At 44.2% G+C, this 106,217-nt stretch overlaps 1 protein-coding gene across 2 annotated transcripts; it reads right to left on the minus strand.

Annotated features, from left to right (window-relative positions):
* Positions 1–2,461: 2,461 nt before the first annotated feature.
* On the minus strand, positions 2,462–65,905 carry LRIF1 (ligand dependent nuclear receptor interacting factor 1). Of its 2 annotated transcripts, XM_077451343.1 has the most exons (5): positions 64,959–65,905; positions 56,037–56,204; positions 47,814–49,113; positions 16,775–17,089; positions 2,462–5,039 (listed from the first exon to the last, which is right to left on the minus strand). In XM_077451343.1, exons 3-5 carry the CDS (start codon positions 49,098–49,100, stop codon positions 4,548–4,550), a joined length of 2,094 nt encoding a protein of 697 aa, XP_077307469.1. In that variant the 5' UTR covers positions 49,101–49,113; positions 56,037–56,204; positions 64,959–65,905; the 3' UTR covers positions 2,462–4,547. The 2 variants fall into 2 exon arrangements, with proteins under 2 accessions (XP_077307469.1, XP_077307468.1); XM_077451342.1 differs by lacking the exon at positions 56,037–56,204.
* Between the last annotated feature and the right edge of the window lie 40,312 nt (positions 65,906–106,217).

Genomic DNA, 106,217 nt, shown 5'->3' on the forward strand with positions numbered 1-106,217 from the left:
GACGACATCCTACTGTTTCCATCAGACCCCATTGTGACTATCCCCAATCTGTTGGTAGACTTCTCACTTTTCAAACACCTTTCGAACCTCCAAATAAATTTTGGCAAGTCAAAAGCTCTGAATATCACCTTGCCAATGGCCATGGTGGAACAATGCACTCGCAATTTCCCATTTGGATGGGAATCAAATGCAATTTCCTACCTAGGTATCAAAATCCCCACCCACCTACGTAACCTATTTGCCCACAACTACGCTCCATTGCTCCTGACTATCCAATCTGACCTCCAAAATCGGCACCTGGGCTCCTTTTCCTGGCTAGGCAGGATCGCCATTTTGAAAATGAATATCCTACCCAGACTTCTTTATCTCTTCTAAGCAGTTCCCATTAAGCTACCAGCCTCATTCTTCAATGCATTCAAGTGTATCTGTAGGAAGTTCATCTGGGCGACCAATTCCCCTCGAATAAGCTGGGATCGATTGGCACTACCCAAAATGCTCGGAGGCCTTGATCTCCCAGACTTTCAAATATATAATTTGGCCTGCCATCTAACCAGGATAGTAGACTGGCACGTCCATCATTCCACTAAAGACTGGATCCAGCTGGAAGACTCTTTTGCGAACCTCCCTTTACCCCACTCGACCTGGATAGACCCCAAACTGGTACCCCAAGCCTATACAGTGCACCCTCTTATAGGAGCATCAATATCTCTCTTCAAACAGATGTGCAAAACACTTTCTCTCACAGCCTATCCTGGCCCTATGACCCCCCTGGATAACAACCCAGCCTTCCCCCCTGGCATGTCCCTAAGAGACTCTACCCAGGAATCAAGACCTACTCCTGCCAGGGCAAAAAATTTCTTTCAGACCAGGACACCCTACCCATCCGTATCAGCAGCTCTGCCCGAGTTCAACATTCCCTTTTTTAAATACTTACAATTGCGGCACTTTTTCACCACAACCAAACCCTCCACTCTCTGGCATAGGGACTTCACCCCCTTCGAACTCTTATGCAACAGTACAGAGCCCCAAAGGCATTTAATCTCCAAAATGTATTCTCTACTATTTGCGCAGCACGAGGTCAAAGCTGATAAAATAATTAAACAATGGGAAACTGACCTCTCCATAGATCTCACCCTGGTCGATTGGGAACGTATATTCACACTCATGCAAAAGGGCTCCATTAATGTTACAATTCAGGGAAACAGATATAAACTTTTCTCTAAGTGGTACAGGACCCCTGATAAGGTCCATCACTTTCACCCATCGGTCCCGCCAACGTGCTGGAGATGTAATGCCATGCATGGCACCCTACTACACATCTGGTGGGAATGCCCCTGCATACAATATTGGTCCGAAATACACCAACAGATTTGTAACATCATCACGTGCACACAGTCTTTCTCACCAGCAACTTACCTTCTCCATCACACCCCTGAACCCCTGGGCGCTTATAAAAAGTCCCTCAACACTTCACCTAATTAACGCAGCCAATTTATGCATCCCTGCTCTCTGGAGAAACACCTCCCCCCCCCCACGGTAGATAATTAGATCTGGCGGGTAGACAAAATTGCAGACATGGAACAACTCATATGTCAAGCACATAACCCAAACAAATTTACCACCACCTGGGCCTGCTGGATACAGGATAAGGATCACAGTACCCTGCGCAGACCCCCCCACCCCCATCTACCTTGAACCCCCTCTATCAACGCACTGCCACTGGGAAACAGAGACGGTCCTAGTACAACATGCACCGTATCACCCTCCAAATTATGTACGGAACATTAATACTAGAGATCACTGGAATCCCCCCCCCCCCCTCTCCACCTGGTAACTACATATCTTCATGGGACACACTGACAATCCTTGCAATATCGTCTCTATTTGTACTTTTGAGTTACCCTTTTTAAGCCCCTCCCCATCCACAGCAAGAGCCCGAAAGGGGTGAATGGGGCAGGAGTAGGCCACAGACGATAATTGCTGAAACAACTTCTCGAAGAAGTCCAGGCGCACATAGTCAGTGATCATCCCAATCGCCTATTCCACTGGCCACGATGAACACGACAACCAAGAGCCACATTACTCCCTGTCCGATTATTCACTCTACTCCATGACAAGTCTATTCATATGTCTCCTTTACATAGCATCCTTACACCGTCAGGCTGAGAGTATCCCCCCCCCTCTCAGTTGTTGTCATGGTCTTCTCTGGATATGGAATATTTACTTAAGTTTTTACTATGCATCATTTCAACGCCTTCATCTTTTGTTGATGTACATGCCACTGTTACTTTGTTAACCTGTTGAAACCCAATAAAAATTATTTTTAAACAAAAAAAACAAAAAAAAAAAAAAAAACACATTCAAAACCCCATATCTTTTTTTTGTTTTGTTTTTTTGCTTTTGTTTTTTTAATTGCTCCTTCGGGCCATATTTCCAGAAATAAACACAATACAGATCAGTATTTAAAAGCAGAAAACATTTATGGTTATTGTATGTGCCAATACCAAAAACAGCAAAGAACAAAAATGATGCAATGTTGCAATACAAATGGAATGGAACACAATTCCAACAGATGGCATGGTAATTAAAAAAAACAAAAAACAAAAACATGATTTTTTAGCACAGGTCTTGATACCTGGTCTCTCTATGTCTCATGTATCTATAGTGTTCTTCAAATACCCAATACAATTAGCCAGGGGCCTGTGCACATGGATGTCCATTTTAGCTCTGACAGACCGTGCACACCGCTCCTTCTGCTTGTATCCAGCGGCTGTGGGCAGCAGAGGTCCTCATGGTAGAAAAATATTCTTTGTACAAGCAATAACCCACAAACAAAAATCCTGTTCTTATGCAGCATACCAGTCCTTAGATGTGGTGGCTGCATTTGTTTTTCCTCTTTTTTACCTGGTGATGCTGTCAGTAACACACTTCCTGTCTTAGAGTGATAACGCTCAATCTCTGTACTGTCTCTATGGAGGAGCAGTGTTGTCACCCTAGAACAGGAAGAGTGTTGGGACTACAGACCGATCTTTACATTATGGGATTATGGTGTGCGGTTGTTTTTCAGGGGTTGGTCTTGGCGCCCTAGCAGAGGGCAAGGATTTGACATCAAACACACACAGCGCAGAGAAGGGAGCTGAGTGTATTCTGAAACCTGAGTGTAGGAAAAGGACACCGCCCTCTACACACTTTCATAGGGAAACGTGCACAGCCGAGGCTGACGTTCATCTGCTGTGTGCTGGAGAGGGAGCAGGGCCACCCGCTTCTCGGATTGCTTGGTGTCGCCATAGACTGGCAGGAGCGACTCATACAGAAAGCATGAGGATGAGGGAGCAGAAAGAAATCACACTTGGTGCTTTAGATGGAGGCTAGTGCACACTATAGAAGGATAGGTTTTGCTCATTTGTCATTCCAGAGGTTTATTAACCACTTTAACAAACAAAAAAAAAGTCAGCAAATAAGAGAATGTTATTGTCGTTCGGGTTAACATATGTCTCTGTTCCATCACCCTCTTATTCCAGCACACGTGATGGAAGCAAGGTATAGCGATGCATGCATGTACAAAAGCTAACTATAACTAGACAAGGCTTATCCCACACTGGAGTGAAAATCAACTCTCACAATTCACAAAAAGAGATTCTATAGAAAATTCTGAAACTTCTGATTGTCTAAGCAGCACTGCACCTAAGGTCTCTCTAGGTCAGTCTGACCAGACTCCCGAGAGTTTAGGACTCTCCCTCGGGGTAGATTTGTATCAAAATCAGCAGACATTTAAACAGCAACTAGTTTTAGTGACAACAAATACTAATTTCTATATAAATACTGGCTCACCGAGCCATAAGGAGCAGAGCCCCTTATGTAAGGAGGGGCACAACAAGGGGCAAAGCCCCTAGTATAAAGGAGGGGAGCCATAAGGAGTAAAGCTCTCTAGCATAACAAGGGGAGCTATAAAGAGCAAAGCCCCTAATATAATGAGGGGTTTTCTGTGCCTGTAATATTCATAGTCATTTACGTATGAATATTCAGATCTGTGCACATATCCTTTCATGGCTGGTTCTCTTTAAAGAAGACATCAGAAAATAAAGTAAAAAATAAAAATATGAATCCAGCTGCACCAGTAAACAGGACAGCTTGGTGCAGAACGATAAAAAATAAAATGTAGAAGTATAGACAATTTTAGGGGCGTTATTCTAAAACAGTTCAAAAGGAGAAGTGAAATTTAGGACAAAAGTGCACTTACCCCTTTTAAACTGTTCCCTTGACCTAACCTAACCCATCCTTCCCTCTCACAGGATGCACGCTTCCCTTGATCTGACAGCCGTGGCCTCAGTAATATGTTTACATGCTGGGGTGCGCCTGCGCATTATAGCCCCAGAGGCTTCTGGGGAGCAGTGTCCTGGGGCAACAGACTTTTTGGAGACAGTCCCATAGGACTAGAATGTACAGGTGTGGCCATCAAATCAAGGCAAGTGTTCATCTGTGGAGGGGGCGGGAGAGTTAGGTTAAGGCAGGGAAAAGGGACACCAACAAAAATTCTAATAGGATTTTTAGGACCACTTCTGTCTTCTTAAAACCTCCAGAGCCTGCTCCCGCTCCTTCAGCACCTCCTTCAGACGTTGGATTTTTTCGTCCTTGGTTGTTTCATCGGGATACACAGACTCAAAGTGAAACCTCTGCCTCGGTGGAGGAGGCGCTTCACTGAAATGTCCAGCGATGTCCTGGCTGGCATAAAAAGAATGGCTGTCTGAGGGTTCTGTATACATTTCTGGAGCACCGTCCTGGGCAGAGTGTGGCGCGCTTACATTCCTGTAGGCGGCGTTCGTTTCAGTTAATGCTGTCCCTTCTCCGGACATTGTGTGCGTCGCGTCTGCTGTTCCAGCAGGGAGAGGTGCGGTTGTTGTAGAAAATGACCTGCAGTTATTTCCAGCTGTGTCAGAGGTCATACTGAAGTCATATGCGTCTTCACTTTTCTTCCGCTTTGAAATGCTGAAGGTTTCTGAAAATGGCAACTTTCTTCTCTCCGGATTTTCGCTATAAGCCTGTTTAAAAGTATAATTGTTCAGTTACAAGACAAAATGAGAGCATAAAAGAAACACAGGTATGGCAGTCTGGCATGGAACTATACACACTGCATGAATGTCACATGAGAATATGGCACAAAACCAGTACTTACAGAGGAATGTAACCCTCACCCGTATTTGTCCCCCGCCTCCCCTCTTACCTGTATACAGTGCCTTAAAAAAAGTATTCATGCCCCTTAAAGCGGAGTTCCACCCAAAAATGAAACTTCTGCTTTCGGAATCCCCCCCGTGTTACATTTGGCACCTTTCAGGGGGGAGCAGATACCTGTCTAATACAGGTATTTTGCTCCCACTTCTGGGCATAGATAGCCACCTTCAGGTATCTATGCCATTTCTGGCACCTTCTCCGTTACACACTCCCACCCCCCACCCCCGGCTGTCTTCTGGGAGACACACAGGTCCCAGAAGACAGCAGGGACCAGTGGGATTGGTGCAGTGTGTGTCGCGCATGTGCAGTAGGGAACCAGGACGTAAAGCCACAAGACTTATCTTCCTGATTCCCTTACCGAAGATGGCGGTGTCTCCACCCGAGAGCTGAGGGACGGGTCGGCTTCGGTGCCGACATTGCGGGCGCCCTGGACAGGTAAGAGTCCTTATTTTATAAGTCAGCAGCTGCAGTATTTGTAGCTGCTGACTTTAAAAAAATAAATAAAAAATAGGCGGAACTCTGTGTTAAAATTTTCCACATTTTGTCATGATACAACCAAAAACATAAATGTATTCTATTGGGATTTTATGTGAAAGACCAACACAAAATGGTACATAATTGGGAAGTGCAAGGAAAATGATAAATGGTTTTCAACATTTTTTGCAAATAAATATGTGAAAAGCGTGGTGTACATTTGTATGGCGCCCCCCGGAGTCAATACTTTGTAGAACCACCTTTCTCTGCAATTATAGCTGTAAATCTTTTTGGGGATGTCTCTACCAGCTTTGCACATCTAGGGAGTGACATTTCTGCCCATTCTTCTTTGCAAAATATCTCAGGCTCTGTCAGATTGGATGGAGAGCGTCTGAAAAGCAATTTTCAAGCCTGGCCACAGATTCTCAATTGGATTTAGGTCTGGACTTTGACTGGGCCGTTCTAACACATGAATATGCTTTGATCTAAACCAGGGGTTTCAAACTGGTGGCACTCCAGCTGTTAGAAACTACAAGTCCCATGAGGCATTGCAAGGCTGACAGTTACAAGCATGACTCCCACAAGAACAGGCATAATAGGACTTGTAGTTCTGCAACAGCTTGAGGGCCGCCAGCTTGAGACTCCTGATCTAAACCATTCCATTGTAGCTCTGGCTGTATGCATAGGGTCGTTGTTCTACTGGAAGGTGAACCTCCTCCCCACAAATGTCACGTCTACCCCAACGCAGATGGTCAGATACTATAGCTAGCTACTGTGTGCTTCACCTATAGCAGCCCCTTTCCCTACCGCTACTCTGTTTCCCCCAGGACTTATACACAATGCTTTAGTGCCTGGCCATCACCATGCCAAGGCAGACATAAACTGAGCAAAGCAAACAGTTACTTGCAGTTTAGCAGACAGATAGCGTGGTTCTATAACAGTCCAGGTAAAGGTAGGCTGAGTTCAGGGAATAGTCCAATATCTGATCCAGGTCATGCACAGAGAAATCCAATAGCATAACAGGGCAGACAAATGGGAGGCTTGATCAGAACAATGCAGGTAACTCGGTCTATCACAAGCAAGAGAGTGTTTGGTTTGCTTATATCAGGTGACTGATCAGATCAATCACCTGGAGGTGAACACAGACAGGGGAAAAGCAACAGCCAACATTTGGGTGCTGGAATGAGGAACAGGGGCACCAAGTGCTCATGACACCCAGTCTCAAGTCTTTTGCAGACTCTTAAGTTTTTTTCTAAGATTTCCCTGTATTTGGTTCCATCCATCTTTCCACCAAGTCTCACCAACTTCCCTGTCTATGCTGAAGAAAAGCATTCCCACGACATGAGGCTGCCATCACCATGTTTCAGGGTATGGATGGTGTGTTCAGACTGATGTACAGTTTTAGTTCTCTGACACACATAGCAGTTTGCTTTTAGGCCAAAAAGTTCAATTTTGGTCTCATCTGACCAGAGCAAATTTTCTGCCCCCTCAAAATAACTCAACACACAAAAATGCTGGCAACAAAAGTGAGTACACCCCTAAGTGAAAATGTCCACATTGGGCCCAATTAGCCATTTTCCCTCCCCGGTGTCATGCGACTTAGTGTTACAAGGGCTCAGGGGTGAATGGGGAGCAGGTGTGTTAAATTTGGTGTTATCTCTCTCTCATACTGGTCACTGAAAGTTCAACATGGCACCTCATGGCAAAGGACTCTCTGAGGATCTGAAAAATAAAAAAAGAATTGTTGCTCTACACAAAGATGGCCTAGGCCAGTGATGGCGAACCTTGGCACCCCAGGTGTTTTGGAACTACATTTCCCATGATGCTCGGCTACACTGCAGAGTGCATGAGCATCATGGGAAATGTAGTTCCAAAACATCTGGAGTGCCAAGGTTCGCCATCACTGGCCTAGGCTATAAGAACATTGCCAAGGTCTTGAAACTAAGGAGCAGCATGGAGGCCAAAACCATACAGCAGGACGGGTTCCACTCAGAACAGGCCTCGCCATTGTTGACCAAAGAAGCTGAGTGCACGTGCTCAGCATCATATCCAGGGGTTGTCTTTGGGAAATAGACATATGAATGCTGCCAGCATTGCTGTAGAGGTTGAAGGGGTGGGGGGTCAGCCTGTCAGTGCTCAGACCATACAGCGCACACTGCATCAAACTGGCCTGCATGGCTGTTGTCCCAGAAGGAAGCCTCTTCTGAAGATAATGCACAAGAAAGCCCACAAACAGTTTGCTGAAGACAAGCAGAGTAAAGACATGGATTACTGGAACCATGTCCTGTGATCTGATGAGACCAAGATAAACTTATTTGGTTCAGATGGTGTCAAGGAGGTGTGGTGGCAACCAGGTGAGGAGTACAAAGACAAGTGTGTCTTGCCTACAGTCAAGCATGGTGGTGGGAGTGTCATGGTCTGAGGCTGCAAGAATGCTGCTGGCACTGAGGAGCTACAATTCATTGAGGGAACCATGAATGCCAACATGTACTGTAAGAAGCAAAAAGAAAAAGGGAGACGCACCGACCTAGTGCATTACCACTGATAGAGCTTTATTCAAATAAAACACATAGCAAAATGAATACTCACAAACCAGTATTGATAGAAGGCATAATCAATACAGCAGAGTCCACTCTTCCGAACATCAACAAGCCTGGACCTGATGTCAAGTGGATCGAGCAATACCCCAACAAAATGGCTGACGCATTTCAGGGGAGAACCCCTTTCCTCAGAGCCTAAAGGGGTAATCCCGGGGTATTGCTCGATCCACTTGACATCAGGTCCAGGCTTGTTGATGTTCGGAAGAGTGGACTCTGCTGTATTGATTATGCCTTCTATCAATACTGGTTTGTGAGTATTCATTTTGCTATGTGTTTTATTTGAATAAAGCTCTATCAGTGGTAATACACTAGGTCGGTGCGCCCCCCTTTTTCTTTTTGCTTCTATCAGTTTCTGAATACCCATTATTCTGAGGAGGGCTGCAAGACGATAGACACTGCCATGTGAAGCTGATTACACCACACATTGAAGACCTTGACATCAGAGCGCAGGAGAAGTTTTTGCTTTCCTTTCTTGTGCCAACATGTACTGTGACATACTGAAGCAGAGCATGATCCCCTCCCTTCGGAGACTGGGCCGCAGGGCAGTATTCCAACATGATAACGACCCCAAACACACCTTCAAGGCGACCACTGCTTGCTAAAGAAACTAAGGGTAAAAGGTGACAGACTGGCCAAGCATGTCTCCAGACCTAAACCCTATTGAACATCTGTGGGGCATCTCATTTGATGACCCAACTCTGAACCCCCCCCTGCTCATCTGTCCCACCACTGTACCCCCCTGCCTTTCTGTCCCATTGCTAAAGCCCCTTCTCACCTCTTGTACCACTGTACCCCCCCCATACATCTACCCCACCGCTGTACCTCCTGCTCTTCTGTCCCACCTCTGAACCCCTCCTGCTAAATTTCCCCACCGCTGTACCCTCTTCCCATCTATGATATGTGTGATATGAAGAGTGGTGAAAGGAAGCAGAGATGAGACAAATCTACCTGTCCTGGCACACTCATCCTGCTGATCCACCTCTCTCATCCAGCCCATGTGCTTGTATGTGACGTATGTGATGTATGGGATGTATGGGATGTATGTGATATAAGCAATGTCACATACAAGCATCTGGAATGGATGCACAATGATGACCTCAGGTCAGGGGTATGATCTGAAAGCGGTGGGCCTGTTTCAGGCCACCGCAGCTGTGATCTGCGTGGCAACAAAAGTTGGGTGCGATTTTCATTGTGCTGAATACTGGCTGTGGCTTAAAGGGACACAGAGTGCCGGGGTTCAGAAGTAAGTGACACAAAGCTTCAGGAATTAATTTAAACAAGGTTCCCAGAAGCTCAACAGTAATTCAGACATCCCAACCTGCAAAAACTAAATTTCAGGTAGGCGATGCTTCGAGTTGGCGCCAATCCCCCCCCCCCCCCCAATAAAATGCAGCCTTACCAGTGCTCATTAAATGCAGCTGTACCCGTGCCCATGAAATGCAGCCTTACCAATGCCCAATGAAATGTAGCCTGATCACACAGCTGCTGGGGCTGGTTGCTGGGACCTGGCTTCTGGTCCTGGGGTCTTGCTGCTGGGGCCAAGGGTCTGGCTGCTGGAGTCTGGCTGCTGGGGCCAAGGGGTCGGCTGCAATGGGGCTAGCTAGTGAGCCATCCCAGTCGTAGAATTCCCCAGAAAAAAGAGGGTGGGCGGAGGCAGAGAGAAGACAGATCTGGAGGCTGTAGTGATAAAAAAAAATTAAATAAAAACATCTTTCCCCAGTAAAGCGGACTTTTTCTACACTTCCGGCTGTCGCTGCGCAGTGATCTCCTGTGTGACACATGACAGTTCCAGTCTTCTATATCAATCCGCTGAGCAGACCGGGGCTGTCATGTACTTGTCATACAGGAGATCTCTGTGCAGTGGCAGCCAAAAGTGGAGAAAGAGTGCGTTTGACAGAGGAAAGTTTTTTTTTTTCCTTTTAATTGCTACAGCCTGCAAATCACAGTCTCCTCTCTGCCTCTGCCCACCCCCCTCCTTTCCTGCTGAATCAGCCGGACCGACCCCAAAACAAAAACAAAAAAAAAGTACCCATGCAGTAGCCAAAGCAGGCTGGAGACAGCATTATGGACAATCCCCCACCTCGGCCTCAGCTCGCAGTGCCTTACATCCACCTGTCACTCAGCCACAGACAAAGCGTCCGTACTCCATTCGGCCACTTGGGACGCTCTTGTCTGTCTGTGGCTGAGTCACTGGCCCATCCGGGAGATCGCCCTGAGCTCGCGGGTGTCCTTTGAGCCCGCAGCCAAATGCGGGAGACTCCCATGGCTCGCGGGAGACTTTTGGATGTCTGGTAATTCCACAAACTGTCACCTGATTGTGGTTTTCTAAATCACAGTGAAATCCCTTCTTTTTGAGTTTGGTAGTGGCAACCAAGCAAGTCATCTTCCTCCCAGATGGTGGACGGGGCTAGCAGGACTGTGATTGGCTTTAGCTGTGAGTAATGATAGTCCTCCTTCTGGAAACAGGGACCGCCCCCCACCAGAGCTGCACCCAATCTCTTTCCCCATCACAAAAGCTGACGATCACAGCTACAGCAAACTTAGAGAACCAAACAATGTTTGCCATCTTTTACAATGTGTGGGGGGTGCAGTGCCTCCCCCTGAGTGCGGCGTGGTTAATTCTGAAATTGAAATGCATTAGTGTCTCACTGACACTTCCCTGTGCTGCTGAGGAGGGTGTCGAGTGCCAGCAAAGGAGGCCTTGAGTGCTGCTTGTGGCACCAGTGTCGGGGGTTGCCTACCCCTGCTTTAAAGTGATTGTAAAGGGTTTTTCCTTTTTTTTTAAATAAATAACAAACATGGTATACTTACCTCCTCTGTGCAAGGGTTTTGCACAGAGTGACCCTGATCCTCCTCTTCTGGGCTGCCCGGGCAGAGCTCCTGGCTCCTACTCCTCAAGTGCCCCTACAGAGAGACACTTTCCATGGGGGCACTTGTGCTGGCACGCCCCCGAGTACTGCTGCTGCATCCATTGACACAGACAACAGGACTTGGCCCTGGCCTCCGCATCACTGGATTTGATTGACAGCAACGGGAGACAATGTCTCCTACTGCTATCAAAACTTTACAACCTCTTTAATACTTTGAGTCCAATAAAAATAGGATTTTTATTGCATAAAACCCCAGACTAAAGAATGTGAAGCAAGCTGTCTTTGAAATAAGACCGATAAAGCTGAGACTTGGCCTTTAATAGTACTCGAGGCCAATTTCATCTCTACTCCTAATTGTATGTAGTGCCCACCACTTTAGGTGGGTGCTATTAGTTTAGAAGTTAGGTTAAATTGCCAGTGCCTTACTGTAGTTTGTACAGGCCTGGAGGTGTGTTTGGGTTAGGGTGAAGTTATAGGTTAGAGGGGGGTGTGACCACCTGTTCATAACACTGGAAAACACTCCCTTGCTCTCCAGAGGAATCTTCTGGAAAGGAGGCGGGTCAGGCTTTGAGGGACAGGCAGTGTGAATGGGCTCTTGTCCAATCGTTAATTTGCTTGGTCAGGGGCAGGGTCCATACATATATACGGGGGTGACATGTTCCCTGGGAAGTTGGAGATGGGAAGAGAACTAATCCACACAGGCAGAAAGATGTGACATTAAGGCCTAGGGTTGGAAGGCCTGGAAGTTCAGAGATTCCAGTGCCGGATAGCCACACAGATCTTCGCCGGAAGGTGATGGAGGTACAGAGACTCCAGAGCTGGAAGGTTTCCACCATGTTCCCGAAGCAAGAAGTAGCTGCAAACCGACCGGAGTGAACCAGGGTTGGCCTGGACCTTTCCTGAGCTGGGAGGAAAAAGGCAGGAGGAGAAGGAAGGTGAGGTCTGGGACTGCTAGCGTTTCAATACCACATGCTTTTCCGAGGGGCATGTGTGTCAGCTCACTAAAGGAGAGGGACTATTCATTCACATACATCTGTATCCAGAGGCAACTCCTATTCTGTGCATCACTGATGTGATAGTACCTGCCGGAATCTGGACTAAAGCTGAAGTTTGTACATTTCAACCCAGAGGCAATGTATATCTGTGCATCACTGAGGTGATAGTACCTGCCGGAATCTGAAATAAAGTGGAAGTTTTGAACTGTTCTACACGTGTCTGTGCTTTACTACAGCGGGGTGGAAGAAGCAGGGGTTAAACCAGCCGTACTGTATGAACTACTAGCAGCTCCCAAGGGAGTAGTGTGCTTCATGTAGAAAGGCAAGAATTCTGCCTATGATATACTTCCGAGGGTGCCAAGGAAACATAAGCCCTCCAGACCCTATAATATATAGTTCTGGAAGCTGGCTTCATTGCATTAAATCAAGGTAGAGATAACTGGCCCGGAAAGCCTACTTTTCTTCAGAATGTGGGTTTCAATAGGCGAACCATTAAAATTTAGCGTTCATAAGGTAGGAGGGCCCATGTTAAAGTAGGTCTGGCCATAGTGGAAAGGACAATGGATCCTCCACTGCCATCTTTATGATTTCTGCATACCAGGACCTTCTGGGCCACGCTGGGGCTACCAGAATTACCAGCTTTCTTCCCAGCTTGATCCTACAAAGAAGCTGTGGTAGCAACTGAATAGGGGGGAATGCATAAATCAGTGAGAACTAATCCCACGGGGGTTACCAACGCATCTGTTCCGCATGCGAGTGGATCCCTTGTCCCGGACAAAGTTGACTAACTTCATGTTGAATCTGGACGTCAGAAGATCTACATCCGGAGCCCACCATCTTTGGCAAACAGCCCGAAAGATGTCGGGGTGAAGGGACCATTCCCCCGGGAATAACTGCTGGTGACTCAAGTAGTCCGTCTGCGAATTCTCTACCCCCGCAATGAAGACTGCACTGAACATTCCTTTCTGCCCAAGTTAGAATATGGTTCACCTCTGTCTGCGCTGCGAGACGCTTGGTGCCCCTTGGTGATTGATATAGGCTACAGCTGTGGCATTGTCAGATTGGATCCTGACAGGACAATCTCGTAGCCTGAAAGACCAGGCCTTCAGAGCCAGACACACTGCCCGAATCTCTAGGATATTGATGGGCAAGGTTCTTTCCACTCTTGACCACTGTCCCTGGACAGTTGTCTTCTCTAGTACTGCTCACCAACCTAAAAGGCTGCCATCTGTCATTACCACTTTCCAGATAACAGGTCTGAAGGATTTTCCTTTCAGCAGAGTCTGGGTTAGTAACCACCAACTGCGGCTTTAGGACACCCTTGGGTACAGCCGCATTGGCAAGTCTAAAACTCAAATTGTTTTGTTTCAAGCAGATAGGATACTGTTTTGCAACAGTCTTGAATGGCATAGGGAACGGCTTTGAATGAAGCCACTATCTTTCCTAGCAACCTCACGCAAAGGCTAATGGAATGACCATCCGCACCAGCTATCTTATGGAGTTGCTCTTTGCCTGAGGCAAGAAAACCTTTATCTGGGCTGTGTTTATGATCAGACCCAAATACTCCAGCCTTTTTAAGGGTTTTACGGAAGATTTCTCTAGGGTGAGAATCCAACCCAAACTTTCCAGGTAACTGGTTGTAATGTGCACGCTTTTCTCCAAACGAGCCACTAACTGGTCAATAAGCAATAGATCATCTAAGTATGCCAAGACTGTCATGTCCTGTGTCCTTAACCTGGCTAGAGGTGGGACCAGGACTTTTATAAACACCCGGGGTGCTGTAGCTAGCCCGAAGGGCAAGACTACAAACTGGAAATGCTGCTGTTCTACCTCGAACTGCAGAAACCTTTGGTGAGCGGGAAATATAGGAACATGTAGATATGCATCCCTGATGTCGATAGACGCCAGAAGTTCTCCTCCTTGTAGGATAGAAACCACTGACCTGATCGACTCCATGCGAAAGGAGCAGATCTTGAGGAACCTATTTACATTCTTTAGATCTAAAATGGGTCTGACATCTCCATTCGGTTTTGGTACTGTAAAGAGGTTTGAATAAAACCCCAAACCTTGCTCTTCTGTGGGGATTTGTATGATCACCCCCTGGAGCCATTAATCTGTTGAATGCCTGAAACAGATTGCCTTTTCCCTGGATCTTTGGGAACGTTTGACCTCAGGAACGAGACGGTGGAAAGTCCCAAAATTCCAGCTTGTACCCCAGCGTTACCGTGAAAATGACCCATCTGTCCTGAATTTCCTCTTGTCAGACTTCTGAAAACTGCATAAATCTTCCCCCCACCCTGACGGGGGGGGGGGGGGGGGGGACACCTCTTCATAACGAGGCTTTAGAATTATGTTTTGCAGGTTTTTGGCCCCAGGACTTTTGAGCCTGGGCCTGACCCTGAGGTTTTCTTTGACTCCGACGGCAGAGGCCATGGCATTGCCTAGAGCAGGAAGCCCCTGGCACAGAAGAAAGCTTGTTTACATGAAGGGCATTTCACCTTTCTTTTGACTGACAAGAGTGTACTTTTCCCCACTAGAAATTGTTTGGATGTATTTGTCCACATCATCCCCAAATAGCCGATCCCCATTAAAAGGTAAACCATTCAGGAGCTTTTTGCATGGTGCTTCGGCTGACCAATTTTTTAACCACAGGATTCTATGCATGTGTACTAGTGTAAAGTGGGACGCCTGGTGAATAGAATCTTTAAATGGCATGTATGGCAAAGCATAATGCTTTTGGTAGTTCGGCCAAATCCCGGGCTTGTGCAGGAACAAGGGCCTGTATAAACTGGTCCTTTAGGGATTGACAGATGCCTACTGCAGCAACTGCAGGCTGAGTAACGGCACCTGTCAATGAAAAAGCGTATTTTAACAGGAATTCCTACCTTTTATCTGTTGGATCCTTAAGCATTTTTGCATTGTCTTTGACTTTTATTTACACTGGAAATTACAGCATCAACTGCTGGTACATTCCATTTTTTTGGTGAATAAATAGCCAATCCCCTTCAGCATAAATAACCTGTTCTAGTAATGCATGGATAGGAAACACATGCAAAGGCTGTGAAGGTTTTAAGGAACCCAAGGAAGAAACCGAACTCTCAGCAGACTCCTCTGTTAGGGGTAGCATGAAAGTGGAACAAACCATCTCCATAAGATTGCATCAGCAACTTCTCAGATTGTGAGGCTGAAAAGGGTTCATCGACCGTTGTTTCCTCCACAGAGGAATCATCGTATTTCTTTCCTCCTGATCGCCTGAGGGTAACACCTCATCCTGTGCCCACTGTTCCCCTTGCAAAGGGTCTAAGGTAGGGGAGGGGATCTAACACGCTTCCTATCCATTTGAATGGAGGATGCGATTAAAGCCACCAATCTTCCTTCTAGGCCCTGCAGGGTGGAGGAAAAGCAATCTTCAGTCAGTCACTTATACAGGGGCTGAGATGAGAGAAGCAGCTGCACCACCAATTTGTTCCAATGACTCACCCGTTAATAACTATGGCTCTGTGTCCCATGATGTACAATAAAGAAATTTGATTTTGATACAGCATACTGTCTGGGGTCACTCTGTACCAACTTTCCTTGGGAACTCTTCCCATTACTCAAATGCAATGCTTATATGCCCACTGCTGGGGATATCCTAATAAAAGTTCTTCCTTTAAAAGAAGTATGTTTTTTTTTTTTTTTTTTTAAGAATGCATACCTAGGTGGATGGTGGATCTGTCCTCCACCAAACAGAGCTGAGCGATCAAACATCGCTGATCACTCAGTCCTCTTTCACATGACCATTTCGATCACGTCCATCTGTCAACTTTTCGGGTGGACCTGACAGGACGATCTATTCACCCCAATGACTGGCGGGTGTAAATGGACTTGTTTCTGTTTACACAAACCTACATTCACTCAAATCCACAAAAATATAACCAAAGGGGATCTTTCCTCCTCCATCTAGCAAGCTGAAATGTATGTCTCAGTCAATAGAGCCGCAAGAATCTGCGATTATTGCTGCTGTAATCCGTTGGCTGTAGGTAACTGGCCGTGGCCTTCAGCAGAATCAGTCTGCCTAAAATAAATGGCAGCTGGTGTTGAACTGTCAGCATTGAATGTTGTGCTATATCCTTCTGTTGAAATAGATAGAATCCCCAACTGGAGGGCATTTATTCCCATGCCCTGGTTATTCCAGCCACAAGAATTTGCTGTTTTTTTCTGCTGGAATCCAGTGGCCACAGGTACATCTGGTCATATGAATGAGGCCTAAAGTGGAAGAAAATCCTGAACTTCAAAATGTTTCCTCCCTATCTACCTGCCTAACCTGTATAAAAAAGGTATATGCGTACTTACTTTTAATCCCCTCCACTCTGGTCTTGTGATCCCGCAGCTCCAGCCCCCCTGTGTTAGCGAGTGGCTGCTATAGGGGAGAGGAGGGAGCACTGACAATGGCTGGGCCATATGAGCCCATGGGTGACATTGTGACTTGTGGAATTCCCTGACACTGTCAAGCGCTCCCTGAGCCGAAGCTGCAGGATCGTATGACCAGGAAAACAAGTGAATAAGCCCCAACTGCAGCCTCCTGCAATGTGTATGAAGGTGATGGGAACGCAGATCTACTCACCAGCCTGTCTTTGTTCTGACTTGTGGAATGGGTTCTGCTCTCAGGACGGAGAAGAGGAAGCCTGTTGAGAATGATCTTCTCTTTCTTGAAAAGGCCAAATTTGGCCCGCAAAGTTTGGTCGTCAATGGCACGGAACACTGGGGCTTTTGTCACCTTCACAATCTCTACTTCCTTGTCTTTCGTCACCTTCACGATCTCTACTTCCTTGTCTTTCGTCACCTTCACAATCTCTACTTCCTTGTCTTTTATCACCTTCACAAGCTCTACTTCCTTGTTTTTTATCACCTTCACGATCTCTACTTCCTTGTCTTTGACCTTTAAATGTAAAAATAAAAAAAAAGAGAAAATTTAGCTGAGGAGGGTGGAGAGGCAGTGACAATAAAATTCCAGAGATCCTTTAAATACACAACAGTGTATTAGGGAGATTTATCAAACATCATATGCCTACAGATAATCAGAGATAACCGGGTCACCTCTCATCTAGCAGTTGTAAATGCTGAAGCGTAAATTATAATTATTGAGCAGTCCAAAAATGTGGCGATACCAAATATGTGATTGAAAACAAGAATAACGGCTGCGACTTTGCTGCAAGATACACGCCATCAACAAAAACATGTCCAATATCAAGCCGCACTATAAAACTAAGCAAGTGACACATATGATACTGTGACTTTATACAAAATTAAACAGTGAAATATAGCTAATCAAATAGTGAATGATTAATAGTCCATTTAGATTGGTAATCAATATCCTCAGTGCAATTATCGCACACAACACCCAAGAGTAGTGATAAAAGAAAAGGATCCGTCTTCCACCTCCACACAGACTGCCGCTTACCAGCTCGTATGGATCTCTTAATTCTAGGAGATCATATGCACCTGTGACTTGATACCCAGCCCGGGCCTTTGGTTGCTCACAGTCAGGATCCCAGCGCCTTTGCAGTAGTATGTGGCTCAATCAGGAGGTTAGTGGCAGATATTTCCCAGAAAAAAAAACGATAAAAGAACTTCCATAGTGTAAAACCATACAGTAATGACCCCATTTTGGAAAGAAAACACCCCAATGTATATTCTTTGAGGCATAATGAGTCTTTTGAACGTGTCATTTCTCTGGAGCAAAAGGGTGGGATTACAGTGATTTACCAAACACTCGCCAAGGCTGACACTAAATTACTCTATATGAGGGACTGAGAAAGTGACTTGCAATACACGTGGAGTGTTGCAGACTGGCATAGAGCTTCTACAGCAGCATCTAAGGGCATTTTAAATATATAACGTTAGTTGAAGCGAACCCTAAAGTTCTCATGAGGTGGTACATGGTCCCTCTAAAACTTTCCAAAATCTACTATAATGCCTCTCCCTTATGCTTCCGCAATTGTGGACATGTTGGGTCTATGATGCACATCTGGTGGGACTGTCCCAAGATCAGGGGCCTCTGGAATAAGATATTTCATATCATTAGGAAAATTACGGATATACCAATCCAAAAATCCCCACATCAACTTTCCATGCCCAAAAACCCCACGATTAGTCCAACGTCTTATTATGTTCATTTTCCTTGGGACTAGGGATGAGCTGAACACCCCCCAGTTTGGTTCACACCAGAACTTTCGAACGGACCGAAAATTCGTACGAACTTTAGAACCCCATTAAAGTCTATGGAACTCGAAAGTTCGAAAACAAAAGTGCTAATTTTAATGGCGAATATGCAAGATACTGTCCTAAAAAGGGTTTGGGGACCTGGCTCCTGCCCCAGGGGACATGGATCAATGCCAATTTTTTTTTTTTAATACAGCCGTTTTTTCGGGAGCACTGATTTTAATGACGATTAAAGTGAAAAAAAAAAAAGTGAACTATTCCTTTAAATATGGTGCCTGGGGGGTGTCTATAGTATGCCTGTGAAGTGGCACGGATTTCCCATGTTTAGAACAGTCCCTGCACAAAATGACATTTAACAGAAAAAAGTAATTTATAACTACTTGCGGTTTTAATGTAATCTCTGGTTCCGGCAATACAGATAAAAATCATTGAGAAAAATGGCATGGGTAGCCCCCCTGCCCATTACCAGCCCTTTTGGGTCTTGTACAGATATTAAGGGGAACCCCGTACCCAAATAAAAAAAAAAAAAAAAGGAAAGGCGTGGGGCCCCCAGGCCCTATATACTCAGAACAGCAGTATACAGGCGGTGCAAACAAGACAGGGACTGTGTAGGTTTGTTGTGTTAAGTAGAATCGGTTTGTAATTTTGAACTGGTACATTTTTAAAGTGTAGCTCCAGTCGAAAAATCTATTTGTAAGCTTTTTGGAAAACATAGGGAAGGGTTATCACCCCTGTATAATTTGTTTTGTCGTCCATCTTTTTTCATCTCACTTACTGTTGTCTCCTTCCGTTTGCAAGTAGGAGATGTTTGTAAGTTGGATGTTTGAAAGTAGGGGCCTGCCCTATATGCTCTGCAGAAATGGCGGAACAAGGTGTTGGTTTTGCCACAACATTGTAAGCCCTCAAAGTGACTCTTGGTGGGCGCTGGAGAGCCCTGCTGTGAACGATTATATCAAGAATTGTAATTACATGCCATTGTTGAACAGTGGTAGAAAAATTGGACCTTTGGTGGTTTTTTATTATGATCAATCTTTTGTTAAATACCTCAATAAAACTATTGAAAGTAAAATTTTCTACAGATTACCAGTTTAGAGTTACAAAGGAGGTCTTGGGCTAGGATTATTGCTCTCACTCTGACATTTGCAGTGATATCTCATGTGTGGCGCAAACACTGTATATGTGGGAGTGACCTACGCATGCAGTCACTAATGCACGGGAGCACGCGGGGACTGGGGGCATTTTATGTTTTTTTATTTATTTTTACATTTGTTTTATTTTTACACTGTCCCTTTAATTTTTTTTCGATCACTTTTTTTTGTTTATGTGAACATCCCTTGCGATAACAATACAGCCTGACAGGTCCTCTTTATGGAGAGATCTAAAAGACCCCAAATCTCACCTACCCTTAAAAGTAAAAAAAAAAATAAAACACGATTATATGGCCCGATAATCGGAAGTGACGTTGTGACGGTATTCCAAAGGCACAAAGAGGAGCAGTGGCCATCTTGGTAACACTTATCTCTATGGCAATACACTGCACTGCCAGCTTTGGATGGTTCCCAGGCTCAGCAATCGGCAACCAAAGCAGGGGGAACCACCGTAAGCCAGCCAGCTGGGGGGGGGGGCACCTCTCCTGCCACTTCTAAAAATGATCTTGCAGAGCATCCGCTGCAGGGACCACTTTCATCTAAAAGCCGGCCTGCCTAAGGGAAAATAAAATACCAGGGTTATGGCATCTAGCTGCAGCCATAACTCTGGTATTTACATCAAACTAATGACGCAAATTCCCAGTTAGGTGGTTATCAAGTACATACAGTATATCTCCATACATAAGGTATTATACAGATTTTATTTTTTTTCCATTTTTTGATTTTTGTTATATATTAGGGCTGTTACTGATTAAAATTTGTGTTCGAACGTTTTTTTTTTTTTAATCAATTAAATCGACGAATTTTGATTAATTATAAACGCACATACAGATCCAACTACTTATAGCTGATCTCCTTGCATTGCATACACTATATACAATCACCCGACACTAGTTAGTTTCTACAATTCATGACTTAACTTCACAGTTCACACAAATACGTTTTAAATTCAAACTGTAGCACTGACGTAGAAAGTTTGTTTAACTTTAATAATAAAACTTATCTAGTATATTGACTGCAAGTCACTTTATAGTAGGCATCACTTTAGCCAGTCACGCAGACATACCAGAGAGTTTACTTTTTTTTTTTTTTACAACAATGTTAAAAAGGGAGGTCATCAAATTTGCCTACACTTAGCTCACTGAATGATCCCAGTTAACCACATCCATATTTACCATCACTGTCCAGGCTGTCTGGTGACGTCACGGACATCAATGTCACTGGACTACTCCTCCCCCTTTCCCTTCGCTAGCAGACGTAGGCACTTGGGGAAGGGGGAGGAGTCCTGTGACATCGATGTCCGTGACATCACTGGATCTCCAACGGAACTCCGTGAAGAAGTGGAAGCTGGCGGAGAGGCGAGTACCAATCAAAAGAATTTTGATTGATCAAAAATATTTATGATTATAGGGGGGGCGTGGCCTGCACCGGATCTAGGAGCTGCTGCCAAACGGAGAATTCAGCGGTACACAGCAACCCACCGGATCACTTAATCCAGCCGATTCCGCAGCGGTATTAATCCCAGGAATCCCAGCTATCATGTCAAGGAAGCGCAAGGAGATGAGGAAGCCACAACACCTTACAGACTTCTTCATCCACAAACAAGGAGGTAGGCAAGATGGAGGTGGGCCGCCACACACACCTGTATCAAGGGCTCAGCACAAGCCTAACAGAGAGACATCCACACAAAATAACACCTCCCCTAACAGCTCCCAATCCTTCCCTGCCTCCCCAGTATCCAGCAGTCCAGCTAAAGCCAAATTTAGACTGGATGTCGACGGACGCAGCCCAACACTAAGCCCTGCAATTGACTCTGAGGATGACACAAGGGCCCTGCCAGATTCTATTGAATCTTTCCCCACTAAACATCAGCCTGTAATGGACACGGCCCTGAAGGATATGCTCCTGTCCCTTAGAAGCTCTCTGCAGGGGGATATGATGAAATGCATGCATAGATGCAACACAGAATTGCAGGCTGTTGAAGCTAGAGTGGATGACAAAGAGCATAAAATAGGAGAGTATGCAACCACTATAAATGAACTAGTGGACTACACTGAGGAGAAAGAGGGGGCACCGAATGGATAAAAGCCAAATTAGCAGATATTGAAGACAGAAGCAGAACAATATGAAAATAAGGGGGATCCCTGAATCAATCCAGCAATCAGAACTGCGTTCTTTTGCCACATCTCTGTTCCAATCCCTCATCCCTGACCTCACTGACATGGATGTCACAATTGACAGAATCCACCGTCTCCGACTACACCATCTCCGTCTACCTCTCCGACCAAGTGCCTAGAGATGTGATTCTGCATCTTCATTTTTATCATATTAAGGAAAGAATTATGATGGTGATGCGCAAAAGGGACCAAATCCCCACACAACACCAGAATTTGCAATTGTATGCGGATCTGTCCCAGTACACATTGCAGAAGAGAAAGAAAGAACCTTAATACTATTACTAAGACTCTCAGGAATAACAAAATAGCCTACAAGTGGGGTTACCCCACTAAACTATCCATTGTTAAGGATGACCGCACATATATTGTGGACTCCCTGGAGAAAGGAATGTCTCTACTGGAGGAATGGAAAATCCTCCCTGAACAAGTGGGTGACCACTTCACTGCAAGACAGGTACAGCAAGTCAGTCCTGACTGGAAAAAAGTAACAAAAATGCTAAGTCGCATAACTAAATCCAGTTGGTAACCGAGACACTGTTTGCCTAGAATGCCTGGGAGGCCTTTAGGCTTGAACTCAATCCCATTTTAACTGGGCAGCATGAAGCTGCACACAGGTATTTTCTACCTACTGTTGAAAAGGGAAAAACCCTTACTCATGTTTTATAACCAGTTTTATGGTTGTTTCACCATGTTGCCTTTATATTTCTTTGTTCTACTTTTGCTATATTTTTTAGGGATGCACCGAAATTTCGGCCGCCGAAACATATCGGCCGAAAATGGTGTTTTGGGCAAATTGCCGAAAGGAAAATCTTGCCGATAATGGGGCCGAAAATGGGGACGGGGCCTGTGCGGGGCTCCGCCCCCTGGCGCCGCCCATTGCACGGGTGTTTTCCTGGCTCGTCCTCCCTCCTCCTTTCCCCCCTCCTCCTTTCCTCCCGCCCGACAGTGCGGTGATCTCCGTGTGTCACAGAGCTCTGCATTGAATTGCCTGGGCGGCTGCAGTAACAATGTCCCGCCTCCTGTGACAGACGGTACACTGATCCAATGGCGGGACATTGAATCAGCGTGACGTGATTACAGGAGGTGGGACATTGTTACTGTAGCCGCCCAGGCAATTCAATGCACAGCTCCGTGACACACGGAGATCACCGCACTGATCCAGGCATGGGTAAGTGGAGATGCATGTGTTACATTGGATCCTTAATACATATTTGGTGGCAGTGTGCCTTAATCATCCCTTTTTAGGACAAAGTAATAGAACTAATCAAACTGATTACAGAGACCACATTGGTACTTGATGCACCATGCTGCTTACTGCATATATCAAACTGGCCCAAGGACAAAGGCTGTACTCCCTTTATTGGCCATATAAATTTTTTTTTATAATAATCTTGATTTTGACCCAGCTAGGTTTTTATCTCCATGTGATAGAATGGGGAAGGGTTAAGTTATTGCTAGTAGAGGTAACGATATGAGCATTCCCAATAGAAGTCTGTTGGAACGGAACCAGTTCACACCAGATGCAGTTCCGTGTGCTTTTTTTTTTTTTGCACAAAATACATGCACAGTGTTTTCCATGTATTCCAATGGCTCTAGTTCACACCATGCAGTCAGTTTCCGCACCGGAAACTGACTGCATGGTGTGAACTAAAGCCATTGGAATACATGGAAAACACTGTGCATGTATTTTTATAAGGCAGGCTGCATCTGAGGGGAACTGGTGAGGCTGCTTTGATCTTTCCTGTACCATGTCCGCAGTCTCTGACCATCTCCTGTACCATGCCTGCAGTCTCTGACCATCTCCTGTACCATGCCTGCAGTCTCTGACCATCTCCTGTAGTGTGTCTGCAGTCTCTGACCATCTCCTGTAGTGTGTCTGCAGTCTCTGACCATCTCCTGTAGTGTGTCTGCAGTCTCTGACCACCTCCTGTACCATGTCTGCAGTCTCTGACTATCTCCTGTAATATGTCCCCAGTCTCTGACCATCTGCTGTATGAAAATATTTTTTAAAAACAGTCATTTTCGGTATCGGTGCTGTTTCGGTATCGGTTTTCGGTCTAGTGTATTTTTCATTTTTGGTATCGGTTTCGGCACCAAAAAAACCATTCGGTGCACCCCTAATATTTTTTTAAGATCTTAGTTGATATCTACAAATCTCTCAGTATCCATTGCACAAAGCGCCTGGAACTTCTACACAGAACAAGCTAAATCCTGCAAGATGCCACAACACTTACTGTACTGTGAGTATTACAGGTTCACTTATTCTCCACATATCAATTACCAACTGCTATTTCCACTTTGGCCACAAGAGGGCACGCACACCTTACAAATGTCGATAACTCATGTTCGGTCATAAGCAATTTAATAATCATTGCCTATAATGGGAATACATTTTTTTTCCATTAACGCCAAAGGCCTCAACCACCCTGTAAAGAGGATCTATGTGGATGGAGACACTATCCCATAAAAAAGACATTCTGTGTGCGCAGGAGACGCATTTTTGCAAACTTTCCCCACCAAAAGTCTCCCACAAGCAATTCCCTCATATATTTACAGCTAACACTAAAACAAAAGGAGTTATAACAGCCTTCAGACACTCTGTTGCCTTTACTTTGCGAGAAGAAATCAAAGACGAGCAATGCAGGTATCTGATTCTAATATGTGATCTGAACCTGATCACCTACACAATTGTTAATGTATACCTTCCCAATCGCCATCAATTGCGATTTTTCCACAAGCTAATGAAAAAATAAAAAGGTTAGATCCCACCAAAAAGGATCGCTAATAATTTGTGGGGATTTTAACATCATTCCAAACCCTCACATAGACTCCTCATCAGGTGAGAAAAGGAGGGGACATTCTCTTCTACAATCTATCCACGCTCAGGAGATATTTGACGCCTGTCTACATGCTGGAGAAAGGGACTTTACCCTTTTTTTCATATCCCCACAGAGCGTACTCTAGGATTGATTTGTTCCTAATTGACCAGCAACCGCTAGTCAGAACAACCGCAACCAATACCATCACATGGTCAGATCACGCTTCCATTACGTTAACAATAGCAGACTCTTCTACTGCTACCACATCTCCAATGTGGAGGGTCAATTCACATCTAGTGTTCTGTCTGCTCCTTTCTCGACACAGATTGATCCAAAATGGGGTGTTGTGGAAGGAAGTGAGATTTTGCACCCTGAGTCAGATACAATACTATGTATTGAGGTTAAATACATATAGCAAAGTGACAACCAATCTCCCGTAATGAACGAATATTGGAAACCCGCATTATTGTATGATATGTTCTGATTACATGTAAACTCAAATGTCATCTTTTTGTTTTACGTTTATGTAAAAATTCAATAAAAAAATAAAAAAACATTGATATAAAAAAAAAACAACAACGATTGAGAAATAAATCTTTAATTTTCTCAGCACACACACACATTTTTATATATATATATATATATATATATATATATATATATATATATATATATACACACACACACACACAGGTCCTGGGAGGAGTGGAGGGGACGATTTGGGCGATATCTGCAGATGAGGTTGGTGATGTAGCTGGGAGCTATATTGTGGATGGCCTTGTATGTTGTGGCTCGCATTTTGAATTTTTTTTTTTATCTTCCTATTATGGGGGGGGGGGGGGGGGGGACACATTTTTGTTTTTCATAGTTGGGATATACAGTGAGCACAGTGTCATAGTCAATCATGTTTTTGTTTACAGTATTTGAATTACCAGGGTTGGAGTGACACGGAGAAATCACTGCTCACCCTACACAGCCTTGTGACCACAATCAAAGATCAGAAGTTAGATCTGGGGCAGATCTACAACCTGTACAGAATGACTGCAGCCTTCTGGGGACTGTGGAGCCTTTGATCAGGACAAGAACTTTTTCTATTAAAAGAAGTCCACCTTTCTGGCCAGGTTTCCCATATTTTGGGCGAGTACACACGATCGGACTATCCGGCGGGACAACCCGCCGGACTGTGCAGCGAAGGTCCGCCGGACTTTCCGAACAAGCGGACCTGCCCACACACGACCGGACTTTTTCCGGCAGAGCGGGACAAGACACCCGAATAGCGGGACAAGACCCCCGAAGTCGGAAAAAGACCCCCGAAGTCGGAAGAAGACCCCCGAAGTCGGAAGAAGACCCCCGAAGTCGGAAGAAGACCCCCGAAGTCGGAAGAAGACCCCCGAAGTCGGAAGAAGACCCCCGGACGGCGGCGACGAAGGAGAAAGCTGGGCTCCTCTGCTAGTAAAAGAGCTAGCAAAAGAGCAGAACATAGCGGAGGAGTCCGGCGAGACGACCCCCGAAGACAAAAGAAGAGAAGACCCCCGGAGCTGTCTAATAAAAGCATTTTAAAAACCTGTGTTGTGTTTTTTTATGCACACTTTTTTTCCCCAGGTGAATGGGTAGGGGTACGATTAAAGGGGGCTCCCGGATTCTGATAAGCCCACCGCCCGCAGACCCCGGAAAACCAACGGCCAGGGCTGTCAGGAAGAGGCCCTTGTCCTCATCAACATGGGGACAAGGTGCTTTGGGGTGGGGGGGCCGCAGCATCCCCCCTCCATGTTGAGGGCACGCAGCCTGGTACAGCTCGGGGGGGGGGCACTCGCTCGTCCCCACCCCCTTTCCAGACCGGCTGGGATGCATGCTCAGATAAAGGTCTGCTACGGACTTTGGGGGGACCCCCCACGCCGTGTTTGGCGTAGGGCTTCCCCTTTAAATCCATAACCAGGTGACAGGGCTAGCGAGGTGTCAATCTCGCTGATGGAGGCGGCAACATTAACTTCCTTTGCTAGTTCCCTCTACCTGGAGCCAGGAGACGTTTCTCCGTGTGTGGGCAAGTCCGTTCATTTCAAAAGTCCGGCAGACTAGCACACAGACGGGCGGATTGTCTGCCGGACTGCCGAGTCCGGCGGACAATTTTGAGTCAAAACTTCTAAGTCCGCCGGACTTTTGGGAACAAAAAGTCCGCCGGAGCCCACACACGGGCGGATCGTCCGGTGGACTCTGGTCCGCCGGATAATCCGATCGTGTGTAAGCGGCATTAGTATGCAGCCACCAAACCTAAGAATTGGTGGGTTCTTCTCTGCCCGGCTCCTGTCATATCTGAATTTGGTGTGGCTGTATAGTCCCATCCATGTCATTTATTCACAAGAATCTGAATAAAAAAATAATAAAAAAAAATAAAAAATACAAGTCTCATCTTCCACTGCAGCATTCAGGCGATGAAGTTCTCTATGGAGCACAAGTTCAGTGGCATAACCACACTCGCAACAGTCCATTCAAGCCTGAGGATTGCACCTGCAAGTCACTGATTTCAGTTGCAATGCTTTGCAGACTTCAATGCAGACAATTATTTTTTTTTAACAAATCAACATGGGTACATTTAATTATTATTTAGCTGGATTATGCTCTTAAAGTAAACCTATCAGTCCTGACTCCAGCATTACAAGTACCTCAGCCTTACCTTTCTATGCATTTTCTGCAGCCTGGCAGCTCCGATTTTGCTCCTGTATCTGGCAGGCATGGTCACCTCTGAGCAATGTTGCAATCTGTAACAGACTTCACCACCCTCCCCTCCCATCCCCCTTCTCCTCTGTGCAGCAAGGAGGAGGCAGGCACTGAACGCAGGGGAAAGCTATACATGACAGTCATTCTGGAAGGGAGGAGCTCTGCCTGGCACTGTGTGCCATCAAAGTCTGGAATTGCAGCTTAGGATGGCTGACTTATTTTACAGTTGGAAGACCTATTCTTCTTGTAGATAATTAATAAATATGCACCTATGCCACAAAAAGGAATAAAAATCCTGCAGAACACTGCTATATATATATATGGTGTGGGGTATGGTGTCTTCATTAACCAGAGCATTATAATTGTAATAGCATGGAGATGGAAAACGAGGTTAAAAAAAAAAAAAAAATGTCAAAAATAGTATTTAACCTCTTGCTTGCTGTCACACTTTGAATGACAAATGCACGGTCATGCAACAATGTACTCAAATGAAATTTTTATAATTTTTTTCAAACAAATGGAACTTTCTTTTGGTGGTATTTTGCTTAAAAACAAAAACAAAAAAAAAAAACAACCTTCAACCTTTCATAGTTTGTTATAAAATTTTGTAAACAGGTAAATTTTTCTCCTTCATTGATATTAGCTGATGAGGCTGCACTGATGGGCATAGATAAGGTGGCACTGATAAGATGGCACGGATGGACCCAAATGGGTGGCACTGATGAGTGGCACTGGTAGGTGGTACTGATGGGCAACACTGGTGATGAGGCACTGATTAGTGACATTTATAGGTGGTGCTGGTGGGCACTGGTAGGTTGCACAGAAGCGTCTGCAGAGGCTCTCCACGATCAGGACTGATGTCTCTCTCACAGCCGGTGATTTTTTTTTCTCCTCACGCGAGAAAAAATAGCCGATTGCCGACTCTGTTTACATCACATGATCAGCGGTCATTGGCTGACAGCTGATCACGTGGTAGGGGGTGGAGATCGACCCCTTACTCTGATCTGTGATCAGCCGAGTCTTGATGATCACAGAGCGCGCCACACGAAACGCAGGGGAGCACGGGAGGAAGAAGCAAATAAGGTCAGCGCTGTAGCAGTCTTTCAGCTACAGCACGAATGGGAGGTGGTTTTAAAAAAAAAAAAAAACACTGGAGATTGTTTATGAGCAACTTAACCACTTGATGCCCGCCCTAAAGGGAATTGACGGTGGCAAAGTGGTTGCATAATCCTGATCGGACGTCATATGACGTGATCAGGATTATGAGCCGCGGGGGCGCGCATCGCGGCGATCGTTGTTGCGGGGTGTCAGTCTGACACCCGGCAACTACGATCTCGGTAAAGAGTCTCCGACGGAGACTCTTTACCACGTGATCAGCCGTGTCCAATCACGGCTGATCACAGTGTAAATGGGAAGAGCCGGTGATTGGCTTTTCCTCACTCGCGTCTGTCAGACGCGAGTAGAGGAGAGCCGATCGGCTGCTCCTCTGACAGGGGGGGTCTGTGCTGATCGATTATCAGCACAGCCCCCCCGAGGATGCCCACACTGGACCACCAGGGACGCCACCAGGGAAAAGGTAATCCTCCCTAGACCACCAGGGATGCCAGTCAGCACAATGGATGCCAATCAGTGCCCATAATGGATGCCAATCAGTGCCCACAATGGGCATCACTGATTGGCATGCATTGTTTGGCACTGATTGGCATCCATTAGTACAGTATAACACCAATGCCGCCTATGAGTGCCCACCTGTGCCGCCTATGAGTGCCCACCTGTGCCGCCTATCAGTGCCCACCTGTGCCACCTATCAGTGCCCACCCATGCCCATCTGTGCCGCCCATCCATGCCCATCTGTGCCGCCCATCCATGCCAATCCGTGCCGCCCATCCATGCCAATCCGTGCCAGCTATCAGTGTCCATCCGTGTCGCCCATCCGTGCCGCCCATCAGTGCCGCCTATCAGTGTCGCCTATCAGTGCCACCTCATCAGTGCCACCTCATCAGTGCCACCTCATCAGTGCCACCTCATTGGTGCCCAGTGCCGCCTTATCAGTGCCCATCAGTGTAGCCCCATCAGTGCCCATCAGTGAAGGAGAAAACGTACTTATTTACAAAGTTTTGAAACCATTTTTTTTTTTCAAAATTTTCGGTATTTTTTTTATTTGTTTAGCAAAAAATAAAAACCGCAGAGGTGATCAAATACCACCAAAAGAAAGCTCTATTTGTGGGGAAAAAATGATAAAAATGTCATTTGGGTACAGTGTAGCATGACCGCGCAATTGTCATTCAAAGTGCGACAGCGCTGAAAGCTCAAAATTGGTCTGGGCAGGAAGGTGTTTAAGTGCCCAGTATTGAAGTGGTTAAAATTAGGGCTGGCTGGATCATACAGAAATGTGTGATATGTTCCCACAGGATTCCCACAGGTATGCACGAGTTTGCATGGGCTGCAAATGGTACTGGAATGCAGAAAACGTAGTGCAGTGGTCTGCATTTGGGGTGCCTGTGATGGACCGTCCAACACCTTGCCTGGGTGCCTCTGTTAAGATACAGCTTCCTTCACTCTGGAACCAAAATATAGTAATTTTACCCCAAGCATCAGACGGAATCAATGTGGTGTAAAACAGGACTAACTTTATAACACAGGTTATGTGGATAATGACAGAACTCTGGACGGCCGCACTCCAAGGCTAAAACGATGCTTTATTCAAATAATATTTAGGACACAGCAAATGACATCACAGCAAAAGATGCTAACAGTTGACGCGTTTCGCACTAAGGCTAGTGCTTACTCAAATGTGATTTAGTATTGTGTCCACTTTACCTCATTACTAAACCGTTGTGTGATGTTTGTGCTCCTCTTTATACTAATGTGTAATTGTTTTTATTGCTCATGTAACAACTGCCCCTATTTTTGAAATGTATAAAAACAACCTGTGTTATAAAGAGAGATATACACCACCGCTCAAAAGGCAGGTCCTGGGATCTCAGAGATAATTGCTCCAGGTGAAGGGATCCGGGTGCGAGCCACAACATGCAGATAATGTGGATGATGACAGAACTCTGGACGGCCGCACGCCAAGGCTAAAACGATGCTTTATTCAAATAATATTTAGGACACAGCAAAAGATGCTAACAACTGACGCATTTCACACTAAGGCTAGTGCTTACTCATAGCTGGTTAACATGGTGGCAAACAACAAATAAATATATAGAGTGTTGCAATATGACAATGGGCAGGGCCAGGAGATGAATCAAACAAAAGAGACATCACCTGGTGCCTGTCCACCTCAACTTCTTAACACAAGATGATGAAAGCTCTCAGTGTGAGTCCACTGTGAATTACAGTGCATTGCAAACACAAAAGCAAAATCTCCGGCCACATCCCAGCAGGGATGGATCAAGGAGGACACGTATATAATAGCAGTGTAAAAAAATGAATTAATAAAAACATTTTTACAAAGAAATGTATTTATATGAAGTGACAAGTGGTGTGCAAAACCCAAATCATTGGATGTGAATACATATATGCCTCAATATAAAATGTATGTAAAAAATCGTGTAAGTGGTCATAATAAATGCTGAATTCTAAAAACTAAATAAAAATTATGAGATTGTAAGTATAAGCATGGTTAAATAACCATGCAAGTATATACCGTGAAAAAGTGATTAACCACTTGCTTACTGGGCACTTAAACACCATTCTGCCCAGACCAATTTTCAGCTTTCGGTGCTCTCACAATTTGAATGACAATTACTCAGTCATGCAACACTGTACCCAAATGAATTTTTTGTCCTTTTTTTCCCACAAATAGAGCTTTCTTTTGGTGGTATTTGATCACCTCTGGGGTTTTTATTTTTTGCGCTATAAATGAAAAAAGACCGAAAATTTTGAAAAAAAACGCATATTTCTTTGTTTCTGTGACAAAATTATGCAAATTATTAATTTTTCTTCATAAATTTTGGTCACAATTTATACTGCTACATATCTTTGGTAAAAATAACCCAAATTAGTGGATATTATTTGGTCTTTGTGAAAGTTAGAGCGTCTACAAGCTGTGGTGCGAATCGCACAAAATTGATCACATCTGATGTACTGGTGGCCTATCTCGCTTCTTGTGACCCGAACAAGTCAGGAAAGTACAAATACCCCCCAAATGACCCCTTTTTGGAAAGTAGACATTCCAAGGTATTTAGTAAGAGGCATGGTGAGCTTTTTGATGTTGTCATTTTTTTCCCACAATTCTTTGCAAAATGAAGATTTTTCATTTTTTTTATTTTTCTCCACAAAATTGTCATTGTAATAGGTTATTTCTCTCACGTGGCATGTGTATACCACAAATGACACCCCCCAAAAAATTCTGCTACTCCTCCTGAATATTACAATACCACATGTGTGGGACTTTTTCACAGCCTGGCCACATAGAGAGGCCCAACATGCAGGGAGCGCCATCACGTGTTCTAGAAGCATAAATTACACATCTAACTTGTTGACTATTTATTACACTTTTGAAATACCAGGACAATGACACGTGACACTGATGACAGATGGCACTGATACGTGGCAATGATGACACTTATACGTGGCACTGATGACACGTGGCACTGATGACAGATGGCACTAATATGTGGCACTGATGACAGATGACACTAATATGTGGCACTGATGACACGTGGCACTAATACGTGGCACTGATGACACGTGGCACTAATACGTGGCACTGATGGCACGTGGCACTAATACGTGGCACTAATACGTGCCACCGGTGACAGATGGCACTAATACGTGGCACCAATGACGCGTGACACTGATGACAGATGGCACTGATAAGTGGCATTGATGACACGTGACACTGACAACAGATGGCACATGACACTGACAGGTGGCACTGATGACAAATGGCACTGATACATGGCACTGATGACAGATGGCACTATGTGGCACTGACACGTGGCACTGACGACACGTGGCACTGGGGGCAGGTGGCACTGGGGGCAGGTGGCACTGGGGTGGATGGCACTGGGGGCAGGTAGCACTGGGGTGGATGGCACTGGGGGCAGGTAGCACTGGGGTGGATGGCACTGGGGGCAGGTAGCACTGGGGTGGATGGCACTGGGGGCAGGTAGCACTGGGGTGGATGGCACTGGGGGCAGGTGGCACTGGGGTGGATGGCACTGGGGCGGATGGCACTGGGGCAGATGGCACTGGGGCAGATGGCACTGGGGCAGATGGCACTGGGGCGGATGGCACTGCTGGGGGTGGATGGCACTGCTGGGGGAGGATGGCACTGCTAGGGGAGGATGGCACTGCTAGGGGAGGATGGCACTTTATTTTATTTTTTTACTTTTTTTTCTTTCACAGTCAGAACGGCTGCCGCTGCAGCCGTTCATCTCTCCCCTCTCGCACTGTCTGTGCGAGGAAGGAGAGCGGCGCTGAGAGATGATCTCATATGTAAACATATGAGATCATCTCCCATTGGATACGCCGATCACGCTGTAAACGGCCGCTGTGATTGGCCGTTTACAGCGATCTGTGTTTGCCTGTCCCCGGGGGACACGGCGAACACAGAACTTCCGCGATGCGCGCCCGCGGCGGCGCGCATTGCGGAAGTAAACATCACGCCGTCCAGGGACGACAACCCGGACGAAGGCGCCTGCTCTACTGCCGTCATTCGGCCATAGGGCGGGCGCGAGGAGGTTAAAAAGATAAAACAAGAATGATTGAAAGGTGTGAACATGAAGTGCATAAACGTGTGTACAATCGAAAGAATCAAAAGCATTAATGTGCAATATTTATATCCCCTCCCCTCCCATCCTATACCTCTCCCAGCAGGGAGATGATGCCGCTAGAGAGGATGTTACTGTAGATAGGATCATTATACAAAATAGGGAGACCACGACAGACCAATGTAAACGTAACTTCCCCTTCAATTGGACTGATGATGCTATCACTTACCTGGGCGTACAAATTACAAAAAACCTGAACGATCTCTACAGCAAAAACTATATACCTACTTTACACAAGATCATAAGGGACCTAAAACAATGGGATAAGCCCATTTTCTCCTGGTTTGGCAGAGCTTCCATTTTAAAAATGAATATTCTCCCTCGCATGTTGTACCTCTTACAGGCAGTTCCAATAAAACTCCCCTTAGCCTTCTTCAAATCATACAGGCAGACCTGCTCAAAATTTCTCTGGGGCATGCATAGACCAAGAATTAGTTATCTTCAACTCTCCCTACCAAAGAGTAAAGGTGGTATAGGCCTCCCAGATATTTCCAGTTATTACAAAGCTACCCACCTGACGAGGATAATTGACTGGAACATTCATTCACCGTACAAAGACTGGGTCAACTTAGAAGCATCCTTCGTAGATTCTCCCCTCCGCTCCCTACCCTGGATCCAACGCAGACACGTTTCCCCCACAATCAAATCCCATCCACTCATTGCCCCGACCTTACTCTGCTTCCTTACTGCCTGTACTAAGGATGATATCTCATCCACACCCGGTCCACTGACCCCTCTCAAGATGAACCCGGACTTTCCCCCGGGTATGCACGAATCCTTTCTCCGTAAACACTGGACACAAATACCACTACAGATATCATCTTTTTACAAAAATGGACGTTTACTAACAGTTCAGCAATTGGCCGCTGACATGAAAATGCCTCCTATTCCCATGTGGACCTTCCAACAGATTCGACATTACCTTCATTGTAGTAACAAACGGACTGTACTAGACCTCTGACCCCCTTTGAAAAACTCTGTTCTTCCACCACGCCTCTGACACACCTCATATCCTTAACTCACTCCCTTCTATACCAAGGATACATCCCCGGGGACTCTGGCTTGCAAGGCCTGGGAGAAAGACCTTGATCTCTCCATTTCTAGTGAAGATTGGGAAAACATTTTTCTCCGTATTCATAAAGGCACTCTAAATGTGTCCACTCATGAGAATGGGTTCAAACTTCAATGCCGTTGGTATAGAACCCCTGCTCTGATCCACTCCTGGGATGCTCAAGTTTCTGATATGTGTTGGAGATGCCAAAACCAACGTGGCACTCTCTTACACCTATGGTGGCTCTGCTCGGCCATCCAACCTTTTTGGAAAACCACACATCTGCTAATTAACAAAATTACAGGTACAACACTGCCCTTTCAACCAGCTCTATATCTCTTGCACCATGAAGCTTCCCTTAAAACATCTTACCGTAAGTCTCTCACACTCCATTTAATCAGTGCAGCCAGGCAATGCATCCCAATCCATTGGAAGTCTTCTACTGTTCCCTCCACCAAAGAATGGATCCGGAGAGTAGATAAAATAGCACAACTGGAGGAACTCATTCACATTAATAATGACACACCGACCAAATATGCCTCGAAATGGGCCCCTTGGCAACACTTCAGAACCACTGATGACTTCCACCGTTTGACACAACCTTCTACCTAACTCACCATAATTTAGTAGGAACTCACATAACCTAGTATTCTCTAGACCCTTTCTATATGGACCGGTTTCCTAACATCTATTGTAACGTCATTTCTAGCACATGACCCTCCAGAAGATCGTTTCCCATTAAGCAGGACCTACAGACGGCGAGTGGCGGAGTACTTGCTTATAGCCCCACCTAACAGCCTAACATGCCTACTCACTTAGCTGAAGAATCCACCCTCACCCCTACTCCTCCCTGTAACTCTCTTCCCCCCCTATTCTCTCTTTCTCTCCTCCCCTTCCTCCCCCCCCCTCCGCAAGCCTTATATAAACTTATCTTCACAAGACGTAAACCCCCTCTCTACTTATCTATCTATCTATCTATCTATCTATCTATCTATCTATCTATCTATCTATCTATCCACTTCCATCCCTTCCCTAATTTACCTCTTTCCTTTTTTCTGCTTTTGTCTACCTTGCATTGATACTCTCACATTATGCTCATTGTTGAACCCTATTCCATAATCATTGATATGGGAGTTGTACCTTTTTCTTTCCTCCCCATGTACTTAATGATCTTTGTCAATATGTCCGGTACCTTGAGCAGATAAACTTATATTGTGGATATCTATGTTTCCAGTGAGATACTTCATATTGTCTGTTCGCCTGTACTATTGGCTTACTCACTGTTCTGTTAATCAGTTCTAGGATGTCATTTTTTCCTTGTATGTTTTTTCGGAAAACAATAAAAATCTTTGAGAAAAAAAAAAAATAAAATAATAGGGAGGTATTTCGTAATGATCCCTTTCACTTTTGTATACTCCAGGCTGTACGGAGTAGAAAAAACAGGAATATGGTTATCAAAGTCGGAATGCTTATTCCTGCGTCCTTGAGACCTAATTAATCCTGTTCTCTTTCAAAAGGGAACTCCTAGGGTCCACCGCAGCTGCTGTATATGCATGGCGAATAGCCTTTTCAGGATACCCCCTATCCCTAAAACGCTGAGACATGTCTGCTGCTTCTGCATGGAAATTCTCAGAACTACAGATGCGCTTCAACCTGAGAAACTGTCCATAAGGGACACCTTTTAGGGTGTGTCCCGGATGGGCAGAATCGGCTCTTAGGCTAGGTTCACACCGTAGCGATGCGGGAACGCCGCGAATCCGCGGCGTTTTCCCGCATCGCATGCCTCCCGCCGGCAGTTCACACTGCCCTATGCGGACTGCTGGGAGTGTCAATGAAATCTTAATGACACCCCCAGATCAGTCCGCATATCGCAGTGCGATCTGCAAACTCGGACAGGAATCGGATCGCATGGTGTGAACACCCATGCGATCCGATTCTGCTGCGGACCAAAAAAAGGGTCCCGTGCGAGTTTGCAGCGGGTGCGATGCGAATTCAGCCATACTAGCTGTATGGCTGAACTCGCATCGCTACAGAGATCCGATGTGATTTGCACTGCAGTGCGGTGCGAATCACATCCGGGTCTCCCACCCGCAGCGGTGTGAACCCAGCCTTAAAAGGAGATTGCCAGCAGTAGACTTTCTGAACAGTGTGGAATGAATAACTCCATTAATCCCCGTCAACTTAACTGCTGGCAATACCCTGTTAAGAGCCGATTCTGCCCATCTTCATCATTTATGTACACATTTTACATTTGGTATTATTGCCTTATAAACGTCGGGATTTAAGTGTCATCACTATATATTTGTAGTCCAGACATTTAGCTAGCGACATCTGTGATTCATGCTTATTGATGCAATTGTTTAGCATAACATTTATTCCTCTCTATATATTTGCTTATTAACTTTTTACACATACTATTTTATGCTTAATTTCCAGGCAAACTTTTCACACAGTTTTAGAGGCTTCATTGAATGGGGATCTATGCGTCACCTTGATTTTGGTATATTAATTGTCATCCAACGATATGGAGTTTGTTTGTTGTAGGCGTTTTGTGGCATTTTTTTTTTTTGAGACACTTTTTAAATGATAGCACTTTTATCTCTTATGTGTGAACATGTCTCTACGGGTACCACACACTTTTGATGTTTATTGTTTAGTTTTCCGATGTTAAAGGTTTGTGTCCCATACACATTCAGATCACATCGGTATTGTTGCCGCCTCGTTTAGTTTTGTTTATGGCCTCGGTATTACCTGCTTGGGTTTAACATGGTATGTTGATTGAGTTCACATGATTTATTAATTTACTTATTTATTTTTAGGGCATTTTTTAGAGAGGCTTTTATGCAATTTTCACGCAATCTTGCTTTTTCTTATTTAATCGACGTATGGGCCAGTTGGTTGCCTGTGATTGTGTATGAGGCATGCTTGGGGCGGTTTCAGTTCCCCACTTTTTTCACATTATTTTTTCACATTGAACCTTGGTGATGCCTAACATTGTCATGTCTGGTTTTTACAATTTGACATATACTATATTAGTGTTATGTTATATAGCGATATTATGTATATTATAATGTTATATTGTTCCAACTGAGGCTGATTCTGACTGAGACTGACTTATTTTGTCCCTGCACCAGGTGCTCATCTAATCAGCACTCTTCACTGCCTTATGCCGGCCATACACGGTTCGAATTTCAAAAGAATTATTTTTTCGAAAATCCTATCTAAGAATTTTCGTATGAATTTCGCACCATTAGTCGGCTGCAGCAACAGCCAATTTTCGTGTGGAAATGAAATTTGAGGAATCGGACATGGAAATTTTTTGAAAAACAGATTTTTTTTTTCAGAGTTTACTTTCTTTTTAAATATTTTTTTTCCCACCCACACTGTGGCCAGACCAATACAGTATTAACATAGTAACACTGTACTACTCTGGGGAAGTGATCAGGATTATTATTTTATTTTTTTGACACATTATGGTCTAAGCAACCATTTTTACGGAATTAAATTGCTTCATTCAGTGTGTATTGTTGTGATGAGCTGTGATTGGCCACAGCTAATCACATGGTACTGATGGCCTGTGATTGACCCTTCCTGTACCATGTGATCACTGCAGCCAATCACAGCTAGCAACACAATTGTACACAATTGTACACAATCTCTCAGTGTCCTTGGCCAGCATGGCCGGGAAAGGATGTATTGCAATACAATCTGAATTGCATTACATTCACTGGAGCTCATCTCATTAAAAGAGAACCTGTGATAAAAAATAAAAAAAAAAACACATATGGGGATTTTTTTTGCCCGATTTTTGTGATTGAAAAATAAAAATTATGAAAAAAAAATGTTTTTTTTAAATAGTAAAAAAATAAAGTTACACCCAAGTACACCCCCCCCCCCCCCCAAATATAGAGGTGTATGAACATAAAGACAGGCATCCGGGGCACCTACACATGAAAATGCTGCATGCGATAAACATTAGGGCTGCAACAAACTATTATTTTCATAATCGATTAGTTGACCGATTATTGTTTCAATTAATCAGTTAATAATCTTAAAAAAATAAAAAATAAAAGTGTGGTGTTTATGTAAAGTTTAAAAAAAAAGGCAATTTATTCCTAAATATGCAGGGTTAAATATAAATAACCAACTATATGGTTAGTGATTAAAATCTTTAATCCGCTCTGAGAATAACAGACAGAAGAGATATACTGTATAGATTATTAGGGGGTTGAAGCTGGTAAATTTCATCAGACTCAGATCAAATTTTTTTATTTAACCACTTGGGTACCGCGCTATTGCAAAATGACGGCAACAGCGCGGACCCACATTTCCGGGACTACGTCTATTGACGTCGTCCCGGATACGAGCGGCCTGCGCGCCCCCTGAGGGGCGCGCGCGGCGCGCTCTGTGATCGGCGAGTCCGTGAGACCCGCCTGATCACCGATCCGTGTAAGGGGTCGATCCCAACCCCTTATCACGTGATCAGCTGTCAGCCAATGACAGCTGATCATGTGATAAAACGGAGCCGGTAATCGGCTAGTATTCCTCCTCGCGCTGACAGCGCGAGGAGAAAAAAAAAAAGCCGATCGCCGGCGGCCGTGTTCGGGACATCAGTCCCGATCACGGCCAGCAATTTAAGCGGACACCTGCCCCCTGCCAGTGCCCACCTGCCACCCGCAGTGCCATCCTGAAATAAAGTAAGTGCCCCCCTGTCAGTGCCACCCAGCAGTGCCCATAGTGCCCACAGTGCCACCCAGCAGTGCCCACAGTGCCACCCACAGTGCCACCCACAGTGCCACCCAAAATCTGCCTCAAAGGTGCTGCACCCCAGTGCCGCCCATCAGTGCCCAGCAGTGCCGCCCATCAGTGCCCAGCAGTGCCCAGCAGTGCCGCCCATCAGTGCCCAGCAGTGCCACCTATCAGAGCCACCTATCAGTGCCACCTATCAGTGCCCATCAGTCCCATCTATCTGTGGTACCTATCAGTGCCCATCCGTGCCACCCATCCGTGCCACTTATCCGTGCCACCCATCCGTGCCATCTTATCTGTGCCCATCTTTGCCCATCAGTGCCGCCTTATCTGTGCCCATCGGTGCCGCCTTATCTGTGCCTATTAGTGCCGCCTTAACTATGCCTATCAGTGCCCACCAGTGCAGCCTATCAGTGCCCACCAATGCAGCCCATCAGTGCCCACCAATGCAGCCCATCAGTGCCCACCAATGCAGCCTATCAGTGCCGCCTAATCAGCGCACTTCAATGAAGGAGAAAAATGACCCGTTTGCAAAATTTTATAACAAACTATTAAAACATGATTTTTTTTTTTTTTTTTTGCATCTTTTTTGTTTGTTTAGCAAAAAATAAAACTCCGAGCTGTAACTAAATACCACCAAAAGAAAGCTCTATTTGTGGGAAAAAAATGATAAAAATTTCATTTGGGTACAGTGTTGTATGACCGCGCAATTGTCATTCAAAGTGCATCAGCGCTGAAAGCTGAAAATTGGTCTGGGACTGAGGGGGGTTTAAGTGCCCAGTAAGCAAGTGGTTAAAGAAAAGTTAAAGACTGTAATATTATATGTTGGCCATACAAAAACAATGTCTTCCTTCAAAAAAAAAAATGTAATTTTAAGAACTTTGTTCGATTTTCTAATCGTTAGGGTGGTCAAATCGATGTGGCGGGAACATTTAGAAATGATAGAAAACTTGTTGGTAATAGGCATTTTCAAATAGTGTATGTGGTTTTTGTTCAGAAAATACATTCATTTTAAAACAGAATGTTAAAAGTAAAAATTTCAAGCATTCTTTCTTGCATGTTGATTTTTGCGCACATGATTTTGCTGCAATTTGCGTTTTTGCTTTTTTTATGCCTTTTTTTTTTTACCAATTTGTTGTTTTTCAGGTTAAAAAACACAAATTGCTGCAAAAACGCCCTACATACTTTTCTGTGGCTTCTCTATTGAAGTACATTGAACAAAAAAAAAAGCATAGTGTTGCTTTGAAATAGGTCCTCGACCCTTTCCAAATACACAGCAGCTGAAAAAAGCATGTGAACGTTAAATGAACTGTAGTGCATATCTGAAAAAAAGCACCAAAAAAAAAGAAAAAAGCCACATGGGTGGGAACCAGGCCTAAGACATTTAGTAACATAATGGAGTTAAAAAAAAAAAATAAAATTAGCCCTTCGTTTTTACTGTACAAAAGTGAAAATGTTTTTTGTACCGTAAAATCCTTTTCTCTGAAGTTCATTGACAGACACAGCTCCTTTAATTTTGGACCTTTGGGTTATCACACCACCTTCAGGAGAGGACTAGGCAGAACATGCAACACATGTAAAAACAGCAAGACTGCACAGCACCACCCAGGGGGTGGTAACCCTTCACCCTGCTTCCTGCAGCTCAGGTCGTCAAAAAGCAGTACAAACATAAATAGGAGGGGTGGGTGCTGTGTCCGTCAATGAAAAAGGATTTTACGGTGAGTACAAAAATCCCATTTTCTCTCTCGTTCATTGACGGACACGGCTCCTTTAATTCTTGACTTTATGGACGTCCACAAACCGTGTCAAAAAACGAGAGGTGGAAACAGCAAAACATAACTTCACACACCACAAAAGGAACATCTCAGAGGAGTCGCCATCTTAAATGGCCGCCATAAAAACCAGCGGCCAACTTGTGCATCAAAAGATGCGTTTACAACAAACTGTCTCTTAAAGAATCCAATCCATGCTCTTACGTCAATTTTGTAGAATTTAGTGAAAGTGTGAACAGACGACCAAGTTGCCACCTTACACGCCTGGGAGACAGGCGCTTGATGTCGGAAAGCCCAGGAGGTCCCAATTGCTCTGGTGGAATGAGCCGTGACAGGAAAAGGGGGCACCTGCCCCTTTAAGGCATAAGCCTGAACCACAATCTGTCTGATCCACTGAGAAATGGTGGACGACGAGACCGCCAGACCTTTTTTCAGGCCAGCCACCGAGAAACAGAGTCTGACTTCTGGAAGGGAGCCGTAACAGATACACCCGTAAAGCCTGGACCACGTCCAAGGAAATGTAAGGCAACCTCTTTTGGGTGTGTTGGCTTAGGACAAAAGGATGGTAACACAATGTCCTCATTTAGATGGAATGCCGAAACCACCTTTGGAAGCAAAGAGGGCTGTGGATGTAGCACCGCCTTATCCTTGTGGATGACCAGGTGGGGAGACTTGCATGACAAGGCCACCAATTCAGAAACCCTCCTGGCAGATGTAATAGCCACTAGAAAGACTACTTTGAGAGAGTGTCAATAAGAGAATCTCCCTAATGTTTTCAAACAGTGGTTTCTGAAGCGCCGATAGCACCAGATTCAGATCCCTGGGAGGTAGCGGTGGTCAAACCGGAGGGACTACGTGTCGAACCCCTTGCACAAAAGGTACTCACCAATGAGTGAGTCGCCAAGGGGCATTGGAAAAAGACAGCCAAGGCTGATATCTGTCCCTTGATGGTGCTTAACCACTTCAATACAGGGCACTTTCGCCCCCTTCCTTCCCAGCCCAATTTTCAGCTTTCATCGCTCTAGCGCTTTCAGGGACCATTTGCCCGGTCATGCTACACTGTACCCAAATGAAATTTTTATCATTTTGTTCACACAAATAGAGCTTTATTTTGGTGGTATTTATTCACGACTCCGGTCTTTATTTTTTGCGATATAAGCGCAAAAAAAGCGGAAATTTGGGAAAAAAAACAATATTTTCTTTTTTCTATTTTAAAAGAAATCCAAAAAAAAATCAAATTTTGTCATAAATTTAAGCCAAAATGTATTCTGATACATGTTTTTGGTAAAAAAAATTCCGTTAAGTGTATAATAATTGGTTTGTCTGATCACGGACACATGTACGCAAATGATCATGTACATATGTGTGCAGGTGATCACGTACATATGTGTGCAGATAATCATTGGGACATGTGATTTTAGTGGGACATATGTGGGGGACATGTTTTTATTATTAGGGACATGTGTTTTTATTATTTGGGGACATGTATGTTTTGGGGACATGTGTGTTTTGGGGACATATGTGGGGACATTGTGTTTATACTGTGTGGTGTGTTGTGTGTTTACACTAGACTGGTGATCAGTGAGTAAAAAGCTGTAAAAAACAGCTCATACTCACTGATCATCAGCCGGCTGCAGCGATCTGCTCTCCTCAGCGATGACTTCTGTGTGAGGAGAGGAGGAGCCGATTGCCTAGCAACCGGCTGTTTGTTTACATCCCATGACGGCCGTGATTGGACACGGCCGTCATGTGATCAGGAGGGCCAATCACAGAGCCCTCCTGCTGATCTGAGATGCACCATGTCCGAGTGACACGAGCACATCGGGATCGCGCCGCTGCGTGGCACGCACGATCCCGCTCCTTCTGAAGGACGTTCCTGAACGTCCTATCAGAAGTAGACGGCTCCCACCTGGCCGTATATGTGCATTGGATGGGTGGGAAGTGGTTAAGGCAAGTTTCTGATCCACTCCTCGCTGCAAAAACAGCAGGATCCTGGAAACTGAATAAGTGTGTGGGCGCCACCCCATCTCCTCACACATGGAGATGTAAGCCTTCCATGTATGATGGTAAATTTTCAGAGAAGAAGACTTCCGTGCCCGTAGCATAGTGGAAATTACCAAGTCTGACAGACCTCGGTCCTTTAGTACCTGGTTTTCAACAGCCATGTCCTTAAACCAGCCACGGTAAAGCAGGATGAAGTGTCGGACCTTGCTATAGAAGGTCCTCTCGCAGCGGTAGCCGACAAGGAACATCCGTCACCAGTCGTACTAGGTCGGCATACCAAGGGCGCAGAGGCCAATCTGGGGCAATCAGAATTACTGAAATCCCCTCGGCTCCACTCTGCGCAGCAGATGTGGTAGAAGTTTGAGTGGGGGAAGGCATAAATCAACCGATAATGCCCCCATGGAGCCACCAACGCATCTGACGTGTCCGCCCAGGGGTCTCTTGTCCTGGACACAAACCTCTGCACCTTACAATTGAGCCGAGAGGCCAAGAGGTCCACATCTGGTGTGCCCCACCTTAGGCAAAGGAGCCTGAATACCTCCGGATGCAACGACCATTCCCCTGGGTCCAGCATTTGACGACTTAGGTAGTCCGCCTGCCAGTTTTCTACACCTGGGATGTATATGGCCGACAGGGCCGGCCCGTGCTGCAGCTGAGCTCCTTGTTCCTCCTTGATGGTTGACGTACATCACCGTCGTGGCGTTGTCCGACTGGATCCTGATCGAACGCCCTTGTAGCCTCATTGACCATGTGGAGAGGCAAAGCCTGATCGCCCGAAGTTCGAGCACATTGATTCGATGTTGGGATTCTTCCCATGACCAAAGGCCCTGGGCCGATGTACTCCCAGCACTCCCCCCCCCCCCCAACCGGTTAGGTTGGCATCCGGTGTGATCACCATCCAATGGAGAGGAAAGAACGAACTCCTGGACCAAAGGCCCGGAGACCTCAGCCACCAGAGAAAGGAATCCCTGACTAACTGGCTCCCCCGAACTTGACAATTCAGGGATAATGGAGATTTGTTCCATTTTGACAGAAATGTCCTTCTGCAAGACTCGAGTGTGAAATTGAGTGTATGGTACCACCTCGAACGTCGCTACCAAGAGGCCCAGAATGCACATGCAGAAGTGCAGCGACGACCACCTGCGGTTCATCAACAACTTCACCGCAGCTTGAAGAGTCTGCAGCTTGTCTGAAGGGAGAAACTCCCACTTCTGAGGAGTCCCACAGCAAGCCCAGGTACTGTAGGCATTGTCGGCACTAACACCGACTTCTTTAGGTTCAGCACCCAACCAGACTCCCGGAGAATCTGCATGGTGATCGCTACAGCCTCCCTTGAGGCGGAAGCTGCTCTCAGAAAGAGGTTGTCTAGGTAGCCCACGATTTTGATCCCATATTGCCTTAACAGTGCCAGAATTGGAGCCAACGCTGACACCAGGCCAAAAGAGAGCCACAAACTGGTACTGCTTTTCCCCCCCAACTTCAAATTGCAGAAACCTCTGATGCCTGAGGCATATGGGTACATTTAAGTACGTGTCCTGGATATCAAGGGATGCCAGGAAGTCCCCACTGATGGAGTGCAGTGACCATGGAGTGAACTGATTCCATCCTGAAAATTTGCACTTTCACAAAGCTGTCGAGGGCCTTCAAGTCCAGGATTGGACGTACCCCATCCTTTTTGGGGACTACAAACAGATTGAAGTAGAATTCCCGAATCCTTTCCATTGTCGGTACAGGTACTATCACCCCGCGCAGTAGCAGGCCCTGTACTGCCCTGAACAGGGCTTCCTGACAAGTTGGAAGTAGAGGTAGGTTGGAGGGAAAAAAATCAGTTTGGTGGACAAGAAAGAAACTATTGTGTATCCCGATGAAAATAGTTTGCAGACCCACTGGTCGGACAGTAGAGAGGTCCACCGAGCTGCAAACTCCCGAAGGCGACCCCCCACCCGAGAGTTGGGCGGGGGGAAACCTTCAGGTGGTAACATTTTTGTTCGCAGACTTGTTTGGCTTGCGAAACCAGGGACGCTTTTGTCCTTCAGCAGGTGCCTTGTCGGACTGGGAATGCTTAACCTGCCGACCCGGGCGGGTGAAAAAGCCGTTTCTGAGGGGAAAAAAGAGGGCCCTTGCCCTTCTTGGGCTGTGGAAGCAATGTGCTCTTCCCACCAGTAAAATTTTTAATAATGTCATCCAGCGAAGCTCCAAAAAGCCTTTCACCTTGGAAGGGCAAATCCACCAGTGCTTTTTTAGGTGCCTGGTCCGCAGACCAGCATTTCAGCCAAATCAGGCGCCGTAGCACCACTGCTGATACTGATGCTCTAGAGAGCAGGGGGGCGATATCCAGGGCTGCATCACAGACATACTTAAGGCCATGTACCAACTGGTCTGCCAGCTCTACGCAGACCGGGGGAGACTGTTGCTTCTCCAATCCACGGTGCAACAACTTTGCCCATTCAGTAAGCATCTGCGACACCAAGGCCAGCACAGGTCGTAACGCTGACCCCACTACCGTAAACATGAACCGGGCCACTGCTTCGGCCCTCCTGTCGGCAGGGTTCTTGAAGGCAGGAGTCCCTTCTACCGGAATTGTGGTTACTTTATTTAACCTGGATACCGGAGGGTCAATGACCGGAGGAGCCGTCCATTTTTTCAGAAGGCTCTCCTCAAAGGGGTAATGCACCGCCATTCTTCTTGGGACTGAAAAGGCCCACTGCGGACTTCCCCATTCCTTGTAGATGAACGTATCAAAATAAGTCAAATACGGGAACACCTTTAGGGGGCCGCCACCCCAGCAGAGGTTCCTGCTGCATCCTGTATTTTCAGGGTATCCCACACCGCAGTGACAAGTGCTCCTACTAGCGCTTTTTCCTGTGCTAACCTGGACACAGAGTCATTCTCACCGTCTGAATGGTCCTGGTCCGCATCCTCTGGCACATCAGAACAGGGGCCGCCAGTCGCCGCGGGATCCAAGTCTGAATCAGAGCTCTCCCCAGAAGACAGGGGGCAAGGGGCGTTTTTTACCCCTCTTGCGCCCGCACGCCGCTTCCACCCTGGAAACAAAAGTCTCCAGGACTACCGCCAAAGCATCCATAGGCAACGCATTTTTTGCAGGTGAGCCGATCGCAATAGCAGGGATGTCTGGGGAAGAAGCGCTAGCTTCTGACGCCATGCTAACCCTCACTCGCCTGTCATAACTTAGGGACTTAAGGCAAGGTACACAAATCCCACACTCCTAGCTGCTCACAGACTGAGGGGCCCCTCTGCAGGACTCACCACCCTGAACAAGTGCTGTGCTGCCACTGACCGATCTGCCTGTTTCAGTCACAAAGTGCTCAGAGCAAACCGTTCTGTTCTGAGGTACACAGACCCAGCACTAGAGGTAAAAACACACTGAGGCTACAAGAAAATGTCCGACAGCCGTCCTTGTACAAAAATCACCAAGAAAATTACCGCCAAACCTTCTAGAAAATGGCTAACAGCCCATACACTGCATAAGACTACAGGAAAATGTCTGCGGCCGTGTGAGGTAAATTTACTCCGGCACCTCACAGAGCAAAAAAAGGTGTAGAAAAGCATAAACAGACCTTAACAGCCAGCGCAGCCCTGCCAAAGCTCAGAGCCCCCCAGCCTAGGTACATACACCGCACGCCCAGTCACACAGTGGCCCCAGCAGGGGGAGGAGGGAATGAGGGATAGGGAGAGAGGAAAGGGAGAGTGAGAGACCCCCCTAGTTGACCTCCCAAGAAATGCCAAGCTGCTTAATCCTGCAGAGGCAGGGAGAGTCCTACTTGCTCTTCCTGTCGGGATTGCTGGACGCATTCCACCACAGACCCATCACCCGAGCAGTACAGGGGTGGCTGCTGTGGCACACTGACACGGACAGTAGCAGTCATATGTGTGCCCAGGAGCATATAGCTCACCGGCCGCCCCTGGAGCAGAAGGGGCATGTCGTGGCCGACCCAGCTTGTAGCTAGGGTCTGTTCACGCTCGATGGCCAGGCTGATGAAGAGTACAAGGATCTATATTATCCAGCCTGTCAGCCAGCTGTTGATAGTAGATCACAGGATCAAAACAATTTGTAGAAAAAAATTTAAAAAATCCCAGGACCAATGGTCCCCTCAGGGAGCCAGGTCCTTCTTCACTAGGCAGAAAAAAACTGAGCTGCAGGAAGCAGGGTGAGGGGTTATAGCCAGAGGGACCATCCCCTGGGCGATGCTGTGCAGTCATGAGGTTTTTACATGTGTTACCCAAAGGTCAATAATTAAAGGAGCTGTGTCTGTCAATGAACAAAAGAGAAAGTAATATTTACAGTAGATAATATTTGCTCTTTTTGTACTAAAAAGGGCTAAGTTTAGTTTTAACCCCATTATGTTACTGCCCAATTAATCGATTATGAAAATAGTAATTGATTCATTTCATAATTGATTAGTTGTCAACCGATTAGTTGTTCCAGCCCTAATAAACATGTTACATTTGGCCCACATGCTGGAGCGAGAGCAATATTTCTAGCATCAGACCTTCTCCATAAAACGAAACTGCTGACCTTTAGGGGGCTTTTAAAGTGTCACCTATGGAAAATACAGGGAACTGAAGTATGTCACCATTTCATAGGCACATGCAAATTTAAGGTTTGACATGTTCAGCTTCTATCTACTCCATGCAACCTCGTCTTTTATATTTTACCAAAAAATTGGGGACTTTATTGCATTTTTGTGCCCTAAAATTTACATTAGTGTATTTTTTTATTGAAAAGGTATGTTTCCTAGGTATGCTTCCTAGACCTGTGCGGTAGTATCGTGTGACATAAACATTTGAACTACCACTATTTTATTCTCTAGGGTAGGGGTAGGCAACCTGGGCTAGGCTAGCCCTCCAGTTGTAGAACTATATTTCCCATGAGGCATTGCAAGGCCGGCAGTTACTCCCAGAGGCATGATGGGACTTGTAGGTCTGCAACAGCTAGAGGGCCCCAGGTTGCCTACCCCTGTCTGCTTTCAGAAAATATATAAAGGTTTGGGAGGGTTTATGCAATCTTCAGGCCTAAAATTATTAAAGCTTGCGTGCAAAAAAAAAAAGAAAAGAAGAATCCAAAAATGGGTCTGGCAGCAAAAGGGTCAAAACAAATTGTGTGAAGATTGTTTTCCCCTATGAGTGAATATGCATGCATATATGAACATAAAAAATAAAATTAAATAAAAAAAAATTTAAAAACTGAATTTAAAGTTGTACCTGATTATCTGAGCTCTGTGAAATCTGTAAAGCCAAAGGGGTGTATACTTTGGTGGAACTGGTTTCTTTTGATTGACAGATGTCTTGAGGTTTTTGGATGTTGGCAGGAATGTCCTCCTCGTCATCATCGTCATCAATATAAATCACTTCAGGCTCTTTTTTACTGGCTTGAGCGGGTGTGCACGTTTTAGATTGTGCAGGACTGGTGGCATCTGGATGAACAATTGGGGAACTGCCAGAGTTCAGCGTTGGTTTGGGGTTTGGAGGGGGCAAATTATTTTTGGACAAAACCACTTCAATCAACTTAGAGAGATCTTTCCCTTTTTCTGTATCAAATTGATTTTTTTCAGGAGTTTCCTGTTTGACCTGGACAGCACTCCTAAGTTCCCCTGTGCTTTTTGACAAAAAGTAAATTTTATTATTACACATTACAAGAGCATTGTCTTTAATTTGCACGACATTGGGACTGGGCAAGTTCATTTCCTCAGTCTTCGCTCTGGCCATAAATGTTACAATCTTTGAAGCTGTGTCAGTATTTGTCCTTACCGGAACAATAGATTCTGTGTTTTCTTGCACAACCCACTTCAATGGTCCTTTAGAAGGCGTTGTTGTACCAGGCTGCGCGGCTGGAACCAACACTGGTGATAACAGAGGAGCCTGTGGTATGGTTGTGGGTGTCTTTGTGGTATTCACAGGAGATACATATATAACGGAAGGGATCTTGGTGGTATCATTACTTGTGTTCGGGGGTACAATCCTTTGCTGAATAGAGAAAGGCAGGGAAGAAGCAGGAACAGATTTCACTTCTGCATGATTAGGTATTTGAAGACCATGACCGGGTGGAAAAATTGGGATAGTTTTCATAGGAGCAGATCCAGGTTTTGTATTCATTATTATAAAAGATGGGGTTCCCGTTTGAGGGTTTGGCGGCAAATTCAACGGTGGTTTTTCCAGTATAACAGCTGTGTTCGGGTGAGCTGAAAGCTTGCCGTCAACGCGTATGGTTTTGGAAACATCGGCAGGATTTTTCTGGGTTGTGATGATGTAGTTGGCTGAACCGATTTGCTGTACCAGTTGTGCATTCAATGAGTACGGCAAAGTCACATGGCTTTGGGAAACGGCTGAAGGCAGAGACAACCTGACGGGCTGTTGTACGTTCAGCACGGGTGTATTTGTTATTGAGGGAGAAGAAACCACTGGAACTTGGTTATCCTTCGTATTTAAGATTGGAATGAGTTGTAGGACATTTTTTCCATCTGCCCCAGGACTTTGAACAACTTGGTACATGCATCCTGTAAGGCTGAATTGAAAAAAAAAAAAAAAAAAGAAGAATTACTAAATTAAAAACAATATGTGTCACAATTTTTATGATTAATATTGCAAGCTGAGCTCTGATCAGACTAAACAAACATTTCGGAACTGTTTTTTTCTGCCAAAGGATTTCATTTTTCCCCATCCAGTCCTATTATTTACAAAGCCCTGCCTCACAGCACAGCTCTGCCAGGCAGGACAGAAGACCCGATTTTTCTCTACAGTAGTTCAGTAACACTTACAGGTCTTACCCCTCCATAGGCCATTACTAGAGAACGAAAAGAGCAGTAGACGGATGAGCTAATTTCCCGGTCATTTTTTTTTTCCTCCTATTATCAGCATGTTCCTTGTCAGCATATGAACAATCCAGCATAACTGGTGCATGTATGTCTTAGTCATAGCTCATGTCTAGACAGAAACGCATCAACGGTTGCTCTATGTGTACAAAAGCTTTTTCAATAAGCTGTATTTGGTCTACTGGTTGCATTAAAAAATAGGATTTTTAATAACAGCTTACCTGTACAATCCTTTTCTTGGAGTACACCATGCGACACAGAGCCTTGTTAATTACTCAATGAGTTTTATAGCTCACCAATAGGTGATTGGACACTGGAACACCCAATGAAGACAAGTCCCCCTCTATATAACATCTCCCATAAGGCGAGTGCCTCAGTTTTTGTAGCAAAGCAATAAGGATCCCATAGGGGGGGGGGGGGGGGGGGTCTCTGTGTCCTGTGGTGTACGCCAAGAAAAGGATTTTACAGGCAAGCGGTTATTAAAAAATCCTATTTTCTTTTTCATACACCACGGGAGACAGAGCTTTGTTAATTACTTAATGGGACGTCCCAGAGCAATGCTCAACTTGAGGGGAGGGAGACACAAATCAAAGCAGACCACCATCGGACATGTGGCCATACATTGCTGCCCGCAGCACACTGTGCCCAAAGGCGGTATCCTCAAGCCCTCTTACATCCACCTGATAGAATTTGGTAAATGTATGAACTGAAGACCAGGTTTCAGCCTTGCAGATCTGAGCCATGGAGGCCTGTTGATGTACCGCCCAAGAAGCACTTATTGCTCTGGTCGATTGCGCTTTCACACGAAAAGGAGGAATTTTGTTGTTTCAAACCATAAGCTTGAATAATAACCTGCCAAATCCACTTAGAGATAGTAGATTTTGATGTTGCCTGGCCCTTTCTAGGACCTTCCGGCAGAATAAGCAAAACATCAGTCTTCCATATTTGAGCAGTTGCTTTCACATAGACCTTTATTGCTTTCACTACATCTAGAGAATGCAATAATTTTTCCTCCACAGACTGCGGGTCTGGAAAAAAAGGAAGGTAAGACAACATCTTGATTTAGATGAAAACCTGACACCACCTTAGGGGGAGATGGGGTAGGGATGCAACACAACCTTGTCCTTGTGGACAATTAAATAATGCTCTTTACAATAGAAAGCTGCCAGTTTAGATACTCTCCTAGCAGAGGAGATAGCGACTAGAAAAGGCCAATTTCCTATTTAAAAGGAGCAATGGAATATGGTGAATAGTTTCAAAGGGCTGTTTCTGTAAAACAGACAAGACTAAATTCAAATCCCATGGGCACAAAGGAGATTTGACTGGCGGATTTAACGGGAAGGGAATGAGATGCAAGTGGTCTTTGAAAGAGCACTGATAGGGCCAAGATCTGACCCTTGATGGTGCTCAGGGCCAGTTTTATATCTAACCCAATTGAAGAAAAACAAGAATCCTACCAATGACATACTTCTGAGGATGCCAGCCTTTGGATTCACACCAGGAAACATATGCCTTCCAGATTCTGTAATAAATGAGCCTGGAGGCTAGCTTCCTAGCATTAACCAGAGTGGAGAGAACTGGACCTGAAAGTCCACATTTCTTTAAAATGTAGGTTTAAACAGCCAAACCGTCAAATTTAGAATTTGTAAGGAAGGATGGAATATTGGTCCCTGTGAGAGCAGGTCTGGGTGGAGTGGAAGAACCCAAGGTTTTTGCCACTGCCATCCTTACGATTCCTGTGTACCAGGACCTTCTGGGTCAAGGTGGAGCCACCCAGGATTACTGGTTTCCCTTCTTTCCTGATCCTGCAAGGCAGTCTCGGTAATCGGAGGGAACGCATAGATCAGAAAACCGTTCCTAAGGAATCACTGGGGTATCTGCTCTGTATGCTAGAGGAGCCCTTGTCCTCGATACAAAGTTGTCCAACTTCCTGTTGAACCTGGAGGCTATTAAATCTACATCCGGGGTACCCCATTTCCAGCATGTGGCCCGAAATATCTTGGGGTGCAGAGACCATTCACCTGGTAACAGCTGCTGGCAGGTCAGATAGTACACTTGCCAATTCTCTACCCCCAGATTGAAGACTGCATTAAGACAGGCAACATGCTTTTCTGCCCAAACCAGTACTTGGTTCACTTCCCTCTGAGCATCTGTTCCAGCCTTATCCCAAAATAGATTAAATTCATTATTTTCCTCAAACTTCTGCAAACAATATCCCATAATGACAACCTGAAAGAAGTTTTGTTTTGTTTTTTTAATACATTTGCAAAGCTATCAAATGGAAAAAAAATCCCATGTACACAAGTATTCACAGCCTTTGCTCAATAATTTGTTGAAGCACCTTTGGCACCAATTACAGCCGCAAGTATTTTTGAGTATGATGCTACAAGCTAGGCACACCTATTTTTGGGCATTTTCTCCCATTCTTCTTTGCAGGCCCTCTCAAGCTCCACCAGGATGGATAGGGAGCATTTTCAGATCTCTCCAGAGATGTTCAATCGGGTTTAAGTCTTGGCTCTGGCTGGGCAACTCAAGGACATTCACAGAGTTGTCCTGTAGCCACACTTGGCGGTGTGCTTAGGGCCGTTGTCCTGTTGGAAGATGAACCATTGCCCCAGTCTGAGGCCCATAGCGCTCTAGAGAAGGTTTTTATCAAGGATGTCTCTGTACATTGCTGTATTCATCTTTTTCTCGATTCCGATTAGTCTCCCAATTTCTGCTGCTGAAAAACATCCTCATAGCATGATGCTGCCACCACCATGCTTCACTGTAGGGATAGTATTGGCCAGGAGATGAGTAGTGCCTGGTTTCCTCCAAACATGAAGCTTGCCTTCAGGCCAGAGTTGAATCTTTGTTTTATCAGACCAGAAAAATTTGTTTTCCGTGGTCAGAGTTCTTCAGGTGCCTTTTGGCAAACTCCAGGTGGGCTGTCATGTGCCTTTTACCGAGCGGCTTTCTGACCACTCTACTCTACATGTCTGATTGGTGGAGTGCTGCAGAGATAGCTGTTCTTCTAGAAGGTTCTTCCCTCTCCACAGGGAAACACTGGAGCTCTATCAGCATGACCATCTGGTTTTTGGTCACCTCCCTGACCAAGGTCCTTCTCCCCTGATCGCTCAGTTTGACCAGGTGGCCCACTCTAGGAAGAGTTTGGTAGTTCCAAACTTGTTCCATTTACGGATGATGGAGGTCATTATGCTCATTGGGACCTTCAATGCCGCAGAAATGTTTCTGTACCCTTCCCCAGATCTGTGCCTCGATAATCCTGTCTCTGAGCTCAATTTTGAGTTTCATGGCAAAGACTGTTAATACTTATGTAGATGTGTTTTTTTTTTTTGTTTTTTTTTATAAATTGGCAAAATTTCATATCTTTCACATGGTCATTATGGAGTGGTTGCAATTTTTTTTTTATGTTAATAAATGTGGAAAAAGTGAAGAGCTGTGAATACTTTCCGGATGCACTGTATCCTTTAATGACATGACCTTTGTAACTTTTTCGAGTCCTTTCTCTGGGGGAGGATTAGTCCACAATTCTAACCATTCCAAGAACAGCATTGGATAACCCATCCCTCTTCCCTTAGATGGCACTCAGGGGGGGCGTGCATCACCAGCAGTCTGGGTAGAATGGGAGACCTTCTCCCAGCGATCACAAATGGGAGGGAGAGGGAGACCCGGATGTTCAGAGCGCAGCGCAGGGAACACAGCGATATTGGCTTTCATTTCACATTGCTGTGTAACCTGCCGTTTGCTGTCAGATACAGCCCGACCCCCTGGTCCCAGGACTTTGATAGACAGATTGCACACCCAATCCCGGGACGGATGATCTGTCAATCAAAGGTCCCCGGCCAGGGGGTGGGGCTGTATAAGACACTGAGAGGCGGGAACACAGAAATTGAAATGAAAGCAGTTATCGCTGTGTTCCCTGCGCTGTGGTCTGAACATCCGGGCCATGCTCCTGTTTCTCTCCTCCCCTGCTCAGGTAGGCTGCATGGTGGGCACAAACTGTATGGTGAATGGTGGACACAGACAGCTTGCATTGGTGGACACAGGCAGCTTGCATTGGTGGACATGGATAAAGTTGTTGCAGCTGTTAATATTTATTTTTATAACTTAATTCTGCATAAAACATTTAAGTGTCATTTAATGAGATAATTTGAGGGCGTGTTTAGGGGCGGAGTGGGGAGTGTTTAGGGGCGGGGTAACTGGTGGCGAGTAACCCTTGAGGCCTGGCTAGTAGCTCAGGACTTGAATTTTTGAGCCCTGGCCTAGAGTTCTAAGAGAACCCCATATGGCACCAACTAGAGGATAATAAGAACACCATAGGACACTACCTAGAGGATTAGGAGAACACTGTATGTCTCTAGGCTCTGCCTACAGTATTAGGAGGACACCATAGGACACTGTGTAGAGGATTAGGAGGACACCATATGACCATATGGCTCCAAGCTTTGTCAAGAGGATTAGTAGAACGTCATATTGCTTGATCTAAAGAATTAAACACCATAAAGCACTGCCCAGAGAATTTGGAGAACACCATAGATCACCACCTTCTTCCATGGTCCCCCTAGAGAATTTGAACGCTATAGGGCTCCACCTAGAGGATTAGGTGAACTTTAGATGGATCAAGGCTCCACCAAGAGGATTTGAAGGACATCATGTGATTCCACCTACAGAATTATCAAAACACCATAAGGCACTGCCTACAGCATTTGGAGAACACCATATCTCACCACCTACTTTCATGCTCCGCCTAGAAAATTAGGAGGACACCACATGGCTCCACGTAGAGGAGAAAACTACAGGCCACTATATATAGAGGATTAGGAGAATAATGAATGGTTCTAGGCTCCACAAAAGAGGATTAGGACATCATATGGCTTCACCTAGAGAACTGGAAGAACACCATAAGGCAATGCCATATGTGTGACTACCTCGGTCTAGGTTTCACATAGAAAATTTGGAGAACACTATACTTTGCTGGTGGTATTGGCACAGTGGATATTTCCAGCTCACTTTTCACATTCATAAGGAATTAAAAGGAGACACTTTGTACTTTATTTGACCTGATGGAATCACTTTATATATTTTCTTACACAGACGTTCGTTGGCTCACATATACGTTTATATTGCAATTTTGAACATTTATGTTTTTAGAGTTTTATTAATTTATTGTATTAATTTTTGATATTTGTATACTCACATTTTGCTGCGCTGCACCCATATTTATTGATTTAATTAAGAGGGATTGAGCGTATTTACTATTAGTGCCAGATGCTATAGTCCTCCACAAATGTATATACTATATGGCTCCAGGCTTAGCCAAGAGGATTAGGAGGACACCATATGGCTGTACCTACAGAATAAGGATAACACCATGCGGCACTGCCTAGAGGATAATTAGGCCTAGTACACACAATGAGGAAATCGGACAAAAAAATATCACTTTCAGATCGCTCATCCGATAATTTGATAATCAGTACACAGCTTTCAAGAGCCGATCGCGACAATTCATGTGAAATTATCTTAGTTACATAGTTGGTGAGATTGAAGAAAAGACACCAGTCCATCCAGCTCAACGCATTTGTGTGTGAGAGAGAGTGTATTTATGTCAATAGTACATTGTATACCCCTGTATGTTGTGGTTGCTAAGGTGTCAATCTAATAGTTTTTTTTTTAATTATTGATGCTCAATGCTGACATCACTGCTTGTGGAAGAGAATTCCACATCCTTACCGCTCTGATGTAAAGAACTCTCTTTGCAGTTTAGGGTTAAACCACTTCTCTTCCAATTTTAGTGAATGGCCGTGTGTCTTTTTAAATTCCCTTTCACTGAAAAGTTGTTGTTTTTTCCCCTATGCTAGGGTCGCCAGTACGGTATTTGTACATCAAAATCATATCCCCTGTCAAGCCTCTCCTCTCCAGAGAGAATATGTTCAATGCTTGTAGTCTTTCCCCATAGCTGGGGTTATCCAGTCCCTTTATTAGTCTTGTTGCCCTTCTCTGGACTCTCTACAGCACATCCCTCCTAGAGACTGGTGCCCCGAATTGGATGCGGCCCAGATTCTTGTAGAGCAGAAGAGTTATTGTTTTATCTCTGGAGTGAATCCCCTTTTTAATGCATGCCAATATTCTGTTGGCTTTGCTTGCAGCTGCTTGGTTTTGCGTGCCTTTTCTGAGCCTATCATCTACTAGGACCCCCAGGTCTTTTTCCATCCTAGATTCCCCCAGAGGTTCTCCCCCTAGTGAGTAACATGAATTTGTATTTTTGCCACCCAAATGCATTACCTTACTATTTTTCTACATTAAACCTCATTTGCCATGTAGTTGCCCACCTCATTCATTTGTTAAGGTCTTCTTGTAAGGTTTCCACATCTTGCGTAGAAGTTATTGCCCTGCTTAGCTTAGTATCATCTGCAAATACTGACATTGAACCGTTTATCCCATCCTCTAGATTGTTTATGAACAAAACAGGATTGGTCCCAGGACAGATCTTTGTGGGACCCCACTTTCCACACAAGACCATGCTGAGTACTTGCCATTTATCACCACCCTTTGGACTCACCCCTGTAGCCAGTTTTCAATCCAAGTACTCACCCCATGGTCCATGCCTACATACCTTAGTTTGTACAGTAAACGTTTGTGGGGAACTGTATCGAATGCCTTTGCAAAATCCAGATACACCACATCCACGGGCCTTCCTTTATCTAGATGTCAGCTCACTTCTTCAAAGAAGGTTAATAGATTGGTCTGGCAAGAACGATTCTTCATGAATACATGCCGATTACTGCGAATGATACCATTTTCATTACTAAAAACTTGTATATAGTCCCTTATCACCCCCTCCAATAGCTTGCAGACTATTGATGTTAGGCTGACTAGAGACTGTAGTTCCCAGGGATATGTCTCTGCCTTTTTAAATATTGTTGCTACGTTGGCTTTTCTCCAGTCAGTAAACTGTCCACAAAAATTAGAAACATTGGTCTATCACCTGAGTTCCTTTAGAACCAGTGACTTATTTATGTTAGGTCTTTCAAGTCTATTTTTGATTCCATCTTCCAATAGCCATGAGGGTGCTTTCTGTAACGCGTTATTACAATATTAGTCTTGGTTACTATATTTTCCAATTTCTTTTGTGAGACTGAGGAAAGAATATATTCAAAACCTTTGCCATCTCTCTGTCTTCTGTAACCAATTCCCCTTCATCATCCTTTATAGGGCCAATATGTTCTGGCCTCACTTTCTTACTATTTATATACTTAAAGCGGAGTTCTGCCATTTTTTTTTTTTAAAGTAAGCAGCTAAAAATACTGCAGCTGCCGACTTTTAAAATATGGATACTTACCTGTCTAGAGCGCCGCGATGTCGGCACCCTAAGGCGATCTGTCAGCTCTCGGGTGTTGCCACCGCCATCTTCAGTAAGGGACCTGTGTGTCTCCCAGAAGACAGTGGGGGGGGGGGGGGGGGGGAACAGGTATCTGCTCCCCCCTGAAAGGTGCCAAAAGTGACATGGGGGGGGGGTTCTGAAACGGAAGTTCCATTGAACTCTGCTTTAAAGAATTTTGGGGTTTTTACTCTCCTCCACTTTGTGCCTTTTGTGTTCTATCTTAGCCACCCTGATTGTACTCTTAGATTTCCTACTGCATTCTTTGTAATGATGGAATGCTGACAATGACCCCTCTGCCTTTTATTTTTTAAAGTCCTTTCCTTTGGTTTTTATATGCATCTTTTTGTTGGGAGTTTAGCCACCCAGGATTAGTTTTAGCCCTTTTAAACATGTTTTCCATTGGAATGACCTGGCTAATACCTTTAATGTGTTCCTAAAGCACTCCCATTTTTTCTCTGTATTCTTTGTTCCTAGGATATTATCCCATTTAATATCATCTAGCAAAGAGCGCAGTTTAGGGAAGTTGGCTCTTTTGAGATTCAGTGCCTTTATATTACCCTTGCCTTTCCCATATCCGTGATTTATACTGAAACTAATTGACCTGTAGCCACTGCTTCCCAAGGTGTCCCGTATTTATAAATCAGCAATCAGGTCTGTATTGTTAGTAATCACTAGGTCTAGTAAGGAATTTTATATTGTTGGTGTGTTCACCATCTGACCCATGAAATTGTCCTGCAAGACATTTAGGAAATGGCGAGCCTTTGACGAATGCGCAGTTACATACATAGTTAGTCAGGTTGAAAAAATACACAATTCCATCTAGTTCAACCACAAAAAAAATAATATCATACAATCCCATATACTCAATTCTATACCCACAGTTGATCCAGAGGAAGGCAAAAAACTAAAGCATGGGAAAAAATTCCTTCCTGATCCCCCGAGAGGCAATCGGATTTTCCCCGGATCAACTTTACCTATAAATGTTAGTACCCAGTTATATTATGGACACTTAGGAAATAATCCAGGCCCTTCTTAAAGCAACCCACTGAGCAGGCCAGAAACCCCTCTGCAGGGAGTCTAGTCCACATTTTCACAGCTCTTACTGTGAAGAAACCTTTCCGTATTTGGAGATGAAATCTCTTTTCCTCTAGACGTAAAGAATGCCCCCTTGTCCTCTTTGTTAACTGTAAAGTGAATAACTCGACACCAAGTTCACTATATGGACCCCTTATATATTTGTACATGTTGATCATATCCCCCTTAATCTCCTCTTATCAAGAGTGAATAAATTCAGTTCCTCTAATCTTTCCTCATAGCCGAGTTTCTCCATGCCTCTTATCAGTTTGCTTGCCCTTCTCTGCACTTTCTCCAGTTCCCCGATATCCTTTTTGAGAACTGGTGCCCAAAACTGAACTGCATATTCCAGATGAGGTCTTACTAATGATTTGAACAGGGGCAAAATGATATCTCTCTCTCTGGAGTCCATACCTCTCTTAATACAGGAAAGGACTTTGCTCACTTTGGAAACCGCAGCTTGGCATTGCATGCCATTATTGAGCTTATGACCTACCAAAACCCCCAGATCCTTCTCCACTATGGATTCCCCCAGTTTTACTCCCCCTAAAATGTATGATGCATTCATATTCTTAGCTCCTAAGTGCATAACTTTACATTTCTCAACTTTAAACCTCATTTTCCACATAGTCGTCCAATTAGACAGAGCATCCAGGTCGGCTTGTAAATTGGAGACATAGCTCTATGTGGTCTTTTATTAATCCCTCCAGTATCTTCCCAACTATAGACGTTAAACTAACAGGTCTATAGTTACTTGGTAAAGACTTTTTTCCATTTTTAAATATAGGCACCACATTGGCCCTGCGCCAATCCAGTGGTACTATTCCTGTCCTTAATGAGCCCCTAAAAATTTGATAAAATGGCTTTGAAATTACAGAGCTCAATTCTTTTAGGATTCGTGGGTGGATGCCATCAGGTCCAGGTGCTTTATCCACCTTTATACTGTCCAAATATTTCTGGACCATATCACTTTTGAGCCATTGTGGATTTGGGGCTGTGTCACTACCACCCCCATTATGGACATGAGCTCCCTCATGCTCCTTTGTATACACAGAGCCGAAGAAAGTATTTAATAAGTTAGCCTTCCCTTTGTCCCCTGTCACCCACTCCAGATTATTTTGTAAAGAGCCTACATGCTCAGACTTGAATTTTTTACTATTAATATATTTGAAGAATTTTTGGGGGATTGTCCTACTATCTTTTGCAATATGTCTTTCATTTTGAATTTTTTCATCCTTGATATCCTTTTTACATAGTCTGTTATATTCTTTGTAACATTTAAATGACACTAGTGTTCCTTCATTTTTATATTTTTTAAAAGCTTTTTTTTTTATATTTCATAGCTTTTTTAACTTTGGCCATGAGCCACATAGGTTTTATTTGTAGTCTTTTAAACTTATTGCCCATGGGAATATACCTTGCAGTGAGATCACAAACAGTCTTTTTGAAGAATTCCCATTTCTGTTCTGTGCCCATTGATGCCAATATTCTTTCCCAGTCTAGGTCCTGGAGAGCAGCCCTCATCCTTGGAAAATTTAATCTCTTGAATTTAAGTGTTTTCATCTTTCACGTATATGATTTTTGCTTACAGCTAACATCAAATGAAATCGTGTTATGGTCACTGCTACCCAGATGTTACTTTATCTGAACATTAGTAATACGTTCTGCATGGTTTGGGATTACCAGGTCCAATAGAGCATCATTCCTAGTTGGGGCCTCAAACTGGACCATAAAATTGTCCTGTAATAGGTTTATAAATTTTTGCCCTTTAACTGTCCCAGCAGTGCCATTACTCAGTCAATTTCTGGGTAGTTAAAATCCCCCATTATTATCACTGTCCCAGCCCTTGCAGCCCTTTCTATCTGTGCAAGGAGCGGAGTCTCCACCTCCTCATTAACATTGGGTGGTCTATAACAAACTCCAATGATTAACTTTGAACTACGCACATCTGTATGCAGTTCCGCCCATAATGTTTCAGACTCATCACACTCTTCGTCCACCAGGTCCTCTTTCTCACTCGCTTTGAGATCACTTCTCACATACAGACAGACCCCCTCCATCTTTCCTTTTTACTCTGTCTTTCCGAAAGAATATTAATAGCCCAGTCATGTGAGGAATGAAGCCAAGTTTCAGCAATACCGATTACATCATAGCTCTCCTGATGCAGAGCTTCCAACTCACCTATTTTGCTTGGCAGACTTCTGGCATTGGTGAACAAATATTTTAATGCATTAATATATTTTGACCGGTCACATACTATCCTCTTGGGTGTTCCGAGATTACAACTAGGACTTGCTATTATACTTACCTTGGGTTTATGTGCTTTGGTTACCCTGCCACTAATATTACCCTCTGGAATATGCCCCACGATGACCATCTCCATCTCTGGACCCGGCCCCCATCGCCTAGTTTAAAAACCCCTCTAACTTTTTGGCCATCCCTTATCCCAGCTGATCTGCACCCTCCTCATTTAGGTGCAGTCTGTCCCTTTTATAGTACTGGTTATCAACTGAGAAGCCATCCCAGTCCTCCAGGAACCCAAACCCCTCCTTACTACACTAGCTCTTGAGCCACTTGTTTACTTTCCTAATCTCCCTCTTCCTTTCTGGTGTGGCTCGATGTACCGGTAGTATTCCTGAGAATACTACCTTGGAGGTCCTTTTCCTCAATTTAGCTCCCAAGTCCCTAAAATCATTCTTTAGGACACTCCATCTACCTCTGACTTTGTCATTGGTGCCAACGTGCACCATGACAGCTGGGTCTTCCCCAGCCCCTCCCAGCAATCTGTCCACCAGATCCGTGATGTGCCGAACCCGAGTGCCCGCCATACAACATACAGTTCGGCGCTTCAGGTCTTTGTTACAGATTGCCCTCTCTGTCCTCCTAAGAATTGAGTCCCCTACCACCAGAATATGTGTCTTTCCTTTCCCTTCGCTTCCACCCCCCAATCTCACTGGAGAGTGGGGGGGGGGGGGGGGGGGAGTTCCTTCTGCCCAGTCTATATCTGAATAATTAAAATCCCCCATTATAATTACATTTCCCATCCTTGCTGCCATTCCAAACTGTAATAGGAGGGCCGGCTCCCCTCTGCCTCTGGTTAGGAGACCTAGAACATACACCCAGTATCAGTTTCCTCCCTTTAAAGCTCTACCCATAAGGATTCAAACTCCTCCCTAGCTCCATTAGTAATAGTGTCCATCACATTCACTTGCATATAATTCTTGATATATAGAAGGGACAAACAAAAAAATGTTCTGGTAACAGAAGGAACGATTTTCGTGTAATTATTATAGTATTTAAAAAAAAATAAAAAAAATCATATGACCAAGACCACACATGCTTGGAAATGAGAGAATACAATACATTACATCACTTCCAAAGTTGTATTCTGTCATAAGAGAATTTTCATAACTTTGGTAACCTATTGGTTTTCGATATGGGACTGGTATGCAAAAAAATAAATAAATGGATGATCAATAGTTTGATATTCTTATTGTGTGTACTAGGCACTAGGCAGACACCATATAACTTATTAATAATAATAATAATATAACTTCAAGCTCTGTCTTACGGTAGGACCTAGAGGTGCACGATTCTAGCCAAAATGAGAATCACAATTTTTTTTTTTTGCTTAGAACAAAAAGATCACGATTCTCACGATGTAAACTCTTTCACATTATACAAAAAAATAAAAACTGTGGGGGGGGGGGGGGGGCTAATTTTACAGGTTATTTTTTTTTGTTTTTTTTAATTCATTAAAGTATTTTTTCCAAAAAACATTGCATTTGAAATACAGCTGCGCAAATACAGTGGGACATAAAATATTGCAACAACTACCATTTTATTCCATATGGTATCTACAAAAAAAAAAAAATTATATATATATATATATATATTATATATATTTTTTTTTTTTTTTTTTTTTTTATTAGTTTGCACAAACGTTATAGCATCTAGAAACTACGGAATAGATTTAGGGGCTTTTTTATTTTTTTTACTGGTAATGGTGCTGATCAGCGATTTTTAGCGGGATTGCGACGGACACATCTGACACTGAGTGACACTTTTTGGGAACCAGGGACACCAATACAGTGAGGGGTTTCCAAGTAATTTTCTAGCAAAAAATAAAAAAAAAGATTTTAACTTGAAATCAACAATGTCAGAAAAAGGTTTAGTGTTTAAGTGGTTAAACTTTTCACTTACACAGAAAGTCTAGTCCATTGACAAATTGTTACAATGTTTATACTTAAGTTCAACTGAAAGAATGTTTTGATTCTTGGCAGACTGCCTGTTTTTTCCTTACTTTCTTTTGAGGGCTGTGGCTTCAGAAGAGCAGAGAGAACCCTCTGTATAACAAGAATCGGGTAACACTTTAGTCAAGATCGCAATTATGATTCTTGACAATTAATCGTGCAGCTCTAGTAGTACCGCAGAGCACTGTCTAGGAAATTAGGAGACCATCACAGTATCACATATTCTGCCAAGCACCATCATTAGGATTAGAAGATAACCAAGCCAAAAACCCCACCACCAGGTAACAACTACATGAGAAGAGCACTAAAGGGTACTGCCAAAGTTCACCAAGATGATCAGAAGAACACCACTGTACACCAATGCCCCCTACCAAGCACCATCTGCAGGGTTAGAAGACCATGATAGGCAACTACCCTATGTCAGGATATACCTAGAGGATTAGGAGAATACCACAGGGCTCAACCATTGTCATGCATCACCTAGAGGATTAGGAGAATACCATGCATCATCTCCCATTGCTAAGCACAAACTACAGGATTGGGAAAACACAATATTATCCCCTGCCAATTTCCACACAGAGAATTAGGAAAACACAAACTACCGCCCCTTGCCAGGCATCACCTTTAGGATTAAAAGCTCAACAGGGCACCACCACTGGTCTGACTCCATCAAGAGGATCAGGTGAACACTATAGAGAACTAATGTCTTTTCGCATCCCTGTCTACAGGCTCTGGCTAGAGGATTGAAATAACACCATATTCTCCACCTACAAGGAAGACACCTTATAGCACCATCTAGGAGGATTAGAATGACATAGGGCATCATCTCCAACAGGCTCTGCCTAGAGGATTAAACCACCATAAAGCAATGTTACCCTGACGGGCTTCAACTTGAGGATAACATCACCATGGGGCATCACTCCCCTAACAGGCTCTGCCTAGAGCAGTGATGGCGAACCTTGGCACCCCAGATGTTTTGGAACTACATTTCCCATGATGCTCATGCACTCTGCAGTGTAGCGGAGCATCATGGGAAATGTAGTTCCAAAACATCTGGAGTGCCAAGGTTCGCCATCACAGGCCTAGAGGATTAAAACACCACAGGCCCCACAGAGGATTAAATCATCATTTGGCACTGCTGCCTGCAGGCTCCACCCACAGTATTACAACATTATAGGACAAGGCTCTGCCTTAAGGATAACAGCACCATAGAGCATTGCCCCACTGGCAGTCTCTCTAGAGGATTTAAACACACTAGGCCATCACACTCCGACATGCTCTGCTTAGAGGATTGGTACAACAAAGGGCATTGCCCCATGACAGGCTTCACATAGAGAATTGGAATATCATAGGGCATCACTCCTGAAGGCTCTGCCTAGAGGATTAGATCATTGCACCTTAACAGGTTACGCCTAGAGGATAGTACCACCATAGGATATCACCCTCCTGACAGACTCTGCTAAGAGGATTAGACAACCATAAGGCATCGCCCCCTGAGGGGCTCCACCTCAAGAATAAGAACACAATATGGTACCCCCACCCCCCCAAAAAAGTTACACAGAGAGAATAAGAACACCATAGGGCATCACCCCCCATTGGCTCTTCCTAGAAAAACTCTGTTCCTGACAGGTTTTACTTAGAGGATTAGACCGCCACAGGCCAATGAACTCCCAACAAGCTCTGCCTACCAGATTAAAAATCCATACGGAAGTCCTCTCTCCTACCTTCCCAAAGGGCTAATGTGCTAGGCGTTGCCTATTAGAGGGAATTGCCCTAAAAGCATCCACCAAGAGAATAAGACTACAATAGGACTTCACCCCCTGACAGGCTCTGCCAAAGGATTAGGCCAACATAGGGCATCGCTCTTGACAGGCTCTTACTAGAGGATTAGAGCACTGGCCCTGGAAAGGCTCCACCTAGAATAGAACATCACTCCTGACAAGCTCCACCTAAAGGATTTAGAACACCGCACCCCTTAAAAGGGTCTCCCTAGAGATTTAGGCAATGGCTTCCCTGACCACCACTGCTTAGAGGGTTGGAGCACCATAGGGAATCCCCCCCCCCCCCCCCCCCGATAGACTCTGCCTAGAAATTAGAACAATGACCCCTGACAGGCTTTGCATAGAGGTTTAGAAGACCATAGCGCATCGGACCGCAACAGGCTCCACCTAGAGCATCAGACCAACATAGTATTGTGCTTAAACAGGCTTTGTCTAAAGGATCAGACCACCATAGGGCATCACCCCCAGACAGGCTACGACTACAGGATCAGACAACCATAGGACATTGCCCCCAGACAGGCTCCTAATCCTGTAGGGTATCGCCTACAGGATTAGAGCACCATAGAGCATCGCCCCTAGACAGGCTTTGCCTAGAGGACCACCATAGAGTATTGCCCCCAGATAGGCTCCACCCACAGAATTAGACCACCATAGGGCATCGCCCCAAGATAGGCTCCCACAGGGTAGCACCGCTCTGTGAAAACCTCCAAATATGCGTGTTGGTGACTGGTACCTTCTCTCCAGGTGCCAGGTTCAGACGGCCTCCCACTCATCACAAACTCGGAATATAGATATATGGAAAGAACCCGCACTCTGGAATCTGTCCAAATTCTTTATTCAATAATCACCAATTACATAGTAACTGCTAACAGATTCCACCTAGAAAATAGCAACATTGCCCCTGACAGGCTCTGCCTAGAAAATAAGAACACATGCCCCACACCCCCGTTAGGCTGCAACCAGAGTATAATTGGGCTCCGCCCAGTGGATTATACCACCATAAGCATAAGAAGGCCACATGTAAACAACCTTGATGCCATACTTACGATTGACCAGGCGATCCATTCTGCGCCATCACCAGGTTCTGGAAGTTGGACATGGCATCCACCTTCATAGAGATCCTTCCTCGATCCTGACCTGTAATCCCAATCCCTCCGATCTTCAATTATCTGGAGCTAGAAACCCTCTACCTCACACTTCTCAACCTAACCAGAGGTAAAACAGCAGCCCCTGTGGTTACCTCACACTTTCCCACCCAAACCTGGGGTAAAAATGGCACCTCTTGTGGTTATCTCACACTACCCAAACCAAAGATAATATGGCGCCTCTTGTGGTCACCTCACACTTTCCCGCGTAATATAAGGTAAAACAGCGCTCCCTAGGTCTACCTCACACTTCCCCACCCAAGCCTGAGGTAAAATGGAGCCTCTTGTTGTCACCTCACACTTTCCCACCCAAACCTGAGGTAAAACAGTGCCCCCTAGGTCTACCTCACCCTTCACCACTCAAACCTGAGGTAAAACAGCACCCCTTGTTACCTCACGCTTCACAACCTAACCAGAGGTAAAATGGTGCCTCTTGTAGTCACCTCACACTTTCCCAACAAGTCTGAGATAAAACAGCACCCCCAACAGGAACATCACACTTCTCCACCCAATGTTGATGTAAAATGGCACCCCTTGTGGTTACACTTTCCCCATCTAAATAAAGGTAAAATGAAGTCCCCTATGTCTACCTGACACACTCCCCCCTATTCCTGAGGTAAATGGCGCCCCTTAGGTAAAGTATGTCTTTCTTAGCTCTAAATCTGCAGTAGAACAGCACCCTTCTCTGACCTCTCTGTCTCCTAGCCCCACTACTGGAACCTGGAACACCCCAGCTGTCCTATGTCCCGGCTCAGCTCAGGGCTATCGGGAAATAAACAAATCCCGTCCTCAGCTCCTCTGGCACTAGGGGGCGGTAACGCTATTCTGACAAAAAAAAGAACCATTCAACTCACCGGAAGTGAGCGACGTAAGAAGTCACGCCTCCCGTTGTCTCATTCGCTCTTTGCCGACAGCTGACGACAAATAGCCAATAGGAAGAAAGCCTCGGGGCGTATTTCCGCCTGACGTCATGTCCGCGAGGCGTGGAGAGGCGCGGCTTATCGAAAACTGGGGAGGGGAGGAGTCCGGGAATAGCTCACGTGGTACACACGAGGGGCGGGACACTAGATGGGCGGGGTGAAGGCGAATCTCGAGCACCACGCGAGATATTCCCTGACTCCTCCCCTCCCAGTTCTCTATAAGCCGCCAATCTGCAGCGCCGGATCCCCGCTGGGCATCAGTCATTGGCTGCTAGGAACGCAGGAATCTTAGTATCAATTGACGTCATATGTGCGCGCCCCTATAGTGTACTGTGATTGGCGCAAGTGGCCTATGGGTTACTTTGGAGGGGGGAGATGCTCTATGGGATACTTTTGAATAGTCTGTAGGCTACACCAGTGGGAAAATTAGTCTATTGGGTACTCTGACGGGGGGAACAAGTGTATGGGGGAATTGTGATCTGGAGCAACTGGTCTATAGGGATATTCTGATGGGGCAACTGGTATATGGAGATAATCAGAAGGGGGGAATTGGCAAATGGGTTACTATGATGGTGGCATTGGTCTATGGGGATAATCAGATGGGGACAACTGGTATATAGGGGTACTCTTATAGGGCAACTGGTCTATGGGGGTATTTGGATGGGGCAAATTGTCTTTGGGGGGTAACCAGATGGTGCAACTGGTCTATGGGGGTATTTGGATGGGGCAAATGGTCTATGGGGGCATTTGGATGGGGCAAATGGTCTATTGGGGGTAATCAGATGGCGCAACTGGTCAATGGGGTTACTCATTGGTGTATGGGGGTATTTGGATGGGGCAACTGGTCTATGGGGGGTAATCAGATGGTGCAACTGGTCACAATGGGGTTACTCATTGGTCTATGGGGTAATCAGGCAAGGGTAACTGGTCTGTGGGATTAATTTGATGGGGCAACTGGTCTATAGGAGTAACCAAATGGAGGCAACTGGTTTATGGGGGTAATCAGACAGGGACAACTGGTCTATGGGGGTAATCAGACAGGGACAACTGGTCTGTGGGGTGTTCTGATGGGGTAACTAGTCTAAGGGAGTACTCTGATGGGGTAACTAGTCTAAGGGGATACTCTGATGGGGCAGCTGATCAATGGGCCAGCAAGCAGAGATTGACATCACAGGGCTGGATGGGGGCGGGAACTACTGAAGTTAACTTTTCACATTAACAGGCAGGTGATTGGTTGCTAGGATCGCCTGGTAACCTATCACCTGCTGTTTAATGTAAAAAGTTAACTCCAGCAGTTCCCGCCCCCATCCAGCCCTGTGATACTGGTCACTTGTCACTGTCCAATGAAGAGGACAGCGGCAAAAATGTCTGTGGGCTGGATGCCCAGCATTCAGCGGTGGTGGACTGAGGGCTGCGGGTTGCCAACCCCTACCCTAGAGACTCAGAGCTATGGGCCCCAGATTCTGGGCTATAGCCCCTTTAACCACCCCTAGAGACACCACTATAAATAGATGCCAAACATGTCATGCTTATTTTGTAAATAAGTAATTTTTTTCCTTCACTGATGTGTGCTGAGGAGGCAGCACTGATGAGGTGGCACTGATGGGGTGGCACTGATGAGGAGACACTATTATGCCACACTGATGGGCACTGATATGCCGCACTGATAGGTAGCACTAATGGGAATCGATGGGCAGCACTGACTGGCACCAGTAATGGTCACTGATGGGTACTGATTGGTGGCACGTCTGGGGTTTTCCTGTAATCAGGGAACTGATGAACAGTGCCCTGATTACATGCCCTGTTCTTCCCTGCAAAGAGATGCCTCTGATCGGCTCTCACCGCAGCACACTCTGTCAGTGTGAGGTGATGAGAGCCGAATACCGGCACTTCCTGTATTGGACACAGTCGATCACATGGTTAAAGACCCGCTTCAGCGGTTCTTTACAGAGATCGGGGTTGCGCTGTGTCCTAGCAACACGCGCAGCTACAATTGCCACTCTACGCACCACCGCAGGCTCACTAGAGCGGCCGTTCGGGTTTTCCGTCATATGACGTCCACCCAAAATGAGAGCCACTCCGTCCCTCTGTCATTTGGCGGTGGGCAGATGGTAAGTGGTAAAAATTGTGCATGCTTGTGGTATGGCAAAAAACGACAGTACATTAAGTTAAGTATAGGCAACGCTTTAAAAGCCTTTACGGGTAGTTTAGAGTTACATGAGAGGTCTGCTGCTAGAATTATTACTCTCGCACTGACGTTCAATAAGGCTTCATGTACACGGGGTGTTTGAAAACCTCTTCTGAACATTGTAACATTACAAAACATCTGTTTTGGAAAAGGTAAGTATTCCTGCGCCAACTCAAAGACAGAAACTAACTGGCATACTGCTGCACTCACTGAGGGAAATGTCTGAACCCCAAAAAAATAGAAAAGATAAGGAGATAGTGGTGTTTTGCCACATTTACATGCTGTGTTTATGGGCGTTAATGAACGTTTTCGTTTACAAATCTTTTCAGAAATTTCTGGGAAAATATTCTCTCTCTGCCCCATCTGTCTCTTTCTCTCTCTCCTTCCCTATCTCTGTCTCTATCCCCCTATCTCTCTCTCTCTGTCCCTCGCCCTCTCGTTACTGCATTTAGAGGTGTTCATACTGTCTTACAAGCATTTGCAGTTTCAAATGCCTCTAAACATCCGTTCTGAATGCATTTTTTGCTTTAAACAAAAATGGTTCTAAACTCAACTGCCTAGAAATTACTATAAATGACCCTGTGTGAACATGTTGTTGTGGAAATTAATATATCTGCTATGCGGAATCAATTTCACTTGCTCCAATAAGCGCAGTTTTTATCTCTTATGTATAATGCATTGTGAGTGCACTCATGCTTCCCAAGTAAAACGGACAAGGCAGCTGTTATCACATTGCAAGCTCCTCAGACATTCATGTGTGACAGATGGTGTAAAGTTTATATATAGGACTAAGAACAGGGGTAAAAATAGAGACTTGGTGGCTATTCAATTCAGCCAATCAAGCCCAGGCATTCCTTCAAACAGTGGGTGTTATACAAATCTCAACCAATGAAACAATGACTAGGGGAGTGTATGGAGCGTGTCTGTGCAGGACAGTGTGTACAATTTCCCACCTTTTGTACTTGTTAAACTGTGCTCTACAGTTTAGCAAAGGGACCCACATGTAGTGAGATTGGTGCATCAGTATTGTGAACGCTGTCCGGACCAAACGCACGCACATTTCCCCTTCTACCATTGGTGTGAATCCTTATTCTGCATTGTTCACAGAACAATGCATATCCAGATTATGCTACAATTCCTGTGTATGGGAGACTATCTGCAGGGACATGCTCATGGTCCCTCCATGTGCTGATCAGACACACAGACATGAGCACACATCCCTCCACAAAGGCAGATAGGTATCAAACTGAAAATGTCTTCACAGAGTCAACATATCACCTCCAAATGAACATCTGCGCATAATGTAGGGGTCCTCGCTGGCAGACATACCTTCACGGAGCAGACACCTCTCTACATCCACAGGAAGCTTTTCCAATGGTAGTCTTTTGAGCGAGCTGCAGTAGAACTAACACTGGTAGACATTATGGCAATACATATTAAATACATCTTAATAAAATTTCTACAACAGTGTACTGATAAGATAACAGAGGAGAGTTCAGGGGCTGCTGAAAAAATGCCTAAACGTCCGTTTACAAGCTGCAGTGTACATGAGGCCTAATACGACAGATCCTTCCTATAGCCTCCAAAGCATCTGATCAAACTGAGATTCATTTGATCAGATGCTATACAAGCCAGTAAAGATGTATCAACAAACATACTGGAACCAGAAGTGACAAAATACTCATTGCTTCCAGTTTCTTTTTTTTTTCAATTTCCTTATTACATTTCTTTATATCTTACAAAAGGAAAACAAAAATGAGAAACACTTCTCGACATTACATGACATAAAACATTTTAAAAAATCACCTCCCCCTGCCCCATACCTCTCTGAAGCTGACCTTCTAGTTTTCTTACGCCTGACCTCTACTCGTCTGCTTATACTATATCCAATCTCTCCACTTCACATCAAACTCCTCAAAACCCTCCTCACCACTGGACCTTCGGTATTCTAAATTATAAATTGTGTTTACTTTATTGCACCAACTCCTCATTGTAGGGTATTCTGATTCTTGCCACTGTCTAGGGATTAGACTTTTGGCTGCATTTAATAGCTGGGGATCAATGATCTCATGTAGAGTTTAGTGGACAGTCTACCACCATGAAACAAGCACCCCCATGGGTCCTCTGGTATTTCTTTTTTAGTTATCGCCTTCATTTTTTGTCGTACTCCACTTCAATATGTTTCAATTGTTGGACAGGTCCACCAAATGTTTTTCACCACACCCCCACCAACAAAATTGTGAAACCTCCCTTTGAAATTGATGTGCCTTATCTGGGGTTATGTACCATTGTGCCAGACATTTATAATTCATTTCTATCATATTGCTGTCTATTGAAATTGTATATGCCCTCCTCAGTATTTTCCCTGCTTCTGAATCTTTCACCTGTTTTCCCAATTCTTCTCATTTACCGATGAATGGTGGCATTTCCAGCCACTTCAAGTTCATCAGTATTTTACATATCCTTGAGATGCCCCTCTTCCTTCCTGTAGCCATACATGGTTGCTCCAGAGGGAGTAGATTCTCTACGTATCATATTGTCTGAGGCAATGTCTCTATGAAGTGTTTTAGCTGGAAATACTGCCACTCATCCAACTCCACAATATCTTTTTTGCATTTTAAATCCTGGTAAGTGTCCTCGCTTCGGCAGGACATATACTAAATCCTGGTAAGTGCATATTTTACCTTCTCCATTACATCTTTTATTTGTCCATTTCCTTTCTATCCCAGATGAAAAGTAATTAGTAGCTTTTAGTGGTATCAATGGTGGATTGTATCCCCATTTTTCTCTTTTGTGTATCATATCCCAAATCCCCAGTGCTTTGAGTGTTATACTATGTGTGTTCTCATTTAATTATCTTAATTGTGCTGGTATCCAGATTATTTTTCCAAGTGAAACCTTACTAATAGTGCTTTCCAAATTAACCCATCTTTTTTCTTTATTATTTTTTACCCATTGTATCACTCTAGAAAGTAGGATGGCATTATAGTAATTTTTGAGCATAGGTACCCCTAGGCCCCCCGTGTCCCTTATCCCTTGTCAAGACTGTCAGATAAATCTTAGAAGTAGGGTTTGTAATGTTTTGAAGTATACCTGTAGGAGGGAGATTGGAAGCATTTGCATCTTGTACATGATCTTGGGTAGGATCACCATTTTAAAGATATTAATACTTCCAATCCAAGACACCTGTCTTGATGGAATTTTATTAAGTTCTAATTTAATATCATTCAAAAGCGGGATGAAATTAGTTTGATAGTGTCTCAATGGAAGGTGTTATCTTAACTCCTAGGTATTTTAGCTTTTTTTTCATCCAGATAAATGGGGACTCATTTTGATATATCTGCTTCTCTTGTTTTTTTCACATTAATATTTAAAATCTCTGATTTGGATGGATTCATTTTAAAATTTGATATTTCTCCATATATTTTTAAATGTTTCATTAAGTTGGGGAGGGTAATCCTAGGGTTTGTTATATAGAACAAAATATCATTGGCGTAGGCCGAAAGTTTGTGTTCCTCTTCCCCTATCTTAATCCCCCTGATGTCTAAATTCCATCTAATCCCTGCCAGCAGTGGTTCCAAGGTGGTTTGCCAGGACAAACAACAGAGGGGGGGGGGGGGGGCAGGGGGCATCCCTGTATCGTGCCATTATGCATTTCAAAGAATCCTGAGACTGTCCCATTTACCTTCACCCTTGCTGTAGGGAGGTTGTATAGTTCTTTAATCCAATAGGTCATTTTTGGGCCTAATCCAATTGCCTCTAATGTGTTCAGCATAAACCCCCAACCTCCCCTGTCATACACTTTTTCATCATCATTTGACTCCAGCAGTCCTGGGGTTCTTTTATTTTCTGCACCACCAGGAGCGTTCTTATCCCTAAAACCCACCTGGTCTGCATGTCCCAGTTATTTCATTACTGTTGAGATGGGTCTATAACTAGAACACAATGAGGCATCTTTTCCTTCTTTTGGTATGATGGTGACTGTTGCTTCCAGGGCTTCCCTCATCATCTCCCATTTGGTCCCTATACCATTCATGTAAGAACACAGTTTGGGGATTCAAACATCTTTACATTTCTTGTAGTAGAGTGCCATTAAGCCATTGGGGCCCAGACTTTTCCCTCCCGGTGAGTCCGATATTTTATTTAGGCCTGACTCTTAGGAATGCTTTAGTTTTTTCCTTCTTCTCTTTATCCTTCTCATGTGTGTCCTTTTGATTGATTGAATATAAATGACCATAATATTCCTGGAAGATCCTTGCTATTTCTACTGTTGTATATACTAATTCCCCAGTACTGGTTTGTATTTTCTGTTAATTTTTTTTTGTATTTTGGTCAGGTACTTCCCTGTCTTAGTTCCCCATTGATATGTTTCTTTCTTAATTCTATTGAAGGCAGAGTTTACTGTTCGAAAAAAATCTTTCAGTTCCTCCCTTTTTATTATAGTTGTAGATATAATTTCTTGTTCACCCGTTTTTTGTTTTTTTTTTGTTGCTGTTTTAGTTCAGAATTGTATTTTAGATATTGCTACAATTTTCTCCCTTCTCTTTTTCTTTTCTGAGCTGATCGCAATCGCAATCACAATACCTCTAATATAGGCCTTATGAGCTTCCCAGACTGTAGCTTCCGATATGTCATCAGTGTCATTTAATCTAAAGTACTGCTATAATTCTTCCTTTATCCTATCCTCTACCTTATCATGTAACAAGTCTTCGTTTAATCTCCATATATTGTTCCTTTTTTTGAACACCCTCAAAATGAATTTTCATTGTAATTGGAGTATGATCTGAGAAGGTCATAATTTCAATGTTTGAACTAGTTACTGACTCTAACAGCCTATGTTCTATCAGGAAAAATCTATTCTTGAGTCTGTCCTGTGTACAGAGGAGCGAAATGTATAATCGCCATAAATCCACCAATTGATGTTGGTGCAATTTCTTTATTAACTTCTTATTCTGTGCATTTCTGGTCCACTGCACTTGGGACGTACTGTCGATCACTGGTTCCATATAGAAATTAAAATTAAAATTCCCAGCCATAATGACTCCTCTCTTGAAATCCATAAACCTCTCTATCACGCCCATTACATATTTTATTGGATTTTTATTTGGCCAATATATATTTTCCAGAGAGTGCTCCACTTCATTTAGTTTACCCCTCATAAATAAGTAGCGCTTCTCCGAGGTCTGCCTCTCTCTCATCTAGGATAAACCTCTCTCTCATCTAGGATAAAGCCTCTCTCTCATCTAGGATAAACTTTACTCCCTTGGGAAATCCTACGGCCACTCCCTTTGCCCGATTTATTGAGGAATCCCCATAATACCATACTGGAAAATCTTTTGAGATTATTTTACGGTGCAAGTCATGGGAGAAGTGTGTCTCCTGTAATAAGACTACATCTACTTTGCAATGTTTTAATTCTCTTATGTTAAATCTTTTTACAGGAGAGTTTAGCCCACGTACATTATATGACATTTAGTTCAGTGTTGTCATCCTGGGTCTCTCAATTCCTGTCATCACACCATGGCGTGTCAATGCTACTACTACTGCGTTTATACTGAGTCAAAGAGGTATCCCTAGTGACCCCCCATTTTTTATACGATTATGATTTTCCTTCTCTTCTATTCTGTCAGTGTGTACCCCTGGTCTTTCTGTATCTGTTCCACCTGTTCTTTGAGCTCTTTTATTTCAGCCAGATGAAAATCCGCCTTTTCTTCTACCCTTTTTAGAATCTGGTTCATGTCATCATGCAAGATGGTCACTTCGCCCTTTATGGATAACTCCAATCTCGCAAACATCTCTTCCATTTCTCCTTAGTTGGTAGTTTCTTTTTCTTTCTGGGTTCAATTGGGGCTTCATCTTCTATCTTATCAATTACATACTGTGAGGTATCTGTGCCCCCTTGTTTCCTCTGCCCATTTTTAAGCGAGCCCTTGGGTACCTTACTCTTTGCCCCCAGCTGTTTACCTGGGCTGTCTTTGCCTCCATACTTTGTCATATATTTCTTAATGGAGACCGGGCTGGCACTCACTTTGGGGGGTTTGCTCCTGCTCCCCTCACTGGCTTAACTCTCATTTTGCTTAAACTAGTATGTTAAAATACTCCAGACAGCATTACTGATATAAATAAAAAATTTTTAAAAATATCGCGCTTGGGGCAAAGCCTAAGAGCTGCAACTTAAAACCATCAAATATCAAATTATGGATCAAATCAAAAAAGTTATACATAAAGTTGCGCTAAATATGCGTGAAAGCTAAGGTGAAGAAAGTAATAAAACTCAATATAAATTATATAGAAAAAATGAATAAATCAAACAAGCACCATATAAGAAATTCAATCAAAGAAAGGAAGTCCTTATAATTAAGAAATCCTGGTTCCAACTAAAGAATAATGAACAGGGAAATCAGTCCGTTTCACAAATTCGATGAGACCTTCCTGGTTTTGCCACTATCGCTTCCAGACCGGAAAAACTCTGTTTGACTCTTACCGCAATGGGTGGACTCCAAACCAACGGAGTCGTTAGCGCAGGCAGAAAGCCCTCTGCAGGGTTCGCTTGTGCGTATTCCGCTCCCACACACTACTGGAGACGTGAGTACGTGCGGATCATTCGAAGGTTACTGGCCCGGGTCAAAGAGTTCCGGAACCCGTCGAACGTCCTGCTTTTCCTCTTGGTCACCACGGAGAAAAGGCAAGGTGGCCGTCCGATCACTCTGAATTCCTGGAGTTACCTAGAGCTCCCCAATGAATCGTCAAATACAAAGGTTTTTCGATGCGCAAACCTGCAGTGAAACACAAAACGCTCGGGCCTCCCGGCCACGAGCGAGGGGAGGGGGAAAACAAAAGTGGACTCCGATCGTGAACGTACCGTTAAACAATCGACAAATTTATTAAATAAAAATAGATACACAACAGACCAAAGGTATGACCCAAAACGGCCCAATTATAACAAATAAAAAGTATACATAAAAAAACGGTTAAACTAAGAGCAAATATACACCCGTGCTGGGGAATATTCTAAGCGTGGTGGTATCAACACAAACAGCCTGACATGTTTCGTAAAAACTTACATCCTCTTGGGGCACAGGTGATATGTTGATCCATCACATTAAATAGCATCACGGCTTAACCAAGCCTCAACCCCGTTCGGAAAATGTTGAGGTCGACATTATGGCCGAACCAAGCCTCACTTCCATTCAGCCACCATTTTCTCGGAGACCATGGAGCTGAATCGAATCTCCAATGGGCCAGACCCCGGCCACGTCCCGCCACCATTTTCATGGGGACCGAACATTATGGCCGAACCAAGCCTCACTTCCGTTCAGCTACCATTTTCTCAGAGACCATGGAACTGAATCGAATCTCCAATGGGCCAGACCAGACCCCGGCCACGTCCCGCCGCCATTTTCATGGGGACTGAACGTGATCTGGGTCCAAAGCACAGTCCCAGCTCAACTCAAACTCCATTTTTTTGTGGACTGAACCTACATCGGGGACTGTGCGGGAATACACATTCAAATGTCACACAGTACCCGACCCCAGCTCAAGGGCCAACCTTCTTAAAAACTAAATTTAAATGGAGGGAAATAATCCGTCCTCGTTTGATTAATTAAGAGGAAAACAAAAACCTTACCACCCCCCTAAACAGATACATATTTGTGCTAATATCACAGATATAAATTAAATCTACATATCAGGAGGGGGGGACTTCCAAACAGTTATGTTATAGGGGTCCAAGAATAAATTTGATCGTAGAAATAAAGAACCAACAAATAATAATGATTAGAAGGATAACATAATACTTACAAATTCTTCAAAGCTATAATTGAGCCAATTTATGCTCGTCACTATGCCCATACCCCTGTTCTAACTAAAAAATTTAACCCGAACATTAAAATTCAACTGATTTAAAAAAAAGGAGTTATGCGGCCAAAATTCGCTAGACAATGCATTTTAAGCATTTTATACACCTCTCATGCATTATCTATAAAAGCATTGATCTCTATGTCTACGTTGAGTCCGAAGGCTTTTAATTTTGTATATCCAACTCATTTAGAGTTTTGAAATTGCCCTCTTTTTAGAGCCTCCTCTCCAGGGCAACCGTAATTTATCAATCCCTAAAAGGGAAATTCCCCAGTGATTGCGATCATGTACCTCCAAGTAATGTTTTGAGACTGGATGTCCTTTAAACCCCCTTCTGATATTTTCCAGATGTTCCCCTAGTCTCACTTGAAGAGGGCGCAAAGTGCGGCCCACATAGTGGAGCCCACAGGGACAGGTTAGGAGGTACACCACCCCCTCTGTAGAACAGGTTATAAACAATTTAATGGGGAAAATTTGTTTAGTATTTCCTGAACAAAATTCCATTGTTTTCTTTTTATTTATATTATTAATGGAACATACACTACATTTATTACACTTAAAAAACCCAATTAAGTTCTGAAAGAACATAGGTTTAATTGTCGGAGGGTCGCACACATTGGGTGCGATTTTATGTCTAATTGATGGTACACCCCTGAATACCACTTGTGGTTTCTCGGGAAGGGATGAGCCCAAAACCTGATCATTTTTGATTATGTGCCAATGTTTTTGTATAATCTTTTTAACTGAAAAATGTTGTTGAGAGAGTCTGGTGATAAATGGACATTGAAAATTGTTGTTCATATTATTATTCCTCTCAACCTCCGTTTTTTCTTTAAGTAAAAGGCTACGATCAATCTCTCTTACTTCCCTAAATTTTTCCTTCAGATTTTGTTCATCATAGCCCCTTGCTAGCAATCTCTCCACAAGGACACCAGCCTGCGCATCAAAGTCTCCTACACGGGAACAGTTGCGTCTCATTCTGATAAACTGGCTCTTCGGAACCGATTGCAACCACGCCTTATGGTGGCAACTGTCCCATGGGATAAATGCATTACGGTCAGTGTCCTTAAAGAAGGTGGTTGTAAATAGGGTATCACCCTCACTCCAGATCTTAAGGCCCAAGAAGTTAATGGTATGTTGACTTGCTTCATATTTGAATTCAATCCCTCTATCATTCTTATTGAGCTCCATCATGAATCCCTTCAGGGACTCAGAGGAACCGTTCCACAGGAGGAGGACGTCATCTATATACCTGGCCCAAAGGACCAGTTCTGGTCTCTTATCCAAATAGATGACATCCACCTCCCATTTCCCCATAAAGAGGTTCGCCAGGCTGGGGGCAAATTTAGCCCCCATGGCTACTCCTCTCTTCTGGAGAAAGAAGCCACCCGCATGCCAGAAAAAATTGTGCGTAGTGGCATATTCTAGAAGTTCCATAATAAAACCCTTCTATCATTACTGGTATGCCTAAAAGCGGATATTGCTTTCTTCTCTGTGTGGTGTTTTCTTTTTTTAAAACATTTTGAGTTTATTGAAAGAAAAGAAAATCACAGAATATAGTTACAGAATAACAATGTAGAACCGTTAAAGATATCTCATTCTCAATTCCAGATTTCAATTGTCATCTAGTAGATTACGGGAATCACATATGGACATATCCTCTCGTTGCTGAACAATAATCACTGCCCGTGCAATCCAAAATTGCTACGATCCTGTCTTATTGCTGTAACATACAGATTCATTTAGAATAAAAGTAAAGTTATTACCAATCATGACTAACTGATTTATTTACTCAAATTCCTCAAGAATTCAGCACCAATAGAGTTTGAGGGATAGATTATGATAGAGCATGGTAAGAAGAGAGGAAAGAGACAAGAGAGGTCAGTGGGGGGGGGGGATTAGGTCCGGCTCGACGAACACCCCATTTTTAGTTTCCACTAGTCATCTAAGTAATGGAAATCAAACCAGGGTGACCAGGTCTTGTGGAACCTGTCCACCCTTTCCGACGCCTGAGCTAATGTGTCTTCCATTTCCCATATTTCAGCCACTTTCGTCAGCCAGTCTGTTATAGAGGGCACCCTGGTAGTTTTCCAAAGGACCGGGATCAGTGTCTTAGCTGCGTTTAATAGGTGCTTTTGTTAAAGAGTTTTTGTACCTCTTTAGTGTGAAGTTGGAGATGTGGAGTAAGCAACAGGCCGCACTAAGTTCCAGCGAAGTGCCTGTGATTTGTTTTGTTAAATCCTTGATCTTATCCCAGTAGGGGTTCAGGGAGGGGCACAACCACCAGATATGAACCAGGCTACCACCCTCACCCCCACATCTCCAACATGTGTTTGGGATCTGTGGATTCCAGATGTGAATTTTCTTAGGGGTGATGTACCAGTCAGTCAGCAATTTGTATGACATTTCTTGTAGCTTGGTGCTGATAGAGCATTTATGTGCTAGTATGCAAGCCCTTTCCCACTGTCTGTCAGTTATGTCTGTCTCAAGGGCTACAGACCAAAGGTTTCTAAATCTGTCCCTCATCTGTGTCTCCTTATTTTGTAGCTAGGTGTAGGCCAGGGAAGTCGTCTTAGTGATAGGGCTACTGATGGTGCAGGTTCGCTCAAGGTCCGTCAACTGTCTTGTGTAATCCCCCTGTTTTCTAGTACTGTTTAAATAGCTACGTAGTTGGAAATAAGTCCACAATGGGAGTGTATGGAGCCCATTATCTGACTTGAGAGTTCCATAGTCTTTGAGAGACCCCGCATGGAAGCACTCGCCTGTGAACAAGGGCTTGTTGGATGTAGGGTGGATCAGTGAGTGGCTGCCAACTCCAGGGAGGAAATCTGGGTTGTCAGCCAAAGGGGTCAGTGGACTAAGTAAGGAGGTGGCTTTGGACACTGTTGCCACCTCTTTGCACACCTCTATAGTCGCCTTTATGATGGGGTGGAGAAGTAGTAGTTGTTTGTGTCTGAGACCCGGGTTCCATGGTGAGATGTAAATGTTTTGAGGGTTCAGGTCTTTTTCTAGGGTTACCCTGTCTTTAGAATCTTTGTGGCAGTTCCAATCTATTAATCTCATTAGATGTGCTGCTTGATTATATTTTTTAAAGTCAGGGAGCCCCATTCCCCCAACTTCTTTGGACCTTGCTAGGAGCGAGAATTTGATTCTAGGCTTTCTGTGTGACCAGAGAAATTGTATTAGGATCGATTGTAATTTTTTTTTTTTAATTTGGGGGACCAAAGTCGGTATCGCTCGGAGAAGATATAGTAGCCTTGGCAGGATGACCATCTTCAGAATGGCCCCCCTGCCAAACCAGGAGAAACAGCCCGCATTCCAGAGTCTCAGGTCTTTTTCTATCATCTGAAGAAGAGGAGGGAAATTTGCCTCAAAAATTTGTGAGATTTTTGGAGTGAGCCAAATACCAAGGTACCTTAGCGCTGTCTCTTCCCATTTGAAGGGGCAGTTTTCTCGTGTTCTGGAAAGTGTTTGGGGTGACAGATTAATATTCATCACTTCTGATTTGGATAGATATATCTTTAAGTTGGAGATATAGCCATATTGAGAAAAAAATTTCAAAAAGTTGGGTAAGGCTATGTGCGGGTCCATTATAAAAAACAGGAGGTCATCCGCATATGCCGCCGTTTTATACGTTTTATCCTTGATGGGAAGACCTTTTATTGAATTATCGTCTTTAATTGTCCTAATGGAGGGTTCTAAGGTCAGTATAAAAGTAAGGGTGAAAGTGGACACCCCTGCCTTGTGCCATTCGGGATGACAATTTTATTTGAGAGAGTGCCATTGATCATGATTCTGGCTGAGGGATTCTGATAGATCACACCAATCCATGCTATCATGTGGGAGTCTATCTGTACTTGCAAGTTGCTATCATAAAGTGCCAAGCGACCCTGTCGAAGGCCTTCTCCGCATCTGTGGACAGGAGAAGGCCCTCGACGTTCTGAGACCTGGTGGCCTGTGTGAGGAGGAGAGCTTTAATAATATTATCTCTGGCCTTCTCGGCCTGGCATAAACCCTACTTGTTCTGGACCAATGACGCTCTCTAGATGTGGTCTAAGTCTGCTGAAATTTTTGTCAGGATTTTTAAATCCAAATTTAAGAGAGAGATGGGCCTGTAACTAGCGCAATCCATGTGGTCCTTATTGGGTTTAGGTATTACCGTGATACCGTGATACATCTGGTCATCCAGAATGGCAATATTTTCCTCCGATAGCTTTGGTAATCCACTTTTTTCTAGGTACTCCCGTATCGCTGCACTCCTGTCTTTTTGCTTGTCAGGGGGTCGGCATTGCGGGGGCAAATTGTACACTTTGGAGTAGAAATGATGAAAATGCAAAGCTATTGTTTCAATGTCGAGTTTCCCATGCTTGTGTTTGATTCCTAGAATGTGCCTTGAGGTATTGGGCTTGCGCAACTCTCTGGCGAGCAGTCTACCTGATTTATCCCCCGCCTCGTAGTAAATCTTTTTTTTTTAAAAGACGAAGTGTTTTGTTTTGATGTCTAGGGACTGTTGGAGAGCTTTCCTAGCCTCCAGGAGTGCCATGGCTGTCTGTTTGGTTAGTGTTTGTTTGTGTTTTCCTTCCAGGTGGGAAATTATGGCAATTAACTTTTGGGTTTCCGCATCGTGTTGTCTTTTTCTCTGGGCACCTGGTTTTATTAATTCACCCCTCATAGTGCATTTATGAGCCTCCCACACCATCAAGGGGTCCACTTCCGAGGTATCGTTCAGGGAAAATAATTCTTTGAGAGTATGTGTGATTTTTGGCAGGAGGACACTGTCTGTCAGCAGTGATGCATTGAGTCTCCAAGTAGGAGTCTTTGGAGCGTGGGCGATTGGATTTATTGTTAGTGATATGGGGGCATGATCTGAAATTGTCTGTATGCCTATTTGAGCATTAGTCACTCTATATAAGTCTCTTTGTGAGATGAATAGGTAGTCAATACGGGAGTATCTATTGTGAGGCACTGAGTGGAATGTGTAGTCTCTGCCCTCAGGTTGTAAAAATCTCCATGTGTCAAACAGCTGGATTGTGTGAAGAAGGGTTTTAATCCTCTTCAAAATTGTGTAAGTTATGCAGGTTTTCCCGGAGGATGTGTCTGTCAGTGGGTTGAGGGGGATGTTAAAATCTCCCCCATTATGAGACATCCCCTAGTAAATCCCCGAAGAATTTTTATGACTTCCTGACAGAAGGTCGTGTGGGATGTATTGGCTAGTGTGATAGGAGCGCCTCCGTATGTGCCTCTGAGAAATATGTATCTGCCCTCTGGGTCTGCTAGATGGTCCGACAGCACAAAGGGGGCTTCCTTGCTTATCAAGATCGTCACACCTTTTGATTTGACAAGACTGTTAGTAGCATGGTGTGCTTCAGTAAAGAATCAGTTTGTCAGTTTTGGAATCTGGTTAGTCTTAAAATGCGTTTCCTGCAAGAAGGTAAAGTGGGGCTTACCTTTTTTAAGCTCTCTTAAAAAGGTGGTCCTTTTCTCCGGAATATTCACTCCTCGCACGTTGTGCGATATGACCTTGGGGGCTCACCCCAATGAGGAGAAAGCCATGGTGAGTTCACCTGGGTGTATGTCATCGAGCCAAACCTATAAGGTGTGTGACCGTTGCCACTTGTGAGACTCCCTTGTCGGGGGGGTACGGAGAAGAGGGAAGGAGAAGTGTAAGTGAAAGGAAAATTTGGAGAAGAAAATTTGAGAATACAGAGAAGACTTTAGTATAAACTTAACACCAAAGTATATAAGTAGTGAATCTAGGCAGGTGCTCCCCACCCCCGACCCATACACCCGTGACCCTCTGGGCCCTGAGTATTCGTGTCTCGAAATTCCCTGCGGTCAATCGTGGGTTAAATAGAAATATAGCAAACAGTTGTTTTTTGTAATGTAAATTGCAACCAAACATATAGAGTAGGAGACCCAGCTTGCAAATAGCTAATGGTCCCATTCAACATTAACTCTAAGCCCTTGCACACACGGTCGAACTTTCCGATGAAAAATGTCCGATTAGACCGTGTTGTCGGATAATCCGACCGTGTGTGGGCTCCATCTGATTTTTTCTGTCAGAATGCCGGACAAAAAAAGTTTGAGGGCTGGATATAAAATTTTCCGACAAAATGATCCGATCGGACTTTGTCCGATCGTTTGTAGAGAATTCCAATTGGACAAAGTGCCACGCATGCTCAGATCAAATTACGAGACCAAAGCTATTGGCTACTAGCCTGAGCGTAGTCCCGTCGTAGCGAACGAACGGTATCACGTTCCGAACGATCGGATTTTCCGAAAACTTTGTCCGACCGTGTGTATGCAACACTAGTTTCGGAAAAAATCCAACGGATTTTATGGTCGGAATGTCCAACAGTGTGCACAAGGGCTATGAGAACGTCAACTGGGGTGCAAAACTGTAACCTTTTCTAAACTTAAGAAAATTAGCTTCCCAACTCACTGTTCCCCCTTTTCCTCCCCCCCCCCACCACTTTTCTTCCTTATCTCTCGCCCCCTTCCTCTATCTTTCTAGACACTTAAAAATTCACCCCCGACAATCGAATGTATCAAGGTGCACTGGTTAAAGGGGGTTATTGGCAATCTTTTCTTTAGGCTCCGCACCTACAGAGGCCTTTTCCTTATTTGCGTTTTCTTTTCTTTACCAACTCACGTTACCGAACTATGAGGTACTCTGTAGCGGATTTTATGACAGAACAATATGTTATTTTGTGCCTTATGGGCTTATGTCCATGGATATTTTTTCTTTATATTGTATTGTGATGTCAATTGTTTCAATAAACTTTTATTGGTAAAAAAAAAAAAAAAAAACTTAAGAAAATTATAAAAATCATGTCACACCATGGTGCAACATCAGTAACCATCAACTAGCAAATGAGTCTTGTTGAGATCCCATAGATCCCTATCTCCCCTCCATCGGGGGGGACTCAAGGGTGAAACAAAAAAGAAAAGGAATGCAAAAAAAAAAGCAAAAAAGCAAGGCCCTCTTACAGTTCCAAAGGTTGATCGTCACCTGCCTTCATTAACTAGTCACTTCAGGTAGAAAGTTCCATCCAGTGAGACTTGGGAGCTTAATAGCTGTCTTATCATAGTTCTCGACAAGAAGTGTTACATCCCGTGCCAAGACAATGAGGTATCCCGAAACCCAACCAGCCCTCCCAAGGGAGCCCCTGAGTTCTTTTTCCAGGTGCCTGGGTTGGCTCACTCTCACTGCCTTGTCCCAGGGTGCCCAACCAAGTATTCCGGGGTAAAGGTTTCTTCCCTGGACTAAGCGTCTCTTGCGAAGTGGGCAAAAGCGAACCATATAAGTATGTGATTGTTATGTTCGTGTGTCCTTTGGAAGTTTCATAATCAAATTGTTTCTACTTGGGAAGTCAATATAAGGGTTATTCCGTGAATAATGTCTTGTGTAGGATAGTCTGATCATGGCAGGGAAGCATTCAGAGTCACTTATGTAGGGTAGGGCAAAAAGGGGCACCATTGCCTGTATAGCCTATGAGCTGTAAAGTAACCTGAGGTCCTGCCATATAGTTCCCAGTAAAACTATGTCGCTTACACTTCAGAGGTGTAATAAGTCACACACAGCGAGCAGTGTGGTGGCCTCTTGGTAAGTTTGGGTGGTTAATCTAGAGGCTGTACCACCATCATCCCCAGGGGATGCCGGCGAGGGGGTTGGGGATCTGCATAGGGGTCCTTCGGGCCGAGGCAGCATAAATTCCTGATAGCATTCAGAGAGCGATACTGGGTCCAGATTCAAGGAAATCTGGTACATCCATGGGAGTACGAAGGATGTGTTGTTTTCCTGCGTGTGTGACCACCAGAGCAAAGGGGAATCTCCAAGTATACTTCATCTCCTTCTCCCATAGTTTCTCCAGCAGAGGGCGCAGAGCCCTTCTATTCTTCAGAGTTATCTGAGAAAGGTCTTGGAACAGCATAATAGTCTCCCCGTTGAATATTATACTGTCATTCCTCCTGGATTTTGCCATCATGGCTTCTTTAAAGAGGAAGTAAACCCTGATGGGTTTACTTCCTCTTTTTTTCCCTGCAAAGGTAAAGCATAATGGACTACTATGCATCGCATAGTAGCTCATTATGTGTCACTTACCTGACACAGGAGCCAGCGAAGTCGCCGCTGTCCCCTGTAGTCCGCCGCATCCATCTTGCTGGTGGCGTCTCGCAGCTCCGACGAATGACAGCGGCGAAGCCGCGATGACGTCACTCCCGCGCATGCGCACGGGAGTCGCGTCTCGCAGCTCCGCCGCTGCCATTCGGCGAAGCCGCGATGACGTCACTCCCGCGCATGCGCACGGGAGTCGACAAATTAGGCAAATCCATTCTTGGACTTGCCGCATTTAGTGCGCCTGCGCGCCGCTGTCTACGGCGCATGCGCCGTAGACAGCGGTGCCCATTTTCGGGCGAATATCTCCTAAACAATATAGGTTTAGGAGATATTGCTTGGACCTACAGGTAAGCCTTAATCTAGGCTTACCTGTAGGTCAAAGTGGTCTGAAAGGGTTTACTTCCTCTTTAAGTTGGAAACTCTGTAGACAGCAAATGATGTCTCTTGTGGGGCTGTATCAGGCCCTCTAGCTCTAAGGGCTCTGTGTGCCCTAACAAAATCAATTGCAGTGTCTTCCTGCCGCTCTAACAGACTATTGAACGCTCTCTGGAGTGCTGGGACTATTTGGGCTGTGTCCACAGATTCGGGGATACCCCTCACCCTAATATTGTTCCTCCTGCCCCTATTGTCCAAATCTTCAAGGTGTCTGTTAACTTCTATCAGATGTGAGGAGTGAGAGTTAGCTATATGCTTGAGTCTGTGCAGCCTCTTGTTTCTTTGTCTGCCAGTGGTTTCTACTGCTGACAATTTCTCTGTGAGGACTAGGAGGTTTGATTTGAGGTCAGGTATGGCGTCTGAAAATGTGGATTTTATATCAGCAGCGAAGCTTGACATATCTGCATAAGTCAGGGGGAGGTTTGTCTGTTTATAGTTCCTACCTCCGTCCTCTGGGGCAGTTTGCGAGTCCTCACTGTAGGCATCCTCCTCTCCCTGCGTCTGCACCATCTCGGATCCCGCTGAGTTGCTTCGTGCCGCCGACTGCCTGTTAAACATATCAGGTATGTTCCTGGCTGAGGGACCCACTGTATTGCGCCGGGATTGGGTGTGCGCTGTCTGCCTGTTCATTCCCCAGGTCGATCTGCACGGTGTAGGAGCTTCAGGCTGGGTCTCTCCTCAGAGATCCGTTAGAATGCAACCATCTCCGCTGCGCGCCAACCACGCCCCCGTGTGGTGTTTTCTGTTATTATATACTCTCGAGGCTTCTTGCGATATTGCGTGCATGCCCCTTTTAATTACTGTCCTTGTATTCTGCACATTTTCACTCCTCGGCTGACGGGATACTAAATGGTTATTGTGACAGACCTAGCCAGGACAGAGGCTTTTGGAGGGGGCTGAGTGCCAACCTCTTGGCGATTGATTATGGGCCCTGGTATTTGGGGGAAAGGTGCTCTTTGTGAGCTGTATGCCTGGGGACCCCTGAGGTGGTGTTACTTGGATTCAGGTCCATGCCCCCCCCCCCCCCCCCCCAAGACACAGACTCTGGATGTGTATATGCCATGTTAGCAATAGACTGAATCACACTGTTGGGACACAAACTGTTAGATGTTAATATCATCAACTCCAACCACCTGTCTGTTATGGAAATGAAATATTATGCTAATAAACCCTGTGTTGATGTTTGTGGTAATGTGTATTGAATAGTCAGTCAGTGAGCTAGGAGACGTAAAGTCTTACCCTGAAAAGTCTTATCTCTCAGTCAACTAGTCTGGGTCAATGATTAGATAATTAGCTCATGCTAATTAGGTTAGGTTTTAGTCATCCTACTGTATATATTTGTGTGAGATCTCAAATAAAAGGCTATTCCTGATGTACTCCAAGACTGTGTTGTCTGGTTCTTGAGGTCCCTATAGCCAGATCCACTCGTGTTCCAGGACTTAGGAAGCGGTATTCTGATGGAAGCACTCAAGCGGAGTGTGGGGGATAGGTTCTGTCACATTAGTAGCAAGCAGTGGGATGCTTCCTGCAGTCTGGGACATCCAAACCTCCACCTGGATCCAAGATCAGGATAGCAGACTTCAGTCACCCCAGCGGATATATGGACCTGGCATCCCGGGGCTGCTGCGGATCGTCCTTTCAGCATACACCAGGACTGTGTCTGAGGATGAGTACCTGGAACTCAGGCAGCGGATTCGGGTGGAGCTCTGGATTGGAGCCCTCCAGCTCACTGGTATAAAACAGGGCAAGTGCTTTCCAACCCAAGAGCAACGGGCCAGTGACTAACGGTCATTGCGGATGGCTTTCCTGGGAGAGCAGCCCCAGGAGCAATGGGTGACTGAGTTGGACAGGCTGGTGAAGCAGGAGATAGAGCTGGACAATAATTATCGGGCTCTGCAATGGCACACAGAGCAGGCATATTTAGGGGAGACAACATAATGCTGTCTGGAGGGATATGACTTTGGTGGCCCTGGATTGCTGTGGGAGAGCCTTACAGATTGTTTTGTGTTTGGCGACGAAGGGGAACCTACCCTTGAGGATCTACGAGAATATAGAGAGGCTATGCTTGGTCTTGCAGGGGTATCAGAGCTTAAACCTGATCTGGACCATTTGCTAAGGAAGGAACAGCATTTGGAAAGAGCATACAGGAAACTACTAGAACAAGTTCAGCAGCATGCCAGAAAATTGCTGTCCCCAAACCTGAAGTGCTGACAACAGGGCAGAGCTCTGCTAACTTCTGCCCAGGACCAACAGTAGCTTCGGCCTTCTTGAGAGAAGAGGTAGTTGGCCTTTCTCCCACAACACTGACAGGGACATGTGATTTTCTGCCAGCAGCATCTGTGGAGTTGCAAGGAACCTCCCCAGCTGAAGTGCTGGTCACTGGAAAGAGGGTCCAAGACCTCTGTCCCACACTTTTAGCAATTCCAGAGACTGGAGATTTAATAGACGTTTCTGTAGAGGAGGAACCACCTAGCAAACCCCCAACAGAAATGCTTGTAACCGGACAGAGGGTCCAAGACCTCTGACCCACACCTGTGGCAGTTTCGGACGCTCAGGGTGAGAAGGTGGTGATCACTTCCCAGCAGCAAATACAGGGGGAGAAGGGAGAGGAGGTGTTTATTGTCCCTCCTCAACAGTCAGCCAGGTTGGAGAAAGCTACCTTTCCTCCCCAGCAAAGATCCGTGCACCTGGGAGACAGTACCACAGACATGTTGTCCCAGCAGCCAGATGAGGGAATGGAAAAGGACGCAGCTGGCTCCACTTCTCAATGGCAGCTACACAATTTGGGAGTAGAGGAAGACAGCCTCCTGCCCCAACGGTTACCGGAGTGGAGGATGTGGAGTCAGGGCAGAGTGCCCAGGGAGCCAGGGTAGTCAGCCCCTCTCTCCAGCGACAACCTGAGGTAGTAAAGCTGCTAATCCCAGCCGAATCACTGGCAACAGGGCAGTGCGTCGCTGGCCTCTGCCTAGCACCTACAATGTCTCTACAGCTTCAGGAAGCTGGGGCAATCGGTCACATCGGTCACACTGTCCAGCAGCAGAATGATGACACCAACCCAGCTAAATTGCTGGCAACTGGACAGAGGGTCCAGGACCTCTGCCCCACACCTGTGGCAGTTCTGGAGGCCCAGGGTGAGGAGGTGGTGGTCACTCCCGAGCAGCAGATCAGGACCCAAGGAGAGAATGCAATCTGCACTTCACAACTGCAGCTTGAGCTGATATCAGTGGATGGGACTTCAGTCTCCACTTGTATACCCCAGGGATGCTGGGCGGTCAGCCCAAATCCCCAACAGCCTGATGGAGTGAGCACAGTCACCATGTCTTCTCTCCAGCGGCTGAAAAGACTCCAGGGAGAAGGGCCAGTCCAGGCCTCTCCCCAGCTGCGGATATGTTCTCTGAGAGAGGCAGAGGTTGGCTGGGTGAGGAATACTCTGGAACAATTTGTTTGGGGTACTGTGTGGATACCAGCATTAGAGGACTGGCACCCCTGACTAACTTCGGAGTCAACCCGTCTGGGGTCTCCTGTGTTAGCCTCCTGTTGAAAAGGGAGAAATATGACAGACCTAGCCAGGACAGAGGCTTTTGGAGGGGACTGAATGCCAGCCTCTTGCAGACCGATTATGGGCCCTGGCATTTGGGGGAATGGTGCTTTTTGTGAGCTGTATGCCTGGGGACCCCTGAGGTGGTGTTACTTGGATTCAGGTCTATGCCCCCCCAAGACACACAGACTCTGGATGTGTATATGCCATGTTAGCAATAGACTGAATCACACTGTTGGGACACAAACTGTTAGATGCTAATATCATCTCCAGCCATCTGTCTGTTGTGTAAATGAGTCTAGTCTGGCTTGTAAGAGTATTCCACACATTATTGTTTATGCTAATAAACCCTGTGTTGATGTTTATGGTAATGTGTATTGAATAGTCAGTCAGTGAGCTAGAAGACGTAAAGTCTTACCCTGAAAAGCCTTATCTCTCAGTCAACTAGTCTGGGTCAATGATTATATAATTAGCTCATGCTATAATTAGGTTAGGTTTTAGTCATCCTGCTGTATATATTTGTGTGAGATCTCAAATAAAAGGCTATTCCTGATGTACTCCAAGACTGGTGTTGTCTGGTTCTTTGGGGTCCCTATAGCCAGATCCATTGGGCTGGTGTTCCAGGACTTAGGAAGCGGTATATTGACAGAAGCACTCAAACACAGAGTGTGGGGGATAGGTTCCGTCACAATTATAAACAGTAACTAAGCAACAGAAAGAGCCTACCTAGCCTTAGATGTAGGCCTAACAAAGTCCAGGCTCTATTCCAGTAGGAGGCCGTGTCCCTTTTTTTTTCCTGGCCCACACCTTATCCTACGGAGCAGCCACGTTTAGTACCTTTTATGCAGTTATTAGCCCGTCAGCCATGTACACGTTGATCAATACTAGCATATGTCATTGGGGTGTGTCATTTCCACACATTCAGTCATTTAGTTCCACCAATGAGTAGGTTAAGTATATAAAAACTTGAATTGGGCTCACCCCTTTGGTGCTTCAGGTCTGCTCCTGTTCTCAGGTGGCTCCCCGTATGAGTTGCTGTGTCTTTATCTTTCAGTGACTTTACACATATGTACTCGGTTCCTCTTATCATCTGGAGATTCACGGTTTCAGCCAGGGGGCCTGGACGGCTGCAGCCTGCTACCCGTCTGGACTGTTTCACCTGTGCTTCCCTCCAGCGGCTATACGCACTCTCTCCTCTCTCTCTGCCAGCTCCGCTAGTCACAGGGAGCTTGTGCCACACTCCGCCTTCTCTCCCAGAGGCTTCTCCTGACCCGGTCCATCTAGTCCGTGGCTCCCACGCTATCCTCTGCAATTACCTCCAGCAACCGGGTTACGTCCACCTCCCTGCAGGTAATAGTGGAGGTGGTGAGGTTCATCATGCTTCCACTGCGGAGATTCCTATTGCGGCTTACACCGGGCATGAGGGGAGATATCCAGTTCTCATCGCCACATGCCGAGGGGAGCTCAGTGGGCTTCACAAGATCAACAGCTGTTCCCGTCCAACGCCCACATCAGGCCCCTGCCTTTGTCCCTGCTTCCAGTTTCTGATATCAGAGAAGAGGAGTGTGAAAATCTTCTGCAAGAAAGCCTCAATCTCCTACATTTTAGTAAACTAAAACCTCCAGTACACTTTAGTCAACTAAAATCATTTTAATCAACTAAAATTGCATGGGTTTAGTTAAATTGTAATGCATTATTTAAGCATTTCTGTAGAATTGTCAAACTCTTAATATACTCCTGGAGTAAAAATCTTAAAACATTATTTCTGGTTTTAAGGTTTGAACATGCACTACAGACACAGATTTAGCCCCCATGATATATAACCAGTGGTCATTTTTACTTAAAATTTTGATTTAATTTTAGTCATAGTCTTTTGACTACAATGAAATTTTTGATTTAGACTTTTTTGGACATCTGAATTGTTTTAGTCATATTTTTAGTCAACTAAAATAGTGTTAATTTTGTCGACAAAAATAACTTGGCACTGGTGGTGATTAATGGTATATGCCATGAATGGTCTGGAGTAGGGATTGGCCAAATACCTCTCCCCCCCGGTTCAGTTTGCACCAGAACACCTCGAACAGGAAAAAAGTTCTAGCGAACATGCAAACCCTATTAAATTCTATGGGACACGAACATAAAAAATCAAAAGTCCTAATTTTAAAGGCTTATATGCAAGTAATTGCCATAAAAAAATGTATGGGGACCTGGGTACTCTCCTATGGGACATGTATCAATGCAAAAAAAAGTTTTGAAAACAACCGTTTTTTCAGGAGCACTGATTTTAGTAATGCTGAAAGTGAAACAATAAAAATGAAATATTCCTTTGAATTTTGTGCCTGGGGGGTCTCCTTAGTCTGCCTGTAAAGTGGCACATCTGTGTGATGTGTAGAACAGTGCCACAGCAATAATGAAATTTCTAAAGGTAAAATTGTAATTTAAACTTGCTCGCTGCTGTAATGTATTGCCGGATCCCGGCAATATAGATGAAAAAATGGTGTGAGAGCCCCCCCCCCAGTCCATGCCAGACCCTTCGGGTCTGGTATGAATTTTAAGGGGAACTCCACGGCAAAAAAAAAAAATGGTATGGGGTCCCTCCAAAATCCACACCAGACCCTTATCAGAGCATGCAGCTTGGAGATCAAGATAGGGGGGGATGAGCGAGTGCCCCCTCCTCCTGAACCATACCAGGCCACATGCCCTCAACATGAAAGGGTGGGTGCTTTGGGGCAGGTGGTGTTTCTGTGTCCCCCCACCCCAAAGCACCTTGTCCCTATGTTTTCTCCACTACCCTTGGCTGTGGTTGTCAGGGTCTGCAGGTGGGGGGCTTATCGGAACCTGAAAGCCCCCTATAACAAGGGGGCCTACAGATCCTGCCCCCCCATGTGAATGGGTAGGAGTACAGTATACCCCGTTCACCAAAAAAGTGTCAAAAAGTAAAAGTACAAGAGATAGTTTTTGACAATCACTTTATTAAAAAATGAAAAAATGTCCATCCACCATCAATTAGGCTGCCCGACCAGTGTTCCCCCTCTCTTTAGGCTCATGTTCCTGCCATCCTCAACCTCAGAACCAAAATCTGAATCCAGTAATGGCTGGGCATCATCAAGGAGGAAGTGGCTGATGCTATGGTCAAATAACTCAGCTGACTCCTTCGTGGCTGATGTTGGGGCTATGGCAGGAATAGACATGGACAAGGAGGCAGGTTTATCCACTCTGGCAACTGCAGAAGACTGCACGCTTGCGTGACCGAGGATGAGGAAGGTTTAGTAAGCCAGTCCACCACCTCTTCTGCATGCTGTGGCTGGATAGCAAGGGCAAACTCACTAAATGATGCCCTGCCTGAAGACTGTCCACCACGTCCACCTTTGCTTGTGGACACATTTGTTGCTGGCCCCCTTGCAGTGCCAAGGGAACGTCTGCCTCTCCTTGTTGCCCTCCCAGACATTATTGGGAGGGAGGGGGCAGTGCTTATAAGCAAATGTAAAGAAGAAGTGTAAATCTGTTTGTAGATGCACCTTAACCACTTGCCGCCCCCCCTATTACAAAATGACTGCAGCAAAGAAAGTGGTTTGAATATCCTGAGTGGACATCACGTTGGCCAAGATGTTCTGCCACCACGCCTCCAAAATGCTACTACTGGTTGTGACACACCTCTCTCCTCCACCCCCTCCTCTTTTTCTTCCTCCATGGCCTCTTCCAGTGCTCTGCCCTCGGAACCAGCAGTGCTCCGTACGCGTTCAAGGGGCTACGCAAGTACGCAGGCAAAACGATGCCATGCCGTGCTTGCGCTGGCTTGTTTGGGGGACAGGAGCCAAACTGGGGCAGATATTTTGTCAGCTCTGCAGGGACAGGCCGAGAGGTGGTTAACGCCACGCCAGCTTAAGCCAGGATTGGTGGTTTGCGACAATGGCACCAACCTCCTCTCCGCCCTCCGACAGGGACAACTGACCCATGTGCCCTGTGTGGCTCACGTCCTTAACCTGGTGGTGCAGCAGTTCTTGGGCAGGTACCCGGGCTTACAGGATGTCCTGAAGCAGGCCAGGAAAGTCTGTGTGCATTTCCGCAGATCATTTAATGCCTGTGCTCGGCTGGCTGAGCTCCAAAAGGAGTTAAACCTGCCCAAGAACCGCCTTATATGTGACATCAATCCAGATTACAGTCTCCTTCCCTCGGCATTCCTCCCTGTGCGGGGAGCGTTCCTTGGTGCGGCGTGGTGGGACGGACTAGCGCGGCCTTCATATGGGCCGGCGCACATCCCTTAACATCGGCGGGTCTCGTCGCCTTGGTTACCAAGACTGTGTGCCCTTTCTCCCCTCGTAGGTCACGTGGCCGTCCGAGCAATAGCGGTCATGTGACCATTGTGGGAGTGGCTAATCACAGAATACACTCTGCAGTAGTTTGTTCTGCTAGTCTGCTATTTGTATCGTTCCATTATGGGAACACCTTTCCTCTTGCACTCATACAATCGTTGCTGTCACAAGTTCATATATTCATATAGCATGGACTCATGTATGTGCGTATACTTGTGGATGTCCTCTGGCAATGTGTCTCACTATAGTGTTTAGTCTGGTCACCCCGGAAGTGTCTGAATTCATTCATTTCCTGGTTGGGGACACAGTGCAAAGAGGTTATAGATGGAAATGTTCAGGCTACCCTGGTTAATACTTTGTATGTTGCCCTGTGTATTATGGTTTCTGCGCATGCCCAGACTGGGTGATTTGGTGTGTGTGATGGAGACCCATTTGTGGATGTTGACGTGCTTTCATCCTGGCTGAAATAATTATGCAAATGAGTGGGTCTATGCACATGCTTTTTATTGATCTTTAATTAGCTTCAATTTCCTGTCCCGCCCATTTTGGGTGGATTTGGTTTAGAACAAAAAATTTATATAGTAGCAATGTGGGGGGACAAAGTAAGCCCCTGTTGATGACCGCTTGTGTCGAAACGTGTCGGGCAGCATTACTTGCACCCCATATTGCTTTGTTTCTAGTTCATGTGTTTTTTTCATGATCACTTTTTATATTTGTATAATACGTATTTTTTATTAAAACCTATTGGTTTTTTGACCTACACCATCCGGAGCCTTTTTCTTTTCCCTGTTATATGCTACCTGCATGAACCCCTGAATTGGAATCGGGATACATTCGGTTCTCGTGGTACCTTCACCCCTTAACATGGGAACTACTGGTCGGTAACCATTCGATTTACCTATCTTCATTTGGGATTGTGGATATTCCTGAGAGGATTCCATAGCGTGACCCTTTTCTCCAGAGGCTGGAGTACAATCCCTAGGGATTACAAGCTCTTCCGACCCATTGTCGTATGGCATGCGGGTCCAACTGTTCTGGTAAGCATATCCATCTTATACCTTCAGATTGTTGCATCTACAGATATCTCCATAGACCAACAGATTGCTGTGACACGTCTCATTGATACTTGAGTTAAAGTCTATTTGAGATCGATTGGCCAGTCTCTTTCCATATAAGTGGACTTGTGCACAGACTGATGAACTGGCAATATATTTTCTCTTTCAGGACTCATATTATGTGATCCTACTTTGTTATTGTATTGTTTATGCACTGTGGTATTTATCCAGCACCAGGGATTATACCCTGCACATATTGTGGTCTGCACCTGCTTGTTAATTAGCACACCAGTTTTCTCTTTGTTAAGTATAGGTTACTTATACTTACTCAAAAAAAGAAAGTTTTTTTCTTTTTGAGTTTAATGTCGGTTTAGCGCTACATTTTTTGTTTTCACATTTATTATAACTTTGTATGTTTGAATGTTAGCTGCTATTTCAATTTAAGTAGCGCAGTGTTTTGCCTTTTTTTATATGTGACATGCCCACCAGGTGAAACTCAACGTTGTCCATGCTGTAGCGGCTGCACGCGCATCAGAGGACCATCAATGAGTACCTGTGCGACTACGGCACCAGGACAGCATCAGGGGAGCTCGGTTTTTTCTCACCACGTCAGTGGGGCATGATCAGGGATGCATGCCCTGTCCTGTCACAGTTTGAGGAGGCCACAAGGATGGTGAGCAGTGACAGTGCATGCATCAGTGACACTGTACCTCTTGTCCACCTCTTGGAGCATACGCTGTGTGGAATAATGGACAGGGCACTTGAGGCAGAACAGAGGCAGGAAGAGGAGGACTTCCTTGCCTCTCAAGCCCCCCTTTATCCAGACAGTGTTCCTGCTGTCCCACCCATCACACAGGAAGAGGACAGGGAGGATGATTGTGTCAGCATGGAGGTGGAGCCTGGCACTCAGCATCAGCAGCCTTGTAGGGATGATTTACAGTCCCAAGAAACCTGTGGACTTGTACGTGGCTGGGAGGAGGTGGCTGCGGATCATGTTGTCCTTAGTGACCCAGAGGACTCCGGACCAAATGCCTCAGCTAACCTACGCTGCATGGCCTCCCTGATCCTGCAAAGCCTGCGGAAGGACCCTCGTATTCTTCGGATCAAGGAGAGGGACCATTACTGAATGGCCACTCTCCTTGATCCATGGTACAAGGGTAAGATTGCGAACCTTATCTTGCCGTCGCAGAGGATGAGACATCTGCGGGAGGCCTTGCAGAAAGGTCTGTGCAACGTGTTCCCAGAGACTGGGAGGTTACAAACTTCTGGTCCTGGACAAAGTGTTGCTGAGGTATCGGTCAGAAGGAGAAGGTGGCAGTCTGACCGATGCGTTCAGACAATTTTTTAGTCCACAGCCCCAAGGTATGATCAGTTCCAGCAACCATCGCCAGCGTCTGATTTACATGGTGCAGGAATACCTAGGGGCAAGGTCAGGCTTGGACACCTTCCCCACCAAAAATCCTCTGGCTTACTGTGTCTTGAGGATGGATCACTGGCCACAGCTTGCACAGTATGCAATTGAGCTACTGGCCTGTCCTGCATCTAGTGTTCTTTCGGAACGCACCTTCAGTGCTGCTGGTGGCTTTGTTACCGATCACAGGTTGCGCCTGTCCACCGACTCAGTTGATCGACTGACCTTCATCAAGATGAATCAGTCTTGGATCACCCACAGCTACCAAGCACCTGAAGCTGATGTAACCGACTAATTTTTTTTGAAATATCACATCCCTTCAAGACTGCCTATGCTGATGCTGAGTGACTGTTCTGTTATGTTGACTGTCTATCCCCTGTTTAACAGGGGTGTGTAATTACAATTTTTGATGCAATGCTTTGCAGCAGGGCTCATTTCTGCGATCCAACTAGAGTATATGGGAGAGGTTGCAGTGTCGTGGCACCAGCACCAGTGCCTAAGGCCCAATTTTTCAGCCTCTGTTTAATAGGGGCGTGTAATTACAATTTTTGATGCAATGCTTTGCAGCAGGGCTCATTCCTGCACTCCAAATAGAGTATATGGTAGAGGTTGCAGTGTATAGGCACAATTTTTCAGCCCCTGTTTAACAGGGGCATTTAATTACAATTTTTGATGCAATTCTTTATAGCAGGGCTCATTCCTGCACTGCAACTAGAGTATCTGGGAGAGGTTGCAGTGTTGTGGCACCAGCAAGCAGTGCCTAAGGCCCAATTTTTCAGCCCCTGTTTAACAGGGGCATGTAATTACAATTCTTGATATAATATTTCACAGCAGGGCCCGTTCCTGTGCCCACCGAGAGTAACTGTGAGGCACCAGCACCATCACCACAACCACCAAAGGCCCAATTTTTCTACCACTGTTCAACAATGGCATGCAATTACAATTCTTGATATAATCGTTCACAGCAGGGCACTCCAGCAAGAGTCACTTTGAGGGCTTACAGTGTTGTGGCAACACCAACACCTTAGGCCCCCATTTCTGCAGAGCATATAGGGCAAGCCCCTACTTTCAAACATCCAACTTACAAACGTCTCCTACTTGAAAAAGATGGACGGCAAAACAAATTACACAGGGGTGATAACCCTTTCCTATGTTTTCCTAAAAGCTTAAAAATAGATTTTTTGACTGGAGCTACACAAACAGATTCTACTTAACACAACAAACCTACACAGTCCCTGTCTTGTTTGCACCACCTGTATACTCCTTTTCTGAGTATATAGGGCCTGGGGGCCACACGCATTTCCTTTTTTTAATATGGGTACGGGGTTCCCCTTAATATGCGTACAAGACCCAAAGGGGCTGGTAATGGGCAGGGAGGCTACCTATGCCATTTTTCTCAATGGTTTTCATCCATATTGCCAGAACCAAATATTACATTAAAACCACAAGCAGTTTTAAATGACTTTTTTTTTCCGTTAAATGTCATTTTGTGCAGGGACTGTTCTAAACACGGGAAACACGTGGCACTTCACAGGCATACTATAGACACCCCCCAGCCACGATATTTAAAGGAATAGTTCACTTTTTTTTTCACTTTAATCGTCATTAAAATCAGTGCTCCCGAAAAAACTGCAATTTTTAAAAACATTTTAGGCATTGACCCATGTCCCCTGCGGCAGGAGCCAGGTCCCCAAACCCCTTTTAGGACAATATCTTGCATATTAGCCATTAAAATTAGCACTTTTTATTTGGAACGTTCGAGTCCCTTAGACTTCAATGGGGTTCTAAAGTTCGCAAGAATTTTCCGGTCTGTTTTGAAGTTCTGGTGCGAACTGAACCGGGGGGTTTTCGGCTCATCCCTACTCTCTATTAACAGCCCCAAAGGGGTCCTCACCGTACGTTGGGTACCAGGTCTTTTTTCTACATTTTGAAATAATGCTGTTTTTGTTAAGCCAAAGGTGACTTAAAAAGCCATTGTAATCATTTGATGATGATTTTTCTTTTTTGTTCACTTTGCCACATTCCAAAATATATAACATTTTGTATTTGACCGTTTCAAAATCTATTGATCCGAACATTTTGAATCAAAAGAAATCAGCAAATTCGAAGAGAATTTGAAAGAAGACAAAACAAATTCCGAATACAAACTGAACGAATCAACCAAAGCTAGATTAATGAATTTAAAACTAAACAAAACAATTTTTTCGTCATGCACATGTCTAATAGAAAGTAAGAAAAAAACATTTATGTGCTTCTGTTGTGAACTTTGAAGATTAACGCCCGTGGGGGGGGGGGGGGGGGGGGGGAATTCAGGTTTGTTTAAAATAACTTTTATGGCTTGTTCAGAATATTTTAATTCTTTAACATGTGTAATGGAAATTTGTAAGTTCTGTATATAATTGTATTCTATTTTATATGTATTACACAATGCCCTCACTGTGCACACGGCACTAATAATGTTTTGAGTACATGTTTTGCATTCTTTCGAGTCCTGATTAGAATTAGCCTGCCTATGTAACGCCTCTTGTTACCATAAATGTACAATTGTAATATTAATGTGATACCTACGTAATCATGTGTATAAAAACCATTAAATGCATCATAATAAAGGAGAAAAGTTATTTGGGAAGATGCTTAGCATATCTTTTGTGTCTAAAAGAAAAAAAGTGCAGCGCTTGGCCACTAAATGTGAATGTGACCTAAAAAAATGTGCAAAAAAAATTTATATCAGAAAAAAGCTGTGAAACCGAATTTAAACTCAAGTGTCCAATAAATTAATATAAAAAACAAATTGTGAGTTCAAATGTCCATATGTAAATTAATACAAAAATATAAGTAATGTCCAGTGTATATATAAAGTAAATTTTGTTGAAACCATATCACGCGATTTGGCGCATTTCTGTTTCTTTATGGTGTCACGTCGTTTGGAGGTGTGCTGAGAGCATCTGTGCGGATCCGAAGATCACGGGACATCCGAACGATCGGGATAATCTCTGGCATCTGGTTATAGGGACGTCTATGTGATCTGTGATCGAATTCGTGCAGTTTGACCTCCCCTAGCAGGGGGGTCACTGGGGATCTGGTAAGCCTCCATCTATTAGTGGTGTTTAGAGGTGACGGGTCCACGTGGTCAAGTACAATTTCATTGAATAAACAAGTTTCAGTTATTTCCACAGTTACTTTTTATATACACTGGACATTACTTATATTTTTGTATTAATTTACAAATGGACATTTGAACTCACAATTTGTTTTTTATATTAATTTATTGGACACTTGAGTTTTAAAAAAAAAATTCAATTTTTTCACAGCATTTGTGTATTCGGTTTCACAACTTTTTTCTGATATAATTTTTTTTTTCACTTTTCACTTTTTTTAGGTCACATTCACATTTAGTGGCCAAGTGCTGCACTTTTTTTCTTTTATTTTCTTTGTGCCCAGTATACTGGTTATGGTGTTTAGCTGCTGATTTTTTATTGTTTTCTTACTAAGCGCAGATCTTTTCTATTTTTATATCTTTTGTGTCTGTTCCCTACTGCAGTAGTTATTATTAATTTGGAACCACTAATCAATATGAGGATAGGAGTTGCCTATCTATAAAATATCCATTTCAGGTGGCGAGCTTTGCCGAGGAGGGGTTCCCAGGTGACCCTGAGTGTCCGAAACGAGGCACTTGAGATGATCTGGGAATTTCTGATAATCAGCCGGCTGAGGTAAGCCTTTTGCTTACATTTGAATTATCAGACTTCCTTCATTGGTAAGGCATTTTCTTGACAAAGGGTACCTATTTTACTCCCCTTAATCGAACTCTATTGATTGATGGTTATATGTTATGTTGTCACTGTCTACTGTCCATCGGAGTGTTATAGATAAGAAAGGGAAGAATAGTGCTGTTCACAGGTATATGTAGTACATCTGCTAGATAAAGTAGTTTACAGGCAAGAGGGTATAGGCAAACGTAGAGAAGACTGGCCAGACATTATGGGCATTAAATTAAGTAAGGGAATGAAGGGTAAGAGACCCTCAAAAATGCCCAGCGCAAGAGCGCTATATATGAACCAAAGCTCACAGGGACAAAGAATCATGCAGGGTATACAGCTAGAGAAACAGCTATCTATGTGAGCAGGATGGATCAAAGGGTGACAATAACACTAGACAGAAAGGGACAAAGAATCATGCAGGATATACAGCTAGAGAAACAGCTATCTATGTGAGCAGGATGGATCAAAGGGTGACAATAACACTAGACAGAAAGGGACATTTTGATGTTAAGTTGTGGGATGAATTTGGGGTCAGGCACTACAACTAGTAAAGCCAAGAAACAGTGATGAGAGTTAAAACAGAATGCTTTATATGTTGTCAGAGAGGGAAGATGGGATGAGCACTATGGCTGCCCATCTGATCATAGACGGTATAGTATGTGAAGTATGGTATTACAATACATTGGATGCAAACAATATCAGAGCAAAATAAAGGAAGCAGAAGTTTAAGCAAGGAAGTATTAAAAAAAAAAAAGTTAAAAGAAAGTGAGAGAATGATATGCATGTGTTGTGTACAAATGGGAAAAATGTAAGCGATTTTAGAGAGATATTGGTGTATGTGTGTGAATGCTGGAACTTTTAGTTCTATTGCTTGTGCGTGTCATGTACGCAGATGTGACCCCCTCCTTTGTGCTCTCCTGAAATAATGTAGCTGGGATGAGAGGTTAGTGATAAGCTGGAAGGACGCCATGCCAATTTCATTTTTTTTTAGACAAAACATTTATAACAAAATGTGCCGGGTTAATGAATCTAATGATAAACAATGTGATCACAATTATTTTTGAATCTGTTTTCCAAACATGATATAATGAAGGTTACATTTAACCGTGTCTGAGCCCTTGTACACACGGTCGGAGAATCTGTCGGAATGAGTCTTATCGGACCGCGTCGTCAGATAATCCGACTGTGTGTGGTATGCATCGGACTGATTCCGCCCGAATCTCCGTCCGATCCAAATTTCCAACATGTTGGAAATATTTCCCGACCAACTGGGCCGGACGGACCTAATCCGATCATGTGTAGAGCATTTTGATCGGACCAAGTGCCACGCATGCTCAGATCAAATTCCTACATCAAAGCTATTGGCTACTAGCCTGAATGTAGTCCCATCGTAACGAAATTAAGTCATCACTTTCTGAAAGATCGGATTTTTCGCCAACTTGGCCCAACCGTGTGTATGCAACATTTTCGGACACAATCCGTCGGACTAAATCCGACGGGCAAAATCCGACGGATTTGGTTGGCAAAATCTCTGACCGTGTGTACGTGGGCTTACACAAATTGAATATCCTGTGATAGTGGAAACAGTGAATTTAAAAAAGGAAAATTAAGTAAAATTAAGTAATATGTCCCCCTTTAAGGACATTTATCTGTGCATATATATTAGTGTGTGATATTGAAATCATCACTTGAGTATTCATTTCTAATATGAGTTTAACAATTTTATTAATAAATATAGATATATTGAAACTAGTTTAGACAACCTTTGGTTGGAAATGAAATCCAGGTTAATGGGGAAATTGGTAAAAATGGGATTAGTTTAGATAAAGATAACAATTTTGTAACTACATTTATTGAGTGGAAAGAAAAAAAAGATTAAGATGAGGTTGTTCATTTGAATACAGCTGCAATAATGTTTAACAAAGCAAAGATGGGTGGGATAAATAAAACGTTTTTCTACAGAAATGAAATTTTAAAGTCTGATAATAACTTGATGTGCTGTCCATGATGTGAAAGTAATAATAAATAAAATTTAAATATAACAGACCCATCACATCAAGTCCACACACCCTGTTAGGATAGATGCCATCTTCAGCCAGTTGGTTTATAGTTTTTGATGACCAAGTGCTTTCTGGTCCATCATACATATTGTTGGTCCTTTTGTTTTTATTTATTTTTATTTTTGAAAGCCAAAGCAGAATGTGTGGATTGTGAAATGATGTGCCCCTTTTCCTTGTAAGTGCAGTGGGTATAAGTAGAAGAATATTTTGGATTTATGGACATCTCTGCATGACCGCAGGGTATTGTTATCATTTATTATAATATTGCCAGGAAAAAGTTGTCTTTTTGAAACATGAAACTGGAGTTCATACACAAACAGCATGACAGAAAACAAGCCATTGTTATAAAAATTGAAGGGGGGTTGGGACTTTGAATGAAGCAATTGTATAGAAAAAATGAACAATAAATAAGTAATATTTAAATATTTAATTGATGACATTCATCTACAATCATAAAGAGTGTAAATTTATTTCATATATATATATACATAATGCACACAAAGCATAGACATAAGTAGAACAATACAGTCAAAATGGCGCATGATCAATGTCAAATAAATAAATATATAAAAAGGAGAGACTGATTTGATAAGAAAAAATGAAAATAAATAAAAATAATAATAATGGGAAAAAAATGAAAAAATGGGAAAAAGGATATAAATGCTATGGCACTAAAATGCCACAGCGACAGACCTAAGACTGGCACGTGTACCCACAAGATATATATAAGTCTATTGGCTAATATAAAAACAATATCATAGAGTATTGATAATAATTAGGTAGGGATCAATCCATATGGAATACAACTGTGTCATTTAGTATAGCTCGACGCGTTTCGTGGATTATTCCACTCATCAGGAGCAGACGTACCAGAGATTCCTGTAAAGGTATATAAAATATATCAATATTTAAAATAAAATTATATATAATGTTGTATGCCAATAGAGGGCTCACTGAGCAAACTCACCAACCAAGATAGCGCATGCCGCGCATGGTGACCGGCGCAGGGTGAGCCACGGAAATAGACCCCACCACGGGAGCTGGGGCGGCATAATATGAAGGTGCAGCATCTAACGAACAGAGGATGTGTAAAAAGAGAACGTCCAATTTCAGTGTAACCTGACGTGATAATGGTGTAATGAGTGAAGGAGGTGTGTCTAGGGAAAGAAAAAAAAAAAAAAAAAAAATATATATATATATAAAAAATTATTTATGTTGAGTATGTGTGTTGGCATAAAGAAGTGTGTGATATTTAAATTATATTGTGTTGTGAGCATAATGTGATTATGAAAGGGTGATTATCATGATGTAGGAATTGAAAAAGAAAAAATATTAATGATGTGTGTGATTATGTGAATGAATAATAAGTGAGGAATTATATGAATGGGACAAATGAGTAGTGAGAGTGTATGATTATGACAGCATAAAAAAAGCCCACCAGTGAAGAAAGGAACAAGCAGACAAGATCAAAATGTGAACCATAAAAAAAAAAAAAAAAAAAAAAAAAAAAAAAAGAGACAAGACTCCAACCTAAAGAATAAAGGAAAAAACATACCATGATGCTGCACCAAAGCAACACCGGCATAAAAATAGACCAGGTGTGCAGTACCCCCAGACAGGGACCGGTCCGATGGACGGCCAGCTCTGAGTGGGGGATATCTATATATGCCGCCAGCGCCACACGGTGAACCAATGGGGGGGCGAGACCTCACCAGGACTGAGTAATCAGTCCGTAGCCGGCACTGAAACTCCCCCGTGGAGACAACCGGATATTACAGCTGGGCGCCGGCGTGTGACGTCATCCCAGGCATCACACACACGGCGTACCCACCGCCACAGCTGAATAGCTTGACGGGCGTGGCGCCGATGCGAGGAGGGGTGTCTGCCCAGATCTCCCAAACATAGGAGAAGAGGGAGGACCCACTGATCGCATCGCAACTCCCGCGACGGGGAACAGAGCCAAAGCTAAATCACTGCGTCAAAGTAACCACACAAAGCACATCACCAGTCAGGCAGTGAGCCTGCATAAGATGTCTAAAAGGGAGCCTAACCTGTGGGGACAATGGGCCAGCGTCAGGAATGCCGTCTGTCAAGATTATATATGCCATATACACGGCCAATTTATGTTAATACAAATATATAGAAAAAATAAAATAAAAAATAAGCAGCTTAACAAAGAATATCCAAAGAATAAGAACAAAAAAACTAGACCCAGGGATGGCAGGGGAACACTGCCAATCCCTTTTATACAATTGCTTCCATCCCTAAATTAGATAAGCAAAAAGGGGGGGAATTTTGGGACTTTAAATGAAGCAAAACATAATGCTTCCATCCCGATAATCGATAAAAATTGAAGGGGGGTTGGGACTTTGAATGAAGCAATTGTATAGAAAAAATGAACAATAAATAAGTAATATTTAAATATTTAATTGATGACATTCATCTACAATCATAAAGAGTGTAAATTTATTTCATATATATATATATACATAATGCACACAAAGCATAGACATAAGTAGAACAATACAGTCAAAATGGCGCATGATCAATGTCAAATAAATAAATATATAAAAAGGAGAGACTGATTTGATAAGAAAAAATGAAAATAAATAAAAATAATAATAATGGGAAAAAAATGAAAAAATGGGAAAAAGGATATAAATGCTATGGCACTAAAATGCCACAGCGACAGACCTAAGACTGGCACGTGTACCCACAAGATATATATAAGTCTATTGGCTAATATAAAAACAATATCATAGAGTATTGATAATAATTAGGTAGGGATCAATCCATATGGAATCACACACATCATTAATATTTTTTCTTTTTCAATTCCTACATCATGATAATCACCCTTTCATAATCACATTATGCTCACAACACAATTTATAATTTTTATATATTTATTTATTTGACATTGATCATGCGCCATTTTGACTGTATTGTTCTACTTATGTCTATGCTTTGTGTGCATTATGTATATATATATATGAAATAAATTTACACTCTTTATGATTGTAGATGAATGTCATCAATTAAATATTTAAATATTACTTATTTATTGTTCATTTTTTCTATACAATTGCTTCATTCAAAGTCCCAACCCCCCTTCAATTTTTATCGATTATCGGGATGGAAGCATTATGTTTTGCTTCATTTAAAGTCCCAAAATTCCCCCCCTTTTTGCTTAAGCCATTGTTATATTTATGCAAGCTGGACCCAGTAATGAAGGGTTTATCACGATACATCAGAGCTGTAGCTTTTAGACAAAGTTACAGACATTATTTTTAATGGTCCGACATTCCGCACAGCAAATATATAGCTAACTAAATGTTTGTCTAATGAAAGGTTCAAAATATGAATTTGTTTTGTTTGTTTATGTACAAATCTAACAATGAAAAATGCATACATTTGAATACAGCCACCTTATTGCCTCTATTGAAGGCGGCTGGAGACAAAGAAAAAACACGTTTTCAATTGATGACGTAGGAATCAGCTGCTGTGAGCCCAGTGCAGGACATACTCCCTAAAGACCCGAGTATTTACTTTTTTGTAGTGTTATTCCCGGTTTTATACTGAGGATGGCAATGCTCATAATGAGTATGCAGTTTATCACCCAGAAGGATACTCTGTATTCAGAGTCATTGGATCCTTTTTCCCCAGCTCAAGAAGCAGAGCTCCATGTTTTAGCAAAGCATGTGAGATATAAAAAGAGTATATATTTATATAGATAGTTGAGATATAGAGAGCTTTTGGTTCCATTTGAAGGGCCAGAAGTTTGCTTTTACTTCGGCATGTAAACCAATCAAGCATACCAAGTTAATTTGATTGGCTGTTTTCAGCCTTCCAGGTTCATGCTAGGGTAGCCATACTAACTTTAAAACTTGCATATGGAAGCAGACCAGGCGACTAAGGATGCTGCATTTACAGTCCCAGACACTTGCTGGGTCTGTGCAATTCCCAGATTCCACCTTAGTTCTGGCCCAGTATAGCTTGGATTAATAATGCAACTTTAAGGACCCCAGAACGAGAAGCACAAGCGGTCCACAGAGGGCAACTTCATATGAAACAAGACTTTGGAAAAGGTGATCATTTATGTCTGCCAGTCACTCTTTTCTCTCCAGCTTGACACATGGACCGTGTCATTAGTCACAAGCAGTTATGGCTGCCTTAGTAAATGAGTGTGGGATAGAACCATGGTTCACCACAGTTGTTTTTATAACATACCACTTCTTGATTTACCTGTTACCAAAGGTGTTACCAAAAGCTGAATATACCTTCCAGAGATAACAAAAAGATATATCCAGATGCCCAAGTCAGGATCTTATGAGTATGTATTTTGTTTGTATGGACATGTTTTCTGGATGTCCAGTGGCAAATGCTACTGCAAAGGCCACAGTAAAAAGTGTTATCAGAAGTAGTTTGTAAGTACAGAGAGTAACAGAGGAAATCATTTTTATAGGAGAGTCCTTACTAGAAGTTTTGAGGTTTTATATTTTACACCCCCTACTGTCTACATGTAGCGGACAAAGTAGAGTAAGAAACTAGAAAACTTTTGCCTGAATGTTTTATTATATTTTATCAAGCCCCTAAGGGGATGTTGGACTCTCTCCCTATGGGATTTGGTTTGGGAGTGTGTTACTCACTTGCTTATATTTTGTCTCAGCAGCTGAAGTCCTCCATTTGGATCTCACAGAGAATGTTTCTGATCTTTTAAGGTTTTTGACAAACTTATTTATGTGTTTTCTCCCCAATTCCAGATCCTAAAAGTTTGGAAGGATCTAAAACTAAAGCCAGGTGACTTGTGGATTGTTAAGAGACATTTATATATAAGGAAATGTTTTGAGACTCAATACAGCATCTATTTCATGTACAGTTTTGCAAAACTTGAAGGAAAAGTCACCTGGATCCAAATCAGACAAAATGACTAAATTAAAGAAATCTCTGTGTTTGATTTGTTTCCCTCTTGTGATCACAGTCTAGGGTACTTTTTGATTAAATTACTTTAATTGTAAGAGATTTGTCTTTTGTACCTCTTACATTTTATGTAGAATTGTCTGTGTTTACATATGCTGATAAGTCAGCATACCAACAATTAAGCTAGAAGGCTATTCTGGCCACAGGAGTGTACAGCCAGTACTCTGTAAATATGTCTTATCAATCATTTGTTTTTCACAATGAAAAGTCATTTTGTAATGAAAGAAGCTGCTCAGCTATTATTTTCTCCACAATGGAGTTTTTGCCTCTTTGGCCAGGACTACCTCCACCTAAGCGTCTAATCGTGTGTACGCGGAATAAAACTAAACAAAACAATTTTTCCGTCATGCACATGTCTAATAGAAAGTAAGAAAAAAACATTTATGTGCTTCTGTTGTGAACTTTGAAGATTAACGCCTGTGTGTGGGGGGGGGGGGGGGGGGGAATTCAGGTTTGTTTAAAATAGCTTTTATGGCTTGTTCAGAATATTTGAATTCTTTAACATGTGTAATGGAAATTTGTA

The sequence above is a fragment of the Lithobates pipiens genome, unplaced genomic scaffold, assembly GCF_037356315.1.
Source record: "Lithobates pipiens isolate NorthernLeopardFrog02 unplaced genomic scaffold, aLitPip1_a1.2 Scaffold_23, whole genome shotgun sequence".
In the NCBI taxonomy this organism is placed as follows: Eukaryota; Metazoa; Chordata; class Amphibia; order Anura; family Ranidae; genus Lithobates; species Lithobates pipiens.

Bases quoted from the DNA above. Each gene is read 5' to 3' on its own strand.
- LRIF1 (XM_077451342.1), bottom strand. From the start codon at position 65,026: ATGAAGGTGGATGCCATGTCCAACTTCCAGAACCTGGTGATGGCGCAG. The intron at 17,090-47,813 runs GTACAACTTTAA...TTACATTTAAAG, and splicing joins CACAGAGCTCAGATAATCAG to GTCAAAGACAAGGAAGTAGA. The intron at 5,040-16,774 runs GTGAGTAGATCT...ACTTTTAAACAG, and splicing joins GTCAGAACAAAGACAGGCTG to GCTTATAGCGAAAATCCGGA.